General features: G+C 54.0%; 6 protein-coding genes across 10 annotated transcripts; all 6 read right to left on the bottom strand.

Annotated features, from left to right (window-relative positions):
• Positions 1-27,583: 27,583 nt before the first annotated feature.
• LOC142364490 (uncharacterized) lies at positions 27,584-28,492 on the bottom strand. Its single transcript, XM_075444086.1, has one exon. The coding sequence runs from the start codon at positions 28,490-28,492 to the stop codon at positions 27,584-27,586; it is 909 nt and encodes a 302-aa protein (XP_075300201.1).
• Positions 28,493-29,240: 748 nt separating this feature from the next.
• On the bottom strand, positions 29,241-37,364 carry LOC142364491 (MAP kinase-interacting serine/threonine-protein kinase 2-like). The gene is given in 15 exon segments (XM_075444087.1): positions 29,241-29,496; positions 29,768-29,781; positions 29,784-29,812; positions 29,916-30,084; positions 30,180-30,377; positions 31,813-31,908; positions 32,061-32,118; positions 32,452-32,554; positions 32,644-32,717; positions 33,252-33,331; positions 34,321-34,418; positions 34,563-34,661; positions 34,829-34,916; positions 36,981-37,189; positions 37,278-37,364. Coding segments are annotated over 14 exon segments (1,407 nt in total). The 5' UTR covers positions 37,029-37,189; positions 37,278-37,364; the 3' UTR covers positions 29,241-29,243.
• A 7,561-nt stretch (positions 37,365-44,925) lies between these two features.
• Positions 44,926-48,649, bottom strand: LOC104335062 (MOB kinase activator 3A-like). Its single transcript, XM_075444395.1, has 3 exons — positions 48,232-48,649; positions 46,080-46,282; positions 44,926-45,189 (listed from the first exon to the last, which is right to left on the bottom strand). Exons 1-3 carry the CDS (start codon positions 48,647-48,649, stop codon positions 45,160-45,162), a joined length of 651 nt encoding a protein of 216 aa, XP_075300510.1. The 3' UTR covers positions 44,926-45,159.
• Positions 48,650-56,639: 7,990 nt separating this feature from the next.
• Positions 56,640-60,353, bottom strand: LOC142364591 (MOB kinase activator 3A-like). The gene is made up of 3 exons (XM_075444391.1): positions 59,936-60,353; positions 57,784-57,986; positions 56,640-56,893 (listed from the first exon to the last, which is right to left on the bottom strand). Exons 1-3 carry the CDS (start codon positions 60,351-60,353, stop codon positions 56,864-56,866), a joined length of 651 nt encoding a protein of 216 aa, XP_075300506.1. The 3' UTR covers positions 56,640-56,863.
• A 6,938-nt stretch (positions 60,354-67,291) lies between these two features.
• Positions 67,292-82,609, bottom strand: LOC142364485 (MOB kinase activator 3A). 5 transcript variants are annotated; one of them, XM_075444070.1, is made up of 5 exons: positions 82,548-82,603; positions 80,257-80,438; positions 71,636-72,177; positions 69,484-69,686; positions 67,292-68,593 (listed from the first exon to the last, which is right to left on the bottom strand). In XM_075444070.1, the coding sequence occupies exons 3-5, from the start codon at positions 72,051-72,053 to the stop codon at positions 68,564-68,566; spliced, it is 651 nt and encodes a 216-aa protein (XP_075300185.1). In that variant the 5' UTR covers positions 72,054-72,177; positions 80,257-80,438; positions 82,548-82,603; the 3' UTR covers positions 67,292-68,563. The 5 variants fall into 5 exon arrangements, with proteins under 5 accessions (XP_075300185.1, XP_075300184.1, XP_075300187.1 ...); XM_075444069.1 differs by lacking the exon at positions 80,257-80,438 and having other exon boundaries at positions 82,548-82,609; XM_075444072.1 differs by lacking the exons at positions 80,257-80,438; positions 82,548-82,603 and adding an exon at positions 82,270-82,381.
• A 3,237-nt stretch (positions 82,610-85,846) lies between these two features.
• Positions 85,847-131,661, bottom strand: AP3D1 (adaptor related protein complex 3 subunit delta 1). The gene is made up of 32 exons (XM_075443983.1): positions 131,322-131,661; positions 117,121-117,216; positions 116,328-116,408; positions 115,528-115,608; positions 113,480-113,587; positions 112,991-113,120; positions 111,468-111,607; positions 111,119-111,192; positions 109,220-109,269; positions 107,525-107,574; positions 107,062-107,110; positions 106,182-106,327; positions 104,628-104,776; positions 104,306-104,536; positions 102,688-102,919; positions 102,048-102,193; positions 101,762-101,903; positions 100,799-100,870; positions 99,800-99,875; positions 98,792-98,991; positions 98,062-98,135; positions 95,115-95,325; positions 94,297-94,359; positions 93,563-93,661; positions 92,888-93,037; positions 92,702-92,749; positions 92,147-92,336; positions 90,960-91,048; positions 89,845-89,930; positions 89,281-89,402; positions 88,437-88,516; positions 85,847-88,059 (listed from the first exon to the last, which is right to left on the bottom strand). Exons 1-32 carry the CDS (start codon positions 131,415-131,417, stop codon positions 87,964-87,966), a joined length of 3,657 nt encoding a protein of 1,218 aa, XP_075300098.1. The 5' UTR covers positions 131,418-131,661; the 3' UTR covers positions 85,847-87,963.
• Positions 131,662-139,268: the final 7,607 nt, after the last annotated feature.

Raw genomic sequence — 139,268 nt, 5'->3', positions numbered from 1 at the left:
CCTCATCTGCCCATGGCACTGCTCGTAAAGAGGCACAGAGACTGGGGCTGCTTGCTTATATTGCCACTGAAATCTTCAAACGTATCTTGGGAATTAGGGGGGGTCCCTGTCATGCTGCTTTCTCAGCCCTTCTCCAAAGAGGCGAATGTCAGCAGATAGCTTGCAGCCAGCAGGGACTAGCCTGGAAAGCTGTTGCTCAGCCTCCTCTGCCCATGGAACTGCTCGCACATAGGCACAGAGACTGGGGCTGCTTGCTTGTCTTGCCACCTCAAACTTCAAACGTATCTTGGGAATGGGTATCCCTGCCAGGCTCCTTTCGCAGCCCTGATCCAATAATGCGAACGTCTGCAGATAGCTTGCAGCCAGAAGGGGCTAGCCTGGAAAGCTGTTGCTCAGCCTCATCTGCCCATGGCACTGCTCGCACAGAGGCACGGAGACTGGGGCTGCTTGCTTGTCTTGCCACCTCAAACTTCAAACGTAGCTTAGGGGGTCTGTGCCGAGAGCCTGCGGCAGCCCTGGTGCGAAAATGTGAACGTCTGCAGATAGCTTGCAGCCAGAAGGTGCTAACCTGGAAAGCTGCTGCTCAGCCTCATCTGCCCATGGCACTGCTCGTAAAGAGGCACAGAGACTGGGGCTGCTTGCTTATATTGCCACTGAAATCTTCAAACGTATCTTGGGAATTAGGGGGGGTCCCTGCCATGCTCCTTTCTCACCCCTTCTCCAAAGAGGCGAATGTCAGCAGATAGCTTGTAGTCAGCAGGGACGAGCCTGGAAAGCTGTTGCTCAGCCTCCTCTGCCCATGGCACTGCTCGTAAAGAGGCACAGAGACTGGGGCTGCTTACTTGTCTTGCCACCTCAAACTTCAAACGTATCTTGGGCATGGGTATCCCTGCCAGGCTCCTTTCGCAGCCCTGATCCAATAATGCGAACGTCTGCAGATAGCTTGCAGCCAGAAGGGGCTAGACTGGAAAGCTGTTGCTCAGCCTCATCTGCCCATGGCACTGCTCGTAAAGAGGCACAGAGACTGGGGCTGCTTACTTGTCTTGCCAACTCAAACTTCAAACGTATCCGGGAATGAGAGGTGCCTGCCAGATTCCACTCACAGCCCTGCTCCGAAGATGCGAACGTCTGCCGATAGCTGGCAGCCAGAAGGGGCTAGCCTGGAAAGCTGTTGCTCAGCCTCATCTGCCCATGGCACCTCTCGCTCACAGGCACAGATAGTGGAGCTGCTTGCTTATCTCGCCACCTAAATCTTCAAACGTAGCTTGGGAATTAGGGGCGGTCCCTGCCATGCTCCTTTCGCAGACCTGCTCCGAACATGCGAATGTTTGCAGATAGCTTGCAGCCAGAAGGGACTAGCCTGGAAAGCTCTTGCTCAGCCTCATCTGCCCATGGCACTGCTCGCACAAAGGCACAGAGACTGGGGCTGCTTGCTACTCTTGCCACCTCAAACTTCAAACGTATCTTGGGAATGGGTATACCTGACAGGCTCCTTTCGCAGCCCTGTTCCAAACAAGCGAACGTCTGCAGATAGCTGGCAGCCAGAAGGGGCTAGCTTGGAAAGTTGTTGCTCAGCCTCATCTGCCCATGGCACGTCTCGCACAGAGGCACAGAGACAGGAGCTGCTTACATGTCTTGGCACCTCAAACTTCAAATGTAGCTTAGGGGGTCCGTGCCTAGCACGTCAGGCAGCCCTGGTACGAAAATGTGAACGTCTGCAGATAGCTGGCAGCCAGAAAAGGCTAGCCTGGGAAGCTGTTGCTCAGCCTCATCTGCCCATGGCACTGCTCGTAAAGAGGCACAGGGACTGGGGCTGCTTACTTGTCTTGCCACCTCAAAATTAAAACGTACCCTGGGAATGGGTATCCCTGCCAGGCTCCTTTCGCTGCCCTGATCCGAAGATGCGAATGTCTGCAGATAGCTGGCAGCCAGAAAAGGCTAGCCTGGAAAGCTGTTGCTCAGCCTCATCTGCCCATGGCACTGCTCGTAAAGAGGCACAGAGACTGGGGCTGCTTACTTGTCTTGCCACCTCAAACTTCAAAAGTATCCGGGAATGAGAGGTGCCTGCCAGATTCCACTCACAGCCCTGCTCCGAAGATGCGAACATCTGCCGATAGCTGGCTGCCAGAAGGGGCTAGCCTGGAAAGCTGTTGCTCATCCTCATCTGCCCATGGCACTACTAGCACAGAGCCACAGAGACTGGGGCTGCTTACTTGTCTTGGAACATCAAACTTCAAATGTAGCTTAGGGGGTCTGTGCCTAGCGCGTCAGGCAGCCCTGGTCCGAAAATGTGAACGTCTGCAGATTGCTGGCAGCCGGAAGGGGCTAGCCTGGAAAGCTGTTGCTCAGCCTCATCTGCCCATGGCACTGCTCGCACAGAGGCACAGAGACTGGTGGTGCTTGCTTGTCTTGCCACCTCAAACTTCAAATGTAGCTTAGGGCGTCCGTGCCGAGAGCCTCCGGCAGCCCTGGTCCGAAAATGTGAACGTCTGCTGATAGCTTGCAGCCAGAAGGGGCTAACCTGGAAAGCTGTTGCTCAGCCTCATCTGCCCATGGCACTGCTCGTAAAGAGGCACAGAGACTGGGGTTGCTTGCTTATCTTGCACTTACATCTTCAAACGTAGCTTGGGAATTAGGGGGGGTCCCTGCCATGCTCCTTTCTCAGCCCTTCTCCAAAGATGCGAATGTCTGCAGATATCTTGCAGCCAGAAGGGGCTAGCCTGGAAAGCTGTTGCTCAGCCTCATCTGCCCATGGCACTGCTCGCACAGAGGCACAGATACTGGTGGTGCTTGCTTTTCTTGCCACTTCAAACTTCAAATCTAGCTTAGGGTGTCCGTGCCGAAAGCCTCCGGCAGCCCTGGTCCGAAAATGTGAACGTCTGCTGATAGCTTGCAGCCAGAAGGGGCTAGCCTGGAAAGCTGTTGCTCAGCCTCATCTGCCCATGGCACTGCTCGTAAAGAGGCACAGAGACTGGGGCTGCTTGCTTATCTTACACTTATATCTTCAAACGTAGCTTGGGAATTAGGGGGGGTCCCTGCCATTCTCCTTTCGCAGCCCTTCTCCAAAGATGCGACTGTCTGCAGATATCTTGCAGCCAGAAGGGGCTAGCCTGGAAGGCTGTTGCTCATCCTCATCTGCCCATGGCACTGCTCGCACAGAGGCACAGAGACTGGGGCTGCTTGCTTGTCTTGCCACCTCAAACTTCAAACGTAACCTGGGAATGGGTATCCCTGCCAGGCTCCTTTCGCAGCCCTTATAAGATAATACGAACATCTGCAGATAGCTGGCAGCCAGTAATGGCTAGGCTGGAAACCTGTTGCTCAACCTCATCTGCCCATGGCACGTCTTGCACAGAGGCACAGAGACTGGGGCTGCTTGCTTGTCTTGCCACCTCAAACTTCAAACGTATCCTGGGTATGGGTATCTCTGCCAGGCTCCTTTCGCTGCCCTGATCCGAAGATGCGAACGTCTGCAGATAGCTGGCAGCCAGAGGGGGTTAGCCTGGAAAGCTGTTGCTCAGCCTCATCTGCCCATGGCACTGCTCACACAGAGCCACAGAGACTGGGGTTGCTTGCTTGTCTTGCCACCTCAAACTTCAAATGTAGCTTAGGGCGTCCGTGCCGAGCACGTCAGGCAGCCCTGGTCCGAAAATGTGAACGTCTGCAGATAGCTTGCAGCCAGAAGGGGCTAGCCTAGAAAGCTGTTGCTCATCCTCATCTGCCCATGGCACTGCTCGCACAGAGCCACAGAGACTGGGGCTGCTTGTTTGTCTTTCCACCTCAAACTTCAAACGTAGTCGGGAATGGGAGGTGCCTGCCAGACTCCACTTGCAGCCCTGCTCCGAAGATGCGAACGTCTGCCGATAGCTGGCAGCCAGAAGGGGCTAGCCTGGAAAGCTGTTGCTCAGCCTCATCTGCCCATGGCACTGCTCGCACAGAGGCACAGAGACTGGGGCTGCTTGCTTGTCTTGCCACCTCAAACTTCAAATGTAGCTTAGGGGGTCCGTGCCGAGAGCCTCCGGCAGCACTGGTTCGAAAATGTGAACGTCTGCAGATAGCTTGCAGCCAGAAGGGGCTAGCCTGGAAAGCTGTTGCTCAGCCTCATCTGCCCATGGCACCTCTCGCTCACAGGCACAGATAGTGGAGCTGCTTGCTTATCTTGCCACCTAAATCTTCAAACGTAGCTTGGGAATTAGGGGGGGTCCCTGCCATGCTCCTTTCGCAGCCCTGCTCCGAACATGCGATTGTCTGCAGATAGCTTGCAGCCAGAAGGGGCTAGCCTGGAAAGCTGTTGCTCAGCCTCATCTGCCCATGGCACTGCTCGCACAAAGGCACAGAGACTGGGGCTGCTTGCTACTCTTGCCACCTCAAACTTCAAACGTATCTTGGGAATGGGTATCCCTGACAGGCTCCTTTCGCAGCCCTGTTCCAAACAAGCGAACGTCTGCAGATAGCTGGCAGCCAGAAGGGGCTAGCCTGGAAAGTTGTTGCTCAGCCTCATCTGCCCATGGCACGTCTCGCACAGAGGCACAGAGACTGGAGCTGCTTACATCTCTTGGCACCTCAAACTTCAAATGTAGCTTAGGGGGTCCGTGCCTAGCACGTCAGGCAGCCCTGGTACGAAAATGTGAACGTCTGCAGATAGCTGGCAGCCAGAAATCGCTAGCCTGGAAAGCTGTTGCTCAGCCTCATCTGCCCATGGCACTGCTCGTAAAGAGGCACAGGGACTGGGGCTGCTTACTTGTCTTGCCACCTCAAAATTAAAACGTACCCTGGGAATGGGTATCCCTGCCAGGCTCCTTTCGCTGCCCTGATCCGAAGATGCGAATGTCTGCAGATAGCTGGCAGCCAGAAGGGGCTAGCCTGGAAAGCTGTTGCTCAGCCTCATCTGCCCATGGCACTGCTCGTAAAGAGGCACAGAGACTGGGCCTTCTTGCATATCTTGCCACATCAAACTTCCAACGTACATTAGGGGGTCCGTGCCGAGCGCGTCAGGATGCCCTGGTCCGAAAATGTGAACGTCTGCAGATAGCTTGCAGCCAGAAGGGGCTAGCCTGGAAAGCTGTTGCTCATCCTCATCTGCCCATGGCACTGCTCGCACAGAGGCACAGAGACTGGGTCTGCTTGCTTGTCTTGCCACCTCAAACTTCAAACGTAGCTTAGGGGGTCCGTGCCGAGAGCCTGCGGCAGCCCTAGTGAGAAAATGTGAACGTCTGCAGATAGCTTGCAGCCAGAAGGTGCTAACCTGGAAAGCTGCTGCTCAGCCTCATCTGCCCATGGCACTGCTCGTAAAGAGGCACAGAGACTGGGGCTGCTTGCTTATATTGCCACTGAAAGCTTCAAACATATCTTGGGAATTAGGGGGGGTCCCTGCCCTGCTGCTTTCTCAGCCCTTCTCCAAAGAGGCGAATGTCAGCAGATAGCTTGCAGCCAGCAGGGACTAGCCTGGAAAGCTGTTGCTCAGCCTCCTCTGCCCATGGAACTGCTCGCACATAGGCACAGAGACTGGGGCTGCTTGCTTGTCTTGCCACCTCAAACTGCAAACGTATCTTGGGAATGGGTATCCCTGCCAGGCTCCTTTCGCAGCCCTGATCCAATAATGCGAACGTCTGCAGATAGCTTGCAGCCAGAAGGGGCTAGCCTGGAAAGCTGTTGCTCAGCCTCATCTGCCCATGGCACTGCTCGCACAGAGGCACAGAGACTGGGGCTGCTCGCTTGTCTTGCCACCTCAAACTTCAAACGTAGCTTAGGGGGTCCGTGCCGAGAGCCTGCAGCAGCCCTGGTGCGAAAATGTGAACATCTGCAGATAGCTTGCAGCCAGAAGGTGCTAACCTGGAAAGCTGCTGCTCAGCCTCATCTGCCCATGGCACTGCTCGTAAAGAGGCACAGAGACTGGGGCTGCTTGCTTATATTGCCACTGAAATCTTCAAACGTATCTTGGGAATTAGGGGGGGTCCCTGCCATGCTCCTTTCTCAGCCCTTCTCCAAAGAGGCGAATGTCAGCAGATAGCTTGCAGCCAGCAGGGACGAGCCTGGAAAGCTGTTGCTCAGCCTCCTCTGCCCATGGCACTGCTCGCACAGAGGCACAGAGACTGGGGCTGCTTGCTTGTCTTGCCACCTCAAACTTCAAACGTATCTTGGGCATGGGTATCCCTGCCAGGCTCCTTTCGCAGCCCTGATCCAATAATGCGAACGTCTGCAGATAGCATGCAGCCAGAAGGGGCTAGCCTGGAAAGCTGTTGCTCAGCCTCATCTGCCCATGGCACTGCTCGTAAAGAGGCACAGAGATTGGGGCTGCTTACTTGTCTTGCCACCTCAAACTTCAAACGTATCCGGGAATGAGAGGTGCCTGCCAGATTCCACTCACAGCCCTGCTCCGAAGATGCGAACGTCTGCCGATAGCTGGCAGCCAGAAGGGGCTAGCCTGGAAAGCTGTTGCTCAGACTCATCTGCCCATGGCACTGCTCGCACAGAGGCACAGAGACTGGTGGTGCTTGCTTGTCTTGCCACCTCAAACTTCAAATGTAACTTAGGGCGTCCGTGCCGAGAACGTCTGAACATGAGGAGGAACTTCTTCTCTCTGAGGGTGACGGAGCACTGGAACAGGCTGCCCAGGGAGGTTGTGGAGTCTCCTTCTCTGGAGATATTCAAGACCCGACTGGACAAGGTCCTGTGCAGCCTGCTGTAGGTGACCCTGCTTCGGCGGGGGGGTTGGACTAGATGACCCACAGAGGTCCCTTCCAACCCCTACTATTCTGTGATTCTGTGATTCTGTGATTCTGTGAGAGCCTCCGGCAGCCCTGGTCCGAAAATGTGAACGTCTACTGATAGCTTGCAGCCAGAAGGGGCTAACCTGGAAAGCTGTTGCTCAGCCTCATCTGCCCATGGCACTGCTCGTAAAGAGGCACAGAGACTGGGGTTGCTTGCTTATCTTGCACTTACATCTTCAAACGTAGCTTGGGAATTAGGGGGGGTCCCTGCCATGCTCCTTTCTCAGCCCTTCTCCAAAGATGCGAATGTCTGCAGATATCTTGCAGCCAGAAGGGGCTAGCCTGGAAAGCTGTTGCTCAGCCTCATCTGCCCATGGCACTGCTCGCACAGAGGCACAGAGACTGGGGCTGCTTGTTTGTCTTGCCACCTCAAAATTCAAATGTAGACCGGGAGGCCCCTGCCGGGCTCCTTTTGCAGCCCTGCTCCAAAAATGCGAATGTCTCCAGTTAGCTCACAGGCAGTAGAGGCTAGCCTGGAAACCTGTTGCTCAGCCTCATCTGCCCATGGCACTGTTTGCACACAGGCACAGAGACTGGGGCTGCTTGCTTGTCTTGCCACCTCAAAGTTCAAACGTACCTATGGGTGTCTGTGCCGATGTTTCGGTTTCGGCTGCCGCCGGCAACAGAAGCGCCACGCGGCCGCCCCTCCCCCCGCCGGCGTGCGGAGGAGAATGGAAAGAAAGAGGCAGAAACTGTTGGGTCGGGATTAGGGCAGTTTAACAGAACAGCAAACAGAGGGAAAACAGGAAGAACAACGATACAAATAAGGAGAAAACACAACAACGAACCGCACGATCCAGACAGCCGCTCTCCCGAAAAAGGACCGGCGCTGCGCCCCCCCAAGCCACGCGTGCGTTCCCGCCGCGCCGCCCCCCCCCCACCGGAAGCCAGCGTGACGTCACATGGTATGGAATACCGGGCTTTGTTTGGCCAGGTGGGGTCAGCCCCCACCCCCCGGCTGTGCCCCTTCCTGGATTCCGGTGAAAATTAACCCTGTTCTGGCCAAACCCAGGACAGCCGAGCACCTCCGTCAGGAGTGCTCCCAAAATGTGAACATCTCCAGATAGCTCGCAGCCAGAAAGAGCTAGCCTGGAAAGCTGTTGCTCAGCCTCATCTGCCCATGGCACTGCTCGCACAGAGGCACAGAAACTGGGGCTCCATGCTTGTCTTGCCACCTCAAAATTAAAACGCATGCTGGGAATGGTGGTGTCCCTGCCAGGCTCCTTTCGCAGCCCTGCTCTTGAAATGCGAACGTCTGCAGATAGCTGGCAGCCAGAAGGGGCTAGCCTGGAAAGCTGTTGCTCAGCCTCATCTGCCCATGGCACTGTTTGCACACAGGAAGAGAGACTGGAGCTGCTTGCTTGTCTTGCCACCTCAAACCTAGCTCAGGGATGGGGGGGGGTCCGTGCCGGGCTCCTTTTGCAGCCCTGCTCTGAAAATGCGAATGTCTCCAGATATCCTACAGCCTGAGGGTGCTAGCCTGGAAAGCTGTTGCTCAGCCTCATCTGCCCATGGCACTGTTTGCGCAGAGGCACAGAGACTGGGGCTGCTTGCTTGTCTTGCCACCTCAAACTTCAAACGTATCCTGGGAAAGGGTATACCTGCCAGGCTCCTTTTGCAGCCCTGCTCCAAAAATGCGAATGTCTGCAGGTAGCTTGCAGGCAGAAGGGGCTAGCCTGGAACGCTGTTGCTCAGCCTCATCTGCCCATGGCACTGTTCGCATAGAGGCACAGAGAATGGGGCTGCTTGCTTATCTTGCCACTTGAAAATTCAAACGCATGCTGGGAATGGTGGTGTCTCTGCCAGGCTCCTTTCGCAGCCCTGCTCAGAAAGTGCGAACGTCTGCAGATAGCTTGCAGCCAGAAGGGGCTAGCCTGGAAAGCTGTTGCTCAGCCTCATCTGCCCATGGCACTGCTCGCACAGAGCCACAGAGACTGAGACTGGTTGTTTGTCTTGCCACCTCAAACTTTAAATGTAGACCAGAAGGCCCCTGCCTGGCTCCTTTTGCAGCCCTGCTCCAAAAATGCGAACGTCGCCAGATAGCTCAAAGCCAGAAGGGGCTAGCCTGGAAAGCTGTTGCTCAGCTTCATCTACCCACGGCACTGCTCGCACAGATGCACAGAGACTGGGGCTCCTTGTTTGTCTTGCCACCTCAAACTTCAAATGTAGACCGGAAGGCCCCTGCGGGGCTCTTTTTACAGCAATGCTCCTAAAATGCGAACGTCGCCAGATAGCTCACAGCCAGAAGGGGCTAGCCTGGAAAGCTGTTGCTCAGCCTCATCTGCCCATGGCACTGCTCGCACAGAGGCACAGAGACTGGGGCTGCTTGCTTGTCTTGCCACCTCAATCTTCAAATGTATCCGACAGGGTCCCTGGCGGGCTCCTTTCGCAGCCCTGCTCCACAAATGCGAACTTCTCCAGATAGATCGCAGCCAGAAGGGACTAGCCTGGAAAGCTGTTGCTCAGCCTCATCTGCCCATGGCACTGCTCGCACAGAGGCACAGAGACTGGGGCTGCTTGCTTGTCTTGCCACCTCAATCTTCAAATGTATCCGACAGGGTCCCTGGCGGGCTCCTTTCGCAGCCCTGCTCCACAAATGCGAACTTCTCCAGATAGATCGCAGCCAGAAGGGACTAGCCTGGAAAGCTGTTGCTCAGCCTCATCTGCCCATGGCACTGCTCGCACTGAGGCACAGAGACTGGGGCTGCTTGTTTGTCTTGCTAACTCAAACTTCAAACGTAGCCCTGGGGGGCCCTTGTGGGATCCTTTCGTAGCCTGCTCCTAAAAGGAAAACGTCACAGATAGTTCTCAGCCAGAAGGCGAAATGCTGAAATGTTGCTACTCAGCCTCATCTGCCCATGGCACTGCTCGCACTGAGGCACAGAGACTGGGGCTGCTTCTTTGTCTTGCTAACTCAAACTTCAAACGTAGCCCTGGGGGGCCCTTGTGGGATCCTTTCGTAGCCTGCTCCTAAAACGAAAACGTCACAGATAGTTCTCAGCCAGAAGGCGAAATGCTGAAAAGTTGCTACTCAGCCTCATCTGCCCATGGCACTGTTCGCACAGAGGCACAGAGACTGGGGTTGCTTGCTTGTCTTGCCACCTCAAACTTCAAACGTAGTCCAGGGATGGGGTGTCCCTGCCGGGCTCCTTTCGCAGCCCTGCTCCAAAACTGCGAACGTCTCCAGATAGCTCTTACCCAGAAGGGGCTAGCCTGGAAAGCTGTTGCTCAGTGTCATCTGCCCATGGCACTGCTCGCACAGAGGCGCTGAGACTGGGGCTCCTTGTCTGTTTCCCCACCTCAAACGTCAAACATAGCCAAGGGGAGCCCAGGTGCGCTCCTTTCGCAGCCTGCTCCTCAAAGGTAAAAGTCTACAGATAGTTCTCAGCCAGAAGTGGGTAGCCTGGAAAGCTGTTGCTCAGCCTCATCTGCCCATGGCACTGCTCGCACAGAGGCACAGAGACTGAGGCTGCTTTCTTTTCTTGCCACCTCAAACTTCAAACGTAGCCCGGGGATGGGGCGTCCCTGCCGAGTTCCTTTCTCAGCCCTGCTCCAAGACCGCGAACGTCTGCAGATACATCGCAGCCACATGGTGCTAGTCTGGAAAGCTGTTGCTCAGCCTCATCTGCCCATGGCACTGCTCGCACAGAGTCACAGAGACTGGGGCTGCTTACTTGTCTTGCCATCTCAAACTTCAAATGTAGCCCGGGGATTGCGGGTCCCTGCCGGGTGCTTCCAGCAGCCCTGCTCCGAAAATGCGAACGTCTCCAGATAGCTGTTACCCAGAAGGGGCTATCTTGGAAAGCTGTTTCTCAGCCTCATCTGCCCATGGCACTGCTCGCACAGAGGCACAGAGACTGGGGCTGCTTGTTTCTTTTCCCACCTCAAACGTCAAACATAGCCAAGGGCAGCCCAGGTGCGCTCCTTTCGAAGCCTGCTCCTAAAAGGCAAACATCTACAGATATTTCGCAGCCAGAAGGGACTAGCCTGGAAAGCTGTTGCTCAGCCTCATCTGCCCATGGCACTGCTCGCACAGAGGCACAGAGACTGGGGCTGCTTGTTTGTCTTCCCACCTCAAACTTGAAACCTAGCACGGGGGGGCCCTGGTGGGATCCTTTTGCAGCCTGCTCCTAAAAGGCAAAGTTTACAGATAGTTCGCAGCCAGAAAGGGCAAGGCTGAAAAGCTGTTGCTCAGCCTCATCTGCCCATGGCACTGTTCGCACAGAGGCACAGAGACTGAGGCTGCTTGTTTATCTTGCCACCTCAAACTTCAAACGTAGTCCAAGGATGGGGGAGATCCCTGACAGGCGCATTTCGCTGCCCTTGTCGGAGAATGCGAACGTCTCCAGATAGCTCTTACCCAGATGGGGCTATCTTGGAAAGCTGTTCCTCAGCCTCATTTGCCCATGGCAATGCTCGCACAGAGGCACAAAGACTGGGGCTGCTTGCTTGTCTTGCTACCTCAAACTTCGAACATAGCCCGGGAAAGTGGGATCCCTGAAGGGCTCCTCTAGCAGCCCTGCTCCGAAAATGCGAACGTCTAAAGATAGCTCAAAGCCAGAAGGGACTAGCCTGGAAAGCTGTTGCTCAGCCTCATCTGCCCATGGCACTGCTCGCACAGAGGCACAGAGACTGAGGCTGCTTGCTTGTCTTGCCATTTCAAACTTCAAACGTAAACCGGGGATGGGGCGTCCCTGCCGGGCTCCTTTCACAGCCCTGCTCCGACAGCACGAATATCTGCATATAGCTCGCAGCCACAAAGAGCTAGCCTGGAAAGCTGTTGCTCAGCCTCATCTTCTCATGGCACTGCTCACACAGAGGCACAGAGACTGGGGCTGCTTGCTTGTCTTGCCACCTCAAACTTCAAACGTAGCCCGGGAATGTAGGGTCCCTGCCTAGCTCCACCAGCAGCCCTGCTCCGAAAATGCGAATGTCTAAAGATAGCTCAAAGCCAGAAGGGACTAGCCTGGAAAGCTGTTGCTCATACTCATTTGCCCATGGCACTGCTCGCACAGAAGCACAGAGACTGAGGCTGCTTGCTTGTCTTGCCATTTCAAACTTCAAACGTAACCCGGGGATGAGGCGTCCCTGCCGGGCTCCTTTCGCAGCCCTGCTCCGAAAGCACGAACGTCTGCAGATAGCTGGCAGCCAGAAAGAGCTAGCCTGGAAAGCTGTTGCTCAGCCTCATCTGCTCATGGCACTGCTCGCACAGAGGCACAGAGACTGGGGCTGCTTGCTTGTCTTGCCACCTCAAACCTCAAATGTAGCCCGGGGGGGCCCTGGGGGATCCTTTCGTAGCCTGCTCCTATAGGCAAGCGTCTACAGATAGTTCGCAGCCAGAAGGGGCTAGCCTGGAAAGATGTTGCTCAGACTGATCTGCCCATGGCACTTCTCGCACAGAGGCACAGAGACTGGGGCTGCTTGCTTCTCTTGCCACCTCAAACTTAAAACATAGCCTGGGCATGGGGAGTCCCTGCCGGGCGCCTCCAGGAGCCGTGCTCCGAGAATGTGAACCTCTCCAGATAGCTCTTGCCCAGAATGGGCTAGAATGGAAAGCTGTTGCTCAGCCTCATCTGCACAAGGCACTGCACGCACAGAGGCACAGAGACTGGGGCTGCTTGTTTGTCTTGCCACCTCAAACTTCAAACGTAGCCAAGGGCAGACCAGGTGCGCTCCCTTCGCAGCATGCGCCTAAAAGGCAAACGTCTACAGATAGTTCGCAGCCAGAAAAGGCAAGCCTGGAAAGTTGTTGCTCATCCTCATCTGCCCATGGCACTTCTCGCACAGATGCACAGAGACTGGGGCTGCTGGCTTGTCTTGCCACCTCAAACTTCAAACCTAGCCCGGGGGGGCCCTGGTGGGATGCTTTCGCAGCCTGCTCCTAAAAGCCAAAGGTTACAGATAGCTCGCAGCCAGAAGGGGAAAGGCTGAAAAGCTCTTGCTCAGCCTCATCTTCTCATGGCACTGCTCGCACAGAGGCACAGAGACTGGGGCTGCTTGTTTGTCTTGCCACCTCAAACTTCACATGTATCCAAGAAGGTCCCTGCCGGGCTCCTTGCGCAGCCCAGCTCCGAAAATGCGAATGTCTCCAGATAGCTCTTACCCAGAAGGGGCTAGCCTGGAAAGATCTTGCTCAGTTCTATCTGCCCATGACACTGCTCGCACAGAGCCACAGAGACTGGGGCTGCTTGCTTGTCTTGCCACCTCAAACTTCAGACGTAGTCCACGCATGGGGGGGTTCCTGCCAGGCTCCACCAGTAGCCCTGCTCCGAGCCTCCAGATAGCACTTATCCAGAAGGGGCTAGAATGGAAAGCTGTTGCTCAGCCTCATCTGCACATGGCACTGCTCGCACAGAGGCACAGAGACTGGGGCTGCTTGCTTGTCTTGGCACCTCAAACATCAAATGCAGCCTGGTGATTGCAGTTCACTGCTGGGCTCCTTTCGCAGCCCTTCTCCGAAAATGTGAACGTCTCCAGAGAGATCGCAGCCAGAAGGGGCTATCTTGAAATGCTTTTGCTGAGCCTTATTTGCCCATGGCACTGCTCGCACAGAGTCACAGATACTGGGGCTGCTTGCTTGTCTTGCCATCTCAAAATTCAAACGTAGCCCGGGGATGTGGCGTCCCTGTCGGGCTCCTCCAGCAGCCCTACTCCAAAAATGCGAACATCTCAAGATAGCTCGCAACCAGAAGAGACTAACCTGAAAAGCTGTTGCTCAGTCTCATCTGCCCATGGCACTGCTCGCACAGAAGCACAGAGACTGAGGCTGCTTGCTTGTCTTGCAACCTCAAACTTCAAACGTGGCCCGGGAATGGGGGGTCCCTGCCGGGCGCCTCCAACAGCCCTGCTCCGAAAATGCGAACGTCTCCAGATAGCCCTTACCCAGGAGGGGCTATCTTGACATGCTTTTGCGCAGCCTCATTTGCCCATGGCATGGCGCGCACAGAGGCACAGAGACAGGGGCTGCTTGCTTGTCTTGCCACCTCAAACGTCAAAATTATCCCACAGGGTCTCTGCCGGGCTCCTTTCGCAGCCCTGCTCCGAAAACGCGAACGTCTCCAGAAAGCTCGCAGCCACAAGAGGCTACCCTGGAAAGCTGTTGCTCAGCCTCATCTGCCCATGGTACTGCTCGCACAGAAGCACAGAGACTGGGGCTGCTTGTTTGTCTTGCCATCACAAAATTGAAATGTATCCGAGAAGGAACCTGTCGGGCTCCTTTCTCAGCCCTGCTCCGAGGATGCGAACGTCTCCAGATAGCTGGCAGGCAGAAGGGGCTAGCCTGGAAAGCTGTTGCTCAGACTCATCTGCCCATGGCACTGTTCGCACAGAGGCACAGAGACTGGGGCTGCTTGCTTGTCTTGCCACCTCAAACTTCAAATGTAGCCCGAGAATGTGGGGACCCTGCCCAGCTCCTCCAGCAGCCCTGCTCAGAAAATGCGAACGTCTCCAGATAGCTCTTACCCAGAAGGGGCTATCTTGAAATGCTTACGCTCAGCCTCATTTGCCCATGGCACTGCGTGCACAGAGGCACAGAGACTGAGGCTGCTTGCTTGTCTTGCCACCTCAAACTTCAAACGTATCCCAGAGGGTCCCTGCCGGGCTGCTTTCGCAGTCCTGCTCCTAAAAGGCAAACATTACAGATAGTTCGCAGCCACAAGTGGCTAACCTGGAAAGCTGTTGCTCAGCCTCATCTGCCCATGGCACTGCGCACACAGAGGCACAGAGACTGGAGATGCTTGCTTGTCTTGCCACCTCAAACTTCAACTGTATCTCTGGGTGTCCGTGCCGGACGCATCCGGCAGCCCTGCTCCCAAAATGCGAACGTCTGCAGATAACTCACAGCCAGAAAGAGCTAGCCTGGAAAGCTGTTGCTCAGCCTCATCTGCCCATGGCACTGCTCTCTCGGAACCACAGAGACTGGGGCTGCTTGTTTGTCTTGCCACCTCAAACTCCAAATGTAGCCCGGACATGGGGAGTCCCTGCCGGGCACCTCCAGCAGCCCTGCTCCGAAAATGCGAACGTCTCCAGATAGCTCTTTAACCAGGAGGGGTTATCTTGAAATGCTTTTGCTCAGCCTCTATCTGCCCATGGCACTGCTTGCACAGAGGCGCTGAGACTGGGGGTGCTTGTTTGTTTTCCCACCTCAAACGTTAAACATAGCCAAGGGGAGCCCAGGTGCGCTCCTTTCGCAGCCTGCTCCTAAAAGGCAAACGTCTACAGATAGTTCGCAGCCAGAAGGGGCTAGCATGGAAAGCTGTTGCTCAGCCTCATCTGCCCATGGCACTGCTTGCACAGAGGCACAGAGACTGAGGCTGCTTGCTTGTCTTGCCACCTCAAACTTCAAACGTAACCCGGGAATGGGGCGTCCCTGTCGGGCACCTCCAGCAGCCCTACTCTGAAAATTGGAACGTCTGCAGATAGCTCGCAGCCAGAAGGGAATAGCCTGGAAAGCTGTTGCTCAGCCTCATCTGCCCATGGCACTGCTCGCACAGAGCCATAGAGACTGAGGCTGCTTGCTTGTCTTGCCACCTCAAAATTTAAACGTATCCCAAACATGGGGAGTCCCTGCCGGGCGCCTCCAGCAGCCCTACTCCGAAAATGCGAACGTCTCCAGATAGCTCTTTAACCAGGAGGGGTTATCTTGAAATGCTTTTGCTCAGCCTCATTTGCCCATGGCACTGCTCGCACAGAGGCACAGAGACTGGGGATACTGTCCTGTCTTGCCACCTAAACTTCAAACGTAGCCCGGGAATGGGGTCTCGCTGAAGGGCTCCTCCAGCAGCCCTGCTCCGAAAATGCGAACGTCTCGACAATCTCTTACCCAGAAGGGGCTAGAATGGAAAGCTCTTGCTCAGCCTCATCTGCCCATAGCACTGCGCGCACAGAGGCACAGAGATTGGGGCTGCTTGTTTGTCTTGCCACCTCAAACTTCAAGCATATACCAGAGGATCCCTGCCGGGCTCCTTTTGCAGCCCTGCTCCGAAAATGCGAACTTCTCCAGATAGCTCGCAGGCAGAAGGGACTAGCCTGGAAAGCCTTTGCTCAGCCTCATCTGCCCATAGCACTGCTCGCACAGAGGCACAGAGACGGGAGCTGCTTGTTTGTCTTGCCACCTCAAACTTCAAACGTAACCCGGGAATGGGGAGTCCCTGCCAGGCGCCTCCAGCAGATGTGCTTTGAAAATGCAAACGTCTCCAGATAGCTCTTTACCCAGAAGGGGCTATCTTGAAATGCTTGTGCTCAGCCTCACTTGCCCATGGCACTGCTTGCACAGAGGCACAGAGACTGGGGCTACTGTCTTGTCTTTTCACCTCAAACTTCAAACTTAGATCGGGAATGGGGGCTCCCTGAAGCGCTCCTTTCTCAGCCCTGCTCTGAAAATGCAAACGTCTCCAGATGGCTCACAGCCAGAAGGGACTAGCCTGGAAAGCTGTTGCTCAGCCTCATCTGCACATGGCACTGCTCACACAGAGGCACAGAGACTGAGGTTGCTTGCTCGTCTTGCCACCTCAAACTTCAAATGTAGCCCGGGGATGGGGAGTCCCTGTCGGGCACCTCCAGCAGCCCTACTCCGAAAATGCGAACATCTCCAGATAGCTCTTACCCAGAAGGAATTAGCCTAGAAAGCTGTTGCTCACCCTCATTTGCCCATGGCAATGCTCGCACACAGGCACAGAGACTGGGGCTCCTTGCTTGTCTTGCCACCTCAAACTTTAAACGTAGCACAGAAATGGGGGGGTGACTGCCAGGCTCCTTTCACAGCCGTGCTCCGAGAACGCGAACGCCTCCAAGTAGCTCTTACCCAGAAGCGGCTAGCCTGGAAAGCTGTTGCTCAGCCTCATCTGCCCATGGTACTGCTCGCACTGACGCACAGAGACTGCGGCTGCTTGTTTGTCTTGCCACCTAAAACTTCAAACGTATCACACAGGGTCCCTGCCGGGCTCCTTTCGCAGCCCTGCTCCGAAAATGTGAACGTCTCCAGACAGCTCTTACCCAGAAGGGGCTATCTTGAAATGCTTTTGCTCAGCCTCATTTGCCCATGGCACTGCGCGCACAGAGGCACAGAGACTGGGGCTGCTTGCTTGTCTAGCCACATCAAACTTCAAACATATCCCAGAGGGTCCCTGCCTGGCTCCTTTCGCAGTCCTGCTCCTAAAAGGCACACATTACAGAAAGTTCGCAGCCAGAAGGGGCTAGAATGGAAAGCTGTTGCTCAGCCTCATCTGCCCATGGCACTGCTCGCACAGAGGCACAGAGACTGGGGCTGCTTTCTTGTCTTGCCACCTCAAACTTCAAATGTAGCCCAGGGATTGCGGGTCCCTGTCGGGATCTTCCAGCAGCCCAGCTCCGAAAATGCGAACGTCTCCAGATAGCTCTTGCCCAGGAGGGGCTAGCCTGGAAAGCTGTTACTCAGCCTCATCTGCCTATGGCACTGCGTGCACAGAGGCACGGAGACTGGGACTGCTTGTTTGTCTTGCCACCTCAAACTTCAAATGTATCCAAGAAGGTCCCTGCCGGGCTCCTTTCGCAGCACAGCTCCGAAAATGCGAACATCTCAAGATAGCTCTTACACAGAAGGGACTAGCCTGGAAAGCTGTTGTTCAGACTCATCTGCCCATGGCACTGCTCGCACAGATGCACAGAGACTAGGGCTGCTTGCTTGTCTTGCCACCTCAAACTTCAAACGTAGCCCACGGATGGGGGGGTTCCTGCCCGGCATCTCCAGTGGCCGTGCTCCGAGAATGAGAAAGTCTCCAGATAGATCTTACCCAGAAGGGGCTAGCCTGGAAAGCTGTTGCTCAGCCTCATCCGCCCATGGCACTGAACGCACAGAGGCACAGAGACTGCGGCTTCTTTTTTGTCTTGCCACCTCAATCTTCAAAAGTAGCCGGGGAATGGGGTCTCCCTGACGTGCTCCTCCAGCAGCCCTGCTCCGAAAATGCGATCGTATCCAGATAGATCGCAGCCAGAAGGGGCTAGCCTGGAAAGCTGTTGCTCAGCCTCATCTGCCCATGGCACTGCTCGCACACAGGTACAGAGACTGGGGATGTTTGTTTGTCTTGCCACCTCAAACTTCAAACGTAGCCAAAGGATGGCGGGGTAGTCACTGACAGGCTCGTTTCGCAGCCCTGCTCCGAGAATGCGAACGCCTCCAGGTAGCTCTTACCCAGAAGCGGATAGAATGGAAAGCTTTTGCTCACCCTCATCTGCCCATGGACTGCCTGCACAGAGGCACGGAGACTGGGGCTGCTTGTTTGTTTTCCAACCTCAAACTTCAAACGTAGCCCAGGGGAGCCCTGGTGGGCTCCTTTCGCAGCCTGCTCCTAAAATGCAAACGTCTACAGATAGTTTGCAGCCAGAACGGGCTAGCCTGGAAAGCTGTTGCTCAGCCTCATTTGCCCATGGCACTGCTCGCACAGAGGCACAGAGACTGGGGCTGCTTGCTTGTCTTGCCACCTCAAACTTCACATGTATCCGAGAAGGTCCCTGCCGGGCTCCTTGCGCAGCCCAGCTCCGAAAATGCGAATGTCTCCAGATAGCTCTTACCCAGAAGGGGCTAGCCTGGAAAGATCTTGCTCAGTTCTATCTGCCCATGACACTGCTCGCACAGAGCCACAGAGACTGGGGCTGCTTGCTTGTCTTGCCACCTCAAACTTCAAACGTAGTCCACGCATGGGGGGGTCCCTGCCAGGCTCCACCAGCAGCCCTGCTCCGAGACTGCGAAAGCCTCCAGATAGCACTTATCTAGAAGGGGCTAGAACGGAAAGCTGTTGCTCAGCCTCATCTGCCCATGGCACTGCTCGCACAGAGGCACAGAGACTGGGGCTGCTTGCTTGTCTTGCCACCTCAAACGTCAAACTTATCCCAGAGGGTCCCTGCCGGGCTCCTTTCGCACCCCTGCTCCGAAAATGCGAACATCTCTAGATAGCTCGCAGCCTGAAGGGACTAGCCTGGAAAGCTGTTGCTCTGCCTCATCTCCCCATGGCACTGCTCGCACAGAGGCACAGAGACTGGGGCTGCTTGCTTGTCTTGCCACCTCAAACCTCAAATGTAGCCCGGGGGGGCCCTGGGGGATCCTTTCGTAGCCTGCTCCTATAGGCAAGCGTCTACAGATAGTTCGCAGCCAGAAGGGGCTAGCCTGGAAAGATGTTGCTCAGACTGATCTGCCCATGGCACTTCTCGCACAGAGGCACAGAGACTGGGGCTGCTTGCTTCTCTTGCCACCTCAAACTTAAAACATAGCCTGGGCATGGGGAGTCCCTGCCGGGCGCCTCCAGCAGCCGTGCTCTGAGAATGTGAACCTCTCCAGATAGCTCTTGCCCAGAATGGGCTAGAATGGAAAGCTGTTGCTCAGCCTCATCTGCACAAGGCACTGCACGCACAGAGGCACAGAGACTGGGGCTGCTTGCTTGTCTTGCCACCTCAAACTTCAAACGTAGCCCGGGAATGTAGGGTCCCTGCCTAGCTCCACCAGCAGCCCTGCTCCGAAAATGCGAATGTCTAAAGATAGCTTAAAGCCAGAAGGGACTAGCCTGGAAAGCTGTTGCTCATACTCATTTGCCCATGGCACTACTCGCACAGAGGCACAGAGACTGAGGCTGCTTGCTTGTCTTGCCATTTCAAACTTCAAACGTGACCCGGGGATGGGGCGTCCCTGCCGGGCTCCTTTCGCAGCCCTGCTCCGAAAGCACGAACGTCTGCAGATAGCTGGCAGCCAGAAAGAGCTAGCCTGGAAAGCTGTTGCTCAGCCTCATCTGCCCATGGCACTGCTCGCACAGAGGCACAGAGACTGGGGCTGCTTGTTTGTCTTGCCATCTCAAACGTCAAACTTATCCCAGAGGGTCCCTGCCGGGCTCCTTTCCCACCCCTGCTCCGAAAATGCGAACATCTCTAGATAGCTCGCAGCCTGAAGGGACTAGCCTGGAAAGCTGTTGCTCTGCCTCATCTCCCCATGGCACTGCTCGCACAGAGGCACAGAGACTGGGGCTGCTTGCTTGTCTTGGCACCTCAAACATCAAATGCAGCCTGGTGATTGCAGTTCCCTGCTGGGCTCCTTTCGCAGCCCTGCTCCGAAAATGCGAACGTCTCCAGATAGATCGCAGCCAGAAGGGGCTATCTTGAAATGCTTTTGCTGAGCCTTATTTGCCCATGGCACTGCTCGCACAGAGTCACAGATACTGGGGCTGCTTGTTTGTCTTGCCATCTCAAAATTCAAACGTAGCCCGGGGATGTGGCGTCCCTGCCGGGCTCCTCCAGCAGCCCTACTCCAAAAATGCGAACATCTCAAGATAGCTCGCAACCAGAAGAGACTAACCTGAAAAGCTGTTGCTCAGTCTCATCTGCCTATGGCACTGCTCGCACAGAAGCACAGAGACTGGGGCTGCTTGTTTGTCTTGCCATCACAAAATTGAAATGTATCCGAGAAGGAACCTGTCGGGCTCCTTTCTCAGCCCTGCTCCGAGGATGCGAACGTCTCCAGATAGCTGGCAGGCAGAAGGGGCTAGCCTGGAAAGCTGTTGCTCAGACTCATCTGCCCATGGCACTGTTCGCACAGAGGCACAGAGACTGGGGCTGCTTGCTTGTCTTGCCATCTCAAACTTCAAATGTAGCCCGAGAATGTGGGGACCCTGCCCAGCTCCTCCAGCAGCCCTGCTCAGAAAATGCGAACGTCTCCAGATAGCTCTTACCCAGAAGGGGCTATCTTGAAATGCTTACGCTCAGCCTCATTTGCCCATGGCACTGCGCGCACAGAGGCACAGAGACTGAGGCTGCTTGCTTGTCTTGCCACCTCAAACTTCAAACGTATCCCAGAGGGTCCCTGCCGGGCTGCTTTCGCAGTCCTGCTCCTAAAAGGCAAACATTACAGATAGTTCGCAGCCACAAGTGGCTAACCTGGAAAGCTGTTGCTCAGCCTCATCTGCCCATGGCACTGCGCACACAGAGGCACAGAGACTGGGGCTGCTTGTTTGTCTTGCCACCTCAAACTCCAAATGTAGCCCGGACATGGGGAGTCCCTGCCGGGCACCTCCAGCAGCCCTGCTCCGAAAATGCGAACGTCTCCAGATAGCTCTTTAACCAGGAGGGGTTATCTTGAAATGCTTTTGCTCAGCCTCTATCTGCCCATGGCACTGCTCGCACAGAGGCGCTGAGACTGGGGGTGCTTGTTTGTTTTCCCACCTCAAACGTTAAACATAGCCAAGGGGAGCCCAGGTGCGCTCCTTTCGCAGCCTGCTCCTAAAAGGCAAACGTCTACAGATAGTTCGCAGCCAGAATGGGCTAGCATGGAAAGCTGTTGCTCAGCCTCATCTGCCCATGGCACTGCTTGCACAGAGGCACAGAGACTGAGGCTGCTTGCTTGTCTTGCCACCTCAAACTTCAAACGTAACCCGGGAATGGGGCGTCCCTGTCGGGCACCTCCAGCAGCCCTACTCCGAAAATTGGAACGTCTGCAGATAGCTCGCAGCCAGAAGGGAATAGCCTGGAAAGCTGTTGCTCAGCCTCATCTGCCCATGGCACTGCTCGCACAGAGCCACAGAGACTGAGGCTGCTTGCTTGTCTTGCCACCTCAAAATTTAAACGTATCCCAAACATGGGGAGTCCCTGCCGGGCGCCTCCAGCAGCCCTACTCCGAAAATGCGAACGTCTCCAGATAGCTCTTTAACCAGGAGGGGTTATCTTGAAATGCTTTTGCTCAGCCTCATTTGCCCATGGCACTGCTCGCACAGAGGCACAGAGACTGGGGATACTGTCCTGTCTTGCCACCTAAACTTCAAACGTAGCCCGGGAATGGGGTCTCGCTGAAGGGCTCCTCCAGCAGCCCTGCTCCGAAAATGCGAACGTCTCGACAATCTCTTACCCAGAAGGGGCTAGAATGGAAAGCTCTTGCTCAGCCTCATCTGCCCATGGCACTGCGCGCACAGAGGCACAGAGACTGGGGCTGCTTGTTTGTCTTGCCACCTCAAACTTCAAGCATATACCAGAGGGTCCCTGCCGGGCTCCTTTTGCAGCCCTGCTCCGAAAATGCGAACGTCTCCAGATAGCTCGCAGGCAGAAGGGACTAGCCTGGAAAGCCTTTGCTGAGCCTCATCTGCCCATGGCACTGCTCGCACAGAGGCACAGAGACTGGAGCTGCTTGTTTGTCTTGCCACCTCAAACTTCAAACGTAACCCGGGAATGGGGAGTCCCTGCCAGGCGCCTCCAGCAGATGTGCTTTGAAAATGCAAACGTCTCCAGATAGCTCTTTACCCAGAAGGGGCTATCTTGAAATGCTTGTGCTCAGCCTCACTTGCCCATGGCACTGCTTGCACAGAGGCACAGAGACTGGGGCTACTGTCTTGTCTTTTCACCTCAAACTTCAAACTTAGATCGGGAATGGGGGCTCCCTGAAGCGCTCCTTTCTCAGCCCTGCTCTGAAAATGCAAACGTCTCCAGATGGCTCACAGCCAGAAGGGACTAGGCTGGAAAGCTGTTGCTCAGCCTCATCTGCACATGGCACTGCTCGCACAGAGGCACAGAGACTGAGGTTGCTTGCTCGTCTTGCCACCTCAAACTTCAAATGTAGCCCGGGGATGGGGAGTCCCTGTCGGGCACCTCCAGCAGCCCTACTCCGAAAATGCGAACATCTCCAGATAGCTCTTACCCAGAAGGAATTAGCCTAGAAAGCTGTTGCTCACCCTCATTTGCCCATGGCAATGCTCGCACACAGGCACAGAGACTGGGGCTCCTTGCTTGTCTTGCCACCTCAAACTTTAAACGTAGCACAGAAATGGGGGGGTGACTGCCAGGCTCCTTTCACAGCCGTGCTCCGAGAACGCGAACGCCTCCAAGTAGCTCTTACCCAGAAGCGGCTAGCCTGGAAAGCTGTTGCTCAGCCTCATCTGCCCATGGTACTGCTCGCACTGACGCACAGAGACTGCGGCTGCTTGTTTGTCTTGCCACCTAAAACTTCAAACGTATCACACAGGGTCCCTGCCGGGCTCCTTTCGCAGCCCTGCTCCGAAAATGTGAACGTCTCCAGATAGCTCTTACCCAGAAGGGGCTATCTTGAAATGCTTTTGCTCAGCCTCATTTGCCCGTGGCACTGCGCGCAGAGAGGCACAGAGACTGGGGCTGCTTGCTTGTCTAGCCACATCAAACTTCAAACATATCCCAGAGGGTCCCTGCCTGGCTCCTTTCGCAGTCCTGCTCCTAAAAGGCACACATTACAGAAAGTTCGCAGCCAGAAGGGGCTAGAATGGAAAGCTGTTGCTCAGCCTCATCTGCCCATGGCACTGCTCGCACAGAGGCACAGAGACTCGGGCTGCTTTCTTGTCTTGCCACCTCAAACTTCAAATGTAGCCCAGGGATTGCGGGTCCCTGTCGGGATCCTCCAGCAGCCCAGCTCCGAAAATGAGAACGTCTCCAGATAGCTCTTACCCAGGAGGGGCTAGCCTGGAAAGCTGTTACTCAGCCTCATCTGCCTATGGCACTGCGTGCACAGAGGCACGGAGACTGGGACTGCTTGTTTGTCTTGCCACCTCAAACTTCAAATGTATCCAAGAAGGTCCCTGCCGGGCTCCTTTCGCAGCACAGCTCCGAAAATGCGAACATCTCAAGATAGCTCTTACACAGAAGGGACTAGCCTGGAAAGCTGTTGTTCAGACTCATCTGCCCATGGCACTGCTCGCACAGATGCACAGAGACTGGGGCTGCTTGCTTGTCTTGCCACCTCAAACTTCAAACGTAGCCCACGGATGGGGGGGTTCCTGCCCGGCATCTCCAGTGGCCGTGCTCCGAGAATGAGAAAGTCTCCAGATAGATCTTACCCAGAAGGGGCTAGCCTGGAAAGCTGTTGCTCAGCCTCATCCGCCCATGGCACTGAACGCACAGAGGCACAGAGACTGCGGCTTCTTTTTTGTCTTGCCACCTCAATCTTCAAAAGTAGCCGGGGAATGGGGTCTCCCTGACGTGCTCCTCCAGCAGCCCTGCTCCGAAAATGCGATCGTATCCAGATAGATCGCAGCCAGAAGGGGCTAGCCTGGAAAGCTGTTGCTCAGCCTCATCTGCCCATGGCACTGCTCGCACACAGGTACAGAGACTGGGGATGTTTGTTTGTCTTGCCACCTCAAACTTCAAACGTAGCCAAAGGATGGCGGGGTAGTCACTGACAGGCTCGTTTCGCAGCCCTGCTCCGAGAATGCGAACGCCTCCAGGTAGCTCTTACCCAGAAGCGGATAGAATGGAAAGCTTTTGCTCACCCTCATCTGCCCATGGACTGCCTGCACAGAGGCACGGAGACTGGGGCTGCTTGTTTGTTTTCCAACCTCAAACTTCAAACGTAGCCCAGGGGAGCCCTGGTGGGCTCCTTTCGCAGCCTGCTCCTAAAATGCAAACGTCTACAGATAGTTTGCAGCCAGAACGGGCTAGCCTGGAAAGCTGTTGCTCAGCCTCATTTGCCCATGGCACTGCTCGCACAGAGGCACAGAGACTGGGGCTGCTTGCTTGTCTTGCCACCTCAAACTTCACATGTATCCGAGAAGGTCCCTGCCGGGCTCCTTGCGCAGCCCAGCTCCGAAAATGCGAATGTCTCCAGATAGCTCTTACCCAGAAGGGGCTAGCCTGGAAAGATCTTGCTCAGTTCTATTTGCCCATGACACTGCTCGCACAGAGCCACAGAGACTGGGGCTGCTTGCTTGTCTTGCCACCTCAAACTTCAAACGTAGTCCACGCATGGGGGGGGTCCCTGCCAGGCTCCACCAGCAGCCCTGCTCCGAGACTGCGAAAGCCTCCAGATAGCACTTATCTAGAAGGGGCTAGAATGGAAAGCTGTTGCTCAGCCTCATCTGCCCATGGCACTGCTCGCACAGAGGCACAGAGACTGGGGCTGCTTGCTTGTCTTGCCACCTCAAACGTCAAACTTATCCCAGAGGGTCCCTGCCGGGCTCCTTTCGCACCCCTGCTCCGAAAATGCGAACATCTCTAGATAGCTCGCAGCCTGAAGGGACTAGCCTGGAAAGCTGTTGCTCTGCCTCATCTCCCCATGGCACTGCTCGCACAGAGGCACAGAGACTGGGGCTGCTTGCTTGTCTTGCCATCTCAAAATTCAAACGTATCCCGGGGATGTGGCGTCCCTGCCGGGCTCCTCCAGCAGCCCTACTCCAAAAATGCGAACATCTCAAGATAGCTCGCAACCAGAAGAGACTAACCTGAAAAGCTGTTGCTCAGCCTCATCTGCCCATGGTACTGCTTGCACAGAAGCGCAGAGACTGAGGCTGCTTGCTTGTCTTGCAACCTCAAACTTTAAACGTAGCCTGATTATGGGGGTGTCCCTGCCAAGCTCCTTGCACACCCCTGCTCCGAAAATGTGAACGTCTCCAGAAAGCTCACAGCCAGAAGGGGCTAGCCTGGAAAGCTGTTGTTCAGACTCATCTGCCCATGGCTCTGCTCGCACAGGGGCACAGAGACTGGGGCTGCTTGCTTGTCTTGCCACCTCAAACTTCAAATGTAGCCCGATTATGGGGGTGTCCCTGCCAGGCTCCTTGCGCACCCCTGCTCTGAATATGTGAACGTCTCCAGATAGCTCTTACCCAGAAGGGGCTATCTTGAAATGCTTTTGCTCAGCCTCCTTTGCCCATGGCACTGCTCGCACAGAGCCACAGAGACTGGGGCTCCTTGCTTGTCTTGCCACCTCAAACTTCAAACATAGCCCGGGGATGGGGAGTCCCTGCCGGGCGCCTCCAGCAGCCCTGCTCCGAAAATGCGAACGTATCCAGATAGCTCTTACCCAAAAGGAGCTAGCCTGGAAAGCTGTTCCTCAGCCTCATCTGCCCATGGCACTGCTCGCACAGAGGCACAGAGACTGGGCAAGACAAGCAAGCAGCCCCAGTCTCTGTGCAAGCATCAAAGACCCCCAGGACCCCCGCGAATTCCCTAGGCTACTGGGTACAGCAGTGAAGCCCCCAGAACCCCAGCAGAGTCCCCAGCTCCTTTTTGAGGATGCGGCAGATGTCACCACCCCCCTGGGAAAAGTGAGTCAAGGCCCATGCCGCTGCCAGCCGGGATTCCTGGGATCCCAACCCAGCACCCTCCCAGTCCCCTTGGGCCCAGCACAAGATAGTGGGAAGACTGGGGGGCTCACTACCCTCCCTCCACAGCCACCCCTGGCCCCGTGCCCCCCACCCTGCCTGCAGCCATGTGCCAACCACATCAATCTTAATGCATTTTTATTAAATTCTTACAAAACAGAATACAAAATTCTGGCATCAGGAATTGTTATAAAGGAAAACTTCAGTTCAGCTGCATCAGGTCACCTGGTACATACAGTAAAGTGCTTGTTTTTGTGGGTGTTTGGTTTTTTTTTTTCTTTCCTTTTTTGCTTTCTTTTTGTGTTTTATTTTTCATTTTCGTTTTTGTTTTCCAGCCAGCCCCCGAGCAGAGGCCAACGTTACAAACCAACAGTGCGTTAACAGGACTCTCGTCAAACCAGCTTTGGCAGTCTTCATCAAGTGTAAAGTGGAGAAAGTGGTGAGGGGGGTTAGCTGTTGCCGGACCGCGGGCCGGGCAGCATCTGTCTGGAAACCCCCCCCGGAGAGGCACTGGCAGCAACGAGGGGACGCCCAGCCCTGGCACGAGCATCGCCCCAGCCACGCCAGTGCGGTGCCAAGGCACCCACGGGTCCCCAACACCACCGCCCGTCAGGGCTCGAGGAGGCCCGGGCGATCCCCCGCCTCTCGAAGCATTTAAAACTTCTCTAGAGATGCTGACCCTGCCCCGCACGCCGGAGCTGCCAGGAGCTCGCCAGACCGGCGGCACAGGTCCCCTCCGGACCCCAAGTGCCATGCCAGGAGCGCCGGGTCCAAAACCGAACCCCCCCGAGCCACAACACAAAGCCAAGCCTGGGCCAAGCGACCAGCGAAGAGCTCGGATGCTCGCCGGCACGTCCACCGCCTCGCCACAAAGACCCAGCCAAGGATGCCCACGCGTGGGCAACGCGCCCACGGGGACGAGCTCCGGCTCAGCGCGCGGCCCCCCAGCCACACACCCGCCTCCAGCAGAGTGTGTACCATGTTTCTCTGTGGAAGAGCTCGGCCCTACACACGGGAAGAGAGGGAAATTCAGTTTGCCAGCACCAGCACAGGGGCCAAAAAAACACTGGAGAGACTTCCCCCTGCCATCCCCTTCCTGAGATTTTTTTCTTTTTTAAAAAAAGGGCTGTGGTGTGCAGCACTAACAACAGCTTCCACAACACCAGCTCAAGGCATCGCATACTGTACAGCATTCAAGTATTTCTTAATATAAGACAATAGGGAATTGTCTACAACTGATAAGACAAAATAAGCTATAAAAAGTAACAATGTACAATCAAGATGGATTTCTTTTTTTTCCTTTAAAGGAGGCTTCTCTGGGGTGTCACGGTGCCTGTGCTGGGGGTCTCCCCTCGCCGCTGCCCTGCTCCTCCCCACCCTGTGTGGTGGGACCGGGGGCACCCAGGGGAGAGGGACAGAGGCGGTTTTGGGGGGAGCACCCTCCCAACCCACCGACGCCGCTCGGCAGAAGGGCCGGGAAGGGCGAGAAAAGACGGTCCCTGCCCCAAGCTCCATCAACACCCAAGATCACCATCTCCCAAGCTAACTCACACACACCTCCCTGAAACAAAAAACAACGTATATTGCATAGTTTTGCTGTCAGCAGTCTTCAAATAAAAAGGAGAACTTTGTTTGGCTTTCAGAGACAGTGACTGTCCTCAGCTGAAGGCCCGGGGCGAGTCTCTTCCCCGGCTCACAGCAAGCTCCCAAAGCCTTCCCCTGTGCACGCGATGGGCCGAGGCTGCTTTTTCAAAGTATAAAGCTCAAAGCGTTCAGCTGGAAGGGAGAGGAGATTGCTAACGAAGGGGCACCCTCCCTCCCAGTGAGGCACGGGGACGGCGGCGGGCACAGCTCGGTGGCACGACACCCGGCGGGCAGCGGGGCTTTGCCGCTCCGGCGTGGTGCCAGGGGGGGTTCGGAGGAGCTGGAGGCCAGCCCGGCCCCCAGCACGGGCGCTGCTGGCTCACCCGGACGGATCCGGCCCCGCTCCGCAGAAACCAGCCAAGGGCCTCGTCCCAGTTCAGCACCCCCAGGCCCTCCCCCGCAAGCATTCGCTCCCTTCCCCAAAGCAAGCTCCGAGGAAAGCGTGACTCCATGCACACATGCATGAACACACATGAACACGCATGCCCAACTCTCCCCAGCCACCTGTCCGACCCTCCACTGCCCAGGCGCTGCCGCTGCGACCCCAAACCCTCCGGCCCCACATCCCGAGCCCTTCCCAAGCTGCTTCCCAGTGCTGTGGCCCTCGGGTGCTGCCGCCAGCCCGGCCGCTCGCCCACCAGCACGTCCTGGGACACTCGGCACCCTCAGACCCTCCGGCCACGGCAGCCTCGGGACCAGCCCAAAGCCACGCCAGGTCACACTGCCCTGCAACGAGTCCCAGCGCTCTTTAAAGGGGGGTCCTTCCCTTCCCATAGAGCACCCCGCTATTCCTGCAGGGGTATTATTTTCTGGCTGCTCCAGCCGCCCTGGAGACCTCATCCTGCCCTGCACCTCCACGAGCCACTGGTGAGCCCCCCCCTCCACAAACAGGGGTGCAACGCCCGACCCAGCGCAAGAGCACGGCCCCAGGCGCCTGAGCATCCCCCCGGCTCTGACCTTACCCCCGGGGAGCCGCCGGCCGGAGCGCGGGAGGAAAAGACGACACTTCTCCATACCCTGCAGAAAAGGACAGCTAGCAGTTTAAAATCAACAATTAAAAAAAAAAAAGAAAAAAAAAGGGGTGAATAGCTTATTCTGAAAGCAGGCTGCTGAGGAGAGAGGGCGGCTCGGTGGGACAGGGAGCTGCTCCCTCGCTGGCACCGTCTCTCCCTGGCCCGAGCTGCTCCCTGCCCACCGCGGCCCCTCGAAGAGCAGCCGGGGATGTCCCCAAACAGGGCACGGCAGGGGTCCCTGTGCCCGGGAGATGCCTCCCAGACCCCCGGGAGGGGGGGTTTGTGGGATCGACCCCAACATCGGAGAAAGACCCGCAGCTCCGAAGGGAGGGACGAGGTTAAAATGCGACTCCCGTTGCCGAAAACGCGACCGAGGGCCTTTTGTTCACAGTATGAAACGAGCTGAACTCGGCAAAGCGGCCGCGGATACAAAGAGTCCTTTGGTGTCAGGGAGGGAGGAAAAAATGTCAGAGGAGAAACCAAGAGCCGGGGAAACAAAAGTCCATGTGTCAGTCGGATGTCCTTGAGCGTGTCCTGGGTGAAGCAACCTCACACTTGTTTTAATACCTTAAAAAACAGATCTTCAACAAACCCTCCCAACCCCAGATCTACAAGATCAGCAAAACCTTGGAAACCAGCCACAGGGACGAGTCCTAATCTTGTCACTAGCCAGAAACGGTGGGGGGTTGGGGAAGGAGGGAAGAAAGGAGGATGGCGGGGACATGGGGTACAGCAGGTCCGAGGGGTGCAGCTCAGGCTTGGTCAGCCACCAGGACCACGGGGGCTACCAGGTGCTGCCCAGCAGCCACCGCCTTGACCAGGTTGCTCTTCTGCCGCCGCTTGGCCAGCTGGGACTCGGAGGGCGGGTAGAGCTGCATGGCCCGTGAGGTAGCTTTGATGATGATGGGCCGTGCTTCCTCCTCCGCCTCCTCCTCCTCATCCTTGTTGTGCTGTGTCAGCTGGCAGTTGACGACGACGGCGGTGAGCTCTTTGGCACTGCTGTTCCTGCAGGGAGGCAGGGGCGCAGGGTGAGATGCAGGGGGCTGGAGGGAGGTTGGGGGGCAAATATCGGGGTGTCCCCTCGCTCGTGTGCCATGCCAGATGGGTCAGGCACCAAAAACACGGCTCCAGCCCGAATCACGTGCTGCAACCGCTGCCCAGACAGCGAGAGCCGCAGCCAAGCAGAGCCGAGAGCGGCTCACTGGGGAGAAGAGCCAGGATTTGAGGGGCTGGGACTTGTGTGTGTGTCCCCCAGCCCAGGGCCACCCACGCTCACCTCTGCAAGATGATATAGGGGTCGGCAGGGTGTTATCCGGGCACACTGCAATGAAATGCAGCCGGGTCAGAGCCGAGCACCCCGCAATGGGGTGTCCCCCCACCCCGGCATTCGGGAGTGGAGGGGGGGGAGGTGGGGGCAGCAGCACTCACCCCCTGCACCCAGGGGTGCTCCAGGACCTGGGCCGCGCTGAGCCGCTTCTTGGCATCTCGCACTAGCAGCCTGGAAATAAGATCTTTGGCCCCAGAGGAGATGTGCGCCCAGTCCTTGTCGGGAAACTCGTACTTCCCTTCCTGGATGCTCTCGAAGAGCATATCCTGGGTGGGGGGGGGGAAATAAAAAAGGGGCTGAGCTGGGAGGGGGTGCTCCAAACCAGCGGCGGGTTTCGGCGCTGCCGGGGTCCGCCACGCACCTGGCACATGTAACACGCCTGGCCGTGGGCCCAGCCACAGTTGAAGCCGCAGTGGCCCACGAAGGGGGGGTACCCGCTCAGCATGATGTACAGGGTGACGCCCAGGCTCCACAGGTCGCAGCGCTTGTCGTAGATGGGTGCCTCCTCATTCTTGACAGCTTCCACCACCTCTGGGGCCATGTACTCGGCGGAGCTGCACTGCGGGGAGAGGCGGGGGTGAGCCCCAAAGGACAGGGGAGCAATGGGGCAGAGCTGAGAGACGGGGGGGGGGGGGTGTCTGCCAGAACTAAGGGGCTACCCCCTCCAAAATGAGGGTGCAAACACGGCCGCTTCCCAGATTTGGTCCTGGCAGGGTAGATCATCCCAGCCAGGTTTCCCGTCGCCACGCAGGGGATGTCACAGCCCTGCCACCCCAAAAAAAAATAAAACCCTAAAGGGGTGCAACAGCCCCCCCCGGACCCCCCCCCAGCACTGCCACCAGGGGGATGGCTCAGCGGGGCAGCGTCCGTCCCATCACCCAGGACATGGCAGCGGGCAGGGCCGCCGCGGCGGGCGCCGGATCCGGTGCCGGAGGAGTTAACGCTGGCGCGAGGCGAGAGCCAGTGGTCCGTTCCCCCACGATTCCCCCACGGCTCCCGGGGCTCTGAGGCTTTCCAGCACACGTGACCCGACCCACAGCCCGCACGGCCTCGTGACCAAGGGAGAGCAGAGCTGCAGCCAGCAGATAATCACCCCGTAACATAACGAGAGGCCTCAACAGCCCGGCAGCTGATGCCACCTCAAGAAGAAGAAAAAAACCCACGCAAGCCCAACCCGCAGCACCCTGCATGGGCTTCCACCTGGCAGGGACCGCAGCACCCACCCCCCTCTGCCCCCGCTGCTGAGAACGGGGAAACTCGGGACACCTCAGAAATTCAGGTCCTCCCCCTGGCGGAGGGGAAACACAGAGGAAGGAGGAGGGGGGGGTGTTTTGGCCCCCACCTCTGCTGTTGGGCACCCTGCGTTGGCCAGGCTCTTCCCCCCCCAGCAAGTGAGCACCCCAAAACCGCTGTGAGCACCCCAAAAACAGCGGGGTGCAGGGCAACACCCTGCGCAGGGGGGCCCTGCTGCTGGTGATAAGGGGAGCAGGGCTTTCTGCAGGGGGGGGGCAGGCTTGGTATGTGCCCCCCCCAAATGTGAGACAGCTCCTTGCAACGCAGGGGCACCCCAGAAGCACGCAAGCAGCCCCAGCCCCCTCTCATCCGTAACCGGAGTGGAGGGGGGGGATCATGGTGGCCCCCCCAGCCCCTCGCCTGACCCACTTCTCCCCGAAAGCGCAGACTCCGCGCAGCCGCCTCCGCCGGGGCCGGCTGTTGCTTAGGCTCACGGCAGCCCGGGCTCTGCGCCAGCCCCCCCTGCACCGCCCAGCCCCCCTGCGTTACGGAACCGCATCTCGCCCGCCGCCGCCGAGGGGGGGTCCTGCAGCGATGGGACCGACAAGCAGCGGGGGGCTGCACACAGCCCCAAAGCCTGGGGGGGCCCCTCCAGGGACATTCCCCCCTCCATGGACATTCCACACACCCCCCCCCCCCCCCAACCCAGGACCCCCCCATCGACATTATACCCCCCCCTGCCCCATGGTCTGCACACTTACTGGCGTGAGCAGCTCTGGGGTGGAAATGGGGGAGCAATCGCCGTTGAGTTTGATGCCGCTTGCCAGGTCGAAGTCGCAGATCTTCACCGGGGAGACCTGGGGAGGGGGGAGCAGTGGCCAGTGACCCCCCCGGAAGCCCCCAGAGACCCTCAGCCCCGCGTTCGCGCCCCAGCTACCGCAGCAGCATCTCCCGCGGGGACCCAGGGCCCCCCCCCCAGCCTCGGCAGCACCCCCTGCTCCCCGCTCACCTGGTCCGGGCACTCGCACAGAATATTTTCCGGTTTTACATCCCTGTGAGCAATTCCCGGGAGGGGGGAAAAGAGACGATGGGTGGAAAAGCCTGTGCTCCCCCCCTCCCCCTAAGATTTCCACAACAGAAGGTCTGGGGGCGGCGCAGGGACCCCTCCCTCCCCACCCCAAATCACTGCCCGCGTCATGGCGAAGGGCAAAAATTGCTGCTGGCCCCGAGTCCCGGCCAAACCGGAGGAGCAGGCTCCGCACCGCAAAAACCCGACGCAGCCGGGCCTGACCCTGCGCGCCCGCGGCCGGCACCGGCCCCTGCTCCCCGGGCAGGAGGGGGAGGCAGCACCCCCCGGCTGGGGGGGGCACGGCTGCACCCCGGGGTGGCTCGGCTCACCTTTGCTGTGCAAAAAGTGCAGGGCGCTGGCGATGTCCCGCACCACCATGCTGGCCTCCAGCTCGTTGAAGTGGCATTTCCGTTGGATGTGGGTCAGGACGGAGCCTGCGGCCGGGCGAGAGCAGAGTGGGGGCTTGTGGGTGTTGGGGGGGCTCCCGCCGCCCCCGCTCCCCCCGCCCTGGCACCGCACTCACCTCCTCTCATCTTCTCAAACACCAGGTAAAACCTCTCCTCCTCCTCGAAGAACTCGATCAGCTCCAGGATGTTCCTGCGGGGACGGCACCGTCAGCCCAGCACCCCCCCCAAAAAGATTGCGGGCTCCCCCCACTCCCCGCAGCCCCCCACCCCCGCACGGCTCCCCGGGGGAGGGCCAACGGAGGAGAACATCGGGTTTCCAGCGACTGAAACCACGCGGGCTGGGGCCCCGGCCACATTCCAGCGGGGAGAGGGGCTTCCAGCGCCGGGCCCCGCTCCCTAATTGCTCGCAGACCCTCCTGGCTCGCTCGCCCCGCTCCAGAAAGAGCCCCGCTCAGCAGCTCTCCGCGGCAGGATGGCGAACGCCGCGGCGGCAGCTCGGCTCGCCCCTCGACACCAGCTCCAACTCGGCCGCCGCGGCCCCCGTCGTCATGGCAAGCGGCTCCACGTCGCCTTGGGGATGCTCCCGGCGAGGCCACGCGGAGGGAGAGCCGCGCAGGAGGGGCGGCCTGCCTGCCCCTCCATGGGTGTCGCGAGCGTCAGCCGGTCTCAGCCCGCGCCCTATGCCACAGTGGGGGGACAGGGACGGCGGGCTGCCCTGCGGTACCTGTGTCCCTGGCACTGATACAGCATCTCCACCTCCCGGAAGACCCTGCTGCGGACGTTGTCCTGGCGCTTTTCGATGATCTGCAAGGCAAAGTGGGCAAGACTCAGGGAGAGGCACCGCTGCCGGGGAGGGACTGGGGCCGGCAACCACCGCGCCCCAACCCAGCCGGCGCTGGGGACCCCCCGGGGCCGGGCAGAGGCAGGCAGGGGGTGCCCGAAGGGGTTAAGGCAGCAGAACAGGCTGTTCCCAGCGGCGGGGCCAAGCCGTTCCCTGCCGGGGCCCGCGGCCAAGACGAGCTCCGCGGCCGAGCCCCGGCGCAGCCGCCCCGGCAGCAGAGCACGGCCCTTCGCCCCGCCGGGCGCTGGCACAGTGGGTGCCTGGTGGACATGCCATGAGGTAAGCAGGGGGTCCCCACCCGCAGGGGAGAGCTGGGTGGTCCCACTGACCCCCAGCCCTTTGGGGCACACTGAGCACCCAGCCGCCATGCAGCCCTCCCCCTGCCTCAGTTTCCCCACCTGGGCACCCAAAAGCACCCCGGGGTAACAGGGGAAGCCAAGTGCCCCTTGCGTTTGGACACAGGGCCTGTCCCAGCCCCCCCACGCCGTGACTGGGAGCCTGTGGGGTGCAGGGACGCGGCACCACCATCTCCGACCCCAAAAGCAGCTGGCTCACCCCGACCCCTCCAGTGCTCGCGGGGGCATGGAGACCTCCCCGGGGCTGGCCACCCTGCCGTACCACATGCCCCTGCTTGCCCCAAGTCCCTAGATGCAGTGCAAGCGTTAATTTAATCTCGCGTCTGCCCTAATTTACAGGGAGAGGAGCGTGGCTAAGAGGGTTGACCAAGGTCCTGCAGCTGGGCGGTGGCAGAGGACAGCGTGCCACCTGTATGGCCTGGCCCTGCCCCGCTCCTGCCCCTCTCCATCCCCTTTACCCCGTGAAACCGTCGTCCTGTGCCAGCTCCGGACAGCCCAGGAGAGCCAGGGAGCCCAAGATGTGGAGGGCAGAAGGGGAAACTGAGGCAGGGGGTGGGCAGGAGCCAGCTCTGCAGCCCCAAGCCGCGGAGCTTTACCTTCACTGCGTATTCCTTGTTGGTGATGAGGTTAACACAGGACTGGACTCTGCTGTGGGCCCCTTCTCCCAGCACCTCCTTCTGCAGCCGGTAAACATCTGGCAGGGGAGAGGATGCCTGAGCTGCCGACCCCACCGCGGCACGGGACACCACAGCTGTCCCCGAGCCTGGGGACACCAGGAGGGCCCCAGCCCTGGCGCAGCCCGGGGGGACCCCTGGGGTCCCTGGGCAGCCCCGCTCACCTTCGAACCTGCCGGAGAAGCTGTCGGTGGCTCTACAGCGCTTCTTCTTCTTCCTTTTCTTGGCGTTGGGGATGTCGATGGGCTGACTCAAAGGCACGTCTGCGCCAGAGCAAAGCCACCGGCGTGAGTCACCCCCGGCCACCCTGCGCTCCCCCCAGCATCGCCACCCCCGGGGCAGCCCCCCAACGCCTTCAGGGGAACGCAGAGGGCTGACATCCCAGGGTCCAGGGTGAGGGGACCCCCCCGGGCAGACACCCGCAGCTCACCGGGACGGGATGGGCACTCGAAGACAGGCTCTGGGTCGTTGGACTGGTCGAGCTCCAGGTCAAACGCCAGGTCAAAGGGGTTTTGTCCCTGCAGGGGCCAAGAACAGGAGTGAGACGGCAGCTGCCAGACCAGCCGTCGCCGCCCGCCCGGTCTGTGCATGCAGCCGGGCACGCCGCTGGCCTTGGCACACGCTCTGCTCGTGCAGGGCACCGGCTCACGGCACTGCTGCCAGAGGGATGCGGCAGAGCCGTGGGAAGAGGAGGAGGAGGAGAAGGAAGGGTTTGACCACGTCTCCTGCCGGGGATGTTGCCGCAGGGTCATGTCTCCGCGCCAGCAGCCCCAGGCCAGCACGCGGGCGATGATGAGAGGGACTGGGGCTGCGCGTACCAACCCAGCCCCGAATATCCACCCTGACCTGAACTACAGCGAGGGGGGGAGGAAGAAAAACCACAGGGCAGGACGGGCTCCGGAGCCACTGCACCGCATCCTCCCGCCTCCCCGCAAGGTCATGGGGGGCCAGAGCCCGCTCAGCGCCGCTCCGGTGAACGCCGTGCCCGTGGCTGCGTGACGCCCATGACCTGGCAGGATCGGGCCCCGCTCCCAACCCTCCCTGCACCCCTCATGCGTGATGGGTGTGGGAACCACTGCCTTCCTCACCCCAAACCCAGCGCCTCCGGCCACAGCACCCCAAAGGGGACATGGGGAACTTCAGCCCCCCCCCAGCCACCCCACCGTGGGACGGGGCAGTGCCGGGGGCACCCGGCCGCAGGGCGAAGGGGCCCCATCCTCCGTGGGGTTACAAAATCTGTTTGGGTGGAGGCAGCAGCTCCCGGCGGCGTTCCCCAACCCGCCCCGGTGCCCCGGTGCCCGGGCCGGCTGCCAGCCCCAGCGCGGCGCGGGAGCAGCCAGCCCCGGCCACCACCACCAGAAACAGCCCGAAAGCGCCTGTTTGCTGCCGGGGCGGCTCTCGGGGGGCCAGGGGGTCACCACCGCGGTGCGGGGATGCCAGGAGCATCCCCCCCCGAAAAAGCACCACTCCTGATGCCTGAAAACGCTCCTGCGCACCGTTTGGCCAGATTTCCCCCCCCACCCCCCTAAAAAAAGACAGTATCAGGGTTTGCGGAGTGCGGTGTCACCCTCCAGCCCCCCGCTCCCCGGGGATGAGCGGCTCGAGCCCAAGTCCCTGCACCGCGGGCAGGATGAGGTCTCCCGGGGGGGGCACCAGGGGGGTACACGGGGGACAGGGGGCCCTGCCCGCTGCCGCAGCACCGGCGCACAAAAGGTTTGGGGGATGGGACACACAGGGCAGACGCTGCACGGCGATTCCAGCAGCGCATCCAAGGTGTCCCCCGTGTCCCCCCCGGCCTGGTCCCCAACCACCCGGGGTGGGGGAGATGGAGCGGGGGCCCAAACCCCAGCCACAAGTACTCAAAGCAGGATTAGGTGTCAGCTAAAATAAGCCGGGCAGGTTTCGGGTGAGCTCCCAGCATCCCTCGCAGCACGGGGAGCCAAACTAAATAAAGCTCCCACGAAGGTGCCCGGCTGACGAGAGCCAGCGTTTGGGGGACCCAGACCCCCCCCTCTCACCCCCCTCGCATGACAGCGGCCAGGAGGGACGGGGGTCCTGGTGCCCCGGCCGCAGCCCCCCCTGCCAGGATCTGGCCCTCGCACAACAGGTCCCGGGCTGGGCCCGGCAGTCCCCCACCCCCTGCTCGCAGACGTGCGGTGAATGGGTGCAGCTGGGGGCGGGGGGGACGGGACACACGCCGCCCACCCACTCGCCCACCCCACGGGGGGCACCCGTGGGAGCTGCAGCGGGGTGAGCAAAGCCTTGCTGCGGGGGGGGGGGGAAGGTGCCTGACCCCCCCCTCGAGGAGCACCCCGACCCCCGGCGCGGGGGGACAGGGGGGTCCTGCGGCCCAGGTTGGGTGGCAGCACCCCGGGCGCGGCGCTCCCCTCCCTCCTCGGGGGGGAGGGGGGGGGAAGGGGGGAGGTCGCTGATGTGTGTCCGTGCCCCCCCACACTCCGGGCAGGGGATGCGGCGCAGAGCGCTGCAGAACGCAGGATCCGGCCGCCGCGGACCCGCACCCCAACCCCGCACCCTCCTCCCACCCCTCCGGAGCATCACGGGGGCGAGGAGCACCCCCTTACCTTGAAGGAGCGGTGGAAACCGGGGATCTCAGATTTCTTCTGCACCATCTTGCTGCGAGAGGGGGGGAGGGAGAAACAAGGGAAGGGTGCGGGGTAGGAAAAAGCCCAACCAAGCAACCAACAAAAACAGGAAAATAAACCGGGACGGGGGGAAGAGATGCGGAGGAGCGGGCAGAGCCAGCGGAGGGGGTCCGGGGGGTGGCCGAAACCTGCGGAGAGAGGAGCCCGGGGGGGCGGGTGTCAGGGGGCTGCGGTGGCACGGAGCCCCCCCCGGTCCCGAGCCCCCCCGGCGCTCACCGGCCCCGCAGAGCCGCCGCTGCCGGTGGTACCGCAACCCGCTCCGCTCCGCATCGCTCCACACCGCCGGGAGGAGACGCGCCACCGCGCCCCCCCCCCCCCCGCCGCTTTATAGTGGCGGCTCCGCCCCTCCCCCGCCCCGCCCCCACCGCGCGACACCGCCCCCCCGCGGGGACACACCCCCACCCCACCCCCCGCGCTGCGCCCAGGGGCGGGGACCCCCCCAGCCCCCCCCCGCGCTGCAGCAGGCGGGGTGCGGGGAGCACCAGGGGCACCTTCCGGGGTCCCCCCCCCGCAGCCCACGCGTGTCACGAGCGGGGCGGTGCTCAGCCGCGAGGCCTGCGCGCGGCAGGGGGTCACAGCACAACCCCCCCTGGGGGCCCCCCCCCGGCTGGGTGGCACCGTGGGAGCCCGTCACGGCGCGGGTGTTCCCCCTCCCCTCCCCCCACCCCACGTCTCGCGTGACGCCGACCCGGGCTGAGAACGCACGCGCCGAGCGGCGGCGCCTCGGCCAATGGCTGCGCATGACGTCACTGCCGCGTCGCCTATTGGCTGCTCGCCCCCTCCCCTCCAGAGCCGCCATCGCCCCTCCCCCCCCCCGCGTCCCGCCCCTCCCCTCCCGGGCACCACGCACGCTCCGCCCCCCTCCCCGCAGTCCGGGTGTGCCTCCCCCCTCCAAAGTGCCGGTGGGGCCACAGCAGGGGGGTCGCGACCCCCCCAGCCCCCCCAAATCCCACCCCCCTCGCAGCCGGGGCAATCAGCGCCCCGCTCCACATTAGCGCTGCTAACGAGGGCGCCCCAATTAGCCACACTCCTCCTAATGCACCCCAGGATCCCATTGGCCTTCTTGGCACCCAGGGCACGCTGCTGGCTCAAGGTCACCCTGTCATCCCCCAGCACTCCCAGTCCCTCTCCGCAGAGCTGCTCTCCAGCAGGGCCGCCCCAACCTGTACTGGTGCCTGGGGTTGATCCTCCCCAGGTGCAGGACCCTGCATTTGCCTTTGTTGAACCTCATCAGGTTCCTCTCTGCCCAACCCTCCAGCCTGTCCAGGTCACGCTGGATGGCAGCACAGCCTGCTCGTGTATCTACCACACCTCCCAGTTTGGTGTCATCAGCAAACTTGCTGAGGGTACGCTCTAACTCTTCATCCAGGTCACTGATGAAGAAGTTAAACAAGGCTGGGCCCAGTACTGACCCCTGGGGCACACCACTGGTTACCGGCCTCCAACCAGACTCAGCGCTGCTGATGACAACCCCCTGAGCTCTGCCATTCAGCCAGTTCTCAATCCACCTCATCGACCACTCGTCCAGCCCACACTGCCTGAGCTTCCCTAGGAGGATGTGATGGGAGACCGTGTCCAAAGCCTTGCTGAAGCCGAGGTAGACTACATCCACGGCTCTCCCCTCATCTACCCAGTCAGTCATGTCATCGTAGAAAGCTATCAGATTGGTCAGGCATGATTTCCCTTTGGTGAATCCATGCTGACTACTCCTGATAACCTTCTTTTCCTCCACTTGCTTGTTGATGACCTCCAGGATAAGCTGCTCCATCACCTTTCCCAGGATGGAGGTGAGGCTGACCGGCCTGTAGTTTCCTGGGTCCTCCTTCTTGCCCTTTTTGAAGATTGGAGTGACACTGGCCTTTCTCCAGTCCTCGGGCACCTCTCCTTCCTCCAGGACCTCTCAAAGATGATGGAGAGTGGCTCAGCAATGACATCTGCCAGCTCCCTCAGCACTCGTGGGTGCATTCCATCAGGGCCCATGGATTTGTGGACTTCCAGATCGCTTAAGCGATCCCTCACACAGTCCTCCTCGACCAAGGGAAAGTCGTTCTCTTTGTAGGCTTCCTCTCTTACCTCCGGGCCCTGGGATTCCTGAGGGCCCGCCTTGGCACTGAAGACTGAAGCACAGAAGGCGTTCAGTAGCTCTGCCTTCTCCGCATCCTCCGTCACCAGGACACCCGCCTCATTCAGCAGCGGCCCCACATTATCCCTAGCCTTCCTTTTGCTGCTGATGTAGTTGAAGAAGCCTTTCTTGTTGTTTTTGACATCCCTTACCAGCTTCAATTCCAGGTGGGCCTTGGCCTTCCTCGTCGCATCCCTGCATTCTCTGACAACATTCCTGTATTCTTCCCAAGTGGCCTGCCCCTCTTTCCACATTCCATGGACCTTTCTCTTCCACCTGATCTCTGCTAGAAGCTCCTTGTTTAACCATGCAGGTCTCCTACCTCCTTTGCTAGATTTCCTGCTCAGGGGGATGCACCGCTCCTGAGCATGGAGGAAGTGACATCTAAAGAGCGACCAGCACTCTTGGACCCCCCTGCCTTCGAGAGCCCTGGCCCACAGGATACCTCCCAGTAGCTCCTTGAAGAGGGCAAAGTCAGCCCTCCTGAGGTCCAAGGTTTTGATCCTGCTTATCGCCCTGCTTCCTCTACGCAGGATCCTGAACTCGACCATTTCATGGTCACTGCAGCCAAGTCTACCTCCTACCTTCAAATCCTCCACCAGTCCCTCCTTGTTTGTTAACACAAGGTCCAGCAGCGCGCCTTTCCTTGTTGGTTCCTCCACCACTTGCATCAGAAAGTTATCATCGATGCTCTGTAGGAACCTCCTGGATTGCGCCTGCCTAGCTGTATGGTCTTCCCAGCTGATGTCAGGGTGGTTGAAGTCCCCCATGAGAACCAGGGCCTGTGACTGTGAGGCTGCTTGCAGCTGCCTGTAGAAGGCCTCATCAACCTCCTCCTCCTGCTCAGGTGGCCTGTAGAACACACCCACCACAATGTCACCTGTATGAGCCTGTCCCTTAATTCTAACCCACAAGCTTTCAACTTGTTCCTCATTTGCCCCCAGGCCAAGCTCAATGCATTGCAGTTGCTCCCTCACATGTAGAGCAACTCCACCACCTCTCCTTGTTGGTCTGTCTCTCCTAAAGAGTCTGTAGCCATCCATGACAGCATGCCAGTCATGCCAGTTGTCCCACCACGTTTCTGTGATGGCGACCAAGTCGTAGCCGTCCTGCTGTATAATGGCTTCCAGCTCCTCCTGTTTATTGCCCATGCTACGTGCATTGGTGTAAACACACTTGAGCTGGGCTGTCAATCTCATGCCTGGCCTTGGCACGCCAAGCCTAGGCTCATCCCTAGTGAGCTGGGCAATATCCCCTCCCCCCTTCGAACCTAGTTTAAAGCCCTCTCAATGAGCCCCGGGGCCAGCTCGTGGCCAAGAATTCTTTTTCCCCTTTGAGATAGCTGAGTTCCACCTGTCGCCAGCAGGCCCGGTGCTGTGTGCACCTCCCCATGATCAAAGAAGCCAAAATTTGACTGATGGCACCAGTCCCTGAGCCACCTGTTAACCAGGTGAGTTTTCCTGCCCCTTTCAGTGCTGTTCCCTGCCACTGATGGGATGGAGGAAAACACCACCTGCGCCCCTGATCCCTCAACCAGTCGCCCCAGTGCCCTGAAGTCCCTTTTGATGGCCTTGGGACTTCTTTCTGCGATCTCGTCCCCGCCAACCTGCATTACCAAGAGGGGGTAGTAATCAGAAGGCTGCACCAGACCAGGGAGTCTCTTCGCAACATCCCTAACCCGGGCCCCAGGGAGCCAGCAGACTTCCCTGTGGGATGGGTCCGGTCGGCAGATCGGGCCCTCTGTTCCCCTCAGAAGGGAATCACCTATGACAATGACCCTCCTTTTTTTCTTAGTTGAGGCAGTTGTAATACGTGGGGCTGTCTGACTCGTTCTAGGCAACCCCCTGGATGGAGCTTCACCTTCACCCACATCCTCTGTGGCCAGTCCCTCATATTCCAGAGCCCCATATCTGTTGCTTAAGGGCAACTGGGCAGGTGAGGGAGGCCGGGGGGAGATTCGCTTGCCACCCCGAGCAGGAACCCGTTTCCATTCCCCCCCATCTCTTAGGTCCCCTCTTTCTGCTCGGTGGCAAGAGCGTAGGGGGTTCTCTGCTTTCTGTGGAGCCGCCTCCTGCTGCCTCTGCCTCAGGGAGGGCAGGGTGCGGCTCCACCAGTCGATCTCCCTCTCACACTCCCGGATGCTCCTCAGCCTCTCCACTTCCTCCTTCAGCTCTGCCACCAGGCTGAGCAGGTCATTCACCTGCTCGCACCGAACACAGCCGCTGTCTCTGCTGTCCTCCGGTACGAGCGCCAGGCTCAGGCCCTCCCTGCAGCCAGAGACCTGGACACCCGCGTTCTTGCGTGGGGGCCTCCGTCTGGGTCCCCACACTCCTTCGAGCAACAGCTTTCCCACGGCTGGTAACCATGGCTAGAATATCTCCTGGATAGGCGATGCCCCCTGCTTGAGTTGCCAGCAGGGGCGGCTGCACCCTGCCAGTCGCCTTCCCCGCTCGAACTGCTGCGCAAACCGCTGCGCAAACCGCTGCGCCGCTCCCGGGCTGCTGCGCCGGCTCTGTTTGCCGGCTCTGGTCGCTCGCGCTCCCTGGGGGCCGCTCTTACCCGTGCGGGGGTTTGGCCGCTGTCACACTCGACTCCGCGCCCGCTGAGGCAGAGCTGCCGCTCGTTGGCACTTCCCGCTTTCCCGCTCGGGGGAGGGCTGGGGTCTCCTCTCTCTCTCTCGGCACTTTTTGCCGCCTCGCCGCTGCGGTTTTGCCACTGGAGAAAGGGTCCCTCGGCGCGAGCCTCTGCTCCAGAGCCCTTCACCTTCAGTAGCTGGGTTTCTCCCCAGGGACGTGTCCCCGGTCCCCAAACCCCACTTGGGTTTCTCGTATTTTGGGGGTGCCTCCCCCTACGCCCAGGGCCCCCCGCGGCAGAGCTGCCCAAGGAAGGGCGGCCACGCGCGGGGCAGGGAGCGTTGTGCCGTGCCTCAGTTTCCCCAGCCAGATGCCTTGGGGTTAGGGAGCACCCGTAACCCCGCAGCCGAAGCAGCCGGGTAGCGTGGCCCCGGGGGAGGGCACAAACATGGCACAGGGTGGTTTCACGCCCCAAAACACCTTTGAGGGGAGACGCCGGTGCAGTGGGGAGCACCCCCCGGCCCCCAGCAGCCCCGCAGGGACACGGCCGGCCCCAGCTCCACTGCTCTGCACCGGCCAAGACCCGGGGCGCGAGGAGCTGGCGATGGCGGGGCTGAGCGGGGCCTCGGCGCGGGCGTCCATGGGGAAGACGGGGCGAGTCGCTGCGGGAGGGGAAACCCCTGCACCCCCAGAACACGGGCCGGGAGCTCTGGGAGCTGCGCTTTCAGGGTGCTTGGGGTGAGGGGGCTTGCGCCGTGCCGCAGCGGGGGTCCCGCCTTGCTCGCTGGCAGCAGATGGGAGAAGCATTTCCAGGCGGCTTTTAAACAACCGGGGCTCTTTTTTGCCCCTCTCCATCCTCCAGATTCCCCGGGAAGGGGCGAAAGCCACAGGAGCATCCCCGACGCACTGCAGCCAGCTCGCTGCGGGCGCCCCGGGAGCTGGGGGATGCGCTGGGAGGGGGGGGTCCAGGCTGGCGCAGTGCCCGGTTTCCCTGAAGGAGCAGAAAATGTCCCAAATCCCCAGAACCACCCCCCCTGCACCCTCGCTGCCCGCACAGGGCATTGGAGCCGCGGCGGGGGCTCGACCACCCCCGGGCTGGCAGACGCTGGGGCCAGTGGCCGCATCCTGGCACCCTCTTGGCTTCGCAGGGGGCAGAAATGAACCCGAGGGCCCCTTTTTTTATGCTGCCACTGGCCAAGCCCTTGGGTAAGGCGAGGCAGCGAGGGACTGCCCCCTCTGTTGGGGACAGCGTGCGACACAGAGCAGCGGATGCGGGTTTGTGCCCTTTCCTGCCCCTGCGCAGCATCCGGCCTCGCTCACTCCCGGGGGCAGCAGGGGCTGGGGGGTTGCTGCCCCCCCTCCCCAGCAGCGCTGGGTCTCAGCTCCGCGGGGGGCTCGGGCCACAGCACCGGGCAGCCACGCCAAACCCTCCAGCAGCACCCAGCCGAGGGGAGACAGGGCTGCGGCTGAGCTGCACCCACGAAAACCCAGGAGAGGGGCGGGAGGGGGCTTGGGGGGGACCAGCAGCTGGGCTGGGCAGGGAGCCTGCGGCAGACATGCCAGGGGAGCGGGAGGGCCTGGTGCTGCAGGCAGGGCACGGCTGGGTCCGGGACAGGCAGGAGCTACGGCTGCAGAGCCCAGGATTCCTCTCCCCCTCCGGAAAACAGCCTGCGGACCCCGAACGCAGAGCCTTGGCCAGTGCAGCCCGTCAGCCCCACGGCTACTCGGCAGCGAAGAGCCCAACAGCAAGCGGGGAAACTCGAGTTCACCTCTCCAGCCCACATCCACCCAAGGTTTATGGCTGGGAGAAGCAGCCCTTGGGTACAGGGACATTGGAAAGACAAATCAGGACGACCCCAGCCCCCTGGGTGAGCTCCAGGCCCGCGTGCTCTGCCCCATGGCCCCGGGAACGCACGGGGAGCTGGGGGCAGCCCCGGCCCCCCAGAGCAGGAGGAACCAAACCCGAGGGCAGCACGGCCAGAAGCGCTCGCCCAAGAGCTTTCAGCAACTCCAGCGGCCTTCCCGGGGAGCCCAAACACACCCTGTTTATTTTGCTGATAAAACCCCTCTGGCGAACGCGTGACCACGAGACATTCAGCAATCGGGGCGTGCTATGTAAATACGACATAATTTATTGTTCCGTTTCAGAGAACTACAGTGGTATTGGTACGAGCGTCCAACCGACAGTACGAGAAATGAGAGTCACATACGTACAGAGATTCCAGGACACAGAAAAACTTTGTAAGGAAGAAGTGGTTAGCGGTACGTTTTGGTCATTGTTCATAGAAACCTTTTGTCCTACTGTAAACCCTCCGATCCTAGGTAGACCCATCTACCTACCTCGAGGGCCCTGCAAAGCCCTCGCCACGCCGCCGAGTCGCTTGCGCGAGCAGCAGCGGGGCCGTCGGTCTGCAGCTTTGGTTACGAGACGCGTGTGGCTGCGGGGGGCCGTGCTGCTCGGGAAGAGGGAGAAGGCTCCGTACCCTCTTGGGAAGCAGAAAATGGCCCCCACACCGCCAGTAAGCGAGGCCGGAGGGCCAGCAGCCCAGTTCCTTCTCAGCAGGGTCAGCGTACCACGAGATGGGGAAGCGGCTTCCCCACGCCTGCCCCAGCGCCTTCCCTCTGCTCGCTCCCCCCAGGCACAGGTGAGCCCGGCCGAACGCTGCCAGCGCGGCTCCCCAGCCCCCGTGGGACCCCGCCGCTGGGCTGAGCGCAGGGAGCAGCTCGGCTCGGACGCCATCAGCGGTGGCAGCGCTGGCCTCGCCACCAAAGAAACCCAAGGTCAGCTTCTTTCAGAGGGAAAGCAAGGAGGGCCAAGCCTCGGGGACAGGAGGCCAAGCGGAGGGCGAGCACAAAAGCAGCTCTGTCCCAAAACGGGACTCGCAGCCGGTGCAAGAGGTGCTGGAACCAAACAGCACCGCAGGGGATCCACGTACACTGGCGTTTCTTCCCCGGTCCCCAGGTAACCTCCCTTCCCGGGTGGGAAATGGGTGTCGGGAGGGAAGCACCGCTGCCACGGCAGCACCAGACACACCGCGTGGCTCTTTCTGAGGCATCCGGCTCGGCTCGCTTGGTGCCGCTGCAGAGAGGGGACCCTCGAGGCAGAGGCAGCACGGGGCGGCTCCTCCCTCCCCACAGAGCAAGCATTTCCACCAAGCGGCCAAAAATATTTTCTTTTTTTTTTTTTTTTTTATAGAAATTACTATAAAAAACTAGTTTATCTAGAGCATCTTTAAAAAAATATTCCTGCAACATCACAGTTTTACATTGAAACTCATTAAAAATATATAGATTTCTTTAACAAAGCGTCTCTCTGTTCTTCGCTTGCATCACGGCTCCGGCGCAGGAGCGGGACTCGGAGCCCTCAGGAGAGACGCCGAGGCGGGCGCAGGAAGCTCTGGTCTCAGTGGCACATCCGGGAGGTCATTTCCTTCTGCCAAAGGGACAGAGAAGACAAGGGACCACGAATGAAGACCCAGACTGCCAGGTGAGGGTGCAGATGAGAAAGCCTCACCTTTGTGTAGTCGGAAACGCCCTTCTCAGGCACGTGGTGACACTGCTTTATTGCTTTCCTGAAATTTCTTCACTGAACGAGTGGTCAGGGCCTTGGCCCAGGCTGCCCAGGGCAGTGGGGGAGTCCCCATCCCTGGAGGGGTTCAAAACCGTGTAGACGTGGCACTTCAGGACATGGTTTGGCAGGCATGGGGGTGTTGGGTTGACAGCTGCACTTGATCTTCGAGGTCTTTTCCAACCTCAGTGATTCTACGACTCTACGCTACCGAGAGCTCCAGTTTGGGCAGGTCCCTGCTCCCCCCGCGGCCAGGCACCGCTGCCCAACGGCTCTGCACGTCAGCTCTGCTGCTCACGGCTTTAGAAACACCATCACCACCTCCCAGGCCTAACTGGTCCCACCCTCCAGACTCCTTGTGAGGGCAGTGGTGTTGTCCTTGCTCTTCAGCATGGGAAGTAAGCGCAGGGATGGAGGTTCTACCCTTCCCTCTGCGCCCTGGATGGCTAACAGCGCCAGGCTCACGCCGCGCACGCAGCCACGGCGAGCCAGCTGCTGGAAACGCAAGGAGGCCACTGGGGAACAAGTCAGCTTCCCCCAGCCAATGCCCAACCGGCCCCGGCTCAGCTGCGCTCGCACGTCCCCACTCCCAGTTCCCCGACAGTAAAACCGCGAGGCCAACCGATGGCCTGAATTTGGGGAACTGGTTTCGAGGACGCTCCAGAGACCTCTGCGACCCCTCCAGCCCCAGCCCACCCCACCAGCTGCGGATCCCGACAGACCAACGCGTGCCTCGAGCCCAGGCAGCCACTCACCAGCGGTTCCAGCTCCTTGGTGTCTATGAGATTGAACTCTTTCACGAAGTAGTAAAAGTGCTTGTAGCAGGTGTTGACGTGGGCTTCCGACCCCATCTGGGTGATCCTGTCAAAATGGTGGATGTAGACGTGGACAAAGACCCGGAACAGCCTGGACAGGATCTTCTTCACCACCGGGAGGAAGTTCTTGGGGAAGGGAGTACCTGGGAGGAGAGGCACAACCACGAGAAACCTTCAGCCAAGTCAAAACCAGTTCCTCGGGGCTAAAATAAACTGACAAAACTGACTGATTGAGGCCAGAGGGCTTCTGTCCCTGGTAATTCCCAGTTCCCCTCTCCTTCTTCCCTTCCATTGGGATCAGATTTTTCAAAGCACAGACTTCTTAAGCGACGGAGCGCTGCGTGCCATCGATCGCTGCCAGCGACCAAAAGCAAGAGACCAGCCTCGGAGATTCCCAGCAGCTGCTGCAGTCTGACAGAGCTCTCTTCTACTCCTACTCGTCGTGTTTACACAAACACCAGACACGACCGAGTTCCACTCCAGCAGCAACTTCCCAAAAGCAAGACTCGGTGCTGTTCACTCCTCACAGTTATCTCGTATTTTGGTCTGTCTTTAGCTCTTTGGTTAAGAATGAAAGACTTTAAGGTCCCCTTTAAAGGTGGCAGTGCTTCGGCATCTGCATAGCCAGGGCCCTGCTGCGGAGTGGCCTGGCCAACTGCCCATCTCCGCAGAATATTACACTTTAAAGTCCACACAGGTTGCTTCTGGAGGAGCGGGGATTAGTTCGACCCTTTCAGCGCTCCGCAAGAACCGCAGCGCGTCAGTCAGCCTTAAGGGCGAGGAATCTGGTAGAAGCGGAGCTGGAAACAGCAACGCCAAAGCCAGGCAGCAGCCGTTCGGGCGACCGGAGGAACAGGCGGGGAGGACTGCAGCGCTGCGGCTGTCTGAAGGACCGGCTCTTTACGGCCCAGCTCCCCGCTCTGCCCGCTCACGCCGGGTTTCAGCAGCGTTCTGGCAGAGCTCCGCGGATGCCGGTGTGGCAGAGGCGGCAGACGTGTCCCTGTCAGAGGCCAACCTCGTCCCATCAGAGCTCCGACGGGATGAACGCCGGGGCAGGAGGGAGGGAGCTCTGCTGCCTCTTGTCTTTGGCGTCCCAGAAGATGAAAGCTCTGGGTGGGATCAATCATATTTACCTCATGCGTTAGACACTGAGTTCTCATGCCTTACTCAGCACAAAATAAAAAAAAAAGCCAACAATCCTTGTCCCAAAGCCAGTACACAAAACTGCGTCTGGATATGCAGGTTTAGGTGTCTTTGGCCAAATTCTCCTTTCCATCACCCTGGCAACAGATCAAACCCTGCCCCTCCCTCCCCGCACATGTCAGCATCCCACCCCACTGCAACAAACAGCCAAGGGCACGCCAGGAAGCCCCGAGCTAGAAAGGGCAGAGTCAGCTAACGCCAGCCTGTAATAATAAAGAGGCTAATTATGGAAACGCGGCCACCATCACCAGGCCGATGCCGAGCACGCGCCTCGAACCCAAGCTAGCAATCAGCTCCGAAAGAGCCGTCCGTCAGGAGACCACGTCCAGCATGAAGGACGCAAGAGTCATGTCAGAGACCGACTTCTCCAAGAGCAGCCTCTTGTTTTCGCTGCCTAGGCTCAGCTCGGCTTTCCTCGAGGGATCCAGGACTCCACAGGGGATCTGGCACAGCTCGGGGTATTTTAGCACTCCACAAGAGCTCTGAACTTTCTCAAGTGCTCAGAAGAGCTTACTACGCCGCCAGCCTCTGCGCAGCACAAAGGAACTAGCTCTGCTGCTCGGGTAGCAGCAGAAGAACCCGAAGAAGAACTTCTTCACTCTGAGGGTGACGGAGCCCTGGCCCAGGCTGCCCAGGGAGGTTGTGGAGTCTCCTTCTCTGGAGATATTCAAGCTCTGCCTGGACGCAGTGCTGTGCAGCCTGCTCTGGGTGACCCTGCTTCGGCGGGGGGTTGGGCTGGGTCACCCACAGAGGGCCCTGCCAACCCCCACCATTCTGTGATTCTGTGGGTGACCTATGCAACGGCATCTCCCGGACCAGAAACGGGACCCAAGAGCTCAAAGCAGAAGGCTCTGCACCAGCCCCTCTCCGCCCTCCAGCCCAAACTCACCAACATTTGTGGGAAAGATGTCCTCGTTGTTGGTCTGTACCTCAATCCAGTCCATCAAGAGGTTCATGTACTGGGGAGCAGAAAGGGCTGTGGGTTTTCGGTACTTGTGCTCGTCCTGCCATCGGTACTCGTACTTGGGGCCCCCCGACATGACAGGGCAGGACTGCTCCGTGCAATAGACACTGATGGTGCCATAGATCAGGTTGATGCGGTTGAAGAAGTCCACCACGTGCACGGCCACCCAGTCGTTCTGCTCCTCTCCTGGCGGCAGCTGGACGGCCACTTTCAAGTCCAGGCCAGCGTTGAGCGAGGCCTGAGCCTTCTTGTGCAGCTCAAACCGCTGAGTCCCCGGCTCAAACTTGCGCTTGGGCCGGAAGGTTTTGTCTTTATTGAACACTTGCTTTAAAGCGCGGGACATTTTGCTTCTCCTCTTCTTGCTTTTCCAGGACCGTAGCGACAACAGCCAGAGACGCGGCACTGCTGGGCCACTTCCCGGGGCTCTGATCTTCACAGAAACCTCCCTCTGCTCATCTGGTCCCGATCTGCAAGGCAGCACAGAAGGGCAGCGATTAGAAGCAGTGCTCTCAACAGGAAACCTTGCCTAAATCCCATAGGAAGAGATCTGGGATACCATCTGGGCCCATCCACAGCCTCCCTGGGCAGCCTGGGCCAGGGCTCCGTCACCCTCAGAGGGAAGAAGTTCTTCCTCGGGTTCAGCTGGAGCTTCCTCTGCTTCAGTTTGTGCCCGTTGCCCCTTGTCCTTTCGTAGAAAGCTCCCTGCACGCTCCTGGCCTGTCTGCACACTCACTGCACGCTTAATGCACACTTACCGCGTGCTCCTTGCGTGGTCACTGCTCATGCTCCACGCTCGCGACTTGCTCCCTGTGTACGCCTGGCCTCTCTGCACACTCCCTGCACGCTCCCTGCACACTCACGGAATCACGGAATCACGGAATGGTGGGGGTTGCCAGGGCCCTCTGTGAGTCACAGAACCACAGAATGTTTGGGGTTGACTGGGACCTCTGGGATCACCCAGCCCAACCCCCTGCCCAAGCAGGGTCACCCAGAGCAGGCTGCACAGCACCGCGTCCAGGCGCGGCTGGAATATCTCCAGAGAAGGAGACCCCACAGCCTCGCTGGGCAGCCTGGGCCAGGGCTCTGTCACCCTCAGAGGGAAGAAGTTCTTCCTCGGGTTCAGCTGGAGCTTCCTCTGCTTCAGTTTGTGCCTGTTGCCCCTTGTCATGTTGCTGGGCGCCACTGAACAGAGTCTGGCCCCGTCCTCCTGACACCCAACCTGCAGATATTTAGATGCATTTCTAAGGTCCCCTCTCAGCCTTCTCTTCTCCAGGCTGAACAAGCCCAGCTCCCTCAGCCTCTCCTCGCAGGAGAGATGCTCCAGTCCCCTCAACATCCTTGTAGCCCTGTACTGGACTTTCTCCAGTAGCTCCTCATCTTTCTTGAACTGGGGAGCCCAGAACTGGACAGCGTACTCCAGATGGGGCCTCACTAGGGCAGTGTAGAGGGGAAGGAGAACCTCCCTCGACCTGCTGGCCACGCTCCTCTGAATGCACCCCAGGATCCCATTGGCCTTCTTGGCAGCCAGGGCACGCTGCTGGCTCATGGTTAACCTGTTGTCCACCAGGACACCCAGGTCCCTCTCCGCAGAGCTGCTCTCCAGCAGGTCCGCCCCAAGCCTGTACTGATGCATAGGGTTGTTCATCCCCATGTGCAGGACCCTGCATTTGCCTTTGTTGAACCTCATCAGGTTCCTCTCTGCCCAACTCTCCAGCCTGTCCAGGTCACGCTGAATGGCAGCACAGCCTGCTGGTGTTATCAGCCACTCCTCCCAGTTTGGTGTCATCAGCAAACTTGCTGAGGGTACATTCTAACTCTTCATCCAGGTCACTGATGAAGAAGTTGAACAAGGCTGGGCCCAGTACTGACCCCTGGGGCACATCACTGGTTACCGGCCTCCAACCAGACTCAGCGCTGCTGATGACAACCCCCTGAGCTCTGCCATTTAGCCAGTTCTCAATCCACCTCACTGACCACTCATACAGCCCATACTTCCTGAGCTTCTCTAGGAGGATATTATGGGAGACTGTGACGAAAGCCTTGCTGAAGTCTAGGTAGACAACATCCACTGCTCTCCCTTCATCTACCCAGCTAGTCATGTCATCGTAGAAAGCTATCAGATTGGTCAGGCATGATTTCCCTTTGGTGAATCCATGCTGACTACTCCTGATAACCTTCTTTTCCTCCACTTGCTTGTTGATGACCTCCAGGATAAGCTGCTCCATCACCTTTCCCGGAATGGAGGTGAGGCTGACCGGCCTGTAGTTCCCTGGGTCCTCCTTCTTGCCCTTTTTGAAGATTGGAGTGACATTGGCCTTTCTCCAGTCCTCGGGCACCTCTCCTGTCCTCCAGGACCTCTCAAAGATGATGGAGAGTGGCTCAGCAATGACATCCGCCAGCTCTCTCAGCACTCGTGGGTGCATTCCATCAGGGCCCATGGATTTGTGGACTTCCAGATCGCTTAAGCGATCCCTCACACAGTCCTCCTCGACCAAGGGAAAGTCGTCCTCTTTGTACGCTTCATCTCTTACCTCCAGGGCCTGGGATTCCTGAGGGCCAGTCTTAGCACTGAAGACTGAAGCAAAGAAGGCATTCGGTAGCTCTGCCTTCTCCGCATCCTCCATCGCCAGGACACCCGCCTCATTCAGCAGCGGCCCCACATTGTCCCTAGCCTTTCTTTTACTGCTGATGTAGTTGAAGAAGCCCTTCTTGTTGTTTTTGACATCCCTTGCCAGCTTCAATTCCAGGTGGGCCTTGGCCTTCCTCGTCGCATCCCTGCATGCTCTCACCACGTTCCTGTACTCTTCCCAAGTGGCCTGCCCCTCTTTCCACATTCCATGGACCTTTCTCTTCTGCCTGATCTCTGCTAGAAGCTCCTTGTTTAACCATGCAGGTCTCCTACCTCCTTTGCTCGATTTCTTTCTCAGGGGAATGCATTGCTCCTGAGCATGGAGGAAGTGTCGTTTAAAGAGCGACCACCACTCATGGACCCCCCTGCCTTCGAGAGCCCTGGCCCACGGGATACCTCCCAGTAGCTCCTTGAAGAGGGCAAAGTCAGCCCTCCTGAGGTCCAAGGTTTTGATCCTGCTTATCGCCCTGCTTCCTCTACGCAGGATCCTGAACTCGACCATTTCATGGTCACTGCAGCCGAGTCTACCTCCTACCTTCACATCCTCCACCAGTCCCTCCTTGTTTGTTAACACAAGGTCCAGCAGCGCGCCTTTCCTTGTTGGTTCCTCCACCACTTGCATCAGAAAGTTATCATCGATGCTCTGTAGGAACCTCCTGGATTGCGCCTGCCTAGCTGTATGGTCTTCCCAGCTGATGTCAGGGTGGTTGAAGTCCCCCATGAGAACCAGGGCCTGTGACTGTGAGGCTGCTTGCAGCTGCCTGTAGAAGGCCTCATCAACCTCCTCCTCCTGCTCAGGTGGCCTGTAGAACACACCCACCACAATGTCACCTGTATGAGCCTGTCCCTTAATTCTAACCCACAAGCTTTCAACTTGTTCCTCATTTGCCCCCAGGCCAAGCTCAATGCATTGCAGTTGCTCCCTCACATGTAGAGCAACTCCACCACCTCTCCTTGTTGGTCTGTCTCTCCTAAAGAGTCTGTAGCCATCCATGACAGCATGCCAGTCATGCCAGTTGTCCCACCACGTTTCTGTGATGGCGACCAAGTCGTAGCCGTCCTGCTGTATAATGGCTTCCAGCTCCTCCTGTTTATTGCCCATGCTACGTGCATTGGTGTAAACACACTTGAGCTGGGCTGTCAATCTCATGCCTGGCCTTGGCACGCCAAGCCTAGGCTCATCCCTAGTGAGCTGGGCAATATCCCCTCCCCCCTTCGAACCTAGTTTAAAGCCCTCTCAATGAGCCCCGGGGCCAGCTCGTGGCCAAGAATTCTTTTTCCCCTTTGAGATAGCTGAGTTCCACCTGTCGCCAGCAGGCCCGGTGCTGTGTGCACCTCCCCATGATCAAAGAAGCCAAAATTTGACTGATGGCACCAGTCCCTGAGCCACCTGTTAACCAGGTGAGTTTTCCTGCCCCTTTCAGTGCTGTTCCCTGCCACTGATGGGATGGAGGAAAACACCACCTGCGCCCCTGATCCCTCAACCAGTCGCCCCAGTGCCCTGAAGTCCCTTTTGATGGCCTTGGGACTTCTTTCTGCGATCTCGTCCCCGCCAACCTGCATTACCAAGAGGGGGTAGTAATCAGAAGGCTGCACCAGACCAGGGAGTCTCTTCGCAACATCCCTAACCCGGGCCCCAGGGAGCCAGCAGACTTCCCTGTGGGATGGGTCCGGTCGGCAGATCGGGCCCTCTGTTCCCCTCAGAAGGGAATCACCTATGACAATGACCCTCCTTTTTTTCTTAGTTGAGGCAGTTGTAATACGTGGGGCTGTCTGACTCGTTCTAGGCAACCCCCTGGATGGAGCTTCACCTTCACCCACATCCTCTGTGGCCAGTCCCTCATATTCCAGAGCCCCATATCTGTTGCTTAAGGGCAACTGGGCAGGTGAGGGAGGCCGGGGGGAGATTCGCTTGCCACCCCGAGCAGGAACCCGTTTCCATTCCCCCCCATCTCTTAGGTCCCCTCTTTCTGCTCGGTGGCAAGAGCGTAGGGGGTTCTCTGCTTTCTGTGGAGCCGCCTCCTGCTGCCTCTGCCTCAGGGAGGGCAGGGTGCGGCTCCACCAGTCGATCTCCCTCTCACACTCCCGGATGCTCCTCAGCCTCTCCACTTCCTCCTTCAGCTCTGCCACCAGGCTGAGCAGGTCATTCACCTGCTCGCACCGAACACAGCCGCTGTCTCTGCTGTCCTCCGGTACGAGCGCCAGGCTCAGGCCCTCCCTGCAGCCAGAGACCTGGACACCCGCGTTCTTGCGTGGGGGCCTCCGTCTGGGTCCCCACACTCCTTCGAGCAACAGCTTTCCCACGGCTGGTAACCATGGCTAGAATATCTCCTGGATAGGCGATGCCCCCTGCTTGAGTTGCCAGCAGGGGCGGCTGCACCCTGCCAGTCGCCTTCCCCGCTCGAACTGCTGCGCAAACCGCTGCGCAAACCGCTGCGCCGCTCCCGGGCTGCTGCGCCGGCTCTGTTTGCCGGCTCTGGTCGCTCGCGCTCCCTGGGGGCCGCTCTTACCCGTGCGGGGGTTTGGCCGCTGTCACACTCGACTCCGCGCCCGCTGAGGCAGAGCTGCCGCTCGTTGGCACTTCCCGCTTTCCCGCTCGGGGGAGGGCTGGGGTCTCCTCTCTCTCTCTCGGCACTTTTTGCCGCCTCGCCGCTGCGGTTTTGCCACTGGAGAAAGGGTCCCTCGGCGCGAGCCTCTGCTCCAGAGCCCTTCACCTTCAGTAGCTGGGTTTCTCCCCAGGGACGTGTCCCCGGTCCCCAAACCCCACTTGGGTTTCTCGTATTTTGGGGGTGCCTCCCCCTACGCCCAGGGCCCCCCGCGGCAGAGCTGCCCAAGGAAGGGCGGCCACGCGCGGGGCAGGGAGCGTTGTGCCGTGCCTCAGTTTCCCCAGCCAGATGCCTTGGGGTTAGGGAGCACCCGTAACCCCGCAGCCGAAGCAGCCGGGTAGCGTGGCCCCGGGGGAGGGCACAAACATGGCACAGGGTGGTTTCACGCCCCAAAACACCTTTGAGGGGAGACGCCGGTGCAGTGGGGAGCACCCCCCGGCCCCCAGCAGCCCCGCAGGGACACGGCCGGCCCCAGCTCCACTGCTCTGCACCGGCCAAGACCCGGGGCGCGAGGAGCTGGCGATGGCGGGGCTGAGCGGGGCCTCGGCGCGGGCGTCCATGGGGAAGACGGGGCGAGTCGCTGCGGGAGGGGAAACCCCTGCACCCCCAGAACACGGGCCGGGAGCTCTGGGAGCTGCGCTTTCAGGGTGCTTGGGGTGAGGGGGCTTGCGCCGTGCCGCAGCGGGGGTCCCGCCTTGCTCGCTGGCAGCAGATGGGAGAAGCATTTCCAGGCGGCTTTTAAACAACCGGGGCTCTTTTTTGCCCCTCTCCATCCTCCAGATTCCCCGGGAAGGGGCGAAAGCCACAGGAGCATCCCCGACGCACTGCAGCCAGCTCGCTGCGGGCGCCCCGGGAGCTGGGGGATGCGCTGGGAGGGGGGGGTCCAGGCTGGCGCAGTGCCCGGTTTCCCTGAAGGAGCAGAAAATGTCCCAAATCCCCAGAACCACCCCCCCTGCACCCTCGCTGCCCGCACAGGGCATTGGAGCCGCGGCGGGGGCTCGACCACCCCCGGGCTGGCAGACGCTGGGGCCAGTGGCCGCATCCTGGCACCCTCTTGGCTTCGCAGGGGGCAGAAATGAACCCGAGGGCCCCTTTTTTTATGCTGCCACTGGCCAAGCCCTTGGGTAAGGCGAGGCAGCGAGGGACTGCCCCCTCTGTTGGGGACAGCGTGCGACACAGAGCAGCGGATGCGGGTTTGTGCCCTTTCCTGCCCCTGCGCAGCATCCGGCCTCGCTCACTCCCGGGGGCAGCAGGGGCTGGGGGGTTGCTGCCCCCCCTCCCCAGCAGCGCTGGGTCTCAGCTCCGCGGGGGGCTCGGGCCACAGCACCGGGCAGCCACGCCAAACCCTCCAGCAGCACCCAGCCGAGGGGAGACAGGGCTGCGGCTGAGCTGCACCCACGAAAACCCAGGAGAGGGGCGGGAGGGGGCTTGGGGGGGACCAGCAGCTGGGCTGGGCAGGGAGCCTGCGGCAGACATGCCAGGGGAGCGGGAGGGCCTGGTGCTGCAGGCAGGGCACGGCTGGGTCCGGGACAGGCAGGAGCTACGGCTGCAGAGCCCAGGATTCCTCTCCCCCTCCGGAAAACAGCCTGCGGACCCCGAACGCAGAGCCTTGGCCAGTGCAGCCCGTCAGCCCCACGGCTACTCGGCAGCGAAGAGCCCAACAGCAAGCGGGGAAACTCGAGTTCACCTCTCCAGCCCACATCCACCCAAGGTTTATGGCTGGGAGAAGCAGCCCTTGGGTACAGGGACATTGGAAAGACAAATCAGGACGACCCCAGCCCCCTGGGTGAGCTCCAGGCCCGCGTGCTCTGCCCCATGGCCCCGGGAACGCACGGGGAGCTGGGGGCAGCCCCGGCCCCCCAGAGCAGGAGGAACCAAACCCGAGGGCAGCACGGCCAGAAGCGCTCGCCCAAGAGCTTTCAGCAACTCCAGCGGCCTTCCCGGGGAGCCCAAACACACCCTGTTTATTTTGCTGATAAAACCCCTCTGGCGAACGCGTGACCACGAGACATTCAGCAATCGGGGCGTGCTATGTAAATACGACATAATTTATTGTTCCGTTTCAGAGAACTACAGTGGTATTGGTACGAGCGTCCAACCGACAGTACGAGAAATGAGAGTCACATACGTACAGAGATTCCAGGACACAGAAAAACTTTGTAAGGAAGAAGTGGTTAGCGGTACGTTTTGGTCATTGTTCATAGAAACCTTTTGTCCTACTGTAAACCCTCCGATCCTAGGTAGACCCATCTACCTACCTCGAGGGCCCTGCAAAGCCCTCGCCACGCCGCCGAGTCGCTTGCGCGAGCAGCAGCGGGGCCGTCGGTCTGCAGCTTTGGTTACGAGACGCGTGTGGCTGCGGGGGGCCGTGCTGCTCGGGAAGAGGGAGAAGGCTCCGTACCCTCTTGGGAAGCAGAAAATGGCCCCCACACCGCCAGTAAGCGAGGCCGGAGGGCCAGCAGCCCAGTTCCTTCTCAGCAGGGTCAGCGTACCACGAGATGGGGAAGCGGCTTCCCCACGCCTGCCCCAGCGCCTTCCCTCTGCTCGCTCCCCCCAGGCACAGGTGAGCCCGGCCGAACGCTGCCAGCGCGGCTCCCCAGCCCCCGTGGGACCCCGCCGCTGGGCTGAGCGCAGGGAGCAGCTCGGCTCGGACGCCATCAGCGGTGGCAGCGCTGGCCTCGCCACCAAAGAAACCCAAGGTCAGCTTCTTTCAGAGGGAAAGCAAGGAGGGCCAAGCCTCGGGGACAGGAGGCCAAGCGGAGGGCGAGCACAAAAGCAGCTCTGTCCCAAAACGGGACTCGCAGCCGGTGCAAGAGGTGCTGGAACCAAACAGCACCGCAGGGGATCCACGTACACTGGCGTTTCTTCCCCGGTCCCCAGGTAACCTCCCTTCCCGGGTGGGAAATGGGTGTCGGGAGGGAAGCACCGCTGCCACGGCAGCACCAGACACACCGCGTGGCTCTTTCTGAGGCATCCGGCTCGGCTCGCTTGGTGCCGCTGCAGAGAGGGGACCCTCGAGGCAGAGGCAGCACGGGGCGGCTCCTCCCTCCCCACAGAGCAAGCATTTCCACCAAGCGGCCAAAAATATTTTCTTTTTTTTTTTTTTTTTTTATAGAAATTACTATAAAAAACTAGTTTATCTAGAGCATCTTTAAAAAAATATTCCTGCAACATCACAGTTTTACATTGAAACTCATTAAAAATATATAGATTTCTTTAACAAAGCGTCTCTCTGTTCTTCGCTTGCATCACGGCTCCGGCGCAGGAGCGGGACTCGGAGCCCTCAGGAGAGACGCCGAGGCGGGCGCAGGAAGCTCTGGTCTCAGTGGCACATCCGGGAGGTCATTTCCTTCTGCCAAAGGGACAGAGAAGACAAGGGACCACGAATGAAGACCCAGACTGCCAGGTGAGGGTGCAGATGAGAAAGCCTCACCTTTGTGTAGTCGGAAACGCCCTTCTCAGGCACGTGGTGACACTGCTTTATTGCTTTCCTGAAATTTCTTCACTGAACGAGTGGTCAGGGCCTTGGCCCAGGCTGCCCAGGGCAGTGGGGGAGTCCCCATCCCTGGAGGGGTTCAAAACCGTGTAGACGTGGCACTTCAGGACATGGTTTGGCAGGCATGGGGGTGTTGGGTTGACAGCTGCACTTGATCTTCGAGGTCTTTTCCAACCTCAGTGATTCTACGACTCTACGCTACCGAGAGCTCCAGTTTGGGCAGGTCCCTGCTCCCCCCGCGGCCAGGCACCGCTGCCCAACGGCTCTGCACGTCAGCTCTGCTGCTCACGGCTTTAGAAACACCATCACCACCTCCCAGGCCTAACTGGTCCCACCCTCCAGACTCCTTGTGAGGGCAGTGGTGTTGTCCTTGCTCTTCAGCATGGGAAGTAAGCGCAGGGATGGAGGTTCTACCCTTCCCTCTGCGCCCTGGATGGCTAACAGCGCCAGGCTCACGCCGCGCACGCAGCCACGGCGAGCCAGCTGCTGGAAACGCAAGGAGGCCACTGGGGAACAAGTCAGCTTCCCCCAGCCAATGCCCAACCGGCCCCGGCTCAGCTGCGCTCGCACGTCCCCACTCCCAGTTCCCCGACAGTAAAACCGCGAGGCCAACCGATGGCCTGAATTTGGGGAACTGGTTTCGAGGACGCTCCAGAGACCTCTGCGACCCCTCCAGCCCCAGCCCACCCCACCGGCTGCGGACCCCGACAGACCAACGCGTGCCCCGAGCTCAGGCAGCCACTCACCAGCGGTTCCAGCTCCTTGGTGTCTATGAGATTGAACTCTTTCACGAAGTAGTAAAAGTGCTTGTAGCAGGTGTTGACGTGGGCTTCCGACCCCATCTGGGTGATCCTGTCAAAATGGTGGATGTAGACGTGGACAAAGACCCGGAACAGCCTGGACAGGATCTTCTTCACCACCGGGAGGAAGTTCTTGGGGAAGGGAGTACCTGGGAGGAGAGGCACAACCACGAGAAACCTTCAGCCAAGTCAAAACCAGTTCCTCGGGGCTAAAATAAACTGATAAAACTGACTGATTGAGGCCAGAGGGCTTCTGTCCCTGGTAATTCCCAGTTCCCCTCTCCTTCTTCCCTTCCATTGGGATCAGATTTTTCAAAGCACAGACTTCTTAAGCGACGGAGCGCTGCGTGCCATCGATCGCTGCCAGCGACCAAAAGCAAGAGACCAGCCTCGGAGATTCCCAGCAGCTGCTGCAGTCTGACAGAGCTCTCTTCTACTCCTACTCGTCGTGTTTACACAAACACCAGACACGACCGAGTTCCACTCCAGCAGCAACTTCCCAAAAGCAAGACTCGGTGCTGTTCACTCCTCACAGTTATCTCGTATTTTGGTCTGTCTTTAGCTCTTTGGTTAAGAATGAAAGACTTTAAGGTCCCCTTTAAAGGTGGCAGTGCTTCGGCATCTGCGTAGCCAGGGCCCTGCTGCGGAGTGGCCTGGCCAACTGCCCATCTCCGCAGAATATTACACTTTAAAGTCCACACAGGTTGCTTCTGGAGGAGCGGGGATTAGTTCGACCCTTTCAGCGCTCCGCAAGAACCGCAGCGCGTCAGTCAGCCTTAAGGGCGAGGAATCTGGTAGAAGCGGAGCTGGAAACAGCAACGCCAAAGCCAGGCAGCAGCCGTTCGGGCGACCGGAGGAACAGGCGGGGAGGACTGCAGCGCTGCAGCTGTCTGAAGGACCGGCTCTTTACGGCCCAGCTCCCCGCTCTGCCCGCTCACGCCGGGTTTCAGCAGCGTTCTGGCAGAGCTCCGCGGATGCCGGTGTGGCAGAGGCGGCAGACGTGTCCCTGTCAGAGGCCAACCTCGTCCCATCAGAGCTCCGACGGGATGAACGCCGGGGCAGGAGGGAGGGAGCTCTGCTGCCTCTTGTCTTTGGCGTCCCAGAAGATGAAAGCTCTGGGTGGGATCAATCATATTTACCTCATGCGTTAGACACTGAGTTCTCATGCCTTACTCAGCACAAAATAAACAAAAAAGCCAACAATCCTTGTCCCAAAGCCAGTACACAAAACTGCGTCTGGATATGCAGGTTTAGGTGTCTTTGGCCAAATTCTCCTTTCCATCACCCTGGCAACAGATCAAACCCTGCCCCTCCCTCCCCGCACATGTCAGCATCCCACCCCACTGCAACAAACAGCCAAGGGCACGCCAGGAAGCCCCGAGCTAGAAAGGGCAGAGTCAGCTAACGCCAGCCTGTAATAATAAAGAGGCTAATTATGGAAACGCGGCCACCATCACCAGGCCGATGCTGAGCACGCGCCTCGAACCCAAGCTAGCAATCAGCTCCGAAAGAGCCGTCCGTCAGGAGACCACGTCCAGCATGAAGGACGCAAGAGTCATGTCAGAGACCGACTTCTCCAAGAGCAGCCTCTTGTTTTCGCTGCCTAGGCTCAGCTCGGCTTTCCTCGAGGGATCCAGGACTCCACAGGGGATCTGGCACAGCTCGGGGTATTTTAGCACTCCACAAGAGCTCTGAACTTTCTCAAGTGCTCAGAAGAGCTTACTACGCCGCCAGCCTCTGCGCAGCACAAAGGAACTAGCTCTGCTGCTCGGGTAGCAGCAGAAGAACCCGAAGAAGAACTTCTTCACTCTGAGGGTGACGGAGCCCTGGCCCAGGCTGCCCAGGGAGGTTGTGGAGTCTCCTTCTCTGGAGATATTCAAGCTCTGCCTGGACGCAGTGCTGTGCAGCCTGCTCTGGGTGACCCTGCTTCGGCGGGGGGTTGGGCTGGGTCACCCACAGAGGGCCCTGCCAACCCCCACCATTCTGTGATTCTGTGGGTGACCTATGCAACGGCATCTCCCGGACCAGGAACGGGACCCAAGAGCTCAAAGCAGAAGGCTCTGCACCAGCCCCTCTCCGCCCTCCAGCCCAAACTCACCAACATTTGTGGGAAAGATGTCCTCGTTGTTGGTCTGTACCTCAATCCAGTCCATCAAGAGGTTCATGTACTGGGGAGCAGAAAGGGCTGTGGGTTTCCGGTACTTGTGCTTGTCCTGCCATCGGTACTCGTACTTGGGGCCCCCCGACATGACAGGGCAGGACTGCTCCGTGCAATAGACACTGATGGTGCCATAGATCAGGTTGATGCGGTTGAAGAAGTCCACCACGTGCACGGCCACCCAGTCGTTCTGCTCCTCTCCTGGCGGCAGCTGGACGGCCACTTTCAAGTCCAGGCCAGCGTTGAGCGAGGCCTGAGCCTTCTTGTGCAGCTCAAACCGCTGAGTCCCCGGCTCAAACTTGCGCTTGGGCCGGAAGGTTTTGTCTTTATTGAACACTTGCTTTAAAGCGCGGGACATTTTGCTTCTCCTCTTCTTGCTTTTCCAGGACCGTAGCGACAACAGCCAGAGACGCGGCGCTGCTGGGCCACTTCCCGGGGCTCTGATCTTCACAGAAACCTCCCTCTGCTCATCTGGTCCCGATCTGCAAGGCAGCACAGAAGGGCAGCGATTAGAAGCAGTGCTCTCAACAGGAAACCTTGCCTAAATCCCATAGGAAGAGATCTGGGATACCATCTGGGCCCATCCACAGCCTCCCTGGGCAGCCTGGGCCAGGGCTCCGTCACCCTCAGAGGGAAGAAGTTCTTCCTCGGGTTCAGCTGGAGCTTCCTCTGCTTCAGTTTGTGCCCGTTGCCCCTTGTCCTTTCGTAGAAAGCTCCCTGCACGCTCCTGGCCTGTCTGCACACTCACTGCACGCTTAATGCACACTTACCGCGTGCTCCTTGCGTGGTCACTGCTCATGCTCCACGCTCGCGACTTGCTCCCTGTGTACGCCTGGCCTCTCTGCACACTCCCTGCACGCTCCCTGCACACTCACGGAATCACGGAATCACGGAATGGTGGGGGTTGCCAGGGCCCTCTGTGAGTCACAGAACCACAGAATGTTTGGGGTTGACTGGGACCTCTGGGATCACCCAGCCCAACCCCCTGCCCAAGCAGGGTCACCCAGAGCAGGCTGCACAGCACCGCGTCCAGGCGCGGTTGGAATATCTCCAGAGAAGGAGACCCCACAGCCTCGCTGGGCAGCCTGGGCCAGGGCTCTGTCACCCTCAGAGGGAAGAAGTTCTTCCTCGGGTTCAGCTGGAGCTTCCTCTGCTTCAGTTTGTGCCTGTTGCCCCTTGTCATGTTGCTGGGCGCCACTGAACAGAGTCTGGCCCCGTCCTCCTGACACCCAACCTGCAGATATTTAGATGCATTTCTAAGGTCCCCTCTCAGCCTTCTCTTCTCCAGGCTGAACAAGCCCAGCTCCCTCAGCCTCTCCTCGCAGGAGAGATGCTCCAGTCCCCTCAACATCCTTGTAGCCCTGTACTGGACTTTCTCCAGTAGCTCCTCATCTTTCTTGAACTGGGGAGCCCAGAACTGGACAGCGTACTCCAGATGGGGCCTCACTAGGGCAGTGTAGAGGGGAAGGAGAACCTCCCTCGACCTGCTGGCCACGCTCCTCTGAATGCACCCCAGGATCCCATTGGCCTTCTTGGCAGCCAGGGCACGCTGCTGGCTCATGGTTAACCTGTTGTCCACCAGGACACCCAGGTCCCTCTCCGCAGAGCTGCTCTCCAGCAGGTCCGCCCCAAGCCTGTACTGATGCATAGGGTTGTTCATCCCCATGTGCAGGACCCTGCATTTGCCTTTGTTGAACCTCATCAGGTTCCTCTCTGCCCAACTCTCCAGCCTGTCCAGGTCACGCTGAATGGCAGCACAGCCTGCTGGTGTTATCAGCCACTCCTCCCAGTTTGGTGTCATCAGCAAACTTGCTGAGGGTACATTCTAACTCTTCATCCAGGTCACTGATGAAGAAGTTGAACAAGGCTGGGCCCAGTACTGACCCCTGGGGCACATCACTGGTTACCGGCCTCCAACCAGACTCAGCGCTGCTGATGACAACCCCCTGAGCTCTGCCATTTAGCCAGTTCTCAATCCACCTCACTGACCACTCATACAGCCCATACTTCCTGAGCTTCTCTAGGAGGATATTATGGGAGACTGTGACGAAAGCCTTGCTGAAGTCTAGGTAGACAACATCCACTGCTCTCCCTTCATCTACCCAGCTAGTCATGTCATCGTAGAAAGCTATCAGATTGGTCAGGCATGATTTCCCTTTGGTGAATCCATGCTGACTACTCCTGATAACCTTCTTTTCCTCCACTTGCTTGTTGATGACCTCCAGGATAAGCTGCTCCATCACCTTTCCCGGAATGGAGGTGAGGCTGACCGGCCTGTAGTTCCCTGGGTCCTCCTTCTTGCCCTTTTTGAAGATTGGAGTGACATTGGCCTTTCTCCAGTCCTCGGGCACCTCTCCTGTCCTCCAGGACCTCTCAAAGATGATGGAGAGTGGCTCAGCAATGACATCCGCCAGCTCTCTCAGCACTCGTGGGTGCATTCCATCAGGGCCCATGGATTTGTGGACTTCCAGATCGCTTAAGCGATCCCTCACACAGTCCTCCTCGACCAAGGGAAAGTCGTCCTCTTTGTACGCTTCATCTCTTACCTCCAGGGCCTGGGATTCCTGAGGGCCAGTCTTAGCACTGAAGACTGAAGCAAAGAAGGCATTCGGTAGCTCTGCCTTCTCCGCATCCTCCATCGCCAGGACACCCGCCTCATTCAGCAGCGGCCCCACATTGTCCCTAGCCTTTCTTTTACTGCTGATGTAGTTGAAGAAGCCCTTCTTGTTGTTTTTGACATCCCTTGCCAGCTTCAATTCCAGGTGGGCCTTGGCCTTCCTCGTCGCATCCCTGCATGCTCTCACCACGTTCCTGTACTCTTCCCAAGTGGCCTGCCCCTCTTTCCACATTCCATGGACCTTTCTCTTCTGCCTGATCTCTGCTAGAAGCTCCTTGTTTAACCATGCAGGTCTCCTACCTCCTTTGCTCGATTTCTTTCTCAGGGGAATGCATTGCTCCTGAGCATGGAGGAAGTGTCGTTTAAAGAGCGACCACCACTCATGGACCCCCCTGCCTTCGAGAGCCCTGGCCCACGGGATACCTCCCAGTAGCTCCTTGAAGAGGGCAAAGTCAGCCCTCCTGAGGTCCAAGGTTTTGATCCTGCTTATCGCCCTGCTTCCTCTACGCAGGATCCTGAACTCGACCATTTCATGGTCACTGCAGCCGAGTCTACCTCCTACCTTCACATCCTCCACCAGTCCCTCCTTGTTTGTTAACACAAGGTCCAGCAGCGCGCCTTTCCTTGTTGGTTCCTCCACCACTTGCATCAGAAAGTTATCATCGATGCTCTGTAGGAACCTCCTGGATTGCGCCTGCCTAGCTGTATGGTCTTCCCAGCTGATGTCAGGGTGGTTGAAGTCCCCCATGAGAACCAGGGCCTGTGACTGTGAGGCTGCTTGCAGCTGCCTGTAGAAGGCCTCATCAACCTCCTCCTCCTGCTCAGGTGGCCTGTAGAACACACCCACCACAATGTCACCTGTATGAGCCTGTCCCTTAATTCTAACCCACAAGCTTTCAACTTGTTCCTCATTTGCCCCCAGGCCAAGCTCAATGCATTGCAGTTGCTCCCTCACATGTAGAGCAACTCCACCACCTCTCCTTGTTGGTCTGTCTCTCCTAAAGAGTCTGTAGCCATCCATGACAGCATGCCAGTCATGCCAGTTGTCCCACCACGTTTCTGTGATGGCGACCAAGTCGTAGCCGTCCTGCTGTATAATGGCTTCCAGCTCCTCCTGTTTATTGCCCATGCTACGTGCATTGGTGTAAACACACTTGAGCTGGGCTGTCAATCTCATGCCTGGCCTTGGCACGCCAAGCCTAGGCTCATCCCTAGTGAGCTGGGCAATATCCCCTCCCCCCTTCGAACCTAGTTTAAAGCCCTCTCAATGAGCCCCGGGGCCAGCTCGTGGCCAAGAATTCTTTTTCCCCTTTGAGATAGCTGAGTTCCACCTGTCGCCAGCAGGCCCGGTGCTGTGTGCACCTCCCCATGATCAAAGAAGCCAAAATTTGACTGATGGCACCAGTCCCTGAGCCACCTGTTAACCAGGTGAGTTTTCCTGCCCCTTTCAGTGCTGTTCCCTGCCACTGATGGGATGGAGGAAAACACCACCTGCGCCCCTGATCCCTCAACCAGTCGCCCCAGTGCCCTGAAGTCCCTTTTGATGGCCTTGGGACTTCTTTCTGCGATCTCGTCCCCGCCAACCTGCATTACCAAGAGGGGGTAGTAATCAGAAGGCTGCACCAGACCAGGGAGTCTCTTCGCAACATCCCTAACCCGGGCCCCAGGGAGCCAGCAGACTTCCCTGTGGGATGGGTCCGGTCGGCAGATCGGGCCCTCTGTTCCCCTCAGAAGGGAATCACCTATGACAATGACCCTCCTTTTTTTCTTAGTTGAGGCAGTTGTAATACGTGGGGCTGTCTGACTCGTTCTAGGCAACCCCCTGGATGGAGCTTCACCTTCACCCACATCCTCTGTGGCCAGTCCCTCATATTCCAGAGCCCCATATCTGTTGCTTAAGGGCAACTGGGCAGGTGAGGGAGGCCGGGGGGAGATTCGCTTGCCACCCCGAGCAGGAACCCGTTTCCATTCCCCCCCATCTCTTAGGTCCCCTCTTTCTGCTCGGTGGCAAGAGCGTAGGGGGTTCTCTGCTTTCTGTGGAGCCGCCTCCTGCTGCCTCTGCCTCAGGGAGGGCAGGGTGCGGCTCCACCAGTCGATCTCCCTCTCACACTCCCGGATGCTCCTCAGCCTCTCCACTTCCTCCTTCAGCTCTGCCACCAGGCTGAGCAGGTCATTCACCTGCTCGCACCGAACACAGCCGCTGTCTCTGCTGTCCTCCGGTACGAGCGCCAGGCTCAGGCCCTCCCTGCAGCCAGAGACCTGGACACCCGCGTTCTTGCGTGGGGGCCTCCGTCTGGGTCCCCACACTCCTTCGAGCAACAGCTTTCCCACGGCTGGTAACCATGGCTAGAATATCTCCTGGATAGGCGATGCCCCCTGCTTGAGTTGCCAGCAGGGGCGGCTGCACCCTGCCAGTCGCCTTCCCCGCTCGAACTGCTGCGCAAACTGCTGCGCAAACTGCTGCGCCGCTCCCGGGCTGCTGCGCCGGCTCTGTTTGCCGGCTCTGGTCGCTCGCGCTCCCTGGGGGCCGCTCTTACCCGTGCGGGGGTTTGGCCGCTGTCACACTCGACTCCGCGCCCGCTGAGGCAGAGCTGCCGCTCGTTGGCACTTCCCGCTTTCCCGCTCGGGGGAGGGCTGGGGTCTCCTCTCTCTCTCTCGGCACTTTTTGCCGCCTCGCCGCTGCGGTTTTGCCACTGGAGAAAGGGTCCCTCGGCGCGAGCCTCTGCTCCAGAGCCCTTCACCTTCAGTAGCTGGGTTTCTCCCCAGGGACGTGTCCCCGGTCCCCAAACCCCACTTGGGTTTCTCGTATTTTGGGGGTGCCTCCCCCTACGCCCAGGGCCCCCCGCGGCAGAGCTGCCCAAGGAAGGGCGGCCACGCGCGGGGCAGGGAGCGTTGTGCCGTGCCTCAGTTTCCCCAGCCAGATGCCTTGGGGTTAGGGAGCACCCGTAACCCCGCAGCCGAAGCAGCCGGGTAGCGTGGCCCCGGGGGAGGGCACAAACATGGCACAGGGTGGTTTCACGCCCCAAAACACCTTTGAGGGGAGACGCCGGTGCAGTGGGGAGCACCCCCCGGCCCCCAGCAGCCCCGCAGGGACACGGCCGGCCCCAGCTCCACTGCTCTGCACCGGCCAAGACCCGGGGCGCGAGGAGCTGGCGATGGCGGGGCTGAGCGGGGCCTCGGCGCGGGCGTCCATGGGGAAGACGGGGCGAGTCGCTGCGGGAGGGGAAACCCCTGCACCCCCAGAACACGGGCCGGGAGCTCTGGGAGCTGCGCTTTCAGGGTGCTTGGGGTGAGGGGGCTTGCGCCGTGCCGCAGCGGGGGTCCCGCCTTGCTCGCTGGCAGCAGATGGGAGAAGCATTTCCAGGCGGCTTTTAAACAACCGGGGCTCTTTTTTGCCCCTCTCCATCCTCCAGATTCCCCGGGAAGGGGCGAAAGCCACAGGAGCATCCCCGACGCACTGCAGCCAGCTCGCTGCGGGCGCCCCGGGAGCTGGGGGATGCGCTGGGAGGGGGGGGTCCAGGCTGGCGCAGTGCCCGGTTTCCCTGAAGGAGCAGAAAATGTCCCAAATCCCCAGAACCACCCCCCCTGCACCCTCGCTGCCCGCACAGGGCATTGGAGCCGCGGCGGGGGCTCGACCACCCCCGGGCTGGCAGACGCTGGGGCCAGTGGCTGCATCCTGGCACCCTCTTGGCTTCGCAGGGGGCAGAAATGAACCCGAGGGCCCCTTTTTTTATGCTGCCACTGGCCAAGCCCTTGGGTAAGGCGAGGCAGCGAGGGACTGCCCCCTCTGTTGGGGACAGCGTGCGACACAGAGCAGCGGATGCGGGTTTGTGCCCTTTCCTGCCCCTGCGCAGCATCCGGCCTCGCTCACTCCCGGGGGCAGCAGGGGCTGGGGGGTTGCTGCCCCCCCTCCCCAGCAGCGCTGGGTCTCAGCTCCGCGGGGGGCTCGGGCCACAGCACCGGGCAGCCACGCCAAACCCTCCAGCAGCACCCAGCCGAGGGGAGACAGGGCTGCGGCTGAGCTGCACCCACGAAAACCCAGGAGAGGGGCGGGAGGGGGCTTGGGGGGGACCAGCAGCTGGGCTGGGCAGGGAGCCTGCGGCAGACATGCCAGGGGAGCGGGAGGGCCTGGTGCTGCAGGCAGGGCACGGCTGGGTCCGGGACAGGCAGGAGCTACGGCTGCAGAGCCCAGGATTCCTCTCCCCCTCCGGAAAACAGCCTGCGGACCCCGAACGCAGAGCCTTGGCCAGTGCAGCCCGTCAGCCCCACGGCTACTCGGCAGCGAAGAGCCCAACAGCAAGCGGGGAAACTCGAGTTCACCTCTCCAGCCCACATCCACCCAAGGTTTATGGCTGGGAGAAGCAGCCCTTGGGTACAGGGACATTGGAAAGACAAATCAGGACGACCCCAGCCCCCTGGGTGAGCTCCAGGCCCGCGTGCTCTGCCCCATGGCCCCGGGAACGCACGGGGAGCTGGGGGCAGCCCCGGCCCCCCAGAGCAGGAGGAACCAAACCCGAGGGCAGCACGGCCAGAAGCGCTCGCCCAAGAGCTTTCAGCAACTCCAGCGGCCTTCCCGGGGAGCCCAAACACACCCTGTTTATTTTGCTGATAAAACCCCTCTGGCGAACGCGTGACCACGAGACATTCAGCAATCGGGGCGTGCTATGTAAATACGACATAATTTATTGTTCCGTTTCAGAGAACTACAGTGGTATTGGTACGAGCGTCCAACCGACAGTACGAGAAATGAGAGTCACATACGTACAGAGATTCCAGGACACAGAAAAACTTTGTAAGGAAGAAGTGGTTAGCGGTACGTTTTGGTCATTGTTCATAGAAACCTTTTGTCCTACTGTAAACCCTCCGATCCTAGGTAGACCCATCTACCTACCTCGAGGGCCCTGCAAAGCCCTCGCCACGCCGCCGAGTCGCTTGCGCGAGCAGCAGCGGGGCCGTCGGTCTGCAGCTTTGGTTACGAGACGCGCGTGGCTGCGGGGGGCCGTGCTGCTCGGGAAGAGGGAGAAGGCTCCGTACCCTCTTGGGAAGCAGAAAATGGCCCCCACACCGCCAGTAAGCGAGGCCGGAGGGCCAGCAGCCCAGTTCCTTCTCAGCAGGGTCAGCGTACCACGAGATGGGGAAGCGGCTTCCCCACGCCTGCCCCAGCGCCTTCCCTCTGCTCGCTCCCCCCAGGCACAGGTGAGCCCGGCCGAACGCTGCCAGCGCGGCTCCCCAGCCCCCGTGGGACCCCGCCGCTGGGCTGAGCGCAGGGAGCAGCTCGGCTCGGACGCCATCAGCGGTGGCAGCGCTGGCCTCGCCACCAAAGAAACCCAAGGTCAGCTTCTTTCAGAGGGAAAGCAAGGAGGGCCAAGCCTCGGGGACAGGAGGCCAAGCGGAGGGCGAGCACAAAAGCAGCTCTGTCCCAAAACGGGACTCGCAGCCGGTGCAAGAGGTGCTGGAACCAAACAGCACCGCAGGGGATCCACGTACACTGGCGTTTCTTCCCCGGTCCCCAGGTAACCTCCCTTCCCGGGTGGGAAATGGGTGTCGGGAGGGAAGCACCGCTGCCACGGCAGCACCAGACACACCGCGTGGCTCTTTCTGAGGCATCCGGCTCGGCTCGCTTGGTGCCGCTGCAGAGAGGGGACCCTCGAGGCAGAGGCAGCACGGGGCGGCTCCTCCCTCCCCACAGAGCAAGCATTTCCACCAAGCGGCCAAAAATATTTTTTTTTTTTTTTTTTTTATAGAAATTACTATAAAAAACTAGTTTATCTAGAGCATCTTTAAAAAAATATTCCTGCAACATCACAGTTTTACATTGAAACTCATTAAAAATATATAGATTTCTTTAACAAAGCGTCTCTCTGTTCTTCGCTTGCATCACGGCTCCGGCGCAGGAGCGGGACTCGGAGCCCTCAGGAGAGACGCCGAGGCGGGCGCAGGAAGCTCTGGTCTCAGTGGCACATCCGGGAGGTCATTTCCTTCTGCCAAAGGGACAGAGAAGACAAGGGACCACGAATGAAGACCCAGACTGCCAGGTGAGGGTGCAGATGAGAAAGCCTCACCTTTGTGTAGTCGGAAACGCCCTTCTCAGGCACGTGGTGACACTGCTTTATTGCTTTCCTGAAATTTCTTCACTGAACGAGTGGTCAGGGCCTTGGCCCAGGCTGCCCAGGGCAGTGGGGGAGTCCCCATCCCTGGAGGGGTTCAAAACCGTGTAGACGTGGCACTTCAGGACATGGTTTGGCAGGCATGGGGGTGTTGGGTTGACAGCTGCACTTGATCTTCGAGGTCTTTTCCAACCTCAGTGATTCTACGACTCTACGCTACCGAGAGCTCCAGTTTGGGCAGGTCCCTGCTCCCCCCGCGGCCAGGCACCGCTGCCCAACGGCTCTGCACGTCAGCTCTGCTGCTCACGGCTTTAGAAACACCATCACCACCTCCCAGGCCTAACTGGTCCCACCCTCCAGACTCCTTGTGAGGGCAGTGGTGTTGTCCTTGCTCTTCAGCATGGGAAGTAAGCGCAGGGATGGAGGTTCTACCCTTCCCTCTGCGCCCTGGATGGCTAACAGCGCCAGGCTCACGCCGCGCACGCAGCCACGGCGAGCCAGCTGCTGGAAACGCAAGGAGGCCACTGGGGAACAAGTCAGCTTCCCCCAGCCAATGCCCAACCGGCCCCGGCTCAGCTGCGCTCGCACGTCCCCACTCCCAGTTCCCCGACAGTAAAACCGCGAGGCCAACCGATGGCCTGAATTTGGGGAACTGGTTTCGAGGACGCTCCAGAGACCTCTGCGACCCCTCCAGCCCCAGCCCACCCCACCGGCTGCGGACCCCGACAGACCAACGCGTGCCCCGAGCTCAGGCAGCCACTCACCAGCGGTTCCAGCTCCTTGGTGTCTATGAGATTGAACTCTTTCACGAAGTAGTAAAAGTGCTTGTAGCAGGTGTTGACGTGGGCTTCCGACCCCATCTGGGTGATCCTGTCAAAATGGTGGATGTAGACGTGGACAAAGACCCGGAACAGCCTGGACAGGATCTTCTTCACCACCGGGAGGAAGTTCTTGGGGAAGGGAGTACCTGGGAGGAGAGGCACAACCACGAGAAACCTTCAGCCAAGTCAAAACCAGTTCCTCGGGGCTAAAATAAACTGATAAAACTGACTGATTGAGGCCAGAGGGCTTCTGTCCCTGGTAATTCCCAGTTCCCCTCTCCTTCTTCCCTTCCATTGGGATCAGATTTTTCAAAGCACAGACTTCTTAAGCGACGGAGCGCTGCGTGCCATCGATCGCTGCCAGCGACCAAAAGCAAGAGACCAGCCTCGGAGATTCCCAGCAGCTGCTGCAGTCTGACAGAGCTCTCTTCTACTCCTACTCGTCGTGTTTACACAAACACCAGACACGACCGAGTTCCACTCCAGCAGCAACTTCCCAAAAGCAAGACTCGGTGCTGTTCACTCCTCACAGTTATCTCGTATTTTGGTCTGTCTTTAGCTCTTTGGTTAAGAATGAAAGACTTTAAGGTCCCCTTTAAAGGTGGCAGTGCTTCGGCATCTGCGTAGCCAGGGCCCTGCTGCGGAGTGGCCTGGCCAACTGCCCATCTCCGCAGAATATTACACTTTAAAGTCCACACAGGTTGCTTCTGGAGGAGCGGGGATTAGTTCGACCCTTTCAGCGCTCCGCAAGAACCGCAGCGCGTCAGTCAGCCTTAAGGGCGAGGAATCTGGTAGAAGCGGAGCTGGAAACAGCAACGCCAAAGCCAGGCAGCAGCCGTTCGGGCGACCGGAGGAACAGGCGGGGAGGACTGCAGCGCTGCAGCTGTCTGAAGGACCGGCTCTTTACGGCCCAGCTCCCCGCTCTGCCCGCTCACGCCGGGTTTCAGCAGCGTTCTGGCAGAGCTCCGCGGATGCCGGTGTGGCAGAGGCGGCAGACGTGTCCCTGTCAGAGGCCAACCTCGTCCCATCAGAGCTCCGACGGGATGAACGCCGGGGCAGGAGGGAGGGAGCTCTGCTGCCTCTTGTCTTTGGCGTCCCAGAAGATGAAAGCTCTGGGTGGGATCAATCATATTTACCTCATGCGTTAGACACTGAGTTCTCATGCCTTACTCAGCACAAAATAAACAAAAAAGCCAACAATCCTTGTCCCAAAGCCAGTACACAAAACTGCGTCTGGATATGCAGGTTTAGGTGTCTTTGGCCAAATTCTCCTTTCCATCACCCTGGCAACAGATCAAACCCTGCCCCTCCCTCCCCGCACATGTCAGCATCCCACCCCACTGCAACAAACAGCCAAGGGCACGCCAGGAAGCCCCGAGCTAGAAAGGGCAGAGTCAGCTAACGCCAGCCTGTAATAATAAAGAGGCTAATTATGGAAACGCGGCCACCATCACCAGGCCGATGCTGAGCACGCGCCTCGAACCCAAGCTAGCAATCAGCTCCGAAAGAGCCGTCCGTCAGGAGACCACGTCCAGCATGAAGGACGCAAGAGTCATGTCAGAGACCGACTTCTCCAAGAGCAGCCTCTTGTTTTCGCTGCCTAGGCTCAGCTCGGCTTTCCTCGAGGGATCCAGGACTCCACAGGGGATCTGGCACAGCTCGGGGTATTTTAGCACTCCACAAGAGCTCTGAACTTTCTCAAGTGCTCAGAAGAGCTTACTACGCCGCCAGCCTCTGCGCAGCACAAAGGAACTAGCTCTGCTGCTCGGGTAGCAGCAGAAGAACCCGAAGAAGAACTTCTTCACTCTGAGGGTGACGGAGCCCTGGCCCAGGCTGCCCAGGGAGGTTGTGGAGTCTCCTTCTCTGGAGATATTCAAGCTCTGCCTGGACGCAGTGCTGTGCAGCCTGCTCTGGGTGACCCTGCTTCGGCGGGGGGTTGGGCTGGGTCACCCACAGAGGGCCCTGCCAACCCCCACCATTCTGTGATTCTGTGGGTGACCTATGCAACGGCATCTCCCGGACCAGGAACGGGACCCAAGAGCTCAAAGCAGAAGGCTCTGCACCAGCCCCTCTCCGCCCTCCAGCCCAAACTCACCAACATTTGTGGGAAAGATGTCCTCGTTGTTGATCTGTACCTCAATCCAGTCCATCAAGAGGTTCATGTACTGGGGAGCAGAAAGGGCTGTGGGTTTTCGGTACTTGTGCTCGTCCTGCCATCGGTACTCGTACTTGGGGCCCCCCGACATGACAGGGCAGGACTGCTCCGTGCAATAGTCACTGATGGTGCCATAGATCAGGTTGATGCGGTTGAAGAAGTCCACCACGTGCACGGCCACCCAGTCGTTCTGCTCCTCTCCTGGCGGCAGCTGGACGGCCACTTTCAAGTCCAGGCCAGCGTTGAGCGAGGCCTGAGCCTTCTTGTGCAGCTCAAACCGCTGAGTCCCCGGCTCAAACTTGCGCTTGGGCCGGAAGGTTTTGTCTTTATTGAACACTTGCTTTAAAGCATGGGACATTTTGCTTCTCCTCTTCTTGCTTTTCCAGGACCGTAGCGACAACAGCCGGAGACGCGGCGCTGCTGGGTCACTTCCCGGGGCTCTGATCTTCACAGAAACCTCCCTCTGCTCATCTGGTCCCAATCTGCAAGGCAGCACAGAAGGGCAGCGATTAGAAGCAGTGCTCTCAACAGGAAACCTTGCCTAAATCCCATAGGAAGAGATCTGGGATACCATCTGGGCCCTTGCCCCAGATCTGAGCAGCAGGGGAAGCCGACGCCAGCTTTCCTTCCCCCCCCTCCTCTTCGCAGCCCAGCTTGCAGCGGATCGGAATGAAGAGCCGCCCCTGGAAGGCCTCCCTCGCGCAGCGTGGGGCCGGAGGGGCCAGCCCCAGAGGGAAGAGGCGCGACGGGAAGGGGCAGAGCGAGACGTCGGGGCGCAGTCCTCCCCAGCTCGGCCTCTGCAGGCGATCGCTGCCGCTCACCCCGACATCAGCACGCTGAGACCCAAACCCCACAGAAACAAGGAGACCCCCCCATTCAGCTCCGACACACCAAGAGTTACAAGTTGGTTTTACCTGGGTCAGATTTTTCACCTCCGCTTCCCCCCCACCTCTTTGCAAATCAGCCTGCCGAGAAGGTGAGGCTACGACCAACCTCCAGCAAAGCTCAGATCCGCGGCCAGCTGCACACCAACGAAAGCGCCTGGCGAGCAGGGGCTGCGCGCTGCCGTAGCACTGGGAACCCGGCACGAACGGGGGGAGGGGAACAAGAAGAAGAAGAAGAAGTCGCAGCTCAGGCACCCGGAAAGAGAGTACCCTGAAATAACCCCAGCTCTCAGCGCAGCCACAGCCTCTTCTGCAGGTGCAGACAGACCATAAACATATTTTTCACTTCAGTTTAGCTGACTTCAAGGCTGGTTGAAAGCTGGGAGACCAGGGAAAGCTCACCTTCCTCTTCCAGTCTGTGGCAAAGAATTAGCTCCAAGAGGGTGAGACACAAGTTAAGATCTGAAAGGATGCTGACGAGCAGCACAGCTCTATTTATCTGTAGCTAATTATACCTCCTTTGTTCCCACATCCATCCCCTCGTATAATTTGTGTCGAGCTGCTCTTTGATGGAAGCTTAGGGCAGAATGTGTACCAAAAATATTATTTTATATGTGGTGGATAGAGAAACAAATCAAGTAACAGAAATTAAGTACAGCTGACGCCTTACCCAATCGGGCAAATAAAGAGTTTCCATAACTTCGTAAGGAAGCTGGCAAACAAATCCCTGTCACCAAGCAGAGATCTGCTTAGGTTTACATGAAGCCACAGTGTTGTTCAAATAGGTAATCTGTGCCCTCAAATGTTGGCAGGAAAATCCCAAATTCAAGGTCAAGACCACCTTCGCCGCAGCTCAGCCCGTCTCCGACAGATGCTGCAGCGTGCTAATCAGCACTTCTTCTCCGGAGAAAGATTAGAAAGATTTAAACCAAGGCCTAATGTTTTTCTTATTTAATTATGGCAAGGAAGAAAACCCAAACCACTTCAGTTCGTCCCACTAAGAGCAGGCTCGACATCTCCCAGCGCTGCTTTTCCTGCGGGAACGGGCTCAGTAACCTCTGTAACAGCAGAGATCCAAACTCCTGCTGCGACACGGGCCACGACACGCGTCGGGAGAAACCAAAACCCGATTTTAACGCGGCTCAGCGAGATCCACTCTGGGCTGCAAGGTGAATTCACGGCACGCGTGCTTTCGCCACACACGCTAAAACAGCTGCTGCGACCCTGAGTGAGAGTCGAAAAGAAGAAAAACCCCCGAAAACGTGTCCTTAGGAGGTGTGTGACCACAGCACAGGCGTGGTTAGGGGAAGTAGCGAACGCCGCGGGGGGACGTCTGGGCACGAGGCAGCAGCTTTGGTTACCGAGAGCTGTGTCACAGCCTGACCACATCCTGCAGCAAAACGCCGAGGCGGAGGCACCCGGGGACTGCGCCCGCTCCACGCGGTGCCACGTCCGGAGCCGAAGCAGGACCTGCTCCAAGCCACCAACAATGTGGACAGCAGGTGCCGAGCCTGCCGTGATCCCCAGCAGGAAATCAGTCCCGGGGATGCATTTGCATGCAATCATTTCCTTATGCTGGAGATGGAGAAAGAAACGTCCTTTAAAACAAACAAACCATAAAGCAGCACGAGCGTCGCCCTCCACACGGCTCCCGGAGGACTGGCAGCATCCTCGGCACGGTATGACTCTGTTCCTGGTTATTTTCTGTAAGATCTGTCCGATTCCAGCGACTCCGCTCGCATCCGAGCCGGCCCGAGACTGCAGCCAGGCACTGGCCCTGCCGCGAGACAAGGACGAGTTCTCGAGCTGGGGTCAGGCTGCGGCTGCAGGGCCCGGCACAGAGATGAGGAGGGGGTGACATGGAATGGCAAAACTGCAGGGAAAAAAAAACCCAAACATCCCCTGGGCTTGGCCACGCGCATCAAGAAGCGAACACCGACCATTTTCCAGAAGAAATTGTCACCTGAGCAGGGTGAGAAGGCTTTTAATATGGCTCCTGCGGCATCAAGGCAGTACCCGTCCTACAGACAAACTTCCTCTTCCTATGGAGAGCTCATTCCTGAGAAGTGGGGAGCCTGACACAGCAGCATCCGTCTGAAGGCATTAGCAAAATGAGTAGCTAAGACCCCAAGCAGATGCAGCCTATTTAATTATGGTCTTTGACTGCAACTGAGCTGAAAGAAACAGCTGAGCTGAAAGAAACATTTAGCCCTAAGGAAAAAGGCACAGAGACCAAAAACATCCCTGACATTGCTCGAAGATGATCTCACACGTACAACACCTACTTCCTCGGGCAGGAGTCACAGCGCGGGCAGCACTGAGACACGGCCTTCACGCAGGACAGAAAGGACCGGCTGGGAACCATTAGGGAATGGGACGTGCAACGCACCCGGACGGTATTCGCAAGCTTCAAAGGTGAGGGGGGAAAAAAAATCCTCCCCAAGCAGACGTGCAGGACATATTGCTTACTCCTCCTTCGCAGCCAGCCAAGATTACAGCAGATGTCAGTGGTGCTCCGAGAGGACCTTGGCCACCCCTCCGAGATCCACAACTGCCGCAGAACGCCCCACGCCGCGGCAGGCTGTCCGGAGCACGGACAAACCTCCAGCTGCTCCGCTATTCCCAAGGACGCGAGGGGAGCGGCTCGGCGTGGTGCGGGTTCAGGAGGCGACTTGCCTGCCCGGGCAGGGCTGCCGAGGCCTGGCCCTCCCTGCCCTGCCCGAAAGCTCCTGCTCTCCCCCCACTCCCTGTCCCGCAGCTCCAGTCCCAGCGCTGGTGGCAAGCCAGGGCAGGGCTCCGCTGTCCCTCTTCCCTCGCCGGGAACGGCGGATCACGCAGCGCTGCCTGACTTTAAAACCAGGCTCCGGGCAGAGCCCGGTTGCTTCCCCAGCTCCTGGTTACTTCTACACGCCGCTCAGAGTGGGTATGAGAAAAGGAGAGACACTCACCTCCCCCAGCACCCCGGGGAACCGACTCCCCTCGGAGCCTGCTGCCACGTCCCGAGGCCTTCCGGGTGCGAGCAACGTTCCTGTTGGATCCTGCCCTCCCCGCAGCGGCAGAACAGCCAAAACCCTCTTCCAGAGTCCCACAACTGCTCCCAGCAACACCCAGCGCTCCCCGCTAGCACCGAGCAGGGGTTTGACAACACTGGGGTTGGGGAAAATCCCCAACCCGGCGCAGCAGCAAGCTCCTACCTGCGTTTCTGGCCTCGGCAGATGACTCCTGCAACGGCTCACCCGTCTCTGCAACTCCTACGAGCGTTCGTAGGCGCTGAGGCAAAGAGCTTCCTTTTTCAAAAGAGGAGGGGGAAAAAAAGGTCCCGTTTCTTGCGCAGCTGCAGCCGGAAGTCTCCCGCCGGCCAGGGGGGCTCAGACGCGCGGCCACTTCCCCCCCGGTGACCCCAGCGCCGGGGCGGCTCGTGTCCCACTGCCTCGCTGCTGCGAAAGCCCTGCGGCAAACCCCAGCGAGCGAGGCGTTTCTCAAAATGACCGATGGCTCTCGTTTCCTTTTCAGGAAGCCGCGCTGCCGTCCTGCAAGACGGTGCCAACACGGGATGGCTGCTCAGCGTTCCCACCGAGCCCAGCCCAGCTACCTCTGCGGCTGCGGCTAGCGGCAGCCCTTCGGTGACGAGCCCGTGCCTGTCACCCTGTCCCCACGGCTCCCCAGAAGCGAGCGGGGAGCAGCGAACCCCCGCCTTCCTCTCGCACGGTTTTCAGCATCCTTACTCACCACCAGCGCCATCGCTGAGGCGACGGCTTCCAACAAAACCACTCGTGCCAAAATAAATCTCATGATACCAGATTTATCAAGCAGGTATCGTGCTTCACCGAGCAGCCACCGCGTCTCAGACACAGCGAGCGCTTCATGCAAAAACCGAAGTTACAGAGCACGCCCGAGAGGCCGAGCTGCTTCAGAACCGAGCAGCGAACCGGCACAGGTGGACACACGCATGCACATTTTTTCCATCACTCCCCCCTGCCCCTTCACAAATACCTTCCCACGGCCATTCTGCGCTAGCTCGGTTTCTCGGTACGAGACCATCCTGGTTTTCTATGATCAAAGGAGAGATTTTCAACACGGAGAGTGAGGATCAGACCAATTCGGGCAAGCGGGGCTGGACTGGCACTAACGACAGCCGGGCCCTGCACCTCCGAGCCAGCCCAGCAGCCTCCAGCACAGCTCGCCTTGGCGGGACCAGGGTTCCGGCTGCTCTTTGGATTTATGATATGAGAAGCATTGGTCTGTCCCCGCGCTTGCCTCGGGCCCAGCGAGGAGCAGAGGAGGAGGCCGAGCGCGGCTGCGGCAGGCACGCCCGGCCATCCATAACCCTGGCGAGGCGGCACCTCCACGCTGCCAGCTGTCTCCCAAAAGCTAATCGCTCCCCTCCATCAGCTCTGCCATCGTGTTCCCGCCCGGCGAAGGGGCTGTGTGTTTTCAGTTGTAAAACCCAAGATGGGAACCGCATTTTGGTGTGCCGAGAGCGGAGCGGATCCAGGCCACCGCCGCGCTTTCTCCTTCCGAGATGGCCCCACGCTGCTGCACAGGAGAGCAGCTGCCCAGCAGCCCGGTGCCACCTCCACCATCGCCCTTCCCCGGTTCTCCTCCGCGCTCGCCGACGCTGCTCCGAAGCCAAAGGAGCGGAGCGAGGCCCCAGGGCGGGTGAGCGACGCGGCACGTTCCTTATTCTGTCGCTCCGCTGGACGATATCTGCGTTTTTCTTTCTGAAACCGCTTTTAGTAGCAGCCTTCGCATCGAACTTCGCAGAGCCGCTCAGAAACACATTTCAAATGTTGAATTCCCAAGGTTTAGCCAAACAGAGAGCCCTTTGTATTTCACCACAAAGTTTTAAGAAAGTCCCGCTGATCGCTGTCCCCCCCGTGTATTCAATCTGCTGCACAACGTGGAAATTCCCAGGCCAGAAACTCCACCGACACGGGGGACACAGCCTCTCCCGGGTGCTTCCCGGCACGCGGCTCGCTGAGGAGCAGGACAGGCCTTTCACACGCCTCTACACCGCGCAAACGCCGAGCCCAGCCGCATCGCCACACATACAAAAGAAAAGGAAACAGCATAATAAAAGACCCAAAAATAGTTCTGCTGGGCGTCAATTGGTATATTCTTTCACCCCTGAAAGGCCACACATTCAGACCAATTTTAAAGTCAAGTTAGTTTATCTAATAAAGGGAAAAGCCCTGTGAAATTCAGTCATTAATTAAATGAAGTCACTGGGCTGGGAGAAGACCCACGCAACGCAAGCAGCTCTGGCAGAGCCCATCGGGCAGCTGCCTGCTGCCAGCCGCTGCCGTGCCCAGCGCGAAGCCCAGGCCACCATTTTCTGACCACTATGGGCATGCCATTGACCAAGCTCAAGGTTGCAATCCAGACCCCGTGGCGATGACAGGAGGGAGGTTGCAGGGTTCGTAAGTGGGTGCTGACGGAGGCGGGCACAGGACGGAGCACCCTTGGGAGTACTGTGTCCAGCTCTGGGCTTCCCAGTTCAAGAAAGATGAGGAGCTACTGGAGAGAGTCCAGTACAGGGCTACGAGGATGAGGAGGGGACTGGAGCATCTCTCCTACGAGGAGAGGCTGAGGGAGCTGGGCTTGTTCTGCCTGGAGAAGAGAAGGCTGAGAGGGGACCTTAGAAATGCCTCTAAATATCTGCAGGGTGGGGGTCAGGAGGACGGGGCCAGACTCTGTTCAGTGGTGCCCAGCGACAGGACAAGGGGCAACGGGCACAAACTGAAGCAGAGGAAGCTCCAGCTGAACCCGAGGAAGAACTTCTTCCCTCTGAGGGTGACGGAGCCCTGGCCCAGGCTGCCCAGGGAGGCTGTGGAGTCTCCTTCTCTGGAGATATTCCAGCCGCGCCTGGACGCGGTGCTGTGCAGCCTGCTCTGGGTGACCCTGCTTGGGCAGGGGTTGGGCTGGGTGACCCACAGAGGTCCCTGCCAACCCCCAACATTCTGTGATTCTGGCTGGAGAGAGGGAAGGCAGAACCGCCTTCAAACTCTGCACACCAGAAAACTGCAGTTCCAGCATGGGCTGTCCCCTTCCAGGCATCCTCCCCAGAGGGTGGAAAAGCCGCACGAGAAAGTAACTTTTGCAAAAGGTCACCCCTCCTACTTTCATTCCCCAAAAGGGGAAGGCCAGACAGCAGATGCTGCAACTTAAAAATCTCCATTTGAAAGCCTAGCAACGACGGCAGCGTAGCAGGAGCAGCTACCAGAGCCCTGAGCATCGCCGGTTGGAAGGCCATCTTGTCTTGCCTCTTACGTGACATCTGCATCCGTCGCAATGTCAGCGCTGCGGCGGCCGTGGCAGGTTTCCACCGCTCCCACCTCCACGCCGGGACGCCGGCTGCATGCAGAGGCAGAGCTAACCTGCTGCAGGCTCCACAGACGCTGCGTTACACGGACAAGCCGGGTCACGACTCCAGGAGAAAAGTTAACTGCACAGACGCATATTTCTAGGATAAACCACAGGCCGTGGGCGGCTGACGGCATGCTGCGAGCAGCACTCTCCTTCTGAGGTCTGAGGGGCCGTATTTCGCAGCCGGCTCCTTCGGGAAGGCCCTTCGCTCTCCTCCAGCCTGGCTCTGCCCCCACCACAGGGCTCGGAAGGGGCAGGGTGACATTCCTCAAGCCCAAGCTCCCAGCTACACATTTCCTCCTGCTTTTGCAGGCTCCACGTTATCGCCCTCCCTGGCAGGGATATTTTTGAACCAAGAGCAGTTTATTCCACTCTAACTTTGGGATCTGCCCCCACCCCAGAGCAAGGTAACACCGGTTTGGAGCACGAATTCTGCCGTGGGCTGGTAAAACGACCGCAGCAAGCGGCAGTGTTTTAACAGCGCGGCGACAGGTTTGCGATCACAGGAGGTGCCAGGGCTATGAGCTCCTTCACCCGGGGACGGAGCCGAAGCGCGAGCCGGCCCCACGGCCAGCCCTTCCCGCGGCAGGGCTCACCCCACCGACAGACACCTCTCCTCCCACGTTAACATTATGCCTTCGGAAGAAAAGCAGCGTTGTCTCTCAGCGGAAGCAGATGCCCACGAGGCTCGCTCTTCCCCTCCACGAGGAGACATGGCAGTAACCCACCACGTTCGCTTGTCTCCAGGCGAGGAATGCGCCCACTGATGTGGAGCTAGGAGATCACCTCGAGACTAACCACATCACAAGACCTCCCGCCACACAGCGAGAGGAAGAAGAAGAAGAAAGCAAAAAGGTCCAGGCACAGCCCCAGGAGAAGCCTGGAGTTAAGGTGAAGAAAAAAAATGTACAGTGGCTTTCAGCGCAGTCACGGGCCTGACTCAGCTCCTGCTTCAAACTGAAACAGGTTTTGGATGGCTCTGGCTTGTTTGCTGTTCGCGGGGCTTGCTCGGAGCCAGTGACCGCAGCCGCTGCGCACCCAAGCCCACCGACACCGGGAGCTCAGCCCCGCAGTCCCGCGCAGCCGAGGGCGAGCACCCAGCGCAGTCGCGGCAGGATGGTTCCGCAGCAGCATGGCCCTGCGCTGGGCAGCACGGGACGACGTCCGGCAGCGTCACCACCGCTGCCTCTTCCCAAATCACCTCGACAACACCAAAGCCAAGCACCAAGGGACATCACCCAGCCTCTTCTGGAGGAAGGCAAAGCTGCCGCAGCGCCATGGATTTGTTTTGTGCTGGTTTTGCACACTCACAGAAGTGGTTTTTTTTCCTGGCCTTTGCTGTCTCCATTCCTCCTCGCTCCTCCTCGGCTGCTCTCTGTACTCGGAGCAACAGTTTGCCCATCTCTTCGGGCGCAGAACAGCACTCTCAGCACAACACCAGCTCCGGAGGGAGGGAAGCAGGGGCCGCAGATAACTCTGCCTCCCAGGGGCACCTGGAAAAGGGAGGGTAAAGACGCAGCCTAAGGTGCACTCGTTACCGAAAGCATTAGCAGGATATTAGGCATTTCTAAAGATAAGCTCCTAAACCTCCAGCAAAGCGGGTTAGGGATCCACTTACAGCAGCGTTTATGGCTCAAATATCACAAAATACTTTCCCATCTTACAAGAAATTAAAACTCAGAAGTTGAGGGCAATTATTTTCTCAGATCCGCACTGGTTAGGTTTTGCAATCTCTCTTCTCTGACCCCACACGCTTTCACTGCCGACAAGGGAAACGTTTGTACTGCGGCCACAGAGATCCCTGGCTCTTTTACAGTGGAGCACGAGCCACAAAACACGGCACACGCCAGCACCACCCAGCCTCCACAAACGGGACCACCTTGCACCGTTCCGGCTCGAGAGGCACTTTGCATCCCACCAACGAAAGGGTCACGCTGGAGCCAAACGTGGCCCAGGCAGCATCTGGCCAGCCGCTCCCGTGCTGCTGGACAGCCGGAGTCCCGAAGGAGGACTGCGCGCCGGATGCCAGGGACGCTTCAGGCTCCCCAAGCCTCAGCCAAGCAGGCAGGAGTGCCCGTTTCCAGCCCTGACGACGGCACAGTTGGCTGCGCAGCCCCAAGTACCGAGGCCAAAATGACATCCCTTTCACTCTGAGGGTGACGGAGCCCTGGCCCAGGCTGCCCAGGGAGGTTGTGGAGTCTCCTTCTCTGGAGATATTCCAGCCCCGCCTGGACGCGGTGCTGTGCAGCCTGCTCTGGGTGACCCTGCTTTGGCAGGGGGTTGGGCTGGGTGACCCACAGAGGGCCCTACCAACCCCTGCCATGCTGGGATCCTGTGATCCCAGATCCCGAACGGTGAGCCAGGCACCGGGAACCGGCTCCCTGCTCGGCACCTCGACTCGGCCTCTCAGCACAAACCAACAGCACCCGTTTCTTCTGCTGCACCACCGAGCGCTCCTCTCCTCCCTTTCCGGGAATTTTAAAAGGTTACCAGCTCGCCCTCCTGCCCACGATAACTTCACAAGCGCGTGACTAAGACAGAAAGCGAATCTAAAATATGGGATCTACAGTCCAAGAAACGACGACAGACAAACACAGAGCTCGACGCGAGCGGCAGCTCGGCAAGGAAGCAGAGTGCAAGGACAAAGCCCCGGGGACTGGGACAAGCAGGTGGCTGGGGAAACCCTACTTCTCCTGGCAGAAATCCCCGGGGCCCGCAACCTGGCAGCAGACTGCCCGGCCGGGAAGCGCTTTTAAACAAAGCAGGGATGGAGATCGAGGAAGCGCGGCCGCTCTTCAGCTTCAGGCTAGGAGCAGGGGGGCTCCTGCCTTTCGCTAGACCAGAGTCCACGCCAGAGACGCTTCCTCCCAACACCCGTGCCGCACGCTGGACAACTCCGAAGCCCTCTCTCCTCTCCCCCACACGGCTCCCTGCCCTCTCCGTCCGTCCGTCTGTCCGTCCGTCCGTCTGTCCGTCCGTCCCGGAGCAGTTTTCTTCACAGGCGTCGAGACCGTCAGCGCGGAGGCAGCTGCCGCAAGCGTCGCGTTCCCCCCCTCCCAGCCAGCGAGGGGAGCAGGGCGGCAGTCGGCTTCCCAGCGGCCCAAGCTCTCCCAGGCAGCCCCCACAGCGCCGGGAAAAAGCCGAGAATCCCCCCCCCCCCCCGTCTCCCCAGGGAGTTCACAGACTGGGGGGGGCTGAACCCCGGGGGGGGGGGGGGCGGCTGACCCTCCGGCCCACGCTTTCCCCACGGCAAAGCCATTTCTCAGCGCAGCCGGAGAAGGCGGGGGGGGGGGGGGGGGGGGGGAAGAGACGGAACAAACTCACGGGGATCCCAGCCCGCACGGCACGGCGCGGCCGGCGCAGCCCCAGCTCTCCGCGCGGGTTCCTCTCCCCTCACGACGAGGACTTTGCTGTCCCAGCAGGCCTCGACCCCCCCCCCCCGCCCACAGCGAGGCCTCAGTCGGGGCGCGGCCCAGAGAAGCCGCCGCCGCCGCCCCCCCCCGCAGCCCCTCGCCTTCCCCCCGCGGATAAACCCCCACGAATAACGCAAATAAAAAGAAAAGAGAAAGTAGGAGCAGCCGCCCGCGCCCCGCGCCCCGCACCTCGCCGGTCGCCGCTGGGCCCTCGCGGAGGCGGCTCCCCTCGCGCGGCCGCAGCGCTCCGCCCCCGCCCGCCAGCCGCGCGCTCTCCCGCGTGGCCCCGCGCCGGCGGCCGGCCCTACTTCCTCTTAAAGGGGCGGGCAGCGCTGCGGGGACAGTTATTGATTGGAGTTTTTAAACTCTGCTCTCTTTTGCGGAACTCTGTTTTCTTCTCTACTCTGAGTTATTTTACTCTTTTATTTTCTTCGATCTCCTTCCTTCTCTTCCTTTCCGCCTCCTTCCTTCTACTTTTTTCCTTCACTCCCTTTTACTTTTTTATTTCCCTTCCCTTTCCTTTTACTTTTTTCTTTCCCCTTCCTTTCACTTCTTTCCTTCCCCTTTTTGCATTTTTTTCCCCTTCCTTTTCCTTTTTTCCTTTCCTTCCCTTCCCCTTCCCTTTTCTCCTTTCCTTCCCCTTTTTTCCTTCCGCTTCCTTCCCTTCCTTTCCCTTTTTCTTTCCCCTTTCCCTTCCTTCCCCTTCCTTTCCCTTTATCTTTCCCCTTCCTTTCTCTTTTTTCCTTCTCTTTCCTTTCCCCTCCATTCCCCTTTTTTCCTTCCCTTTCCTTCCCCTTTTTCTTTCCTCTTCATTCCCCTTTTTTCCTTTCCATTCCTTCCCCTTCCTTTTCCTTCCCCTTCCTTTTCCTTCCCCTTCCTTTTCCTTCCCCTTCCCTTCCCCTTTTGCTTTTTTCTTTTCCTTTATTGTTTTTTTATTTATTATTTTTCTTGCTCTGGAGCTGGGGAGGAGGCGCAGCCGGTGGCACCGTGGCCGTACCCCAGCCCGGGCGCTGCAGCCCCCGCTGCGCCTCCTGCTGGGCCCCTCGGGGGCATTAAACGACCCCTTCAAACTGGTGCAGCCCAGCTGCGGAGCCCAGCAGCAACACCAGCACCGGGAGCTGGGGACGCTTTTGCCAGCATTTTTTTCAAGACAGTGGGAGGGAAAAGTGTGATGAGGTGGCTCTGGAACCAGCTGGAATGCTCAGAAATATGAAGCAAAAATTAAATCCAGGTTGGATAGGGCCCGGGTCCAGCCAGGTTTCACGGAGCAGCAGCTCCGGCATAAGGTCAGGGGCAGGGCTGGCTCCAGACCCCACAGCCCGGGAACGCGGGCCCCGTCCATGCCGGGGGCCCCAGGGTGCTGTGAAGAACCCCTGCACCCCTGCGCTCATCCTCCCTGGAGCATCTTCCCCCCCTGCGCTGCCCTGACTCCCGCATTTTCCTCCTTTCCAGCCCAGGAGAGCTGGGTTGGAGCCTGGCCAAGGGCAGGAGCTGGCGTGGGGCCTTGGCACCACGGGGAGAGGGCGAAGCCAGGCAGAGCCCGGCCAGCTCGCAGCTGGATCCAGCTCTGGCCCCAGCATGGTTGGAGCCGGCTCGGTTTGACGCCATCTGCACACACTTGGAAGTTTAAAGTCATAAAAAGGAGAAGCAGAGGAAAAGGCAGCTGCTGCTGCTGCTTCAAAGGGAAATTTTCGCAGACGTCAGAACAAGGGAAGCCAAACGCAGGCGCCAAGTCCCTGGGAAGCCCAGAGCCAAGCGGTGCCCGAAGCACGGCCGTTCCCCGGGGCCTGCGGAGCTCCCTCGGCCCCTCGCATCCTGCGCTCCGTCGTTCCCGTGCCGGCACCACGGGGAGGTCGGTGCTCGCTCTTCCCAGTGCCCCCAGCCCGGGAGCGTGGGACAGCACCCAGGGGCGACGGCTTCAGCTCCTTGGTCCGGGCCTCCGGCAGCGGGGATGCTCCCGAGGGCAGCCGGCGGCCGCAGCCCCAGCACAGGGAATGGCTGTTGCCCATGGAGGAGCTGGGGAAGCTGCTCCGGCATGGTGGCTGCTGAGGGCTGGTACCTCCAAGGAAGAGATGCTGCTCTGCCCAAGGCTCAGCATGGAACGGCTGCAGCCCCAGCCTCGGCGGCAGCCCTCTCCTTTCCCTGCATGGATGGCGCAGAGCACTGTTTCTTTTAGGTGCTTATTCCCAACATACTGTGGGCAAAAGTACACTTGGGTAAGGACTGATTTTCTCCGTCCAGTTGCTCAGTGAATTCTGACACAACTGAAGCGCAGAGAGCAGGGCAAGAGCCTGTCTGGCTGCTGGAAGCCAGAAGCACCCAGTGCCAGCGGCCCTGTAAGCTCGTTACCACTCCATGTTCACTCCAAGTGCTTCCCAGGTTTGGGTTTCTCCCCGTGCGCTGGCACAGACGGGGTCTGTCATCGTTTTCATCCCGACAGGTCTGCGCAGCCCCGCCGTGCAGCAGAGCAAGTGGGCAGCTCCCTGCAGGCCAGCGCAGGATTGGGGTACGGGGCTCGCCCCACATGCAGGGAACAAATGACCTGGTCCTTCCCTCCCTCCTTCCACAGCAGGAGCTTGTCTACCAACCACGGGGCCACTCGGGAAGGCAGCGCAAGCCACGGGAGCCTCTCGGTGCAGAGCTGGTACCTCCTGACCACACAGTCCTGGGTATTTTCTGTCCCAAGAGATGATTTTCACGGGTTCTGGTCTTACTGGCAACGACCAGGAGCACCAGCAAGAACAACTGTCTCTGTTCCTGCTGTGACAGGGCCTTCATCCTCATATTGCCACCACCGTGCTTCCATCACAAGTTGTACTGGATGCCAGGCTGAGAGGAGGACAGAAGTGGCTGATCTCTGTCCTTCAGGTTCCAGACATCTCATTAAGACCAGAGCTCAGGTTTTCACAACCGCTGAGATTTTAGCTGCAATTGCAATCCAAAAAAACCATGTAGCTATAACTGAAGTTGTTGGAATTCTTTTTTCCCCGCAATTTTTGCATTAGTGACAACTGTTGCTTGCGATGCTGCCTTCCAAAGGAACATTAACACCCGACAGTCTGACCACTTCGTTCATCACAACATGCAGGAATCAAAGCTTTGGTGCCTGTAAAAATCAGGTCAGTTTAAAATACAAGAGATGAAGAACGGCATCACTCCAGTCTCCCTCACTACACTTTTCTGCTCATGTACGTCACGCCTTGGAGCTGCTGCGCTGACAGAGCGGGTCCATCACACGTGCAGGGGGCAGGCACACAGGACTGGCAGAGCTCCCCTCGCCGACACACACCAGTCCCCAGTCAATAAAACCCCCCGCCCCCCGCAGTGGGGTTAGAAAGGACCCCTCACCTCCTCCAGAGCTTCTGGAACAAGATCCCTCTTAACTCCGCCAGACAGGAGCGTTCAGACCTGGGGCGCATCCACCTCACGTCTGTGGGGCCATACAAACTGGAAGGGTCTAATAAAAGGACTATTTACAAAGCCAAGAATTTAACTTTGTTTTGAAAGTTTATTGGATCATCTTGACACAAAATCATTACAGCAGCTTGTGGTATGTTGTTTTCCTTTTTTCTTTTTTTTTTTTTAAGGGAATGTTGATAGCAAATAAATTTGTGAATGTAACACACCATACAGTTTCAAAATTCTAGAATCACTGCACAGGATTCTGTAAGAGAAGACTCTACATGCTAAAGTGACAGTTTTCATCCATGAATTAAAAAAAACACTAATTGAGGAACGTTATCCTTTAAGACAATTTTAACATGTTCAGCTCCTAATACACAAACTGGCTAACCAAGGGAGGCTGACCAACACCAAAACTTACCACTTCACCGGCAGCGAAGCCTGCTGCAGACAAACTCCTGCCGCGCACAAGGGCGGTCAGAGGACAAAGCTGGTCCTAGCAATAAAACCAGGGCAGCACCTTCGCAAAAACACCCTAACGTGGGGAGAGTGGAAAGAGCCCAAGACACGCTTACGGTACAGGATGTTCACCCAAAGGATCAGATGAACGCTTCATCCTGCTCCCTGCGCAGGGTTTTAGTGCGGGGTCGGCAATGCCCGCTGGCCATGTCGGAGTGGTGGCGGTGCTGGAGAAGTGCAGAGCAACCCAGCTCCTCGCTGGGGACCCTTTCGGTAACGGCAACCAAACAGTTCTTGACCTGTGCCTCAAAGCAAAACCGTTCGAGTGCGTTCTCAGTCTGCTGGGTACGGAACAGCAAGTGAAAGAACTGGAGGGGGAATCAAAAGCAAGAGATTTGGGGGAAGAACATCAACTAAGCATCTCTGAAGGACACAGTGACGCCCCTTTCCAGTCCGTGATTCCACAAAATTTCAATAGTGCAGAATGGGCTCCACTTTGCAGACTCTCCCTCTCCTCCCCCCAGCGTCACCTCCTGCAGAGACGAGTGTGCAGCTCCTCCCCAAGCCCACCCTCCTGCCCACTGGGCAGGGAGAGCTCTGCTGCAGGGACCCAGACACTCACAGACCCCGCCACGCAGGGACCCCGCCACACTGGTGCTGCTGAATGCACACCCGCTGCTGTGAGGGCAGGGCCCCGGGAGCTACGGGGACAACCGAGACAGCGCGGCATCTCCGAGTCCACAGCACAGAGGGAGGGGACCGGGCTGTGTCTGCAAACTGTTCAGAGTGCAAGGGATTACACGCGCGGGCCTTTCTCTAACCTGGTAGTGGTCAACCTCCGCTGGTGAGCAAAATGATATAAAAAAAAAAAGCAGGAACAGACCCCTTTGGATTTCCAGTTTCTTGCTACACCCTAACTTTTCCGGAATGTGAAATTTCAGTGGACTCACAAAACACATCAGCAGAGACTGCTCCAAGCGGAGAGGCGTGACAGACTCCACGTGCACGGGTGGTCAACAGAAGCAGAGAACCAAACAGTAACCCTTTCAGCCTGTTTCATGCATTCACTCTCTACTCTTTCACCTGTCACTAAAAGAAGGTTAAGGCTCAAGGCAACTACTACAAACAGAAACTGAACCATCCTAGTTCTCACAGGGCTCATTTGGATTAGCTCAAGGAGACAGAGGATGTTTATACGCTGATCACAATAGATCTTGAGATAATAATAATAATAAATCATATTAAAAAAAAACAACACAGAGGCCTTCAGGTCCAGCACCAGCCTCTGCTAGAAATATACATCGACTATAGCAGCCCTGAAGACATATTCCATGGCTAAGGATCAAGTCCGCCTTTCCTGGCAATCAGCACAAGCGACAGACTCTGTGCTACTGTTGATAAAGTTCTGCTCAGTCCACCGTCCCACGCAGATGGCAAGGTTTACGGGATCGTCACGAGCTGCTGAATAAATAGCGCCTCACCCATCCCTCCCTCCCTCCTGCAGTCATGTCATCAGGATCTCTTTGGGCTAAAAAGGGTTAACACCACAGTTCGTAAAAAGTTTTGAAATAAAAAGGTAACATACAGCCTTAAAATGTCTAAACTGCAAACAATGGTGGAGTTAACTGAAAAGCACGTGCCCCAGGATAGTACATGCGTACGAGGGAGAAACTTAACACGTGGGTCTGCTCATCTTTACACGTTAGGTGTGTTTCTTGTCGCTGGAGTATTTTGTAAGGAATATTCAGCACTTGGACAATGTCTCTTTCATCTCATCCAACAAGTTGCTAAGCAGGGTAGAATCATTACATTTTCCATCTATGGATACAGAATTCTCTCCCTTGGAAAGAAAGAGAAAAAAGAAATCCATTAGCTCCTCTTCTAAGCAGGGACAGCTTTATTTCCAGCCCAGCTCAGGGACTGGAAACAGCCAGTGGAGCCTGCACAGGAACGAAGCAGGCTGAGCTGAGCAGTCCGTTGGGGGAAGCTGTCAGGGCTCCTACCCACCAGGCATGCGCCGGGCAAGAGCAAGCCCACGGGGAGGTACAAGCTCAGTAGGAGCACAGGCAAAACTGTTAGATGGGCCACAGGAATTCAACGGCCCGTGGTGTCCCTGGATGATTTAGACAGGGATATTTCCCTCTTTCTGTTAAGACAGGAAAGGCTGCAGATTCAGCTTCTCTCAGGTCTTGTCTCAGACCGGTACAATGCTCTCACCTTTTTTACCAGTAGGCAGACGTGATGGCCTTGGATAGAACGACTGTACATGGATGCACACGAATCAACGCGTTCCACAACTATAAAGAAAGCGAGAGTTCTCATTTAGTGGGACAACTTTTTAAAACAAGCTTTGCTTCCCGTGAAGAGGAACTACTGCTGTGTCTGGCCTCAGGGAACAGACGCTTCTACTGAGAGAGGGAGAAGGAAGCCATGGTTAAAGACGATGTACGTGCCTGGCTCCTCCCAGCTCCTATCTGGGATATTTCACAATAACGAGGTTAGTCATTTGTCTTTTAAGTAAGCTGCAAATGTTTTGTGGCAAAAATGCTGACCAGAACGTACATCTCTTCCCCAGAAATACTTTCAGTGAGGCAGTATCTGATGCATACACCAGAGCACAACAAAACAGCCATTTGTTTTGCTTCATCCAGTACTTGTGTTTAATTACTAAGTCCAAATTTGAATAGCTCATGCCCTCCCCTACTGAAACGAAGCACCGGGGAAAGAGGCAGGCTGAAGCACTGAAGATCAAACACACCCTCCGGGGAACAGTTACAGCCCAAACTATAAGCAAGCTGCTCCCGTGATACTTGCCACGTGCCTCGCTGGACTGGCGGAAAGCCACAGAGACAGAAGGAGAGTTCATTTGGAAGAATACTGCATGCTTTGAGGATACCAATGTATTACAAAACCGGAAAAAAACTCCTCTCCCAAATTTATTTCATGTGGACCTCACCTGCTTCTGTCATTGTTGAGGCCACGGAGTGTTGCATTTGCCATGCACAGCAGGAATTGTAGAATACAGAATTTTACAGAAGGTTCTGTATCAAGGAAGACTCACCTGAAAAATGATGATGAAAACAGATCTTTGCCAGTAGATGTTGGAAAGAAATGCTAATTCCATCTACTTTAATAGAGCTCATGTGCAGATCTCCAGACTCTAGGAGCTTGGCAAACGCATCACTGCAAAACAGGAAGGAAAGTAAACACTCGGACTAGAAATTCAAGTGTCATCTGCCACACCAGCCCCATGCAGACCTTGAGACATCTCAGGATGCAGAAGTCTAAGTACTACCACGCTCTCGGAACATGAGTTTACAGCAAGTAAGTGAACCATACTCCAGACTCCACTGGAGTACCCTAAGACCTCAACCAGAGCTACTTCCACACGACCTCTGGCAGCCTACAGGGCACAGAGCTCCTTCTTCAGAATCTCTCAAAATATGTTGCCGGGCATATTTTAACAGTCAAACATTACACAAGATAACTGAACTGTAACCAAAGCAATCACAAGCAGCCAAAGTCACAAGCATGCTGTGTATCTTGCAGAGACGGCCTGCAGCCAAAGCTCAGCTCCACATGGGCAGCAAAAGCACCAACGTCGTGCCCCCTAAATGGCACTTACCTATAGCAAGGCGTCGTGATCAAGTATGAAGCGCAACTGAAGTGCAATTTGAAATCTAGTTTTTCATGGGTTGAACCTTCATCATTCTGCAACAGGTCAAAGGAAAGGAGATGAACGGGAGCCCCAAGGCAGCAAGAGGCGGCACCACCCCCACCTACCAAACAGGCACCGATGAAGACTTCAGGGCTCGATTCCCTGGGGCTGGGCCTCAAGGAGCAGTCTGAGAATGACCATCACGCTACATCAGGCCACCCAGAGACAAGATTTGGGTAGCTGGGTTGATACACACCCCTACAGCAGATAAGGGATGCAACTGGAGGGATCTGGCTGTATTTTCCATTGCACCTTGCTGAAATGTATTGAGCAGACTGAATTTAAAGTAACACTTGGAAATGTCATTTTACAGTTCACTATTTCCCAAGCAAAATAATAAACTAGTATCTCCCAGATTCTTAGGCACTGAAAATAGGACTAGTACACTATTTTTAGGAAACCCTTAAAATAGAGATAATGGCTGACTCAGAAGTAGCCACAATTGTCTCCATTCAGTTCCTTCGAGCTGTTCACATAGCTCCTTCATTAATAATTTTACTGAAATAAGATTAGAAACCCACATAGTCTTATACAGGCCGATACTTACTAAACAATGCCTCCAGCTAACCTCACTCATATCTGGGTTTCCATCCTTACTACCTGTATCTACTTCTTCTTACTATTTTTCCAGCCTTGTACCAGGTAGCAGTGTCCAGCTGATCTCTGGATAACCGAGATCAGCAGCAACAGACTCAGGCTGCATCTCTCACTAGCTGCTTCACCGCCCCTCCCCAGCAGATGCACCACGGCAGTGATTTTCTAGCTGACCATGTGGCAGATGTTTCAGGCTGCATTGCTCACACACTGCCAGGAATGACAATTTCGGACATGCTTACGCAGTATTTGGGACGCTCTTTGCACAAGATGTCATGTAGAAATACTTCTCACATCACAGAATGGGCTGGTGCAGCAGAGATGAAATGATGCCTAAAAAAGCTCTAAAGCAGTGCCTCCCACCCAAGTCAAGCTCCCTTATGCAGTTCCAAAGGAAGCAGAAGCACAGAGTTTAAAGCTGCACTTACTTTGACTATAAAGGACAGTGTTCCTTTTAACTTCTGAGCCATAACAATACTCTGAAGTGTAAACACAAACTGGGCTTCATTAGAGATTCCTAGCATGAAGAGAGGAGAGCGAGAAGTCAGGTCAGAAAATGGTTTCCATATCTAAGTAATGGTTAGAATAAATGGATCAGTAGCAGCTAAGCTTTATGTACTGACTATTTTTGAACCAAGTTTGGAGTTTTCCATGCAGTTGGAAGAGAGTTATACGCACAATTCCTGTTGTGAAATAACAGTGTTGTTACAGCACTTAGCTCTTGGGTCTCTGAAAAGCAGCAGCGATAGCTGGCATCTGTAGAGGTGATCGAGCGAGTGCCTGGGCAAAGTATGTCACAGTGGCAATATATTTAAACTGTTTCTATTACTTGTATTTTCCAGTTGTTTTCAGAACTAACTCAAATTCTGTTTCTCTCTGGTTTTCTTCTAATATACAAGTGCCTTATACAGAGTAAAAAAAAAAATACTCCACTGCTTTCCATGGGGGATAAAAATACACCCAGAAGCTAATAAATCCCAGAAGACTTCTGTGAGCTGTTTCAGTATTCACATCAACTCTTCCATGAAGGAACTGAAATTCAAAGTAGTTCAGCGATTCAACTGTATTACTGTACTAAGTATTATCCTTCATCTCCGTGTGTAACACTTCTTAAGGGCTTAGCTCCCCCTTCCCCTCCAAATAAGCACATGCTTATCATTAACTTTCACTGCATGTGGTCTCTGTCATTAAAATGGAGGGACAATAGCGCAAGAATAAATTCAGAGCAGATTCTAGCGGTTCAAGAACCTATAGCTTTGTTTCATTTTCAATCTCTTAGCAATCTCCTCAGGAATTTGGGATTCCTGTAGCCAGCGATGCTGACACGTTCAAGGCTGGGCCAGCCTGCAGTCACTTGAAAAAGGACCTCAGACATTTGGACTCCCAGCCCTACGTTACAGGCTTTGCTCTTGCTGTACAGAACCGCCTGCGTTTATAGCCACACTGTAAGAAGGCTTATCCTCTCCAGTGAGCTGTGAGCAAGCCCAGTGAACACCCAGGCAGAGGGACATGTCTGTCTGGAAAACAAGCAGCAAGAAGTTCAGACAATTCTTTCCACAGGAGGGCAGTGCAGGACTAGCCATACTCCAAAAACTCTCTGCAAAGCTGCGCATACCAGGGGGTAGCTGGAAGGGCACAGGTATCCCATCATGTACTGATGATCCTTCTGGTCGGAGCATTTTAGTGTTGAGAGAGTCCAGGACATTTAGTTCCATGCTCTTCAGGAAGCTAGTGCTTTTGTTTTCAAAGATAACAGAGACAGTAACTTGACTATCATTCTGTAGGTTTCCTTGAATATCGTAGGTCTGCAAACGAAGAAAAAAAAAAAATCACAGGAAAGACTGACAAACCTCAAACAGCAAAGCATCAGAACAGAACACAGCATCAGAATAAAGAAAGCCACAAAAAGAAGGTAATTTGGTAGAGACACAGGATAACGGAAAGCACACTGGTGGTCAGCTCCACAGTACCGCTACATAGTAAACTTGCTAAGTGGGACATCCAAAGGAATGGAAATGGAGCTTTGTTATGTTTCTACCTCCTGGGATTTAAACAGTTCTTCAGTTAACTGTTGTCTACATAAAGTCCCTATACTATCCACAGGGTATCCCCTCTTTTGCTAAAGAACACAACAAGAGAAGACATCTGGACTTGAACACCAAAAACTCACCATTTTAATGTATGGATTTTCAGCGAGAAGGCGGTAACTGGACATAGGCTGAAAAACAAGAAAGAAATCACAGTCACAATGTAACTAATTTCTGTGAAAAGAGCTTGCCTTCTCCTTCCTCCCAAAAACAGTTTAGCTCCTGCCTTTTCCCCATGGCAAGCGCTCCCAGCGCCCACAGCTACTCACTGGTAGCGGTTCATCATCTAGTGTTCCATTCTGCACCGACCCTGCTGTCTCCTCCTCACTGTGATGACTCTTCTTTTTGGATTTCTTTTTATCCTTTGATTTCTCTTCTTTCTCTTTCTTGTGCTTCTTCTTCTTATGCTTGGAGGATTTCTACCAAGAACACCATGAAACTACAACAAACCCTTAAAGACACGCTATATTTCTAGCCATTAAATCAAGACACCCCCCCACCAATCTTTCAAACTGTAGACTCTCATGCTACGCAGCCTTCTGCATGACTCAGTAAAGTTTCCTATGACTGCAGAAACCCAAAACAGAGCTCCCACTCCTTAAATCCTATCGTCATTCCGTGTGGAGTCCCCGTAAGCCCTTGCTCCCCGCTCAGATGACAATACCTTAACCCAAAGCAGCCTGGGATCAGAAGGCGGCCAAATCTCTTCAACTGTTTGGAAGCTCAGCTTTAAAAATGCTGCCTGACCCTTGGCTCAAGGACCAACCAAACCTCACTGTGAAGTGTTTACGGCTCCTCAAGGGCACAACATCCCACTGCTGCCTATCTGCAGGTGGTCACCACACTGACGAGGATGCTGTTGGTAATTCCTGTGTCCTTCTTTTTAAGGAACACAAAACACTAGGAGAATACGGCTAAGGGTGTCAGCAACTTCAACCACTTACCTTTCCTTCATCATCCTCCTCCTCATCTCGCTCTTCCCTTTCTTCCTTTTTCACCTCTTGAGGTTCAGCCACAACAGCAGCACCCACTTCAGGCTCGCTCTGAGTAGATTAGCAGAAAGACTATGCCACTAATGGAACGCAGTGATTCCACAACTGAATCCCACACCAAAAGAAACCTTTGCAGTGACACTCCCCCCCACATCAACTGTTATTTCAAAAATTACGTTATACTAGCAAGGTACCAAACTGTTCATTTTATGCCTCTGAAACCCAGCAAATACGATCACCTGAGGACAGATACAAAAGACTTCCTCCAAGGAATCTATCCCATTATATTCCCTGTCTCTTTCTCTCAAATCTCCTATCAAAATTCATGCAACTTTCTTTCAGACTGCGTGTCTCATGTCCATTAATATTGCCAGTGTCTAGCTCATACTAGGAAATAAAACCACACACTAATAATATAATATTAAAAACCACCAATAGTATTAAAATCCTCCAAGCCTGTAGCTGCATCTGGATTTCTACCCATTGATCTGCATAGCAGGAGGAGCATGAAAACTCTCATTACAGTGTCTGTAAACTGGGGAGATAAAATGTCATTGCTTCATAGCAGTAGGCTGGGGAGATGAAGCCCATCGTTCCCTTCGCTCCCGCAGCATGACAAAGCACTCCTATCGCAGCTAAGACGCAATCATAAGAACAGGTTTCCTGTGACGTGGTAAGATGTCTACCTGTGGCTGGGCAGTGGAAGCAGGTGGTGGAGCAGTGGACAGCCAGAAATCCAAGTCATCCCCCTGAATTTCAAGAGAAAACAAAACCATTACGGTTGTTTTGATACCACTCTTCAGAAAAATAAAAAAAACACCCATCAATTAAATTAAAACCTTAGGTTTTCATGGAAACGCATCACTCCAGAATGCTCATACACAGATGCCGTGATATATTTAGGAGCAAATAGTTCAAGCAGCTTCAGCCTTTGAGCACACTTCCAAACCTGGACAACAGTTGACAGTAACTGCGAACTACCCTGTGTATCACAATGTCTAGAGGCATTCCAAGCACAGTGGCTGCATCTTAAGAGGAAAAGTGCACCTCTGTGGAGTCGTTAACAAGAAGGATACTTCAAGTCTTCAGAGTAACTGACAACTCATGTCAGGTTTTATAATTGAAAGATTCTGAAGTACATGGGGGACAGGATATAGAACAAAAGTGAGCTGCAGATATTTTGCTAAAGAGTTCCTCGTTTCAATAACAGACAAAGTATCAGTAAACTCAGCTTCCAAATTAGGTCTGGAAGATCTGCTGCATAGGCTGCAGTAAGCTGAATTCTGCTAACTTACGAGGCTAAGTAAATGTTACTTTTAATAACAGAAATCTTTAAACACCTGCTCTTACGGTTGTAAAAATTTAAGGAAATAAGTTTGAAAACATTCAGCTGTTTGAATTGTCAAATGTGACTGTTCCTAAGCAACACACACAGCAATAAATATGGCCCATATTTATGGGCCATATGGCAGTTTCTAAAATCATGCAAGTCTTGGAGAATTACCTTTTTTTCTTCTTCTTCCTCCTCCTCTACTACTTTTTTCTCTTTCTCTTTCTTCTTTCCTTTGTCTCTCTCTTTTTCTTTGTGTTTCTTCTCCTTCTTTTTGGGTTTCTTGCTCTTCTTCTCTGCTAGGGGAGCTTCCGAGTCTGGTGACTTCAGGGTCTCAACATTTCTGTGTCTCTGCACTGGCAGCTTCTCACTGTCTGCTAAGGGTCTTAAAAATAAAGAGACCATTACCCTTCTGCAAACAGTCTCCCTTAGCTCAGACTATCTGCTGGATGTCCAAGACAATATACGCTTTGTTTTTAAAGAGTTGGGCCCCAAAACCTTAAATCAGCCCATACTTTTGTACCTGAAGTTCGTTTATGTAACTGCAGACACCACCCTCGTGGATTAGAAGTTAACAGAAACATTTTGAAGGCGACAGAGCCAAACTCTTGCTGACACCTGACCACTCTTAAAAGTGATAACTACAGACTTGCAGGCTGAGTAACACCTACAGAAGAATACAGACATGCAGCGTTATGCTGCATTTCTGTGACACCACTCTCAAACCAAGAGCAAAGATTAAACAGCAGGAAGCACTTGCAACAGTGTGGAAATTCAAGCAATGCAAAGACAGCATGGCTCAAACAGCCCTTGAAGGGCGTTGGTTTTGCTGTTATTGATGAATAGATCACTCCAACTGGAAGTTATTTCAAGCAATAAACTGTTTCATTTCAGAAGTTTATGCTATGAACCTGTACTCTACCATTACATTTTAAAAGTCGTGTTTAATTTCAGATACTTGTTTCCAAAAAGCATCAGTAGCAGCTCAGATCTACACTCTAGCCCAAATCCATCCCTTGAGGGGGGAAAAAAAAAAAAAGACCACAGAAATGTCTCCATTCTTATCAAAGACTGTCATAGAATCACAGACTCATAGAATGCTTTGGGTTAGAAGGGAGGTTCCAAGGCCATCCAGTCCAGCCCCCTGCCACGAGCAGGGACATCTTCAGCCGGATCAGGCTGCTCAGAGCCCCGTCCAACCTGACCTTGACTGTTTCCAGGGATGCGGCATCTCCCACCTCTCTGGGCAACCTGTGCCAGGGCTCACCACTTTCAGCATAAAAAATTTCTTCCTTACATCCAGTCTAAATCTACCCTCTTTCAGTTTAGAGCCATTACTCCTTGTCCTATTGCAACAGGCCTCGCTAAAAAGTTTGTCCCCATCTTTCTTATAAACCCCCTTTAAGTACTGAAGTACTTCAAGTACTGAAAACTGTCCAGAAATCCGTGAGTTCACCAGTTGCCACTTTTTCTATTTCTACAGCTTTCACTTAACATTGGTTTTCATGTTTGAGCAGCAAACACCTGTTCAGGAAGATTTCTAAGGGTCTCACCTGCCTTAACTTTTTTGCTTATTGCCTGAAGAACCAGACCAAATTCATTTTTTACTTTGAAACAAACACTGCAAGGGCAAGATGGACCCCCCATCTGTTTGAGGAGTAAACAGATCTCATCTTTAAGCGATTTCACATATACTTCTAAAGGAACAGGGATCGATGCTGAACAATGCAACAGACTCACACTAATTTGAGAGTTAACGATTTCAACAGTTTCACCACCCTTCCAGTATTTACGCTGTCCACTGAAACCAACCAACCTGACAAAGCAGGTCAACCCCTTAGCAATACGTTCTTACCTGGAAGGCTTCCCTGAAACCAGACTGCATGCGAGCGTGACACAGACATAGCAGTGCAAGCACAGAAAGAAAGAGAGAGGACAGACATGAGAAAACGTGACAGGAGAGCACACTGACGCATATGAAATGAAGGAGAATGGATGGAAACAACACAAAAGCCCAAGGATGCCTCCTGGAGCACAGTGTTCAGAAACTGCTCAGTGTTTTCTAAGCCTGTCACGCAAATACAAGGTCTACAGTCAGAAATTAATTTCCTTTTATACATTTGTCCACTGCAGATTCAGAGGAATGTGACCAGTTCATGAAAAAACGAAGTTTTTCAGAAACTATTCTTTTACTTTTTAACAATGCTATGTCATTTTTTTGCAAGGTACCAAGGGGCCAAACCCCTACAGATTTGAAAATTGCAGAGAATGGCACAGACTTTAAACTGAAGCATTAGAGAGAGAGAGATACTACACACACACACACACACGTGTGCCTGCACACAGTCTTCAGAACTTTACAGAAGGCATCCATGGACCACAAATCAGCAACTATTTTTAGTGTGGTGATTTTGTAAAACAGCAACTAAAAAAAAAAATCTCCGTGGGAAATACTTAACATGCCACTGCTAATTATCCCGTGGCATGAAGGGATTCAGAGTCTGCTGCGCTGCAGCCTGGGGTGCTGGTAAACAGCTCCAGCAGCTGGATGGGGACCAGACTCCAGTCAAACTTATGATATGTGGTTCACTCAATCACATTAGAACAACATTTTTCAACAGTGGCATCACATTAAAATATCCACAGGGCTACAGGGATGCTAGGAACTGGCTGTTACTGGTCAGATTATCACAACACAGAACATACAGGCTTGCCATGCATACAGGGATTCTCAGACAAACACAGACGAAAACAGGTTACACTCAGTGCCAGTGCAGGTGAGGTCAGAGAGATACTGGTACACCAAAAAGCTCAGACTAACTCTCTCACATCTGATCCCAGCTACGCTGCCTGTGCTTTCAGACTCAATTCAGTCACACAAAATGGTTCCCCTGCCCCTCCCAAAACCCGGGCTGCTTCAGCAGTTTAGCTTTTATCATCTGTGCTGCAGTGGGAACCCAAGCCTGGATGATCACCTAAGGTTACATCCAAGGCATGGCGAGAAACTTTGTCTTTTCACCTAGTGGACTGTAGATAGTGCCTTTGCCAGTTTAGCCCCAGACCTGCCCTCATGCATTCTGGCTAATAATGAAGTAAATTCACATACAAAGCTGTCACTTACTTATCCAGATCTATATCAAGTGCCTTATATGGATCGTTGGGATCTTTGTCATCTTCATCACTGGGCAAGGCATTCTGCAGGAAAGAGAAAGAGGCCATCCACTGAAGCAGCGAACCACTGGCAATTCTGGAACTAAAGCTCTACATCCCCCAGATCAGTCTTTTACCATTAACCCCGGAACGGGCCAGCTTGCAGCCAGGCACAGTAAGCTACAGGAACAATGCACTTTAATGCAGCATCTAGTTACAAGATTAATTTAGAACAGAAAAGCATTCCTCATAAACTGCAGAATTTGAATTGCTGCTGTTTGGTTTTGATTAAAGGAAATTTTAGGAACAAATACAAATGCCATCATTAGCATGCGCAATTAACTCTAATCAGCTGCAAACGTGCTGACTAGACAGCAAGTTAATGTCAAAGCGAAGCAGCAGAGCAACTATTGGGACTATTTGGACAGCATTACTTTTATAGCAGAGATGCATATTGCTTGTTTTGTTTGGAGTTTTTTTTAATAGCTTCAGTGGCAATTTTTGTCTTTTTGTGCACAAAAAGACAATCATTTCCCTCCCTGCAAAGAACAGCCTAGGACCGTCTCAGTCATTTCTTGAACAGCTTTGCAAGAAATCAGAGCTTTTGAACTGCGACAATACAGGCTGGCTGGCAATTCTCAGGGAAAAAAACTCTCTCAAGAAGGGCACACAGACAAGCCCCACAACTCAGACCAACTGACCTCCGGCATCTCTTCTGTTATGATATCCACGTGGTGAGCTGGAGCAATATCCTCCTCACTCTCCGTGTGCAGAGAGTTATGGCGATGATGTTTACCTCTCTTCTCCTTTTTCTGTTTTTTCTTTTTCTTGTCTTTCTCCAGTTTCTGTTTATGTCTTCGCTCTTCTTCCAGTTTCACATACTGGTCAGACATAGGCATTCCTGTGGAGAAAGCCAAACTGCTTTCAAGGCTACAGTGCATATGGACATCGCTCACTGAAACAATACGTTCGGAGCGAACCTTGCTTCTAGCTTCTTGGAATTAGAAGGATCAACACTTCTCTATGCTTCCGTATCATTTCACATGCAGCTCCTCTAGCAGCAGTCTTACTATCACACTCTGTCTCTCCAGAAATAGGACAGATCTCTGTCCTGCTCCCCGATTCCTGTTTGCATTAACTGGATTACAAAGAGCATCTAAACATCAGTATTTTAAGTAGAATTGGTGCCACTGCTGTAGTAATACTGACAACTTTCCACACTTTTGGAAAAACCTTTGTTATGTGAGCCTTCAACATTTGCACTTAGACATGACTGCTTGCAATGTACCGCACTTTATCAACAGCTTTTCAGTGCTATATCAAAACACCTATTAAATACACAACCACGTTTTGATATTTGAAACAAGGTATTAAAATAGCATCTCTACCATTAGACTCTACTTGATGCCTCCTGATCACCTCCCTCAGCCCTGTAAGACGTTCCAAAGGTGACTGTTTCCTAGGCAGAGCAGTGGTTAGTTTACTTGTTACAGACTTTGCTGCACAGTACACTTAATCACAGAATTACTTCTGTCTTGAGAGGAACCACACTAGGACTGCAAAGTACTATTTTCAAACACATTCAAGTTAAGGAGATACTTTTAAGAGTCTAATGAAAGTAAGCTCCTTGTCCTTAAAAACCTAAAGAGGAATTACTACTTCTGCTTAACTGAATTTCTGTAATTAATTTAAAGATTAGCTGCACTTACCTGGAACTTTCAAGGGGACAGAAAGGTCGATCTGGACCACAGGTATATGTTCCACACCTGGAGTGTCTTGGTATCGCTGGGAAAATGAAAAGTTATTACATTGTGAGCATTGCCAGGTAAAAATCTACAAGAATAGACACATTTCAAAACATCAAACAGTTTAATCCTTTAAGTGCACATTTTAAAGAATAGGAATGGAACAATCCTATGCGGTAGCAGGGTGTACTTTATAGGCAGCTGATAACTGTTATAAAAGACCCTACTTCTAGCTACAGTTTTTTAACCATGCTACTGCCCTGAAGGTGGCTTGTGGCAACTCTCTGAAGACTTTTTGGGTTGTGTTGTATTACCAGTAACTTGTCTCTTCAGAAGATAAATTTCGAGATTTGAGTTAAGGAAAACGGGGCAGTCCTTAGCACACACAGGGAATAAAGCAGGTTCCTTCCCTGAAAACAGTGTTAAGAGGAGACCACAACGACTATTTGATCCACAAAACACGCTGCATGTTCAAGATTCACTCTCTCTTCACCGCTCTTAATGCAGTGCCTGGCAATCTGAACCCTTCCACCACCCAGAGCTGGGACAAACTACCTGCACAGGAACTTGTGACGCAGGAGCACAGAGAAGTGTTTCTCTACAGCTTTTAGAGAGTCCTTGCGGAAATATAATCACTGCACTTCCCACGATAAATTAATCCAGATTGTTCCACACTACTCTGTAACAGGAGCTGTGACATTTACCACTTTCTTATTTCTAAACTGGAGGTCCACCAGAGATTCACTGGCTGCTCTTGTGATATTAGGTCATTTATGAGTTTCTCAACACAAACAAGACTTACAAATACAGTTGTAGGTAGCCACTCCAATCGGCACTCTACTAGTGGTCAGAACTGCAGTGGAAATAATCAGGACGTCCCAGAGGGAAGCTGCAGCTCTGACATTCAGCGAGCCTTCACACAATTATACGAGATGCCAGCAAGAGATTTTAATTCAGACTCACCTTCTGCGGGGAAGGAGAGCTTTTAATATAAAATGGGTTGTTTGCCTGTTCTTGTTTCCGGGCTTCTCGACGCTGAAAGCAAAAGAGTATTTGTAGTTAGAATGCTTATTTGTAAGCAAAGAGAGATAAAAGGCAATCTCCCTGAATTTCTGTAACAACGCATAATTGCTTGCAAAAAGACTACAGCACAGTAGCTTATGATAAACCAGTTTTGAGTTAGAAGACATACTAGAATATAACTACAAGCACTGTTACTATTATAACTAATATTCCTTAGAACATCCGTTTTTTGCTTTTTAATTCTGGACTAGAGAGAGTAACTTCTGCAGACCAGATTTTGACGGCAATTCAAATGTTTCTATTTGCATTTTTGCAAAGAGAGGAAGAAGTGAAGATTCTTATCAATACAAAGTTTTCTCTGTGAAAACAAAAAGCAAGATTATAATAGTCACATTATGGTAATTCATAGAAGCTGCTAACATCCATGAGCAAAGATGCTGCTGCTTTTCCTGCTGATATAGAGCACATAGAATAACAGAAGTACACCAATGGAGAGGGTGTGTAAAAACTCAAACAGCTGCAGAGCTCAGCACAAGGGTCCATCCTCCAGACCTTGTACGTCGAAGTGAACTGCACTAGACATCACATTTTACAGGTCAGATTTCCACAAGAGCTCAAAATTCACAAAGGCCAAGTTTTTACAGTATCTTGCTTCCATTTCGACAAGATAGGCAAGGCAGAATTTCAAGAGAATTTTCTATCACGTGTATTCCACAATGCCTAAAAAAATACCTGCATTCAAATACATAGACTTTGTTTATATCAAACCATCACATCTCCTGAGCTGTAGAGAACAGAACGGCTCCCTGGTTACACAGAGAATCCACAATAGCTCAAACTGCTTTAGTAGCACTTAGATTACTACTGAATCATATAAGGAAAAGCATTTTAACATTCACTCACTCTGGCCAGTTCCTCTTCATCTATTTCCGGCTGTCTATGTCTGGAATGCCTTTGTTCCTCATCATGAAAAATAGTTTTGGGCTTTTCATCTTCAGACTCACTGTCTGACGGAGGTTCATTGATCCACGCATCAAGGTCCAAGCTGATAAGAATTGCAGTAAATAAACAACAGCTTTACTCAGTACCCCCAAGTATTTCAGTGTTTCTCATCATACACTTAGCTTTACTATTTAGGAGTTTAAAAGTTTATATAAAAAGGCTTTGAGAGAGACAGAAGAGAGCTTACCCCTCTGGAACTGGGACCTTCTTCTGTGCTTTAGGAGCCACAGGGTTCAGCTCACCAGCAAACAGGGCTGTTACTTCCTCAGCTACAGGTACTTCTTTTATCTGTAGCTTCTGAATATATTTTATTAGTTGTAAGATGCAAGAAGCCTAAAAACAAATGCAGAAGTAATTTCAGAATTAATGTTAACAAACTGAACCAAAAAAATCAACTGCAGTGAAAGTCAAAGATAACTGCTCTACTCCACGAAGGGAATTAAGAGAAGCAGCGTAAACTGCAGGTTCAGAGCAAATGTAAAAAAATCCACATTAACCCTCTCTTCTAGCTGTGTCCTTAAGTGCTCACATAATTTTAAAATTAAATTGTTTTGAGTGTAATTCTTGCAAGCAGTCTTCAGAGATGGTATTGAACTGGAGCAAGATCTGGGCTCTGACATGAAATGTCACCACTCTTCCCACTCCAGTTCTAGAGCTTCTCTTTCACCAGTTACACGAAGTACAGAAGCAGCACACCGCTCCGTTGATAACAACGGCTCACAAAATGTGCATGTCCCCAGAAAATTACGTATATGCTTAAAGACAAATTGGGACAACAAAATGAGACACTTTGTATGATAAATTCCAAAGCAATTTTGTTCTCTTACTCTCTCCTGAACTTCTAGATCTGCGCTCTGCACAAACTGAGGCAAACGATCGATCATCAGCTGTGTAATTTCCTGAGCTGCTTCCTTTTCCCCAGACTGCTCCTTCTGCTGCAGGATGGATGCATAGAGCTTCACCATGTTCTGGACATAAACCGCCTGGATGTGGCCTGGTAGAGTTGTAACTTTAGGCCTCAACATTGCTTCTAAAGTTTGGTTTGCTTCCTCGAGGTGTCTATGAAGACAGAGTGGACAGATGAGAGACAGCAACCAAGAAATTTCAACATTTCATCAGTCTTCACGGAGAAGAATTTTTCAGAAACCTCTGCTGCAGTACAAGCGCTGCAGAAAGGCAGCCAGACTGCAAATGCATCATTATTTGCTCTGTATATTTTCCCCTTCCAAACTACAGTAGTAATGGTAGCACAGAAGAATTTACAGCTTTATCCTTTTACAGAAGGGGAGGGACATCTCAGTTTCCACCTTTACAAGTTCAGTATTCTCTCCATTAACTAAGCATTGCACTTTTAAGTGACAACCCCAGTGACAGTCTGGATTGAGCAGCCCAGCCACCTTCCTGCCATTCTGTTCCTCACCACTTGCATCAACGAGCTTGTATTCCCAACCATTTACTGAACAAAAATACAATCTAGTAGGCAATGCTTAACACACAGAAAAGACTGCAGATCATAGCACTTGTTTTAATAAATCTCACGCTCTTATTCAAAATTGTCTGCCCACAACTAACTGGAAGATGCACAAAAAAAGCTGCTGGTCCATTACAAATGGAAAGTTAAAGTTCTTTCAGAAATGTGATCAAAGTGAAAAAGGAGAGCACATTCCCTTGCTTCTTAATCTACAGTGTTCTTTGTAGAACTTTTTTAATCAGATGAAGATCTGAGCCATATCAGTGTTCCCTAGAAACATCACACCATGTGAATTCAAACTGGAATCAGTGTTCAGAGTGGCAATTACAAGAAGAGACACCAAAACCAGATGATAAAAGGAGACTACAGTATCATGGTCTGTCCAACTTACAAAAACGAACGCTAGGTAAGCACGTGTATATGCACACACTTACCAAGAAACAAAAATGTCTTTTAAGCTAAAAGACAATGTTGGCACAAGGATGTTGAAAATTGTGCTATTGTGGGTACAAGTAAGTTTTGAGCTAGCCTAAGATGCATGTCAATCCTCAGAAAGATTAGGTTCTGCAAAAACCTTTCAACAAGGGCAAAACAGGGAAGGGAGCAAAAACCAACTCAAACGTGTTGATTGTACATTTTCCATATGATGGAAGTGGGGTTAGACCTTTACGATTAAGGATTTTCTTCAATGTCTTAAGATCTTGCTGCTTACACCCACAACTATAACTTCCTGCATGAGTGGGCATGACAATAGAGATAAGAAAAAAAGGCCAGATGTTCAAAATGAAGTATCTGTCTTGCCTAGAAACAGCCGTGGAGTCTTATGGGGTGAGGGAGCAGGACAGAAGCAACCATTTTCCTAGCTGTAGGGTGCACATTCTGAACTATGCTTCCAAAAAAATATTTTTCAGTGACTTGACTCTTTGTCTGAAAGAAGACATTCAAATCACGTCAGGCTTTCTGTTTGCACTTACTCAGAGAACTCCCCACATATCCAAGCAGCAGCATAAAGCACCTCACAGATCCCATTTCTCTGGGTGTTGCTGGCTATGAGATGAGCATTGTCCAGAAGCATGGCCATTTGAGAAACTGCAAATTTACGAATAGCTTTAACTCTGATAGCTACATCTAACATCTGAGCTGCTATAAGATGCCCGTGCCGCGTGCCTTCCAACCGGGTCAACTCCACCAAGATGCTTATGTACCTACAAAAAGTGAAAGGGATGCAATTTATCAGCAGACAATCATACACTACCACTGTGGATGATCTTAAAGCTCACGTATAATAACACTGACCATTCAAAGTTTGTGATATATTGATAATTGGACTGACTACAAATATCTATGATTTTGGTCAGGAGCTCATCCCGGTACGTCGTCCCTTCTGCTTTATCCACGTGAATCATCAGTTTCTTCACTATCTCCATCAAGTTCTTCTTTGACACCTGTTAAAGAGTTAATGAAGGGTTCAACAAAAACTAAGCCATTTCTAATACTGTCGAGTCCTTCTAATTCCATTAAAGCAGCTGCTACCTCTTTGACCGACCTGTCACATGTTAACAAGCAATCAGAAGCACCTCTCTAGGCTCCAGCTTCAGTCACAATCGAAAAACAAACCTGTTTATTTCTTTTTAATGTTGTCATTAAAGCAGAGCCAGCACAAGTATACAAGATCATGCTGTGGGAGAGCTGAGAATAGGAATCACTAGCAGCAGTACAGAAATCCAGGAGAAAAATGGAGGTTCTACTTCTGCCATGTAGCAAACTTAAAAGCTTAAAACATTTTTGCTTCAAAACTAAACAAATTTAGCAGTCATTAACTGCTAGCAGAAGCCTAGCATTTCAAAACACAGCTGTACTAACTTGCTCTAGAAACTTCTTTGCCTAAATAAAGTCACCAAAATATTCAGTAAATATCCCCAGTTGAGCAAAATGGTCTCCTAGGTTATCTTTTGACTGCATACGTAACAAGCAGAATTTAACCTCCAGAAATAAGAATGAACTCCACTTCCCTTTGCAACAACATTAAAACCACTGTCCTGGTATTCTCATCTCATGAGGAGTATCAGACAAAAGGTGTTGTTCTTACTTGTCGCTTTCCCCTCTAAAATAGGAAACTATGAGACTATCTATCATGATCCCCTTCTGTATACGGTGGGGGAGGGCAGACTCTTGAGTGAAAGTAACTTTACTATATAAATGACAACCACAGCCCTTTTGGAGATCAAATGTTGTCACTACAAGATTGCCCCTCTAGCCTACGCATGTTTATAAGCTGCCCTGCACAGCTGCAGGGTGCGTGCACAGAGCTGGTGACACATAGGAGTGAGATTCTGTACATGTCATTAAAATGCATAACAAAATTTACAACAAAGGCCAAATCTGACAATAAAGCAGCTTAAAGCTGCGTTTCACCTGTTGTTTCAGAGCGCTCCAGACTGTTTCCCAGACTGCGTAACTTATGTCAACCCAAGCTCTGGTGTGCTGCAACATGCACTGCAACCTAGAACAGCACAGACCTATCCCAATCAGCCCACAGTCCATGCTAAAACCAGACTAAGGACGGAAGGAGCAGCTAAGGCTTAGGCATTAGGAAAGCAGCCTTCTGGGCGACCTCCACAGCACCTCAACTCAGAGACTCCCTCCAATCTGAATCAAAAGTTTTTAAAGCCCTTTCATGCTGTGCCAGATCTTTTACTTGTCCTAAGTGCCAGAAAAGATAGATGAATTATTATCACAAGACTACTGGAGAGAGGGGAAGAGAAAGTTGCATGCTTTTCTTAAGCATCAGCCTCCTAACTAAAGGATCATGGAGGCCGGAGAGGAAAGAAAACACATGTAGAAACATACCATGCCATAGAGGAGGTCTAAAGCTCTCAGTCGGATAGACTCATCCTTGTCATCCAGACACTGGAGAATGAGATCCTTGTGAGACTGAACTGATTTAGGATGCGTTTTCAGGATTTTGGACATAGCTAACAGTCCCAGGTATTTCACTGTGAAAGACAAAATAAAACTTCTTTCCAAATATAGAAACACTGTTTCATGTTGCGCATGCAGTCTTAATTCCGAGTGCTTCTATGAAACCAACTTTAATACACTCAAAAATCTTTGATGAGAAACAGAATTTTTGAGAAACAGTACATCACAGATTAATGTCTTTCATTCCATAATCTCACATACAGGCACACAATTACATATATATTCTCATTATAGTCTTCTTGCACCTCAGGTTTTATCACTGATTTGTATAGAAACTACAGGTTTTGAGAATGGGCATCCTAGGAGGAACACAGCTTTAAAAACACTAACAGGACTGGTGTATTAGGTAGGAGCCTTGTTCTCAATGGGAAAAATTCGTAAGGCAGGAAGAAAGCCTGCAGTCACTAAAGAATGTTACACTGCAGAACACCCTTCACTTCTTTCCAAGCAGCAAATTTATAAAAAGGGAAAAACCAGAGCATGGAAGGAGAACTGTTTTAGATTTAGAAGACCACAAACAGCAGTAATAATTAATCCCATTTGTTTTAAAAAAAAGCTCATTATAAAGAAGTGCTCACTATCAAAAATGATTTCCACATTAAAAAACGCAGTAATTGTTTACAACATACCAGGCACTACAATACCGAACAAGCTGCTTGGAGAAACAGCTCATTGCTCTAAGACTGCTGCAATCTCTCCCCAGTGGTTGGTTGCTAAAAGCTGCCACGAAGACAAGCAACGTACTTACAGTTCTGGTCAGAATCTTCTATCAATATCCTTAATTTCTGAACACAAAGCTGGAAAAAAGACCACACCATGCTTATTACAAGCCTTAAAAATCTTAATTAAAATAACTCGTTATAAAGTTTACACAAGGAAGCATCCTGACCAAGACCCGGGGCCTCTAGGTAAGAGGGTCCTGTTGCATTAACAGATTTCCAAACAAAAGGATCCTCTGTGTGACTGTATTGATAGCAGCAGCTGAATAAGAATTAGGAAAATTCTAAATGAAAAGATTCTGTGTTTTAGAGCAAAGAAAATAAGAGAACTTATATAGGAAAGGCTTTGGCCTGTAGGATTCTCCCTGAGCGAGAGCGCTTCAGGGAGCTATCGCTTTAGCTTTTGGTAGAGGAACACAACCCAGTTTCTCCACAGCACTTGGTATTACACGGTAGAGCAGAACAAATAACCCCCACCAAAACCCATTGTACCTGGATGCTCGCGCTGTGATTCGGCATCCCAGAGGACAGGGAGATCAAAACTGAAACACACAAGCACAAATCTTATTCAACATGTTTCTGTGTTGTGAAGGAACGCAACAACACAACACCTGCAGGCCAGCCGCTAGTTCAGCTCACACAAAGATGCCAGTTTGTGTGGTTGGTTGTCTGTCTGCTTGGACTTTGGGGGGGCACGGGCAGGGGCAGGTGGGAGAAGGTGGTTACACATACTGTAGCTTCATATACCTTACGACTAACAACAGCACCGCAAGAAAAAAGGCTGCAAAGGTAGGAACTGTTGGAACAGCCAGGTCAAGGCAGCTTTTCATTACGCTTTGCTCTCATGAAGGTTGGCTTTACTGATATTGCGTAGCAGCAAGACTGCAAATATGTCATCAGCTACCGTACTCATCAATTTTTAAGTGTGCCCTTCCCTAATGTAACGGGATGCAGCAATGGATCCTAGAGTTTAACGTAATTAGATTGGAGCTTTAATCAAGCCAGAGACTTGAGGCAAAAATCAGGTCCCATTGTTGTCTATATTGGACGTTTGTAAGGCTCTGGCAGCACGCAGCCCCACAGCAGCAAAGGTGGGGTTATCTTGTTAACTGCTGCTGTCACACAGCATGTCCACGCCAACACCACCTCTTACCGAGCAAGTCACACATAGCTAATAAGTATAGAAGCATCTTGCTCTCCATAACCCTGCAGAGCCACATTTCCAAGAAGGTGTGGTAGATGCTACCCTTCTGGGTCATGCAAAGAGTTGCAGGTGCAAGGTGCTGCTCTAGCACGGGCACGCAGCTTCACATCTCATTTTCTGAATTTGAGTTTCACGTTACAGCCCCTGAGGTGTTCTGGGTGTATGGATTTCCCTTTGACCCACAAAATTATCCTACTGTATCCCAGGGAAGCAGACAACGGAATTAACCTCCATGTTATTTTTCCCACCATCATAACATCATCTCACATTTCCCTGAAGGAATGAACGAACACGAAGTGAGAGTGACAGATCACCCTCTCCTCTTTGAACGGACTGTGTACAAGTTCCTGCATCATTATCCAAACTACCCAAAAGAGACAGACTTCTGGCCAAACTGGATGTCAGTAACCCTCTGCTTCCACACTGTGACAGGAAAAGTGCCAAGTCTGAGCTGGAACACTGTGTTATCCCTTCCTGCCTAGCTTCTCTCTCCATCCCTGTTACGGAGTTCACATCCCTTCCCCCGAAACTGAAACTGTAAAGCCATGATTCCAACGACCTCCTTTTAAGGAATTACACCAAATTTTCAAGCTGTGAAACTGCAGAATTAAAAAACAAGTCTGCCCCTTCATCACACAAGAAAATCTTGTCAAAGTTTCCACGAGGCTTCAGTCTTTTTTTAATTCTATTGCTGCTGGTATATTTTGTAGTTCTAGCAACATTCAGTAGCTTGCACCTAAATAACCACTCCCTGTTGGTACTTCGTTTCAGCCTTTAGCAAACACGACATAGCTGTAGTAACTTCGCATCATCAACTGACAACAAAGGGTTTCAGTTACAGTTACACAGTAAGACAAATCAAAGTCTGCCAGGCGACATTTCAGTTATAAAATATACACAGCTAAAAAGAGGTTTACAGATGGTGTTAATTGATGACAAAGTTAATCATGGTTTTTTTGTAGGTTACAAATTTCAGTTCTCACCTGCTATTACTGTGTTCACACATTCATATAAGAGAGACATGGCTGAGGTGCTGAAACAGAAATCAAGTATTTTAAATAAGGAATAAACCCAGTGCATTCTGAAGAGTTGTCAGCAATATCTTGGGAGCTAGTTAACACCTTTGATTACACAAGAAATTGCCAGTATTCTGTTCCATGTACCTTCAAACTAGATGAAACGATTCTCACCTAAAAACTCTTGGGGGGAGAAAGGGCATGTTTAGGGGGAAAAAAATCATCTTGGAGAAGCAGTACGTAACAGCACTGTAACACAAGGCATGAGGAAAGGAGTGGTTACTCAAAATCTCAGCACCAGTTATAGAGCACTGAAGCAATCTTGTCCAAGGATCAAATCAAATCCTCTGCCCAAGGTCAAAACTTCACGATAAGGCAGGCAGACGGAGAACCTGCAGTCTCTCTCTCCAAAGCGAATGAGTCCTGCACAAACAGCAGACTTCTGGCTTGCAGGTAGACACTTGCTCAACCCTATAAGCCAGCAACCCATTTTCAATGTCTGATTTCCCCCAAAACTTCAATTCAAGACACCTTTTGCCAGCTGAACACACACACAGTGCAATTCTGAGGGTTTCAAAGGTACTTACAAATCCTGATCTACACAAGAGGGAAACACAGCCAACCTCACAAGTAACAAAGGAGCAGTCTCCAGCAACAAAGTCTGCAAAGGTGATGAGCAAACAACTCTGGAGGCAGCAGTCGGCACGACACCGTGAAGGTCACTCACCACACCGTATGCATCACTCTATTACGCTCAGAACCAAGACGACAATTTTCACTCCCTAACCATTTCGTGGTGGATGACAGGGTGGTTTGCCTCATGCGTGATACGAGATCCCAAATGACTGAATGGAGAGCAAACTTAACAGGATTAAGGCCTCACAAATAATTAAATGAATGACTAATCTGGGAGTTGAGGAGAGGCGTTCGAGGCAGACTGAAGACATACTGTCCATCTTTCTGCTTTTTCTGTCAAAGTACTGTTTCTGGTGAATCTGTATGTCACTGCTGCAAAAACCCTCTTTAGATATTTCGACGCAAGGCTGCTGGCTGGTCTGCTCTGATCCAGACTTAAAGGTAGACTAGGAAATTGTCTGGCTAGAGCTGCTCTCATGGCGACATGGATATCCGTTTAAAATTTGCTCATTCCCATCTATCTTCTCGTCCTGCCACACGAAGAGAAACAAGGCTTTTAATTTAACAACTCATGCACAGATCACACTTCCTTTTTGTAACCGGGAAAATACAGGTATTCCCTCCAAGATATCTACTTTCTGATTTCAGTTTAGAATTAGATCCAAAATAACACTACAAACCAGCTTTAACAAGGGACAAGGGAATGTGTTCCTGTTTATCTAATCCATATTTAGGACATACATATTAGAGGAACTTCTTCCAAAACACATCTGGGATGACAAAGGCACGAGAAACAACTTTAATACACTCCCTGTCACACTGCTTTGGTGGGTAAGGCACTTCCAAAAAAGTCAAGAACCATACGTGTGTTGGTGAACAGAAGAGGCAAATATACAGCTGAGCCTTTTTAAAGTCAGTTTTTATATATTCTCCATAGTCATCTCTGGCTTCAAACCATTTGAAAGGAAAGGAAACTGCTCCAATTTTCACGCATGCTTTGCAGAAATTCATGCTGACAGTCAGACACCCAAAGACTTCTCCCCTTTAAGGTGTTTTATCTCACTCAGGTTTTTCAGAAACAGTCCTGATGTGATTATCTTTTGACACCTGAAGCCAATATATCAAGACTCAAGAAAAAGCTCAGAAATGCATTTGCACACCTAGCTACTGACCTACCTAACAGGCACTTCACCAATCCTGAGTCAACAAAGTCCCATTTTCTATACATACCTATGGATGAGGTTGGTCAGAGGCTCAATCAATTTTTTTCCCAGCCTAGGTTCTAATGGAGTAAGAGCACCAAACTATTAAAAGAGAAGTGCAGACAAGGCAGTAATTTAACAGCTGCTTTTAAACAGTATAAAAATAATGATGTAAATTGCCGTTCATTATATTTAATCCAAGCTACATTAAAATATTTTTCTCTCTTTGGTTATGTTCACAAACATTAGAAGATATTCCTGGTTTCTTTTTATTTGGATTTAATGGTAACTATACGTCCAAGCAAGCAATGTATTGTCCCACCCAAGGTAATTTAATGAGAACCCCAATCCTGTAAACATAGATCAAGAATACTTGCCAGTTTAATAATTTTAATGAGAACCCAATTATTAGTTGACGAAGTCATCAACTTGAAAAAGAGTGGAGCAAGGGAAAGGTAGTTTTTGGGATTGCGTCGAGCCAGCTCACAAATCACATTTACTGCAGCAGACTGCACACCTGGGAAAAACAAGTGGGAAAAGCAGAAATCTCATCAACGCCCTAATTGTAATTGAAGTTCTAGTGCGGAACCCCCAGAACAAAAGCAGCTGAAGATTCAGACTTGTGTGTCCAAGAGGAATTGTTCAGTCTCATTACCAACCATGAGGTAGCGAACTGAACATAAGAATGCAAAAACAAACCAAGGAAGGATTTTATTAAATTTTTACTATTTTCTAATGCATCAGCAAGCTGGGTATTGCTTTGGATCCAGTATTAGAATGAAGAGGACAACGCCAGCCTCCTTCATCCTTTACGGTGGATAGCTTCTTTGTGGGACATTGATGACATAATAATCAATAATCCCACCCACCATAAAGCTTCCAAACACTCTTGCTTCTTTAAAATGTATTATTTTTCCATGTTTAAGTACAACACAAAAATAATGAATCTTTAATCAATCTGACTGGACTACTTCATTCCCTTCTAATCGCTTAGCCTCTAAATTGCCTGTTCTCTGTTTGGAATCTTTTAATCTAGATAGTCTGGGTTTTCCAGTAGAGAGCAGTCCTTCTCTCCATAAAGCATAATAGCTATTTTCTTCCTCTGTTTGCAGGTGAGGGGAATGTGTGTTTTGCTTTCTTTAAAAACACTGTCCCTGGAAGATGCCTCCTACATGCCCACACTAGATTAATCCAGTACATGAAATTAAATTTCTAACTCTAAACACACAAACACACACAAATCAACTGGAGATCACAGATCTGCACTGCACACAAAATTCTTGAAACAATTGTACAGTGTTTTGGTGCAGTGGTGGAAGACCAGCACATGCCAGGAAGACTGAGAGGTACGAATACAATACAGAGCAATTGCATTTTTCCTGTGCTGCAGCTGAATTGCACTCATACAGTACTGAAAGGGCCCAAGCAGCAGTCTGGATTTAAAGCCTGAATTTAAAAAAATAGAAGAAAAATATACTAAGTGATGTGAAATAATATTTTAAGTACATCCATTGCAAACCAACAGCTGCAGCTTTGTAAAAGATTACAGGAAACAACAAAAAACCACCAAAACCTGAAATCAAATGAAATATTTTCAATAGCCAAGTTAAGTAAGCAACAAACCAGGAATCACTGAGTAGCTTTGATCCATTAAAGTTTAATACACTGATATAATTTCAGTAGCTTTGGGTTTGAAGTAAGAATTGGACATTTTAGAGAATATATTTTTAATCTAGTAACATCTGTCAAAACTCTCAGATGCTCACCTGCCTATTAAACAGGTGAAGCAGTACTCAAAAGATGATTACAGCGTTTTTCATGTCTTCCTCTCTCCACCAGCTCTAAAAGCATGTACACCTCTATGTTTTGAAGCAGAAGTAATTTGCTAAAATCCACTCACCAGGATCTGGATCTTCAAGTTTCTCTTTAAGGCGAGGAAATGCGGGACGGAGGGACTCTGGGTATTTCAAAAAAACTTTGTACATAATTAACACTGCCTTCTTCCTGATATAAGGCTTTGTATGAGACATCTGTGAATGAAACAGTTGCAATCAGGCTCTTAGCAAATCCGTGTTTCCAGAGTTCTTCTCAAGGTCCTTATGTCCACACCACTGCCTCAAAATTTCTTTCTGGGAGACTCAACTACTTTTCAAAAACTCAGCTTTGAGGAGAGCGCAGAATACTGTCATCTATCACCAAAACTAACAGAAATACTCAAGGTAATCCTCTTCAGCTAACTAAGGTCTGTACAGGCTCCCCCAAAAACCCCGAAGAACAAAGCGTCAGTTTTCACAGGCAGCAGTTCTACATTTAGCAGTTATTTACCAGATTTGAACAATTTAACACTCGTTAATCACAGGAAAAAGTTCTTTCAGTCTCCTCAACTCACCAGCGTCATGATGTCATTTGCCAAGTCCCTGGCAAGATCTGGAGTAACAAAACAGGACAAGCCAGTCAGTGCAACTCCCGTATCATATTGGTTAGGGCTACTCAGATCCTAAAAAAGGAAAAACAGGCTCAAAACTTTAAGATCACACAGGATGTTGAGAAACAATTTTCTCAGACCAATTTTATTCCCCCAATACATATGAAGCAGAGATTCTACCTCATGGGAATATTCATGCCATATAGCAGGAATGTCCTCCAATACCCGCTAAAATACAGCTAGCACGGGGTTTAATACTCGGCATGAGAAATCATAATTGCAATAGATGGCTAACTGCAACATGAAAGCAATTGGAGATATTGTACCTTGGTGGTATTTTAGGAATGGCAAGTAATTTTTTCAAAACTCTTGACATGATCACAAACATGTTTAAAGTCCTGAATAACTGGTATTAAATACTAACCCTGCCAAGCCAAAGCCTAATTGTCATCAACTTGACTGGGAACAGGCACTCTCGTCGAGTGCTTAACCGTGTCCTAGCCTAAGCTCCCTATTAGAGAAATGAGGTCGCTTTCCTTCCAAGCTGCTGGCAGCACCCTAACTTTCAGTTCGCAAAGACACAACACAAGCTAGGGTGCAGAATACATTTTACTGGTCAAGTTTCCTTGGACTTGTTAGTGTCAGTATCCTACACTGTACTACGTAGTCTTTCAGGTTTTTCTAAGCTTCAGACTCTTAACAATATTAATATTTGTATCTGAGCATGTTCAAGTATAGATTATAAAATCAGAGCATCACAGGATCACTCCTTAGCTGCAGTTATTAGGAAACAAAAATACGAAGTGAATTGTGCAGAGGATTCCCACATGGACTAGTAGAATTAACTCTCCAGATTCACGTGTACGGGGAGGCTGCTAAACATAGGCAGGCCTTCAGGGTTCTGTGCCATTTGCATTTCATTTTAAAACCTTGTGCAGGTGGCAGGAAATTAGACTCTACTTTAAGAATATTGAAATCTGCTTCTTAAGGAGCAACAAAACTGCAATTCATTCTGGCTTTAACATATTTTGAGAACCGATAACCCCTTAAAATACAAAGCTGCTGTATCAGTGAAACATGAAGCAGCATAAATAAAGATGCTTTTAAGTAAAAACTCAGGCACAAAAAGGAAGGAGTCACCCAGCAAGCAAATGAAATTCAGTGTAATGAAGTCTCCAGAACAAAGAAAATGGATGGACGTTATGAAGAATATGCACTTGTCAGAGCAGAATAGTTTAAAACAAAGGGAAAAGCACTTGTTCTTTAGGAAAGATATTGGATTTAAAAAAAAAATCAGTGGGATGTTAAGTAAAAGACATTTTAGCTACTTAGGTGGTAAAAGTGTAGGCACATCTTGTACTGGATCAGTCACGTTTTAAAGCAGTGATACTTCAAAACCTTAAAACTTAAGAGCTTTAACAATGTATCTGTATTCTGAGGAACAGGAAGATAATGCTGCATCCCAATAACTCCTAAAAAATTCAAGCAATAAAGCTCTGAAAATGAGTACAACACACTTCCGTACATTAATGCAGAACATAGTTTTACATGCACTCTTCATCATTTTTACACACAATTCTACCAAAAAAGTAAAAAACCTGATCTGTTATTACCAGAAGAAAACAGGCCCTCACAAACACACATTTTGTGGAGCGAGGTGACTGCGCATTTTACTTCAGGAACGGGGCCATTTTTCTTGCCCGCTGCATTCTCACAAGGGCTGCCTAAGAGACTAGCAGTATTAACAAAGGTGACTGCTGTGACCCTTCCCTGGGGTGAATAAACACAAAGAGCTGGTGTAAGACAGCATAAGGGAAGCCTAGGGACAGCTTCTAAGTATTTCACTAATCCTTCAGCTTGTGGAATGAGAGTAGGCTGTAAACCAGGTAAATATAATTCTACTTAAACATCTTCATATGCCTAAAAGAGAAATACTTCGTACAGATTTGAAAATACAAGTAGGGAGAAATACAAGTGAAAGAAAAAATAAAGAACCAAAGTAAAAAGTTTACCTTTCGGATCTGATTAGTAGTCAACATAATTACATCAGTCCCTTCATGAAAGCACTGAGAGGCAGCTAGGTAACCGATTCTCTGCAAAAGGGCAAGGAGAAAAAAAAAATAAATTTAGACAATGTTTAGATGAACATCAACTGGTTGCTTCATAAGCAACACTAAAAAGATGAACAATTAGGCATAACAGAAGAGGCATGATACAGTTCTCTATTCTTGCTTCATATAGACCCCCTTTTCTAATCTCAGACAAGTAACATCTCTAGTGCCAAAACATCTGTCTTAAGGATAACAAAACCAGCTTCGCCTTCTCTACTTTGTTAGAGCATACAGGTTCAATGACCACAAAGATGGAGAAATAAGGTAGCATTGTCAGTGGAAGCCATGGAGAATATTACATTTATTTTGTCTGTGTTGACTCCTGACTTTCAGCTACTAAAGCCCAGTTTGGACACTATTCCTTAAGCAGTAACATTCCACACTGTTTGGTGAAAAAGGTCGGCAACAGAGCATAAACAGAACTTTTCAAGAAAAGTTATAAAACTATTACAAAATAGAATATATCTGCTACTAGGAATCTTAGGTGCTCTTCACCTAAAAATAACCTGTTTTTTCACAAATGTATATCCGTCAAATATCTGGTAGAAAAAGTCTATACTAGCAGGCCAAGTATTCTGCATCTACTGGAAACAAATACAGTCTCCTTCCTTTCCGTATTGAAGAAAGCAAACCAAAAAAACCACTAAGTACAGCAAGGAAAGAGCCTGGCTAGCAGAGTTGCAGTGATACAGAGAACTCACTTTGAATGTAAACTTTGATGCACTCATGACTTCAATAATATTGAAAGCAGCCCAACTGATGTCGTAGCCCAGCATCTGTAACTGTGAGCAGAGAAGCCAAGATAATAAACTTCTGAAATAAGAGACTCAAGAAAATAGGTCAGGATACTTCACAAAATTGACGATATAACAAGAGTCCAAAAATAACACTCTAAGACATCTCAAATTCAGGAGTAATGTTAAATTCCATGCCACTTGCAGTAAGTGAAAGAAGTCTCAAAGTCCCACCAGAAGCAAGTTTTAAATAGTCTGCATTAATTACAGGTAATGTATAAGCAGTTATATAAGTATCGTTGTGAAGAGTTTTTTACTTTGTTATTTTTTTTAAATAAAAACCAGAACAGGACCACAAAAACAATTCTTTAACAGTATTTCCCCCCCTTCTTCTTGACAAAGGACTGCGCAAAGAGAAACAAACACCAGTTTCAAGTGCTCATGCAACTATGTGATAAGAAACAATCCAGTTGAAAACTACTTTTAAAAATTGTATTAGTTTTACATCAGATTAGCTTCCTGACCTATCTCAGTAAAATGAAATTGCCCCAATATGAGTGCCAGTGCAATGAACAGAATGGGATACGCAGGCTCTGATGGCGGACATGTGGGAGCATTTTCACTTGCAGCCTGCACTGACACCAGTGTAAGAAGCTGCAGTCCAACAGAAGCAGACACTCAGACCAAAGACTAGCTCCTAGGCAGCAAGAAAGGAAAAAAATACAGCTGTGATTACAGGCTACCCCAGCAAGGCACTTACATAGGTGAGTTTGCAGACTGCATTTGCTTTCACAGCAATGTTATCCTGCTTTAGCTCCTGCTTGATCTCATCGATGCACTGGGAGATGTATTTTGCCTGAGGAAAACAAACAAAAATTTGTATTCATTTACCAGTTTTGCAGATTTCCAGCATGTTAGTGGGGAGAAGTAGCAGAGCTCCTCATTCGCAAGCACCAAATCCCAAACACACGCTATTCAGGTAACCACTTCATTCTGACAAAACTACTTATTAACAAGAAACGTCACAACTGTATTACAAAAGCTAGAGAGAGTTCTTCAGTTGTTTCCCTTCTCCCTCTCCCTCACAATTACGCTGGTCAGTCCAGAGCTCCAGTTTCAAAGATTTGTGGAAAAAAAAGGTGTTCCATGGAGACTGTGTACCTAGGGGTCTGAATAAAACTGGAGTTCCACCGTTCCTAGAACATCCACTACTGACCTCAGCAGGAAGTCAGAGACCACTCACTGATTACGCATCTAGAAAATCCCATGTCAAACGCTATTAGTAGTCCCCAAATTCAAGGCAACTGATGAAAATACTGTGAGTTACTCTACTTTTGGGCATGCTGAACACGGATGGCACTGCAGATGTGCCCCCCTCCCAGCCCTCATGCCCGCAGGGACACAGCCCAAGCCTCGCCGGGGACACAGGCACTTCTGGCTATATCCTTGCCATCCGCCCCAGCCACAGCAAGAACATCCCCCTTCCTGGTTCACAGCCGAGACGGTTTTGCCACTTACATATTTTGATAAGCAACAGTTATTTGTATGAATTTCTCCATAATTCAGAGAGACAAAATGTCACAATGTTTACATTTAAATATTGGTCCTTCATTTCTTTCCAAATAATCACGCCTGTGCTTGTAGGAGGGATGTGGCAAATGCATGACTTAAAAATATCTGTACAGATTTTACTTTACAAGTACGGTTAGCTCAGTCAGACATTCTTTCAGTTCACAGTTAATTACGATTTAAGTACTGAAGGTATCCGGTACACAAATCACGAAAATTGAAATGCAGAGAAATAATCTCTCTTTAGAAAGCCAGACATGCACCCAGGTATTTCACATTCCATATAAATAAATCAACTGCCAGGCGAACCAGGTCAGAAACAGACTACCTAGCTTCAAAGCAAAATCCTTCCTGAAAACCATTACCTTCCACCAAAAAGATTTTTTCAACACAGAAGTCGACCAGCCTGCCTTTAATTAACATTTCTCCCCTTTACACCAAATTTTGTGTATTATGCCAACCATTCTTTGGTCTTTTGAAAATGTCTTAGAGTGATACTCATGCTTCAAGTCATAGAAGTTTGCCGCTAGAAGCAGAGAATGTTATTTTTAATAAATAGCAGGTGACAACAAAACAAAATTGTACACGGTCTGTAGTGCCAAGAGACCCTGCAATGATCCAGGTGAGGAAAGGCAGCAACCGAGTTTTAACGCAAGGACTTCATACCCCAAGCAGCAGTCACGTAACGACAACTTACACCGCTATCATTTAGAGTCTAGCGATACCAGAATCAGAATTCACCACCAGGATGCAAGGTGAATATGCGTAATTCAGAGGAGCAGCTTCACTAGTTCAACCGCTTCTACAGAAACTGAATCATTTATTTGCCTTCTCTCTCAAACCTCATACTTAGAGGGCTAAAAGCTAGCTCTCCCATGGCACTGGTGAGCTCAGGTGGAACCACATTTGTTATTTTGAGACTTTTAGTATAGGCTTTGCTGACCTTCACAGCGCTCCTGTCTGACCCGTTCCTGCAGCCCACTGAGGTCCCTGGGACAGCAGCCCTGCTCTCCATAACAACTCAGCAGGTCTGATGGAAGAAAGCTGGCAAATGAATTTACCTGGTGAAATTTAAGATATTCGTAAATGCCTGTATTTGGGGTAGAAATACTATCTTTGCAACAGGAATTTTCATGTTAAGGGAAGGCATGCTAAACACCAAACAACCTTTTCTTCTACAGAAGAAACCCATCCATCTTCCTGGATACGGGCGAGTGGATCACATCTGCCGAAACTGGAGATGGCATTGTCCCCAAACGCTGAACGACGCAGCGTTCAGGTGACTTCTCCCGGGAAGCAGATTTGGGATTCTAAACCCACTGCCTGAGAGCGATTCCAGTCCAGACAACTCCCACGGGAAAAAACTCCCACAGAAACCTTCCTATAGTAGAAAATACACACTTCATCAGAGATGCTGAAAGAATGACGTGCAACTGATCTCCAAACACACTGCACCTGGCCTTGAATATTTTATGCACACATAAGAGCACGCTGGAACAGCGTCACAGAATCCTTCACGTGTGTATCTCACTGCCACGTCTTGGTCAGCAAGGTCAGCACTGCTTCTTGGTGCAGAATACTAACCTGCACATTAGCAGCCTTTATGTCCAAAACCAGAAAGCATTATTGTGATTCCCCACAGCATCTGTACCAAAATTATTTAAACATTAGCTTCAGTTTCCTGAAAATCTCTTGGGAGCTGAACGCAAACCACTGTGTGACCAGAAGGGGAAAAACCGGAGTACAGAGAAGTTCAGTAACGTCCAGCCCGGCACAGCTGAGTCCAGCCTCCCGAGCCACCAGCCACACTCAAGGCCCCAGCAGCCTGCAGGCAACTGGCTACCAGTTAGCCTAACACAACGAGCGACTTTTGGGAACGCGTATTACGGAACCTAGAATCAGATCTGAAATGAAAATCAGGGATTTTGAATAGCAGAAAGAAGTCCTTCCAAAATAGCTGTACTTCAAATCCTAAAAGACGACACGGAACGAAAGATCCTATATATAGAACGCTTTAAAGGATCAGCAGGTATTAACTTTTTGTTAATCTCTGTGCAGTAGCACTGGCATGAATGAGCAATACGAAGAAAACAGATCTATTTAGTCTCCAACTTAAATCTGAAACCCACCCGCCACATCTTAGCCAGACTGACTACCACATTTAGCCCCTACATGAACACAAAGGAGTCAAGTACGTGCGTGCAGATCTTTAGCGAAGCTCTTCGCCGGTCTCTGGCTGGTAGAATTGCTGACCTCGGCAAAGTGCCGGAGGAGGCTGCTCCAAAGCGTTGTCACGCTGAGGGATACCCCCAGGCCCCACACCCAGCCTGCAAGCCGTCCCATTCAGACTGCCAAGCTACACAGTGACAGAGAGCACAACGCGATGCAATGAAGGGAAAAAAAAAAAAAGGCAGTCACTCAGCAAGGCCTAGATGTTTGCAGGAAAAAAAGCCAAAATATTCACATACAGAACAAAATCTGGGTACTTTTGCCAGCATTGATTCACTAATAGCTTTTGCATAAATCCTTCTAATACAGCAATTTCCTAGTGTGGTAATCAAAAAAAACATACTTTCCAGGATATAACTGGCTCAGTTTTTCCTAAAACGCTTTTGAGATCCCATGAAGAAAGGAATGCACAAGGAAAATCCTTCAGAGTTCATTTATGCTCACAGTCGTGCTTATAATATCAATATATTTCTTAGCTATTAATTCCTTACTAATTCTGTGACAGTCGCCTTTGAAGAATTCCTGGGATGCTACTCAAGTGCTCACACATTCTGACCAGTCCACTGAGGAGCATTTCTAAGTCACACTATTTATCGACCTCTGGACATTCCCAGCCAGACCGCTTTGAGCAAGCCAGGCAATTACAAGGCAGCCTTTCACTCCCGGCGTAGTCGAGAGCGAGCAGAGCCATTAAGCGAAAGAACCCCCTCCGAATGACGGCAAGCCAGGCAAAGCTGTAAGGCTGCAGTCACAAGCTGAAGGGCGTATGATAACACGGGGCAGAGCTGAGAGGACCTCATTTATCCGTGCTGGGCTGCCAAGTCGGAAAGCAGCCTTTCCCGAGTCAGTGGAAAAGGCTCCTTCATGCAATGCTATAGCAACCACTCGGGTGATTGTTTTCTCTCGCGTATCCCTCAGAAGGAGGAAGATTACAGGAACAGGCTCAGAGCAGCACAGCTAAAGCCCAAGTAAAGCACGCAGATGTTAGCGGCAATTACCCACAAAGCCATGAATGCAGCACAAGGCCGTAACTGCCACTCCTTCATGTATTCCACCTTCATGTATTCCAGCATTTTACACCCATTAACAAAATAGACAAGCTAACTTTTAAAATAGGCCCAAATTCCTCAAAAATTCAAAGACCTCACCCAGAAAATATGGGCATTTAAACTAGTGTGAGTGGCTAAGAATGAAGGTATCAAGAATCAAAGACACAATCAATCCCTTGGAGACAGAGGGAGGGAAGAAGGGAAAAGTGGGTCATGGTAAGAAGCCAAAATGTCAGTTTATAGGATTTTTCATTTCCCAAGCCCTGTTTATTGAATTAACTTTCAAAAATACTAAAACTTTATTCCAAGCTCTGGCCAAGACAGAACTCGGGGTTTACTGACAATTTCAGAGAATTTCACAAAGGACTAAGATATTTTTTTTTCAAGCAATATGCAAACAAAGTTGAAAAATCACTCACCTAACTGAACAACAGTTACATTCCTAGGATACGCAACCTCTCCAGGCTGTACTTTCATTTGCTGATGAGAAGACACTAAAGATTGTAACGGACATCACTGCAGAACCTTTACATTAAACTTAACCATGAAAGCTATTCATTTCCAATAGCCTTAAATAAGCTGTGCTCTTATCTCAACCACGCACCATCTTCCAAAACCAAATGACGGCAAACTCATATTCTTACCACTTTGGGTTACAGTTCAGCAAACCAAAGGCAGCAGAATCCTCCACGAAAGTCCTTGTGAGGATCCAGCCTCAATCCAACCAGTTTGAGATTCAAACCTGTCACTTGCTGCAACAGCGAAGTACTTTCCACCCAGATGCAACAGCAAAACATCAGGGAACATCAGTTCCTGTTTCTCCTGTTTCTCCTGCACTTTCAGGGTTAAACAGAGTCATTTAAGGAAAGTACAATTAACAGTGAATGCCATAAGAAGCAAGATATGATCAAAATGTGTAACTACACCATTCCAAAACAGAAAAAGTTTGGACTAAGTAGAACATAAAAATAAACAACTGAAATAAGCACAAAATATGATATTTATTTTAAGCGCTCTAGGATTTACCTTTTTTTGTAGCACTTTGAGACATATGCTTGCCATTAACTCCGTGAAATCACGCTGAGCACGAGCACATGATGATCTCACATGAGGGGAATATGCCCACTGCTCCAGCTTCCAGAAAACCAGCAGCAACTGCCCTTTTTCTTTTTCCTTAAATAACTATCTTAAACACTACCTGTGGGATGCAAGCCATGTGACATGACCACACAGAGCAGCTACACCACAGACACCTTGCGGAGGCGAAGCAACTTTCACATTTGTTTGTGCTTCCAGCAGAAGCTCCTGTTACCAGCACAGCGCAGATCAGCTGCCACCTCCTGACTTAGGAAGAAGGCTGGAAAGAAATATGTATCACTTGCTGGGCTTCTGTTAAAACCCCCAAAAGCAGTACTTCACGTCAACAAACACCCCTGAACTAGACAAATAGAATTTATACACCTATAATTGACCACAGTACCCGAAACACAAGCATCGCACCATGACAGCACAGAATAAATCAACCGAAGTAACAGACATGAACGTAAAAAAGCAAACCATGGTGCTTTCCACTCACTTGGACACAGCACTAGAGATAAGCACATTAGATGTTAACTTGTCATACATAACTGAATATATTATATTACTTAAATACTGTAGAAAAACCTATTTGAGGTAAGTATCAGGATCCTTTGTTAAGACTACTCCATGACTGGATAGAGATTTCCAAGGCACACACTATCTCACTAATAACTTCACTATAACCATAAATCAAGCAAATTAGATAAGCACGTAACAGAATATAAGCAATAACTGAGAAATTGCACAGGATTCATTTCAGCCGGTTTGCAGCAGCCAAAACAAAATGGTGTAGAGGATAGTCAGCTGCAATAAAAAGCTCAGAAAACATGTTACAGCTTGAAGGGCAATTTGAAAAAGCCAAGCTTATCTTTCACTTAGCTGTTGACAAACAGCACTGCTATACGTGTTTTAACACGCTTGCCTTTGCCATCTAGCTTTCCAGGGATTGATTCCCTCATCTTGTAGGTAGCCTTAAGATCCTAGACCAATGTACTGTTCTCAGAGGTGACAACCACTGGAGGCACGAAGGCGAACCTTTGCCATTTTGTTCGCAGCAGTCCTCTCCTATATTATTTCTCAGAAACACGATGGATTATCCACCGCCCCCTTGTCTATTATAACCAAAGCGAGATAGGAAGACTCTCTGCCAAACGACACTGATATACGAATGCAAAAACTCAATCTACACTTTCTTCTTTTCTTAATTTTTACTGAAATTATACACACCAACTGAAATTTGGAATGCTGCATCCATCTATCCTAAATAGATTCATAAATTTTGAACTTTATTTTAAAAATTCATATAGATGCTAAGCAAGTAGTATAGACCTACCAGTTTCAGAGCAGATACTAAACAACCCCGAACAAACCACCACAGCATCATAAGGTGCTGCAGAAGAACAGGTACTATCTTCCAAACAGGTCTGTAACATGGAAGGATTGGGTTTCAGAAAAGAAAGATGTAGAGTTGCAGCTGCTTGTCCAAAGGGTCTCCAAGCAAGCCCCAGGCCAACGCGTGGACCCAGACACGCTGGGCATGGGAGCGCCAGCAGCTGGTCTCCAAGGACCAAAGTGTTCTCCCACGGCGAGCGCCTTTTCGGGGGTTTACCCACAGACAACTGAAATTATTCACACAGCAGAGCATCTGTGCAGGAAGCCGGGGCACAGCTACGAAAGCCATCCTGGATCACCTCCCCAGGCAGGCTACTCCGAGATGCCAGCAACCCTGTGGGTGTTTGATCGCAAAACCCCCCACAGTCCAACATAAATTGGTGAGCACGTATCATCAGCCAGGTTCTAGAGATGCCCCTTAATATATCTCCCGTCTGATCAGTCCTTTAATGTAAATATGCCTGCAGTCTGATCAAAGTATTTGTTAATTTAATTGCATGGCAATTAAACAATCCCCAGTGGCCTGTGCTGTCTAACTCATACCTGAGCAGACAACTTCTCACACCAGAGAGCTGCGTCAGGTAAAAGTGCTTATCCCTGCAAACGCAAGATGCACTCAAACTTTTATTTTTACATTACTATGCAAAAAGCTGTGCAAGTATTTTAGAATAGATTTTTCCATTTGCTCGTTCCAGACATATTTCTGTGCCTACCTTCAGGCTTCGATAATGGCACACTTCACTACAAGCAGCTTCGTTTTGTTGTATGGATAGGAAAGAGTCACTTCTTTCTAAGGAATTAAAATAGCTATTGATTCTCAGAGTCAGTTGACTGGAATTAGTTCAGATGGAAACATCACAAAAAAAGACACTTAACGAAGTCTTAATACTATATAAGCATGTAACACTGAAAATATTACAAAGATATAATACTGATTTATGCAAAGCTATGAGTACTTCTCAGTTACAAAAAGGTAAGAAGGTCAACGAAGAAAAAGATGGTTCATGGTCATCGCTGACTTCTTAAATTCAGCACAAATATTTGTGTCATGAAATCTGTTCACCTACTCCCTGCTGTACAATCACACCACTCGCTCTAAACAAGCTTACATTCCTCAAGGCTGAACCTTAGTCACACCGCGACAGCCAGAAGTGACGCATTTTATGCAACCTGAATTTGCCACAAAGATTGAGGCCACCAGAAGAAAGTTTCAACATACCCACATTGATGCCTACTTCCCTTTACACATTTTTAAACATGTGAAACTCTCGGGGAAAGCTAACAGGTTTGAACATCTAGGTTATAAAATAAACAGCAACAAAAAGGAAGCAGCCAGTACAATACCCAGCACTCAACTACGTGGTCTCCAAACACCTTGTGATCGGCCTACTGGCCAGGGACTGACGAGGCAGGCCGGTATAAACCAAACATTTTTTCACGCCCAGTTATGCTTCAGTATTCAACAGGACTTGTAAGGATTGTCAGTTATTTTGAACGCATGCTTCTTACTTAAAAAAAAAGCACTCGACAGCTGTTACGAGCTACTGCTACCACTAACCATGTTCTTTTCTACCTTTTACCTTACTCAAGTATCTTCGTATTTCCTGCCACCTGGAATTAAGCAGACTCCCCTCTACTTTAAAAAGCATTTCTATTTTTCAGCATGAACGATCAGGTTTTTTAATAACCTAAGGAACACAAATGCTTCTTTGTAACTGGTCCCATGACTTCGCCTTTCTGATGCATGTCGTTTAATGCTTCCCTTGCCGCTCTTCACATCGCACCAGAAACGGGACACACTACCAAAGAACTCTTCTAAATGAAAAACCTAAAGGTGCTCTTTGTACACCAAATATATCAACTAACTCACATCAAAGAGGAAGAGGTTTTTCAGTCACTTTTGTGGACGCTAATGACAGAGGAAATCACAAAAGGTCCCATTTTCTGCACTCAGCGCTGGGACAAAGATCTGCATCAAAAAGCATCAAATAAACAACTCTCCAAATACAAGCAGTACAGAAATGTAGTTAGTATCTTTATTCTACTTTGACTTTTCTGGCTGTTCTTCCGCTGGCCTCACAAAAGGTGCAGCATATGGGCGACTCCATTTCTTACGACAAGGTACCAGAGAGCTCCTTCTCTCCCCTGGCCTTGCCTAAGCAGAATTTTCACTTCCACATGTGAGAAAGCGAGCTGTCTGGAGCATTTCAACCCTCAGAAGAGACAGCTACAAAAGGATCTGGACTGGGAACAAAGCTATTAGCCCCACTTATGCCACAGTCAATTAAGTAATATTTAACACAGGAGAAAGCAAGAAGCTAATCAAAGGCAGCACTAATGCAAAGCCTCAGCTGCTCCCTGCCTGTAATCACACAAGAAAAAGCCCACGGCTTGGCTGGTGTTCCGTGGCTCCAGGCCCTCTCTTTTCCGTGACACAGCAGGTAAGGCAGGGACACTCTTCCACTGCGCCTTGCTGCCTCGGAGGCCACTACTCGCCTGCGTTTTTACCAATTGGTGCGAGGTCCTTATCCAACCCTCTTTTGTGTATTGTTTCTATTTCCGACTTTGTCTTTTCCAGTGATTCACATGCGCAAAGAATTAACAATAGCAACTCCAGATCCACTTGAAAGTGGGTGGAATAATGAGCTCCCTTCAAAGATACCAACACACATATGACAAGGAGTAACTGATGGAGCATCAGGGACTGAAAGAGCTGTCTGTCAATGAACTGCATGCTGCCCATCACTTGGGCTACTTTTTCAGTCTTGGGCTTCATCAAGCTTTTTGGCATTCCTCAAAATTCCTCTGTTCTGTTCCATCCCATATCCTTTACCATTAGATACTAATACTACAATAGTGGCCAGAGGCCAAGCTGTCAGAAGACCACAGCATTACCTGGTCTTCAGCCCTGTTGATGACAGGCTGTGCCCAAGAGACTTTTGTGATGTTAAAAGATTCCTCAAAACTCCTTACGCCATCATTTCACCTGAAAACGTGTCAGAGAAGCAGCTGAAGTGTGCAGTCGAGCGCAGTAGCCCTATATTTAGGGGGAAAGGTTTTTTTTAACAATGCAAATCCACTGTCCTTAGGTAACAGTCACTAAGAAGCGAGAACACCCTGTCAGTTTGCTAAGCCTGGTCTTTCTCCGTGAAATACACATTTCACAGCACAACACTCCGCACGCCTCTTGGTTAGCATTATCAGCCGAAATTAATTTTTTATTTTTTTCAACCAGAAACACTGATTGCTGCTTGCACCCCTCCAACTTGCTTGTACAAAACAACTTCTTAAATGTAAACCAGCAACAAGATACTTGTCACCAAATACTACATGCAAGAAAATGTGAATTTTTTAATATGCTTTTTCCTGAAAGTATCAATTACCAAAACCGTGAAGTGCTAATCCTGGCACACAAGCAGCAGATTCTCTGCAGCAGAGGGAGCCAATTGTCTCAAGTTATGAGAGAAGTGCACAGACATTTCGTGTGGGACTTTTTTTAACCCCTTCCCCCTCCTTAAGTGTCCTTCAGTAAATCCAAGGCACTTGAAACACAGAGGGCTATGGTCTGAACAGGACAAAGCACCACTCATTTAACATTTCTGTTTCTGCTACTTTATCATTTCAGTTTTAGAAAAGAACCTCTCACCATATCATCTGACAGTAGCTTCCTTGTTGAGAACAATAAACTTCTTAACTGCAAATGTAAAACACTGTGCAAGAGCCAAATAGCATCAAAGGATTTTCCCTTCCTTTATTTTACATTCAGCAGAACATACCTAAAACCAGAAATAATTTCTCAGTTCAGAATACCTTGGAAAAAATCCATTACACTTTTAACAGCCTATTGTACGAGCGACTCCCCTCCTGAACACACTGCATAGCACACCATAAAAAGTAGGCACAAAGTGGGAGAAGTTATTTTGTAGGGTACAAAACCAACTCACAACAGGTAAAAGACTCACTGCTTTCATTATCTAAAGGATTCATCTTCCAAATGAAAGAGTGAATGAGACATGAGAAGTGAAGGTCAGGGGAGAATGGAATGGGATCAAGTCTTCTTCCAGGTTTGGCTTTCCCTCAAACTTTGAACCAGCACTGGGAAACACCACAGGGATTAAAGCATGTGTACAGACCACTGAAAAGTAAATACAACACATCAAACTAGGAAAAGATCTAATGCTGTTTTGCTGCCTCATTCCTTCCACACTAGCATTTACTTCGCAGAAGGATGATGAGTTCCAATTTTCCCCAGAAGACTGCAAAGTGGACAGAGTACGTCTGCACAGCAAAGCGATCACGTTAACTAGCTCCTGTCCCTCACCTCTCATCCTTAGAGAAGACCATCACTTCACTTTCAGTGTTTTAAACTCCAAATAAATGGGTCAGCTTTGGATACAGACCAGAAACTAAAGTGAAAATGGCCTCTGACAGGTAATTAAGCACTCTGCAGCACAGCTGTGAGCTCAAGCACCAGGCAGCCTCCAGTACTCTGTCAGTTCCTCTGGTGAGCCGAGAACAACACTTAAAATACACCAGTGAAGAGCTCGTGGTGCTCCATTTACTTCACAACAAGCCCTGGGGTAAGCGCCTAAGAATCCCAGCAATACAGGGCGAACTTCGGACCACCAAGCAAGAATACAGCAGGTCTGCTGAAAAGCTGTACTGAGAAACCCACATCTGAACGGAGGCGAGAATCATTTGGAGCATCCTGCACCACAAACCCGTCCTCGCTGCACCAGTGAAGTACCAGACACACTCACTTGTGATGGCACCTACAGAGGAACTGGAAAGGAATAAATCTTATGATCTCCTATCTACCAGGAGAGGCTGCCCAAAAAGATGAGGGGAAAAAGTGATGACAGAATTTCCATGTGATTAAATTCCAAAAGACAAGAAGCAACACATAGAGCAGAAATTAACCTTCTGCAAACAGCATAGCTAAATCAGAAGTCAAAGCAATAATCATGCTTTCATTTCTTTCCATGTCATTCTTACTTAACAACCACAGTACCTCCTTTCCAGGGACTACTCCTTCACAGGGTAATTTTTGTTGAGCTGAGATCAACGGCTAATATCCTTGCCACCAAAGCACACTGTTGTTTTTTGGAAACAAATTTGCACTTTCAGTAGCACAGAGTGTGCATCTTCAGCATAGACACTCCTCTTGGGACACACAAATGTTGGTTGAACAACTACATTCAATACTGGAGCAACATTAATAGATACACTGAACAATGAAAGCACTGTAGGAAAAGGAGGAACAATTTTTGCAGCTACTTCCTCTAAAATACTATGCTGATTTTGTAACATCACCTGAAAATTAGCAAATGTCTGCAATCATTGCCTGGGAAGCACAGAATCAACACCCAGCATCTTACCAGCAGCAGATACACAGCCCTCCTCAGCTGGCTGAGCTAGAAAAAGGAACAGTCCTGTGCTGTTTGCAGCCAGTCTGTGTAACTAAGCAAAACCTTTGAAGGATTCCGAAACAGTCCATGCTACAGAAGACACACTTCACCAGTGCAACGTCTACTGATCAGCTGAACACATCCTGAAGTTCGGGTTTTAATTTTTGCTATGCATATGAGGATATAAAAAGGAACTATCCCTACAGTTATCCATTTTAAAATCTCACAACTTGTATTTCAAACTAAAGAGCTACCACCGTTGAAAACACTATCATGCTACAGCTCAAGTATTGTAACTGACATCAGACTCTTACAGTAAGAGAGAACACATTTGCTTTGGCCTCACTGAATAGCAGAGCGTGTATACCTGTATAGCAACTTCCCTCAAATATACAGAGCCCTACAAAAAGGTCTGGGGAGTATTTTTTCTTAACTCCAAAGATCAAAGCCAATGCATTTTAACTATTTCTTGCCACCAGACTAAGAACAAATTTGGTATGGCTTATGATGCACAGGCACCTGTTAATCCTGACTGTGTAACAGCACTTGTGCTCTTTATGAAGTCCTCGAAAAAGAGCTATTTGTCACAAAATCATTTTAGCAATGAGAACAGCACGTTCAATCCTACTCAAAGAGGACTGGTGCCACAAAGGCCTGGACCGGCCTGGACGTTCATCGGGGGATCCTCTGAGATTTGACACTTGAAGAAACATTTTCTGCACCGTGCATAAAAGAATAAAGCATATTTACTAAATGCAGCATAACATAAAAACCAGGCCTAAGCACACTACGGGGAAGTGCTCCACACAATTACTGTTCGCCTGTTCCAGCTCCGGTGTCCACATAAACATGCTGTTTCCTCCCTCTGGTTTCCCACATTTTGCAGGGCCCTGAACACTTCACAGTAGCCCTGTCTTCCTCTGTCACCAAATCAATACCCATAAATTTAACACATACTAAAATAAAAATAGAAGTTTCCCAGGCATCATCACTAGCAAATATCACCTCCCGTGCACAACAGGCTTAAAAGCCATTTGAAAAATCAAGTGGTTTTGGAAGTTGGATTTTGTGTTTCAGTCCAACAGTGTCAATAATAAAGATTATAGCAAGAGTTCCGGTCAAATTAGTTTTTCAACGTCAATACTTGATATAGTTACAGGATTACAAACTTTCCAGATACTTTTCACAGCTGATACCATTTGGATACTGCACTCCTACGAAGAGACACTGTAGTCTACAAATATAGTTAGCCTGTCACTAACTCCATGGCCACTCACTGATATTCCAACAAAACTGTTCATAAGAAAGCTTCTAACGCCGTGGGCCATGCCTACTTACCTGAAGATTCACATAAATGATACCCTTACTGTCTGTTACTTCCCAATTAACATGCGACACTTCGGTGTGGAAAGCCTCACATAACGTGTTCTTGATGACTAGTTATTTCACCTACACTAATTTCCTGATCATGTGCCTCTAATACAATGGAGAGTAACAGGCCAACATATGCAATTGCTTTCTGCCTACAAAAGCTCTCAAACAAGGAAAATACATTTTTGTCACGAGGTATGCAACGTGAATAATTTGAAAGCTGAATTACAACTGAACTCAGCTTTCCTGTACATCAGCTTCACGATGGAAGAGTGTGTAGTTGGCGATAGCAGCTGGCTGTCAGGCAGTAGGCAAGGACCCCTCTCTTCTTCCCTCTGAGGGTGACGGAGCCCTGGCCCAGGCTGCCCAGGGAGGCTGTGGAGTCTCCTTCTCTGGAGATATTCCAGCCCCGCCTGGCCGCGGTGCTGTGCAGCCTGCTCTGGGTGACCCTGCTTGGGCAGGGGGTTGGGCTGGGTGACCCACAGAGGGCCCTGCCAACCCCTGCCATGCTGGGATCCTGTGATCCGGGATCTCAGAGCTACAGTAACGGGAAAGCGAGCACCAAGCGCGACCCCCCCTCACCCCCCTTTCCAGCTCACCGCTCCCCCGAGGCTTCCTCGCTCTCCCCCAGCCTCCCCCCCTCGGCCTACACCCCACGTCCCCTTCCTCCTTCCGACTCCCGTTCCACCTCTCCCAGGCAACATCCCCTTTCCAGGCGGCCGAGACACCCGGCTGCTCCGCGGCCTGGCGCAGCCTGCCCCGAGGGGACCCGACCGGGAGCCGGGGGACAGCCGGCACGGCGGGACGCGGCGAGCTGCGGGGGAGCCGGCAGCCCCTCGGCGGCGGGGGCCGGGGCCGCTCACCTCGTCCTCCTTGTGGTTGCGGATCCCGCGCACCAGGTCCTGCAGGTTCTTGTCAAACATGCGGTCGATGCTGCCCTTCACCATCTTCAACGCCATGGCGCCGGGGCCGGGCCGCGGGGCCTGCGCTCGGGGCTGAGGGGCCGGGCCCAGCCAGGGGGGCCGCCGCGGCTCTTGCTACCGCTAGAGCCGGGTGAGACCAGCGGGCCCGGGCCGCTCACATCCCGGGCGGGAAGGCGGGCGGGGCGCGGACGGTGCCGGTCCCCGGCGCGGCACAGGGCGGGCTGCGGGCTGCAGGCACGGGCGGTCCCGGCGGCCGCAAGCCCCGACTCCAGGCTCCGCTCGGCCTCCCAGCGCCCGACAAAATGGCGGACGGTCAGCTGAGGGCTCGGCCCCGCCCCCGACCGCCTAACCACGCCCCCGAGCCCGCCGAAGCCCCGCCCATTCCCCTCTAGGCCCCGCCCGGCCCCGCCCGCCCCGCGCCCGCCAGCGGCAGCCGCGTCACTGCTCTACCTCTAACCCCGCCCCCTGACGCCACGCCCACCACCTGGGCCCGCCCCCGCGGGCGCTCCTGCGCTTCCCACGTGGCGGGGGGAGAGCGGGCGCGGGCGGCGGGGACACGCGTGGGGCCGGGGGTCCCTCCGTGGGGTTAGGGGTCCCTCTGTTGGGCCGGCTGCCGCGGGACCCCTGCCTCGGCCTCTCCCCCCGGCCCGTGGCTGCCGTTAATGGCTGGCACAGCCGAGAAAGCCAAAAGTTGGCCGTGTCCTTCTTGGGGACGCAGCTCCGCAAGCTGCCGGCACCCCACGTGGAGCAGGCACCAACCTGTGTGGGTGCTCACAGCCCCCTGACACTCGGGGAGACTCGGGCAGCAGCGTAAATACAGTCACCCATGGGTGACAAGCGCCGGCGTGGGAGAGCTGTGACGGGTCATGGGTGGTGGTGACGGGTGGCGGGCAATGGTGATGGGTAGCGGGTGACAGTGATGGGTGGCGGGTAATGGTGACAGGTGGCGGGTGACGGCCAGGCAGACGCGGAGCCTCATGGGTGACACGGAGCGGGCAGCAGCTCAGCTTCCGATGGCCACAGCTTGTCCCCTGCCCCCGCGCTGAAGGCCTGCAGCACCGTGTGCACCCCTGTGCTGTCGCCCACCGCGGGCGGGTGCTGCCTTGGAATGGGCGAGAGAAAAGAAAATTGAGAGGAGCGGCTTTCCCACCCCGCCTTCGTCTCCAGAGCAGGATTCCAGCCTCTGGGAAAGCAGAGGAAGAAACGGGAAGGAGCCTGCAGACGAGGAGGAGAAGGGGCCTTGCCAAGGTCTGCTTGGGCTCTGAGCCGCGTCACAGCAGTGGGGAGGAAAAGGATTTCTGTTTGCTCCGGGTGTTTTTCCGCTTCGTTCTCCATCTTCAGACTCTGACGTACAGTTTGTCTTCGCTGGAGCCTGGCGGGGAGCGGAGCCCGGGGGTTTGGGTTTGGTTTATTCAGAAATGGCTGCGGACACCAGCCCCGACGCGTTAGCATTCGCTGCTTAAGGGGAAAAGTCGAAGGGCAAGAGCAGAGTTGTGTTTGCCGGGGTCGTCGTGGCACGGTAACGGCCAGGGTGAGGTGGTGGGTTGGGAAGGGGTGGCCATGCCCGCCTGCGCTGCCGCTGTCCCCCGCAGCCGTCGCCCTGCGCCCGCCAGCGTGCCAGCGCCCCGCGCCGAGGGGCTCCACCAAAAACCTGCAAAAAGCCCTGGTTGCAACCCGGACCGTTTCAGCGGCTCGGCTGGAGCCCAGGCCCATGTGCTGTCACCCTGTCACACTGTCACGCCGTCGTACCGTCACTCCGACACATCATCACATCATCACACTATCACGCCATCGTATTGTCACACCATCACACCGTCACGCTATGATGCCGTCATATCGTCACGTCGTCGTGTTATCACACCGTCATGTCATCACACCCGCACGGTAGGGCCAGGCGTGGAAACCCAGGCTGGGAGATGCAGCATCGCGACGAGCTTCCCCCTGCTGCGGAGCGGGGGCTGGGCAGGGGAGCTGCAGCAGCACCCGGAGCAGGGTGCTGGGGGCCGAGCTCACAGGGAAAGTCGCCTGCAGACGAACTTGGACCCAGGACTCGATCTCACCAGGCGGAGTTTCCAAGGATTTCTCCTCCTGGTGCGGCCTGACTTGGTTCAGCCTTAAATATTTGGGGCACAAAAGGCTTTTTCACTCTTCTTCCTCCAGCGCATGGAGGGTTTGAGGTTTCCTTATGGCCACCCTTAATTAAGAGCACGGCTCTAACCCTAATCGTTGCCATAGGCAATATTCAATCCCCAGCTTCTCCTCTCACGGCTTTTGCAGCTCGGATTTCCTTTTATTTTATTTTTTTTAATAAATAACGCCACCTCCTGTTTTTGCTGTTGTATTTTCGCAGGCGGTGTTTTTCCAGGAGCGTTCCCACTCACAGCTACGTCTCCCGCGAGCATCCCGAAGGGACCCCGTGCCACAGGAGAGCTCTCGCTGTTGGCCGCTGAGTCCCAGGCGCTGTCGGTGGGAAATTGCAGCCCGGCCATCACATCCCCGGTGGAGCTGGGCCTGAGCTGCTCGTTCAGGGCCCGATCCTGCTTTTTCCGCAAAGGCAGAGCCGCTGTGAGTTTTCCCGCTGTCTCGCGTGGCTCCCAGTCCCGGCACTTGCTGCACTCCATGGGTTTCGCTGCCCAGACTCCATCACAGAATCCCAGGATCCCAGCATGGCAGGGGTTGGCAGGGCCCTCTGTGGGTCACCCAGCCCAACCCCCTGCCCAAGCAGGGTCACCCAGATCAGGCTGCACAGCACCGTGTCCAGGCGGGGCTTGAATATCTCCAGAGAAGGAGACTCCACAGCCTCCCTGGGCAGCCTGGGCCAGGGCTCCGTCACCCTCAGAGGGAAGAAGTTCTTCCTCGGGTTCAGCTGGAGCTTCCTCTGCTTCAGTTTGTGCCCGTTGCCCCTTGTCCTGTCGCTGGGCACCACTGAACAAAGTCTGGCCCCGTCCTCCTGACCCCCACCCTGCAGTTATTGATTGGCATTTCAAAGGTCCCCTCTCAGCCTTCTCTTCTCCAGGCTGAACAAGCCCAGCTCCCTCAGCCTCTCCTCGCAGAAGAGATGCTCCAGTCCCCTCCTCATCCTCGTAGCCCTGTACTGGACTCTCTCCAGTAGCTCCTCATCTTTCTTGAACTGGGGAGCCCAGCACTGGACACAGCGCTGCAGATGGGGCCTCCCCAGGGCAGAGCAGAGGGGAAGGAGAACCTCCCTGACCTGCTTGCCACACTCCTCCTAATGCACCCCAGGATGCCATTGGCCTTCTGGGCAGTCAGGGCACGCTGCTGGCTCATGGTCACCCTGTCGTCCACCAGGACACCCAGGTCCCTCTCCGCAGAGCTGCTCTCCAGCAGGGCCGCCCCAGCCTGTACTGGTGCCTGGGGTTGTTCCTCCCCAGGTGCAGGACCCCGCCCTTGCCCTTGTTGAACCTCATCAGGTTCCTCTCTGCCCAACTCTCCAGCCTGTCCAGGTCACGCTGAATGGCAGCACAGCCTGCTGGTGTATCAGCCACTCCTCCCAGTTTGGTGTCATCAGCAAACTTGCTGAGGGTACATTCTAACTCTTCATCCAGGTCATTGATGAAGAAGTTAAACAAGACATTCCAACAAGGTTTAACGAGGTTTGGCTCGTGTTACACTAATTGCTATTTTCTCTGTAAACTGAATTGGGGGAAAGAAATGTGAAATCGGTACTATTCAGCCTCCAAGGGCAAAAATAGGATTTTCTTCAAAACCTGGGCTCAGGCTGGGCTCCAGTGGCCGCTGCAGCACCAGGGTGACCTCAGGACCATGGTGCTGGACCGGCCAGGCCCGGTGTCACCCGTTCCAGGGCCACCTACCTCCCCCGTCCCATCCCCAAACTGGGGGCAGACGCGGGCAGGCTTCACCTGGTGCCCGGCCGAGACCCGGCGCTGCGGCAGCCTGAGCGTACCCAGCACTTTTGGGTGCTGGGTCTCCCAGTCCCAGTGCCCCACGGCACGTCCTTGCCCCTCGCTGCCGGCCCAGGCACAAGCAGGGTGATGGGTGCCCATGTTGGGGTGCCCATACTAGTGTACCTGTGTTAGGGCGATCATGCTGGGGTGCCCATGTTGGGGTACCCTATGTTTGGGTGCCCGTGATGAGGTGCTCGTGTCAGGATGCCTGTCACAGCGTGCCTGTGTTCAGGCGATTTTGCTGTGGTGCTCCACACCAGGGTGCCCATATTGGGGTGCCCTATTTTGGGGTGTCCTTGGTGGGATCTCCACGATGGGGTGACTGTGCCAGAGTGCCTGCGTCAGGGTTGCCTGTCCCCAGGTGGTCATACTGGGGTGCCCATGTCAGAGTGCCCATTGGGGGTGCCCATATTGGGGTGTTCCGTGTTGTGGTCCCCATGCCAAGGTGCCCATGACAGGATGCCTGTAGTGGGGTGCTCATTTTGGCATGCCCACGCTCCGGTCCCCCATGCCCGGGTGCCCATATTGGGGTGCCCTATCTTGGGGTGCCTCTGTTGGGGTGCCCTTGCCAGGATGCCAGTGCTGGGGTGCCCGTGTCAAGATGCCCCATGCCGGGGTGCCTGTATTGGGGTGCCTGTGTCAAGATGCCCTGTGCCAGGGTGCCTATATTGGGGTGCTCTTGCTGGGATGCCAGGGCTGGGTGCCCATATTGGGGTGCCCATGTCAAGATGCCCTGTGCCGGGGTGCCTATATCGGGGTGCCCTTGTCGGGATGCCAGTGCCGGGGTGCCCATATTGGGGTGTCAGGAAGCCCTGTGCAGGGGTGCCGGTGTCGGGGTGCCCCTGTCGCTCCGCCGCCCCCCCCTCGGCCCCCGCGAGATGGCGCTGGCGGCCCGGGAGAGCCCGGGGGGGGTGGGGGGGGACAGGCGGGGACCTGTCGGGCGTGGGGGACCCGGGTTGGGGTGGGGGAGCTGCGGGACCCGTGGTGAGGCGGCGGGTGCCCTGTGCGTGGGCGATGGGTGTCCCATGTTCGGGTGGGGGTGATGGATGTGCGTGTTTGAGTGATGGGTGCCCCACATTTGGGCGACGGATGAGCTGTGGATGGGTGGGGGTGATGGGTACCCCATGTTTGGGTGACAGCTGCCCCATGTTTGGGTGATGCGTACCCAGTGTTTGGGCGATGGATGAGCTGTGTCTGGGTGGGGATAATGGGTACCCCGTGTTTTTTTGGGTGATGGGTGCCCCACACTTGGGTGATGGGTACCCAATGTTTGGGTGATGGAAACCCAGTGTTTGGGTGATGGGTACCCAGTGTTTGGGTGTTGGGTTCCGCACATTTGTGTGATGGATACCCGGTGTTTGAGTGATGGGTACCCACTGTCTGGGTGATGGGTACCCCATGTTTGTTTGAGTGATGGGTACCCACTGTTTGGGCAATGGGTAACCAATGTTTGGGTGATGGGTGCTCCACGTTTGGGTGATGGGTACCAAGTGTTTGGGTGATGGGTGAGCTGTGTCTGGGTGGGGGTGACAGGTACCCCATGTCTGGATAGTGGGTGCCCCATGTTTGGGTCACCCATGTTAGGGTGATGGGTGCCCTGTGTTGGGTGATGAGTGAGCTGTGTGGCGGGCTGCAGGGGCATCTGGTGTCCCCATGGACCAGGCACGGAGCGGGGCACCCGGCCAGCCAGCGCTGCGGGGACAAGGGACCCATTCAGGCATCTGCGTGCGCCGCGGCTGCTTTCGGCTGCTCCGGGCCCTGTGGCGGGCAACTCGGGTCTGGCACCGTGCCGCACATGCAGCCGGCGTGACCCCCTCACCCCCACCCTCCCAGCGCCTTTGTACCCCCACGGTCCCCTCTGAAATGGGAGCGCGGAGCCTCACACGGTGGGGCCGGTGCTGTCCCAGAGCGGAGATGGAGCCCGAGGATTAAATACCGTGGCCACATGCTCAAAAATGCCACGTCGAATTCCTCACTTGAAATCGGTTGCAGACGATGCCAGGCTGGAGCGGGCACGGCCTGGCAAGGTGGAGGCTGGGGACAGCCCACCGGACCCTGTGGCAAGCTTGGTGCTGCGCTTTCTTTGCCTGTAAAATGGAGCCAGGGTGCCCTGAGCCCCGGCTGCCTCCCGCGGTGCGGGCAGGGAGGGCAGCGGGTGCCGGGCCCGGCCAAGGGACATGTGGGGGACAAACCCTGCCCGGCGGCTTGAGCCAGCTCCGGGCTTCCAAGCCCCAAGCGCTGGGGGCAAAAAAGGGTGACCAAAGCGGGTGGCAACTGTGGGGAACCTCACGCGGGACCTGGTTTGGCCCCGTGCGGGGTCACAGCTGTGTCAGGGGCTGGGGCAGGGCAGAGGGTCCCAGCACGGATCCCCGGGAGCTCCCTGGCAGCGTGGTGTTCGCTAATGTATGTCAGGGCCACAGCACCGGGTGATTCAAGCTCCAGCAGTACCTAGAAGGAGAAAATTGGGGTTGTTCCTCCCTGGCAAAGCGGAGCCCTGGTAGCCACCTCCCAGGGCAGGGTGGGAGGGAGCTGGGATGGCATTCCCCGGCTCCAGGCTGTGCCAGGGGGGTTCGGCAGCTCAGCAGCCGCCGAGCTAACCCTGGTCCATCTCCATGATGCCCAGTTGGCCTTGGCTGTCCCGGCACCTGGGCAGAGCTGGGTTTTCCAGCAGCAACCAAGCGAGTGTGACACAGTGTACGCACGTACCCGGGCGATGCCCGGTCCCCAGACTTTGGGGGCTGCACATGCCAGAGAGTCCTGGGCTCAGCACGGAGGCAGGAGCCACCATTTCGTGCCCGCACGTTGCCCTCCGCGGTGAGGGAAAGCCCTCTGGGACTTCAACTCCAGCCCAGCTGGGTTTGGGCTTTCCCAGGACGCCCGGCTGTGTCACTGCTCGCCCACAGGGTCAATCCCCCACCCCTGCGGTGGCCAGACGCTCTTGCCCCCGTGTCCCGCTGCAGCCTGGCTCTGCTGTGACTCGCCGGCACACGGGCAAGCCCGTGCGGCCGGCAGCTGCCTGCGAGCACGGAGCCAGGGCACGGCTCCAGGTCAGAGGTGCCTTCCTTTGCGCTGCCCGGCGTGGAGGCACAGAGCCCGGAGGAGGTCGACGGGTGCTGGGGATGTTTCCCTCCTCACCATCCTCCCGGCGCCCAGCCCAGCCTGGCAGTGATCCCCTCCGGGAGCAGGGTCCCCGAGCCGCAGGGCAGAGCCCTTAATCCTGGGAATACCGATCTAAGGCAGTGGAAAGGGGAAAGTTTGGTGGGGTCGCTGCCGCTGGAGAGGATGGGGACCGAAGGGACGGCTGGGACATGGCGTTCACTCACTGCCAGGGCAGAGCATGGGGCAGGGCAGCAGGAGGGGACGGGCTCAGCGATGCCCCGCTGAATGCCAGGACCGGGCGTCTGCTGCGTGGAGGGGAGAGCTGGGAGGGGGTTGCATCCCACCAGCCCCAGTGCTTCCCCCAGCCCAAACTGGCCCTCAATGGGGGACCTCCTGGGCGGCCGTGCAACCCTCTGCACCCTCCGGGCTGAGAAGTGCCGAGGCAGCCGCAGCACCCACGGGGACAGTGGGAGCCCTGCAGTCCCGGCAGTGAGCACACCAGCGGCCGGCACCCCAGTCCTCATGGGGCACCCGGCCATTGCAGCGAGGAGAACGCAGCTCTGCAGGGCGCCGTGCACCCGGCCACCCTGGAGGGGTGACCAGTTTGGGTTTGTTCCAGTGGAAACATCCCTATTAACCCCGGTGGGGTTTGGGTCTGGCCCGGGGGGCTGGGCAGAGCCGGCGATTCAGCTGACATCGGCTGTGCCTGGCGTGGCAGCAACCCGACAGCCCTCCCAGCTTGTTCCCTGGTAAATCTGGGGCTCTGGCTCCTGACGTACACCGCTCCCATCCTGGGGCGAGGGCAGCTCCAGCAGCAGCGGCCACCTCTCGGTGGAGAGAAAAGCCCCCAAACTGGGCTCAA

Source organism: Opisthocomus hoazin, chromosome 27, assembly GCF_030867145.1.
Source record: "Opisthocomus hoazin isolate bOpiHoa1 chromosome 27, bOpiHoa1.hap1, whole genome shotgun sequence".
In the NCBI taxonomy this organism is placed as follows: domain Eukaryota; kingdom Metazoa; phylum Chordata; class Aves; order Opisthocomiformes; family Opisthocomidae; genus Opisthocomus; species Opisthocomus hoazin.
Note: the sequence above shows the minus strand (reverse complement) of the source record. Positions and strands in the feature narration are given on the sequence as shown.

Excerpts from the sequence above, each read along its gene's own strand:
- LOC104335062 (XM_075444395.1), bottom strand. The coding sequence starts at position 48,649 with ATGTCCCGCGCTTTAAAGCAAGTGTTCAATAAAGACAAAACCTTCCGG. Across the intron at positions 46,283-48,231 it reads CATCTTTCCCACAAATGTTG|GTACTCCCTTCCCCAAGAAC; the intron begins GTGAGTTTGGGC and ends CTCTCCTCCCAG. Across the intron at positions 45,190-46,079 it reads CCAAGGAGCTGGAACCGCTG|AAGGAAATGACCTCCCGGAT; the intron begins GTGAGTGGCTGC and ends TCCCTTTGGCAG.
- LOC142364591 (XM_075444391.1), bottom strand. The coding sequence starts at position 60,353 with ATGTCCCGCGCTTTAAAGCAAGTGTTCAATAAAGACAAAACCTTCCGG. Across the intron at positions 57,987-59,935 it reads CATCTTTCCCACAAATGTTG|GTACTCCCTTCCCCAAGAAC; the intron begins GTGAGTTTGGGC and ends CTCTCCTCCCAG. Across the intron at positions 56,894-57,783 it reads CCAAGGAGCTGGAACCGCTG|AAGGAAATGACCTCCCGGAT; the intron begins GTGAGTGGCTGC and ends TCCCTTTGGCAG.
- LOC142364490 (XM_075444086.1), bottom strand. The coding sequence starts at position 28,492 with ATGGAGAAGTGTCGTCTTTTCCTCCCGCGCTCCGGCCGGCGGCTCCCC.
- LOC142364485 (XM_075444069.1), bottom strand. The coding sequence starts at position 72,053 with ATGTCCCATGCTTTAAAGCAAGTGTTCAATAAAGACAAAACCTTCCGG. Across the intron at positions 69,687-71,635 it reads CATCTTTCCCACAAATGTTG|GTACTCCCTTCCCCAAGAAC; the intron begins GTGAGTTTGGGC and ends CTCTCCTCCCAG. Across the intron at positions 68,594-69,483 it reads CCAAGGAGCTGGAACCGCTG|AAGGAAATGACCTCCCGGAT; the intron begins GTGAGTGGCTGC and ends TCCCTTTGGCAG.
- AP3D1 (XM_075443983.1), bottom strand. The coding sequence starts at position 131,417 with ATGGCGTTGAAGATGGTGAAGGGCAGCATCGACCGCATGTTTGACAAG. Across the intron at positions 115,609-116,327 it reads CATCAAAGTTTACATTCAAA|AGAATCGGTTACCTAGCTGC; the intron begins GTGAGTTCTCTG and ends GCCCTTTTGCAG. Across the intron at positions 113,121-113,479 it reads CAAATGACATCATGACGCTG|ATGTCTCATACAAAGCCTTA; the intron begins GTGAGTTGAGGA and ends TTTCATTCACAG.